Genomic DNA, 144,179 nt, shown 5'->3' with positions numbered 1-144,179 from the left:
TGAGCTCACAGCCATTTTTACCCTGTCAGAGGATCATGTTCTAACACAGTAGTCCCCCCAGATGTGTTTCAAAATGGGTTAATCTCATCTGTGGGGGCTGGATCAAACTATGTTCAAACCACATGACTAAGGCTGTGAGTAATTGGGACCCAATCTGCGCGCAATGGGAGTTTTGCATTTGACTTCAGTGGGAGCAAGATCAGAGTCTTAATGCCTTCTTAAACAATTTTCAAGTGTGACAACTTACTCATATAGGAAGGTGTTCTTTGAGGATGGCGATGCACCTATCCCCTCTCCTAGCCGCTGGAACTCTTATGCCAGAGTTGAGATGGTAAATATTACAAATCCTACTCCAAATGTGGGTTATTGAATACTCAGATCACTAGTCTGACAGAATATGCATCTGTCAGCAAAATATTCTTATTTTTTCTTTCCAAGTGTAGAATAAAACTTATTTGTTGCTCTAACACATTACTGACCACAATGAATAGGTGAGTGTACATATTTGTCCCCATTTTTACTCTTTGCTTTATACACCCTGGCAAACAACAATCTGCTGGGAGTTCAGAAAAGGCCCCTAAGTAACAGTCAAGTAACAGTGGTCTGTTTAAAAACAAATTGACAAGTGATGTAATTGTCATGTTCAATTTAATAGTTCTTATCATTTCACTATCTAATCTAGCTATGTATATACTTACAGGGACTATTCCTGACCCTGATTCTGTTAGGTAGGTGAATGCTGTTGGGACATGTACGTAGGTCATTAATTATAAATGTATTCTATGCCATTTTTGGCTTCAGAATATGAAGACTGCAGTTGGGATACAAATTACAGTTATGTTTCAACCTGATGCTTTTGTATGCCTTCCTGTCTCCATTAGTCTGAGCTCATCTTCCTTCCTGTCTTCATTAGTGTGATTCTTCCTTAGTCTCTGCAATCTTCACATAATAGCCAGAGCAGTTCTCTACAGTCTTTTTGATAGCAAACCTATAGGTCTACTAATGGTGCCTAATCAAAAGAAACATTAATGTTAAAGGCATGTGAGGGAATGCCTCAGATGGGACTATCAGGCTCACCTCTCCTAGTTTACCTTGCAGTAAAAAAGTAGTGCCTTCTCTTTACTGTTTTTACCTCAGGACAGCTCATCTGTGTTAGTTACCCCAAGGCAAAAACCACACCTTTTTAGCAGCGAGGACGAGGTGTGTTTGTGTATCAGTGGCTGTGTCAGCTCTGTGCACTTTCTCTAAAAGTGGCTTTGGGGGTTGTAACTCTAGTGTGGTGGCATATTCAGAATGTATACACAGGCTCAAGTCCCTCGTACATTTCCACATGTACACATACCTATCACTCAGACAAACATAGCCCTCAAATATCCCTGTGCAGCTGATGTGACTTGTCCAGTTCACAAATCCACATTATACCATCTCCCAAACATCACTACCTAGAACTGCCAGCAAATCAACTCTACATGTATGTGATGCATGATAGGGCTAAAATTCGTTACTGAACATGTCAGAGTCTATTCTAGGATGCTTAGGTATCCTTTGATTTCCTAGTTTTCCCTCTATAAGGTACTCTGATGTGCAAATTGATGTTGAGATTGCTAATAGTAAGGATCACAAGAAGAAACAATCGATTATTGAGAAGTTTTGGGTTTGTCAAAAATATAAAGGGAAGGGTAAACACCATTAAAATCCCTCCTGGCCAGAGGAAAAACCCTTTCACCTGTAAAGGGTTAAGAAGCTAGGATAACCTTACTGGCACCTGATCAAAATGACCAATGAGGAGACAAGATGCTTTCAAAGCTGGACTGGGGGAGAAACAAAGGTTCTCTCTGTGTGATGCTTTTGCTGGGAACAGAAAAGGAATGGAGTATTAGAACTTAGTAAGTAATCTAGCTAGATACGCGTTAGATTCTGTTTTGTTTAAATGGCTGATAAAATAAGTTGTGCTGAATGGAATGTATATTCCTGTTTTTGTGTCTTTTTGTAACTTAAGGTTTTGCCTACAGGGATTCTCTATGTTTTGAATCTGATTACCCTGTAAGGTATTTACCACCTGATTTTACAGAGGTAATTCTTTTACTTTTTTTCTTCAATTAAAATTCTTCTTTTAAGAACCTGATTGCTTTTTCATTGTTCTTAAGATCCAAGGGTTTGGGTCTGTGTTCACCTATGCAAATTGGTGAGAATTTTTATCAAGCCTTCCCCAGGAAAGGGGGTGTAGGGTTTGGGAGGATTTGGGGGGGAAAGACGTTTCCAACTGTGCTCTTTCCCTGTTATATATTTGTTAGACGCTTGGTGGTGGCAGCAATAAAGTCCAAGGGCAAAAGGTAAAATAGTTTGTACCTTTGGGGAAATTTTAACCTAAGCTGGTAAAAATAAGCTTAGGGGGTTTTTCGTGCAGGTCCCCACATATGTACCCTAGAGTTCAGAGTGGGGAAAGAACCTTGACAGGGTTCTTGATGTGATTTCTGGGCTAAGTGGAGAATCCAAGCTTATAGAGCCTGGGAAGGTGAGCCACATTCTTGCTTTGCATGCTGCACTGCAGTGTCACAAGAAGATTAACTCCATTGCGGGAGAGGTGAAATTATGGATCAGAAGGACCAGGACATGCTTGAGCCTGTGTTGATAGGGAAAATGGAACAAGAGGAGAGAGATCCAAGAAGAACATGTTGGGTTTTTATAACTTTGAAATATTTCCTTGGAAAATAACTAAAAGGATATTTTCTAGGCCTAATTGGCATGATGCATGTCAGGGACAATTTAACTATTGTAGATTCTCTGCTGACATGTGAAACCTCATGTGCAGTGAGAAGAATGATGTCAACTTTCTTCTGATCTTTGAATGCCCCTTTGTGAGACAATGGAACAATATGTGCATAAGTGGAGGTTACATACAGTAGAACTTTGATTCACATTAATGGCTGGAGGCTCATTGTAATTTACTTAATCTGTAAGTTAGTGCGCAAACAATAAAAAAGGATAAGGTATCATTAAATGGACTCTGTTCCTTTATTTTGATAAGAAAAGAAAACTGAGTTACAGTTCTGACTGATAATACTGAAGTAGTAAATGTTGTGTGGTAGATCTTATAAAAATAATGAAGGTTTAGCTGCATAGGAGAGACATGGCAACAGCACTGCTGCTCTTAAATCTTGGAGAGATGGAGAAAAATGGGCAGCCTGGTGCAGGTTATAAAGCAATAAAGCAAAAGTTAGGTTAATCAATTCTACAGTATTATTGTTTGTGAGACAGAGGGCCTGATTCTGATAGCTGAGCTCTATGAGAGTAGCAGTACTAAGTACCTCTCAGGATCAGGCCCATTCTTATTAGCTAAATAAAATTAATATATCGCTTATATCGGGGAGGATATAACCTACCATCCTGTTTATTATCTATAGATTTACTTGCTGAAGTAAACTTGTAGGTGCAACTGTCGGGCTACAGATTCTTCCATAAATCCTAGGGGTGATGTGGCATTTTAGGATTAGCATGTTGATTTCTGAAGGTCTCTGGTGGATAGCACTCCAAACAACTAGAAATGGCTTGCTCTGATCAAAACGTGATGCATCTTGGTTTTTCTTCACAAGAGAAAACCGGCTTCGCAGCTTAAAACCTCTCTTGTAGGAGAGGCAAAGCATTGGTTAGGGATGGAGAATGAAGCCTGTCTCACCTTGGGCTTTATTCAAAACCCATTGAAGTAAATGAAGGAATGCCCATTGACCTCAATGGGTGTGGGATTGGACTCTTCTAGGGTATGTCTACACAGCCCACATCTGATTATGATGTCAGAGTTGTTTCTGAGGCTGTGGATGGCCTTGTGTTCTGCACGGCTGAGGTTATGGGGCAAGTGATGCTGCTTTTCCACAATTTCAGCTCGTGCACGTCGGCGGAAGCACTCTATGTAGAAGTCCAGTCTGTTGTTTCGACCTTGTTTCGACCACACAAGAGATCCACTTCCTGGACACTACGGTGCTAATAAGCGATGGTCACATAAACACCACCCTATATCGGAAACCTACTGACTGCTATTCCTACCTCCATGCCTCTAGCTTTCATCCAGATCATACCACATGATCCATTGTCTACAGCTAAGCTCTACGATATAACCGCATTTGCTCCAACCCCTCAGACAGAGACAAACACCTACAAGATCTCTATCATGCATTCCTACAACTACAATACCCACCTGCTGAAGTGAAGAAACAGATTGACAGAGCCAGAAGAATACCCAGAAGTCACCTACTAAAGGACAGGCCCAACAAAGAAAACAACAGAACGCCACTAGCCATCACCTTCAGCCCCCAACTAAAACCTCTCCAACGCATCATCAAGGATCTACAACCCATCCTGAAGGACGACCCATCACTCTCACAGATCTTGGGAGACAGGCCAGTCCTTGCTTACAGACAGCCCCCCAATCTGAAGCAAATACTCTCCAGCAACCACACACCACACAACAGAACCACTAACCCAGGAACCTATCCTTGCAACAAAGCCCGTTGCCAACTCTGTCCACATATCTATTCATCATAGGGCTTAATCACATCAGCCACACTATCAGAGGCTCGTTCACCTGCGCATCTACCAATGTGATATATGCCATCATGTGCCAGCAATGCCCCTCTGCCATGTACATTGGTCAAACTGGACAGTCTCTACGTAAAAGAATAAATGGACACAAATCAGACGTCAAGAATTATAACATTCAAAAACCAATTGGAGAACACTTCAATCTCTCCGGTCACTTGATTACAGACCTGAGGGTGGCTATTCTTCAACAAAAAAATTTCAAAAACAGACTCCAACGAGAGACTGCGGAATTGGAATTAATTTGCAAACTGGATACAATTAACTTAGGCTTGAATAGAGACTGGGAATGGATGAGTCATTATACAAAGTAAAACTATTTCCCCATGTTATTTCCCCCCCCCACCCCACCCCCCCACTGTTCCTCAGATGTTCTTGTTAACTGCTGGAAATAGTCTACCTTGCTTGTCACCATGAAAGATTTTCCTCCCTCCCCCCCTGCTGCTGGTGATGGCTCATCTTAAGTGATCACTCTCCTTACAGTGTGTATGATAAAACCCATTGTTTCATGTTCTCTGTGTGTGTATATCAATCTCCTTTCTGTATTTTCCACCAAATGCATCCGATGAAGTGAGCTGTAGCTCACGAAAGCTTATGCTCAAATAAATTTGTTAGTTGCTAAGGTGCCACAAGTACTCCTTTTCTTTTTAGGTTAGCAAAAGGATTCTCGAATCTCCTTGCCTATTTCATCCTTAGCCTGTCTGTCAAGATGACCAACAAGGTTGCCAATGCGGTTTTAATTATGTGGACAATTGTTAACAAGGAACTGGACTGAGATCATCAACTCCTGGCCTTTAAACAGCTATCATGTGGTAATATGGGAACTATGGCATGGGCCAGATTCAGGCTAATGACTTAGAGGCAAAAGGCTTGATAAACCATTTCCTCCCCCCACTCTCCCGGGGGGGCTATCCAGCTTGTTACTTGGCTCCCTAAATATTGCAGTACTGAAAATACACATCTGTATGAAATAGCCTCAGGTTGCAGCAATATGGTTTTGACAGAATGTATGATATTATATTTCCCTTATTGTTACCCTTATCTTTGTGTGGGCTGGTGTGTTTGTGTGATTGGAGGGTGAGGCCAGTTGTGGCAGCCTCAAGGAGTGTTTCATATCAATAGTTGTATGATGTAATGGTCAGTCTTCAGTGTGGGAATACTCTTGTTTCCAGTCGTTACGTTGTTGCAGATGACTAGTGATATGATCCTTTTGGTCTCTGGGACAGGCAATTAAAAAACAACCACACTGTGCCAGACTGACAGCCTGCTACACTGAAATCTGCTATTTATGCCTGTGGGTACTGCACAGACAAACTTCCCATACTGCCCTGTTAATGTACCTCAGCCTTGACTTGATAGCCATATCTCTAGAGGTGAGAAGTAACTCCATTCCCCTTTCAGTCCTTGGCCTCTCTGTTAAGATTGCCAGCAAGGGTGGTAATGGAGATGGGATTGTTTTGGCAATGTGGGCTTGCTCCTTAGCTCTGAGCTGAGCCCACCTAATAAAATAATCCTGAATGTGGTATGAACCATCAGGCCCAAAAAGTGCCTGGTCCTGCTGGGTGCTAAACTTCAAGTCCTAGGGAGTTTGTTTAGAAAGGAAGTGACTCGTCATTCTTTGGATCACAAACTGCACAGGAGTGGGCCCTAAGCTTGGCTCTTTACTGTCCCAAGTCTTTTTATTTTTACAAAGCATGCACCAGTTAGCACAAAAACTGCTTGAATTAAATGGTGTGAGCAGTGGTTCCTTAGAGAGAAACTTTCACACAGTACAATCAATAACACAGTAAACACTCTATATGTCTGTAGGAGAAACAGAAACTCCAAACAAGAAGGAAGATCTAGATCCCTGGCTATTGTCAAGCGGCTCACTGTGTAGTAGAGCATATTCAAAGGAGGCCTTTGCACTGGCCCGATTTTGGGTTGGCTGGTGTCTAGACCAGTTCCATGGCATAACTTGGAACAACCTGCTATCCTACCCTCCTTGCCAGTGGCCCCATGGGCCAATACAGCTGTCTGGAATCAGTGAGGTATGGGAAAGCCCTGGCCATGCCCCTACAACCTTTCATCCTGTGCATCCACACCAGCAGCAAGGAGGAGGGTAGTGTGGAAGCCAGTGACCTGTCTCTTGGCTCCTCCTCCACTTGGGTGAATCCCCCATGACCAGCAGGGACAGCATGATCACGGCCCCAGTCTGTAAAAAGGGCAGCATTCTCTGCAATCATCTCACTGAGGGACAGTGGGACCATACCCCTGCCTTTTCCCTTTGCCGTTGCACTCCAGACCTACTACTAGGGAGCAGTCCCTTGCTTAGGAGCGCAAAAAACCCACACTTGTTCCTGTGCCCTGCATGGGGACAATGGAGGCTTTGGAGTCACCTTGTGAATTCTGCAAAGGCCAGGCTCAGTGTTTATAATTTAGAGTTAGTTATCATGACTATGATCAGCTGTTGTAAAAGCAGAGGAACCAGTTCTGTCCTGATTTATATTGGCTAGGGTGTAAGTCAGGGCAGAGTCCTGCCCACTCTTCTAAGCCACAATAAAATCTTCAGATGTAAATCTGCACAACCTTTTTGACAGAGCTTCTGTTGGTTACGATATTCTCCATCCCTCCTCCCTCCATGGACTGTAAAGGGATCCAAGTCAGCTGTTGATCTATAGGTCGCATGGTGCAGTTATGTAAGGATTTACCCTGCACCCTTAAACCCTTTGCTCTTGAGCATGTCACAAAGAGAAAATCCTACCACGTGTTGAGCAGTGGCAGTGACATCCTCTGGTGTAGATTCCGAGAGTGCGGTTTGCACACTGCTGAATCCCACAGATGCAATTTAAACAGAGTTAATGAATTCCGCTCTGATAAATTAGTGAAGTTTGTATCTTGTCTCTGTTCCGTCCCTTCAAGGCACTGGAGCTCAGCACACAGCCAGATGACACTGGCAGTTACATAAGGCTATGGAAGGTTCTAATCGGTAATGTCAGTATGGTTTTCTTGGGCTGCTGCCAGTGAATCACCACAGTGCACATCATTCAGTAGCCTGAAAGAATTCAGCACCAAGCAGCATCCTGTCCTGGAATTCAGATTCATAGCGCAGCATGAGCCCTACATCAGCTACAACTGTATTCTCCAGAACCACCAACTGGTATTGTCTGCATTAAAGACTCCTCCTGTGTGCTATATTTAGGAGGTATGTAAATGTAAAATAGCAAGGAGCCATTTCTGTCTTCTGGCCAAAAAGCGTGTAGCATTGCTTTGTCCGTGCACAAATATCAGAGAGGAGCGCAGAATCTGTAATGTTTTATTCTGTTGAACCATGGCAAGTATGGGAGCCATATGCTCCATCTGCATGTGTGCTCACGTGTTAGAACATATTAGTCCAAGGGCAGGCAATATGCTTTGCGTTGGTTGGCCGGAAGGTGGACCATCCATGAAAAATAATTTATCTGATGTCATTAAGTCCATTTATTTTTTTAAAAATCGTTGCAATAAACTAGCCTGTCTGTCCAAATCCCCCTTTGATATACATGCTCTTTTTGCTGCTTCCAAACCACATTTGAGCAGATTTTGAACATCACACCTCGAGCACATGCAAAAGAAAAAAGTTTGGCTTGTAAGAGCAGCCTTATACAGAGTTGCTCCATTCCTGCTTTGTTTCTCCTTGTGCTTATTGCAATTCCTCTGTTGTTTGCCATTCACGTGGAGTGACAGACAGAATTAATTGCAACAGCTTCTGTTACAGCAGAGTGAGCAGAGTTTTTCATTTCAGCTCAGATTTTGCTGTGTTCCAGGAGATACAGGAACAGAGCCCTGCTTGATGATGATACTGAGGTTTTAGAAATTGGAGTCCCTGCTTACAGGGAAGGTGAGAGGTAGTGATTTGAGGGAGGGTCCTTTATGGCCGTAAGGAAAACACTGTGGTTTAATAACTAGAATAGGGGTCTGAATTGGGAGACTTGGCTCTATTCTGTGATATTTATACTATGCTCATCCCCATGATATCCGGTCAGCACACTGACTGTGCCACAGACTCACTGTGTGACCTTGGGCAAGCCATTCAACCTTCTGCATCCCAGCTTCCCCATCTATGCTTGGACATCCACTGAAAGGCACCATGTCCTTTAAAAGGCAACAGATCCAGCTCTAAGGCAGATATTACAGTTTATAATCCTAGGCACCAGTCCTGCCAGGTATTCCATGCAGGCAGATCCCCAAACCTGTGCAAAGTTACATTAAAATCAGTGAGATTCTGTACTAGCTTCTGGGTCCTCCAGGACAGGACTCCTAGTAGGACTGTGGCCCTAATTAGTGAACTTACTATGCTAAAATATTAGCAGAGAAAACCACTACCGCTCCAGTACCTGGTCCTGGGACTGACGCTGCTGCAGAGAAGAAACCTAAAACATGTGATTGTCCCATAGCATTCCCCCAGGAAAATAAAGAGAATCCCTGGCATGGGATAGCTTTCTATCCTATGTCATGGCAGACAATCCCTGTGTATTCCTAATCATGTGAATCACTCTACGGTGCTGACTCCATCCTGTCTCATAAACATATTGGGACTTGTGTACATAGGCACTTGTGCACGCATATGAAAGAAGAATTTTTATGCATTGACTCCTCTGAGAGTTATATACAGAGAGTTCAGTAAAGGAAAATTTGAGGAAATAATATATCATGCTTTATGCTTCATTGCACGGAGATCCCCATCCCTACAACCCACACATTTGCTAGACAGGTCACTGAGAGAGCAGCTGTGGTGAATTAATTAGCAACTTCCAGGGTATCAGCAGACTCCAGAGTAGATTGTCCAGATAACCTTTGTATATGAAGCATGCAGCTCTGTGTGCAGCCGCAGATTCACATGTCTATGATGTAGCCGTGGTGGTGCCTAGAATGGACTTCCATCTTGAATGCTCCCTTGCAAGTCTTCTTCTCTCAGCACAAGTCCGCATGGGAGGATTTAGGCTTTTTAAATCCCTCAGCGTTGCATCTTCCAACCTCTTTTGTAGTTGGCCTCGTGCTTTACTTCCTTCAACCTCAGCCCTATAAACCTTCTGTAAAAGCGCATATCCTTCTGCCCATTGGACATGACCCCACCATTGAAGTCGTTTTGTTCTCAATTTGTGCAAAACCGCAACTTGTTGGGATCACCTAAGTATCACCTTGTTTGTGAAAAAATCAAATCAATGTATGGTGTAAAATACACCATAACTTTTGACACTGAAAACTATTTAGTTTCCTCTCCTCAACTGTTCTTAATGGCCATGTTTCTGTTCCATATAACAGAGTTGTCAACCCTACTGTGTTGAACGCTCATATCTTAGTTGTCACAGATATCCTCTGAAGATACTGAAATGCCATAGACGTAAAACTAATCCCAGGTGTGACTTCTTTGGTAATAGAACCTCCTGCTGATAATCCTACCTAGATAGATAAAACCATTCATCCATTCAATATCATTGCCATTTACATGCAGTATCGGCATTTATTTGTTTTATAGGAGGTATGCGTAACTTTGATTTTGTTACCGTTGATCTTAAGTTGCATAGATTCTGCAGTGTTTTACAGCTCTCCCAGAATTAGCTGTAGTCGGTGAGTAGTCTCTCTTAGTAAGACAGTATCATCCAGATTCTCAAGATCCTCTAAAAATGAGGCATAAAAGGCATCTCTTTCAGCATTGGGTCTTTCATCATGTGGAGCATATGCACTAATAACTATCACGTATCCTACTGGCAAATTGAAAATGGCAGCTATCAGGCATGGAGAATAAATCTACCAAGTCAGTTGTGCAGAATCTCAGGGGCAAACCAGAGCAACACCATTGTTCCCATTAGATGTATCACAGACATGCAACAGTAAAAGATCTGACCACTATGAATCAGAGCTGTACTCTTGGTGTTCAAATTCCACCATGTCTCCTGTGTGCTGCATATGTCAACATTCCAGCTTTCCAATTCTTTAGCCAGTGGAGTCGTTTTTTCCAACAGCTTTTAATGACTGATCATTCCATGATCTCACCCTCAGAGACTAACATCAGTGCAGAAGTGGACATGCTGTCCTTGTATCAAGTGCTTTGCCCTATCTCTGGTTTGTGGAAGAACCATTATCATGCAGTCTGACTCCTCTGAATGTAGTAGAAGATTCAGATGAATCCTGAAACTTGGTTCCGTTGTGAGTAACAGATGAAACTGCCAAATCAGATGAAATTGCAGAAAATGTTATAGCCTTTTCTTCTGTCTGTCAAAGTTAGTGATGTTTTACAGGGATGACTTGCTAGGCTATCACCCAACCCTCCCACTTTATCTGAGCTTGGGACTGGGAACAGGAAGCCAGTGGTTTATGTGCATAAGGACTGTAGTGTCATATTTTGTAAATGAGAGGGAGTGATTTATGTGCACATTTAGACTTGGTTACACCACATGAGTTTTCAAAAAAAATCCCTTTTTATGCTGAGACTGCAAGCGTGATATGGAGGGGTCAGTTGTATCAAGAAGTTAATGCATCAGTTAACAGGAGATTAGGGGAGAGAGGACTTTTGAGGGTTCAAATTCTTTTCAGGGCACAAGAGAAATGAATGTCTCACTCTGCTGCATGGTGAATGCCTGTCAGCCTCACAGAATCAACACCCAAGTTGACAATCGTCTGTGCTCATATGAGGTTCAGGACTGGAATAGGTGGGGAAAATGTACACAATGCTGCTTTACTGATATTAACCCTGTCTTATTGTAGTCCTAAAAATAAAATCATACTAGAAAAGGAAAATAAACCTTTTATTACAGTCCTTTGGAATAAATACTTCAAGGTTGTACTGGGGGCAATGAAAAGGGGAGTGGGGGTGGAAGTTGAGATATACTGGAAGGATTATACACCAAGAGAAAATTAATTAAAAAGGCCCCATTTTGAGTCATCCTTGATAAGATAGATCTGCACTATATTTATATTCACCCTTAGCCACCTAAAACCTGAGTCCCATAACTTTTCTGGGCAGTGAATTCAATTGTAGCCCCTGGGCAGGCTGCAGAGTTACAGACACTGTTCCAGTCTATGTCCCCAGTATGGGAGGATTTTGAGCCAGGGGATCGTCATAATCACAGATGGAGCTGCTTTTCCTTCGGGTCCACCACAGTAGGCCCCACAATACAGCCTACTGGGGCCTACCATGGAGCCCCCTCCCCCTCTCCAGTGGGCAGGAGTGGCAGATGATTCCTACCATGGCAACTCCAACCATGTCCTCTGTGATGCTTCTTGGGGCACCCACGGTTGGGAGTCACCCTGTTGCCACCTGCCTCCAGCTTGAGGGAGTCTTGCCTGTGCCAGCTGTGTGTTAGCTCTTTAGCACAACCAGCCTGCCAGCCACTCAAGCACTCCCCGCCTCTGGGCTAGGCTGGCTCTGTTTGCTGACAACAGATGCAGTCTCTGAGTCTCTCAGTAGCGTCCCCTTGTGGTATCCAGCCCCTGATCACTGGCTACTTGCAGCAATCCCACAGCCTCTGTTCCCAAAGGAGCTGGGAACCCCAGTTTACCAGTTTTATGTTAGACCCCTGCTACACACACAGCACCAGGGGTGTGTGCAAGGGGGGCAAGCAGGGACATCCCCTCCTGCAATAATCAGTGAGGATGCAGTACTCCCCCAGTTCTGGGGCTGCGGTGGGGAGAGAGCTGCAGCCCCTGAGTCTGGGGAGTCCTCTCTTCCAGGAGGCCAGGGTGCAGCGAACTCCTCCAGGGGCTGGGGGCGGGGGGGGGGGGAGTGAGCTTCTGTGCTCCCCTCAAAAGGGTTCAAATTTAAATTCCTGTGCATGTCCCTGCACAGCACTGTTTCTTTAAGAAACAATAGAACTTCAAATAGAAACAGGGGGGAGAGTGATAGAAACAAATGGTTGCATATAAAACAATATGAACTAGAGCCTATGCTTTATTGATATCTACCTTTACTATCTAATAAAGTAGATTCTCAGCCCAAAATTCAGTCTTTGCGGCACTTGCCACAAAGTCTCTCCCGAAACACCTCGTTCTGCTTATCGTGAAGGTGCCTCTTCAGTGTTTGGCCACAGAGTGTCTTTCTCCACCCTCTGATATACTGAATCAGGCTTTGTTCACAGATGGGGCGATCCCCTTGCTGTCATGTTGTTCCTTTTCACTTCCAAGTGGTTTCAGTGTTTATAGTTTATTTTTGTTGGTTTTCTATTGACTTTTCTGTGCAGTTGCAACAGGGGACAATTGAGCAATACATTACATGATCAGCTAGCTGGGAGGGTTAGGGTTAGGGTTAGGGTTCCACCGAATGCATCCGATGAAGTGAGCTGTAGCTCACAAAAGCTTATGCTCAAATAAATTTGTTAGTCTCTAAGGTGCCACAAGTACTCCTTTTCTTTTTTGCGAATACAGACTAACACGGCTGCTACTCTGAAACCTGGGAGGGTGTAACAATGCTCTTCCCCTCCCCCTCCCAGCCCCGCTTGAATGGGTCATCACTGAGGTATTCGCTGGTGGCTCATTTTCACTTCAAACCCATAAGAGCATAATTTTCAATATAATTATGGTATTCCTTAAATATTACCTGTACACACATCTCACATGGATTATGAGTATGGATAAGTTACAAGCTTTCAGTAGAGACCTCATATGCTACCCTTTATGGATAAATACCATGAAAGTGGTTTACTAGGTGTAGTGAGTTTGTCAGGTCTGAGACAGGATTTGCTTGTAATGAACAGGGAACAATTTGCCAGTTGGTACTAATGGTCTGCGTCACACCCTCATGGGGAGGAGATGGGAGGGGTAAAGTATCACTTCCCCCTGAGTAAGTTCATATTTCTTTGGGCTTTTTGCTCAGTGGTTGGTGTGAGGCATGATCAGTGAGCACTGCCACTGACTGGGTCACCTGAAGTCAGATTTTCAACATTGACTTAGGTCCTCACTAGCTTTAAGTGGGATTTAGGGTAGGTCTGCACAGCAATTAGAAACCTATGGCTGGTCCATGCCAGTTGACTTGGGCTTGCAGGGCTGTTTCATTGCTGTGTAGACTTCCAGGCTTGGGCTGCAATCTGAGCTCTGGGACCTCCCACCTTGCAGGGTCCTAGAGCTTGGGCTCCAACCCAAGCCCGGAAGTCTACACTGCAATTAAATAGTCCCGTGGCCTGAGACAGCTGGCAAGGGCCACCCATGGGTTTTTAATTGTAGTGTAGACATTACCCTTAGGCATATAAGCCACTCTTGTTCTGCAAGGAACTGAGAAGTGCTTAACCCTCTTCAGGAAGTAGATTTGAGGATTGCTTTCCATAAATTAATAGTTTTAATTATTTGTTAATAAAACACAGTTAACACTAACAAAAATTCTTTTGGTCTAAAGCTTTTTTTAAAATCATTAACTTGTTAAAGATTTTTTTCAGAGATGAAGCTAAACATGGAAATGATTCAGATTGCTAGTGTCTGGTGTAACAATCCAACGTGCAGACCACTGCATCAAATGCTGAAGCACCAGCTATTTTCATACAAATAATACATGAAATTAACCCAAACATCCCCCACATGAATTAATGTTGCCTGTGAAGGAGGAATACTAAGATATGCTTCCAGTAAACTATCCTGTGTATCATAGAATCATAGGACTGGAAAGGACCTCATCTAGTCCAGTCCCCTGCACTCATGGCAGATCTAAGTATTATCTAGACCATCCCTGACAGGTGTTTGTCTAACCTGCTCTTAAAAATCTCCAATGATGGAGATTCCACAACCTCCCTAGGCAATTTATTCCAGTGCTTAACCACCCTGACAATTAGGAAGTTTTCCCTAATGTCCAACCTAAACTTCCCTTGCTGCAATTTAAGCTCATTGCTTCCTGTCCTATCCTCAGAGGTTAAGAAGAACAATTTTTCTCCCTCCTCCTTGTAACAACCTTTTATGTACTTTAAAACTGTTATCATGTCCTCTCTCAGTCTTCTCTTCTCCAGATTAAACAAACCCAGTTTTTTCAATTTTCTCTCATAGGTCATGTTTTCTAGACCTTTAATCATTTTTGGCACCTTAGAGACTAACAAATTTATTAGAGCATAAGCTTTCGTGAGCTACAGCTCACTTCATCGGATGCATTTGGTGTTTTTTCCATCAAATGCATCCGATGAAGTGAGCTGTAGCTCACGAAAGCTTACGCTCTAATAAATTTGTTAGTCTCTAAGGTGCCACAAGTACTCCTTTTCTTTTTGTGAATACAGACTAACACGGCTGCTACTCTGAAACTTAATCATTTTTATTGCTCTTCTCTGGAATTTCTCCAGTTTGTCCACATCTTTCCTGAAATGAGGCACCCAGAACTGGACACAATACTCCAGTTGAGGCCTAATCAACGTGGAGTAGAGCGGAAGAATGACTTCTCGTGTCTTGCTTACAACACTTCTGCTAATACATCCCAGAATGATGGTCACTTTTTTTGCAACAGCATCACACTGTTGACTCTCATTTAGTTAATGGTCCACTATGATCCCTAGATCCCTTTCTGCAGTACTCCTTCCTAGACAGTCATTTCCCATTTTGTACTGTGCAACTGATTGTTCCTTCCTAAGTGGAGTACTTTACATTTGTCCTTATTGAATTTCATCCTATTTACTTTAGACCATTGCTCTAGTTTGTCCAGATCATTTTGAATTTTAATCCTATCCTCCAAAGCACTTGCAACCCCTCCCAGCTAGGTATCGTCCGCAAACTTTATAAGTGTATTCTCTATGCCATTATATAAATCATTGATGAAGATATTGAACAGAACTGGACCCAGAACTGATCTCTGCGGGACCCCACTCATTATGCCCTTAGCTCCATATGACATTTGATTTTATATGGTCAGTACAGAACTTTACTCTCACCAAGAAGTTATTCTAAGGCCATTCAAAGAAGTGCCTAACATTCTCCTGTGGGCATGTCAATCAGCATGTAGGCTTGGATTTTCAGAGGAACCTGAATTTCAGTGGTAGTTGGATACCTAACTCCCTTATGCTCTTGTTGACATTTCTGAGTCAGAATTTATAAAGGGCTGCCAGAAAAATAATGTGGGAAGAGATCAGAGAATCTTATATACGCTCTTTAGTTTCTTTTGAGACACAGTTATTTCCCTGGTCTGCTCTGCTCCTTATTCAAGGATTGTAAATTCACACTCTGTCCCTAAAATTGGCTGGCATTCATTAGATACTGAACATATTTGGTTGCAGACACATTATCTTAAAGTCAATTATGGTTCTCCTATACTATTGCAAATTTGCAGTCGTTCTTGGACTGATATTGACATTCTAAGTCTTTGCTCTAAATTAATCTAGGTACACACTCTAAATTAAACAACCTAGCCATGGTTATAGTTTAAGAAAAATGGTTACTCACAGGAATGACACATTTGTTACCAATTCAACAGTCTATGAGAGCCAGATTCTGTAACTCTCACTTACATGAGTAATTCTTACTTACGTGAATAGACCCACTGACTCTCATATATTCACATTGGTCCAACTTCAAAGCTGTATTTAAGCACATGAGAAATTGTAAGCATGTACTTAAGCCCAGTGATGAGCTGCCAAAATCTTAACAACCGGTTCCCTATAAAAAGTTCTGATTTAAGGGATGTGTCCCAGTGTGTATTTTTTGTATCAACAGGGTTACCATACATCCGTATTTTCCCGGGAGGAATTTTTAAAATTCCTCACGGACGGCAATTTAAGAACCAAAATCCTGACCTGTCTGGGAAAATACGGATGTATGTTAACCCTGCGTAAAGTTCTTTTTTAAAAAAGATGGGCCTCAACTAGAAATGAGCTCCGTTTCACATGTGTGGGTCCCTGCCACTCCCTGGGGGTGTGCTAGGTTGACCAGATGTCCCGATTTTATAGGGACAGTCTTGATTTTGGGGTCTTTTCCTTATATAGGCTCCCTATTACCCTCCACCCCCATCCTGATTTTTCACACTTGCTGTCTGGTCACCCTAGGGTGTGCACTTGTGTGGGTCCCAACTGCTCCATGCCCCCCTCATTGAAGCAGGTGTGCAGGGTTACTGCCCTGGGAACTGCAGGGCACCAGTAGACGTGGGGCCAGCTGCAGACGTGGGGCAGGGCTAGCTGGAAGCAGGGGGTGCGGAGCTGGTTGGAGACAGGAGGGTGCAGGTTGGCTAGAGGCAAGGGGGTGCGGGGCTGGCTGCAGGCAGAGCAGAAGGTGCGGAGCTGGCTGGAGACAGGAGGGTGTGGGGCTGGCTGGAGACAGGGCAGGGGCTGACTGGAGGTAAGGGCTGGCTGCAGGCAGGGGAGGGGGGTGCAGGGCTGGCTGGAGACAGGGGCTGGCTGCGGGCAGGGCAGGGGGTGCTGCAGAGGCTGGCTGCGGGCAGGAGGTGTGGCGGTGGTTGGAGACGGGCTGTCTGTGGACAGGGCAGAGGGTGTGGGGGTGGCTGGAAACGGGCTGGCTGTGGGCAGAGCAGGGGGTGCGTGTGGCAGGGGTTGGCTGGATACAGAGCAGGGGGTGTGGTGGGGCTGGCTGCAGACAGGGCAGGGGGTGCATGCGGCAGGGGCTGGTTGTGGGCAGGGGGTGCCAGGGGTGCAGCAGGGCCTGGCTGCAGGCAGGGGGTACGGGGATGGCTGGAGACGGGGGCTGGCTGCAGGCAGAGGGTGCGGGGGTGGCTGGAGGCAGGGCAGGGGGTACGGGGATGGCTGGAGACGGGGGATGGCTGCAGGCAGAGGGTGCGGGGGTGGCTGGAGGCAGGGCAGGGGGTGCGGGGGTGTCTGGAGACAGGGGCTGGCTGCGGGCAGGGTGGTGGGTGCTCATGGGGAGAGCAGCAGGACGCAGCCCAGGCCCAGCAGAGCAGCCGGGGACCCAACAGGCAGCAGCAGGAGCCCTAAGGCCAGGGGAGCAGCAGCAGCAACAGGCTCGTGCCTAGGGCTAGGCAGCAGCCCACATGGCTCCCGCAGCGCAGCGCCCCCAGCTGGAGGAGGAATTACATCACTTCCCGGCCGGAGCCCATCAAAGCCTCAGCACCGCATGCAGGGAAGCGGGTTAACAACTGGTTCTAAAACTGCTTGAAAATTTAACAACCAGTTCGCTTGAACCGGTGCGAACCGGCTCCAGCTCAACACTGATTAAGCCTCACTAAAGTCAACAGCACTTAAGTGCTGTCCTGAACAGGGATGCTCTCCTTAATCAAGGACACAGGATGAAATGTGTCCCTGTGTAGAAATCCTGTTCACCACTTATGCCTTCAAAATAAAGCTTGAGTGAGACTTAAGTGGTATACAAACCTTCTAAAGCCCCTGTGCACCAGGGTGAATGTCACTTATGAATTTCTTCACCTTTACTCACCCAAGGATCAGGTTCTGATTGAGGACCGAGGTCTTGTCTACACTTGAAAGTTAATTTGAATTAAGGTAGGGTGTGAATTTAAATGCGTGTCTGTCTATACATGGAGTTGTTCAGGAATAGCTGTTCCTGATTCACTCCATGTGTAGACAAGCCCTAGTAAAAAATTAGTCTAAAGTATATCCCCAATTAAATAATTCAAAATAATCATTTTGGTTTATGAAAGTATTTAGTGAAAAACCACAAGTGCTGTATTACCAGGACCACATCCAGTAACTATGGAATTTGCAATTAATGACTTGCAGAAGCAACACTTTTTATTACAAGTAACATACAAGGGTCCCGTGTGTCTTATTTGGTGTGAGTTGTTATTTACAAATTCTCTATTACAGTACAAGTCACTCTATTGGAATGAGGCAGCAGCCTGTCAATTCTCATTAAAAGAATGACTAAGTATAGACCCAAATTCTGACTGACCATGGGGGATGGGCAGATGCCACAAAGCCTGCGGGGGAGCATGGGGCCGGAATTCTCTACCTCATTTCTGGCTTGTCTAACATCTTTGCAAAGGCCCTCCATAAGGCCTCTAACACGGGAACCAGAGAAGGACATGCTGAGTGTGGGCATGAGGACCTCACATTTGTATGTTTACAGCCCCTAACTGTGCACTTCAGGGCATGGAACTCATACTGCTCTCACAGATAATTCATGCACGGATGCTGTGCATGAGGCTGCACACAATTCTAGCATATAGCGGAACTGCCTTTCCAGCATTAAAGTCTGCTCAGATCATGGTTGGATGGCACAGTACCCACATTTTGCCCATAGAATTTAAGCTAATACCAGAAACTTTAGCAACTATTCTCATGTGGAAGAAATCGAAACAAACATATGAACAAGTCCTCTGATCTGGAAATTAGGAACGTTATCTTAAGTTTAAATAGAAGTTACTAGGAGATCTAAAGATGGTAGTCTGTATAGAATATGCCATGTTCAGTTAGTTGGCAAAGACGCTCATTCCATCAAGTCTTGCATTGGCTTCAGGAAGCAGAGCATGCTGTTATTTTCAATAGCTTTATATTCACATTGGAATGGGGGCAAAAAAAACGCCATTAAGGAGCAAAATCAGAATCACTGCAAATGCTAAGCATTAGGAAGCATGCTTAAATCCCAAAGCAGACAGGAAGGAGGCCTTTATTTCAACACTTAATCCTCTTGAACAGCAGAAAAAGAAAGGGTTAACTCTTAAAAACATTTTTATCAATTACAGGCTTTTCCATGACATCACTCCTCCCAGTTCCTATGGTCCTTTGAAGAACAGCTTTACTAATGACAGGTTTCAGAGTAGCAGCCGTGTTAGTCTGTATCCTCAAAAAGAAAAGGAGTACTTGTGGCACCTTAGAGACTAACATATTTATTTCAGCATAAGCTTTCGTGAGCTACAGCTCACTTCATCGGATGCATGCAGTGGAAAATACAGTGGGGAGATTTTATATACACAGAGAACATGAAACAGTGGGTGTTACCATACACACTGTAACGAGAGTGATCAGGTAAGGTGAGCTATTACTAGAAGGAGAGAAAAAAAACCTTTTGTAGGGATAATCAAGGTGGATCATTTCCAGCAGTTGACAAGAACGTCTGAGGAACAGTACGGAGGGAGGGAGAGGGGGAGGGGGGAATAAACATGGTGAAATAGTTTTACTGTGTGTAATGACACATCCACTCCCAGTCTTTATTCAAGCCTAAGTTAATGGTGTCCAGTTGGCAAATTAATTCCAATTCAGCAGTCTCTCGTTGGAGTCTGTTTTTGAAGTTTTCTTGTTGAAGAATTGCCACTTTTAGGTCTGTAATCGAGTGACCAAAGAGATTGAAGTGTTCTCCGACTGGTTTTTGAATGTTATAATTCTTGATGTCTGATTTGTGTCCATTTATTCTTTTACGTAGAGACTGTCCAGTTTGGCCAATGTACATGGCAGAGGGGCATTGCTGGCACATGATGGCATGTATCACATTTGTAGATGCGCAGGTGAACGAGTCTCTGATAGTGTGGCTGATGTGATTAGGCCCTATGATGCTGTCCCCTGAATAGACAGAGTTGGCAACGGGCTTTGTTGCAAGGATAGGTTCCTGGCTCAGTTGTGTGGTGTGTGGTTGCTGGTGAGTATTTGCTTCAGGTTAGGGGGCTGTCTGTAAGCAAGGACTGGCCTGTCTCCCAAGATCTGTAAGAGTGATGCGTCATCCTTCAGGATAGATTGTAGATCCTTGATGATGCTTTGGAGAGGTTTTAGTTGGGGGCTGAAGGTGATGGCTAGTGGCGTTCTGTTATTTTCTTTGTTGGGCCTGTCCTTTAGTAGGTAACTTTTGAGTACTCTTCTGGCTCTGTCAATCTGTTTCTTCACTTCAGCAGGTGGGTATTGTAGTTGTAAGAACGCTTGATAGAGATCTTGTAGGTGTTTGTCTCTGTCTGAAGGGTTGGAGCAAATGCGGTTGTATCATAGAGGTTGGCTGTAGACAATGGATTGTGTGGTGTGGTCTGAATGAAAGCTGGAGGCATGTAGGTAAGAACTCTCCTCATGTCTGTAACATAATCCTGAATTTTCCTTTGAGCCTTCTAGGAAAAAATCACAATTTCCCCTGTGTTAAGCTTCACATTAGATGTGAAATCTGAAATTTTATGCATAGGATGTTGTACGGGAGACCAAAAGATTTTAGGTTTTTGCAAATCCCTAGGCTTTATTTGTAGGAGAGCATTTTAATTTTTACCAGCGCAGAAGAGCTATATAATAATGTATATACAGTATGTAATATATTTATATATGCAGGTATACTGTATGTATTGCTCAAGGCAAATACACTGATATAGCATATACCTTATGTTCATGTAACTCAAAGCAGCCGGGGAAAATTACATAATACATGGTCTATTGAAGTCAGTAGCAAAACTCCCATTGATGTGGTATCAATAGTACTTTAAATTGATAAATTGTTCAAGAAATATTGCTGCTACATACTTCCCCTAAAACCTGTGTGTATGTGTGTGTGTTTGTGCGCATGCATGCATGTATGTGTGTGTATGAGAGAGAGAGAGAGATGGAGAGAGAGCAAGCGAGCACATTCCTAGCTAAAGCACTAGATCTTTCGAGCATCGACTGTGTCCTACTCTATGTTCTGCAAAGCCCAGTGCACATTTTACGATGCTGTGTAAATATTAAAGTATAAAACATTATTTGTACATAGCATCTTTATTGACACAGTATCACAAAGTGCTCCAATCATCTGTGAATAAGGGCCTGATCGTGCAAACACTTACTAGCAGGTGTAGTGTTTCTATTAGGGCCTGAAGAGCTAGATTGTCACAGCTCTCACTCAGCCATGCAGGGATGTAAGGGGGAGTAATGCCCCACTTATTTCCCCGCTAAGATAACAAAAAGCTGCTCAGATTGCAGCTGCATTTGTGTCAAGAAGAGCAGGGGCTGCTCCCCTGGTTCTCCTGCTGTCAAACCAGTGGGCCCGGGAGAGAAGGGAAGGAGGAGTCTCAACTCCACTCCCATGTCTCATTCACCAGGTCCAGAGTAAGTCTATGTGTCTACACTACAAGCACTACAGTGTGTAGACACTTGTTAAAGCGATGGAAGGGCTTAGTCGTGTGTTATAGTAAATTCATCCCCTCGAAAGGAGATAACTAGGTCAGTGGAAGAATTCGTCCATCGCCCTAGCAACAACGGGGGTTAGGCGACCTAACTGTGTTACACAGGGCATGACATTTTGTACACCCCTGAGTGATGTAGCTGGGTGGATCTAATTTGTAGGTGTAGGCCAGGTCCAGTGGTGTGTTGGAGCCGGTTTGCACCGGTTCGCTGGAACCAATTGTTAAATTTAGAAGCCCTTTTAGAACCGGTTGTCCCGCAAGGGCTTCTAAATTTAACAACCAGCCAAAAGTGGCACCTTAGGTGCTGATTCCATGGGTGCTCCGGAGCTGGAGAACCCACGGGGAAAATTTGGTGGGTGCAGAGCACCCACCGGCAGGTCCCCGCCCAGCCCCAGCTCACCTCTGCTCCGCCTCCTCCCCTGAATGCACCTCTCCGCTCTGCTTCTCCACCCCCACCCCAGCCTGGGAGGGCTGAGAAGCAAGCGGTGGCTTCGCACTCAGGCCCAGGGAGGTGGAGGGGAGCTGGGGCAGGGGCGTGTGACGAGAGCCGCCCGTGCCGCAGCAGGTTACTTGGGGGGCGCACAGGGGAACCGCTCCCCGCCCCGCCTCGCCTCCGCCTCCCGGGGCCTGAGCGTGAAGCCACCGCCTGCTTCTCAGCCCTCCCCAGCTTCCTGCGCAAACAGCTGATCTGCGGGAAACTTGGGGGGGCGGAGAAGCAGAGTGGGGCAGCGTGTTCAGGGGAGGAGGCGGAGCAGAGGTGAGCTGGGGCCAGGTGCGGGATGGGGAGCTGCCGTGGGTGCTCTGCACCCACCAAATTTTCCCTGTGGGTGCTCCAGTGCCTAAGGTGCTACTTTTGATGTGATCGGTGGGGGGAGCAGCTGCTCCCCCTGCTCCCCCCCAGGTACGCTATCCCACCTCTAGGAGCCAGAGGGACCTACCGGATACTTCCTGGGTGCCGCCCCAGGTAAACAACACTGGGACTCCCCACCTCGCCCCCCGGCAGGTCCTCTGGCTCTTAGGGGTGAGGCGTGGTGGGCACCCACTACGGTGGCCCACGAGACCCTCCTGCCGTCAGTCAGGGGACAGGGGAGGGGGTGGATGGGGCAGGAATCCCGGGAGGCAGGGGCGGGCCATGACCCCCTCGTGAGGTGAGGAGGGAACCGGTTGTTAAGATTTTGGCAGCTCATCACTGGCCAGGCCTCTTTGTCTCTAGAAGGGTATGGTGCAGCTGGATGGAGTGATTCCCAGTGTGGGTAGGCAGACTCATGTTAGCTCAGCTTCAGCTAGCACACTAAAAATAGTGGTATGGATGTTGCTGTATAGGCAGCAGCTGAGGCTAGCCACCTGAGTCCAAGCCTGCCTGACCTGCTGGGTCCAAGCTGATTCTGCCCGTGCAGCAAGGTCGAAACTGCTGTTTCTAGAGCACTCGCTTGAACTGAGCTAGCACAAGTCTGTCTACCTGTGCTGGGAACCACACCTCCCAGCTGCAGTGTTGACATACTGGAAACTTCCTTCCTATTCCCCACAGTGCAAGTGGGGAGCAGGGAGAGGAACTATGAGTTGCAGTCGGCTCTCTGGTCTGCTACACACTGCTGCTTCCTCAGAGCAAGAGGTTCAAGTTAGCTGCACAGCTCACTCTTTTCAATCCACTAGTCCAGGAGTCTCCAAACTTTATGAGACGAGGGCCATATTAGATTTTTGAAGGGGCTTTGCGGGCTGAAGCGACTGTGAAAAAATTAAATATATGCAAAATAGTTAAAAAAAGAAATATTATTTTAGGATTAATGAGAAGTATGGTACTGATGTTTTTCTGACACAATTGCATTTAGCTGGGGTTCAAAGTTAGTGTTCCCAATCATCAAAATTGATTGTACATGTTCATCACACAAGGTCGATCTGCAGTTGGATTTCACATTTTGTCATTGAAAATGTTTTTTCACACACATAAAGTGTCAAACTCAGACATTAATCCATGGAAAAAGTTTTTTACATAAGCATATTGATCACTTGGCAGGCATTTATAGAACTCTACCAGATTTCCTTCCTTATATTTGTCCTTGCAGGAATGCAGCGACGTCATGAAGTTCTGCCACCACTCTGGGATTTCCGCTGCTGGCCCCTTGCCAGCCGGGGTCCCACTGCTGGCTCCACCCAGCACCCGCTGCCAGCCTGGGTGAAGGAACCCAGGCTGGCAGCAGGATGAGACTCCAGCTGGCAGGAGCCCGCAGCGGGAAACCCGGAGCAGTGGCAGGCTGAGCCACCCAATGCAATGTTGGTTGGGGGGCCAGACAAATCAAAGCTGCGGGCTGTAGTTTGGAGACCCCTGCACTAGTCCACTGAGATGTCCCATATGCCTAAACTCTAAGCAGAAATTAGTAGCAATAAGGGTGCTGAATAAATGTCACTGGAAATCTATCAGACTTGCACTCCCACCTGTTTGTCCTAGTGGGTTATCTGTTTCCAGGGATGAGGTTTTGCACATTAGATAGGTTTCAGCTTAACTCTCCTTCAAAAAACAAGGAAAGTGAATAAAACTTGCTGCGGTCCTCCGTTTCATGGCCTGTTGGTAACTTTACTTTCCTCCTCTACATCAGATTCATTTAAAAAAAAAAGCCTTTGTCAGCTTCAATTGGTCTATTCACTATCTTACTAACAAATTACAGTGAAAACATCAGCTTCCTGTCCTTTCATTTAAGCCCATTGATCTTTTTTTCTAGTAAACAGAGCAGTTGCAGCTTTTGTTTGACTTGTGCTCCCATTTGTGTGGAGCATTTAAAGGATGAAAAGTGCTGCTCTGATCATTCAGCAGAAATAAAGCCAGGACAACGACAGCAGGACAATGAGTGGTAAAATGTGTGGCGACTTGGCTGGCCATGGTGGTTCAGAGGGATGCACTTCCGCTGCTGCTGAAACCCTGCAATAAATACTGCAGCATGTGGTGAATGAAACAGAAAAGGTTCTGGGGAACGTAGCATGTGGAAGAAACATGATGAAACCTAATAGTAGTCATCATTCACCCTGCTAGCTAAATCAGGGCAGAGCAACATGGGAAGGATGATGGGGAGAGAACACAGGGCTGTAGGGTAGGGAAATAGGAGTGATGCAGAAAATATGCTTCTTAAAGTGAATCCACAGTCTTTAAAAATAAAAAGAGAGAAGCAGTAGGAGCTGTCTGGATTAGAGCCAGAGCCCCTGAACTTACCCCCATCCACTGGCAGAAACTGAGAATCTTCCATCCCCACCCAGATGTGGCTGAGATCCCTTCCCTCTATTACAGCTGAGATACAAAAATGCTGGAACTAACAATAAGAATATATCACACCTCACCTTGCTTGCTGTTCCCCCCTTAATGCCATCCCTAGTTTGTCTTTGTCTATTTAGACAAAGCTCTTCAGAGCTTGTCTTCATTTCTGTTTGTGTGAGACCTGGTAAAATGGGGCCTGAATTCTGATTGAGACCTTTGGATGCTACCACTGTATAAGTAATTAATAATAATACAGACTCCATGTCAGTAGGGTCTCAGTCCTGCCAAGTGCTGAGCACCCTCATCTCCCATTGAAATGGATGCACACAGCAACCCCGAGAAGCAATATTGCCTATATAAACCCCACGTTTACAAATATGTACAATGAACTCAAAACGCTTGCTAGTCAATTCCTCCTTTAAGGAGGAATCAGGAGTTCTGTGACTTCCCTGACACGATTGAGAGCATCAATGACACTGGGATTAAGGTATTTCTTTCTGTTGTCCTGGACACCGGTGATATCAACATAGCTACTGTTGTTCAGGTCTTGCCAGGTGTCAGGCTCTACAGTCCAGCCAGCACTGGAGGGTTGGAAGTGAAGATCCTACATCCAGGTTTTGTTTGGTTGTTTTGTTTGTTTGTTTTTACTGCAAACACACAACTATGTAAACTATTTGTGGCAGAGTCAATGTCTTAGCAGGCACTTGTACAGTGCCTAGCACAATGGAGCCCTGATTCTTATTGAAGCCCCTGGATGTTTTCATACAGAATGGGAAAGGAAGGATGGTACTGTGGTTAAAATATAACCTGAGATGGTAGGAGATCTGGGTTCTGTTTCCAGCTCTACCCCTGACCACCTGTGGGTAAATCATTGTAATACTGTGTGCCTTAGCCCCACCCCACAATTTATAAAATGGGTATAATAATGGTGCTCTAGCTCGCTGATGTGTTGTGAGGTTTACATTTGTTCAATGTTTGTAAGATGCTTTGAAAATATAGAGCTAGCGCCTGGCATTTGGCTGAAATTCACAGAGCTCAGGGGTGTGTGTATAAGTAAAAAGGTGGCATAAAATCCAGTCCTAGTGCTACTCTGTGTAGGCCAAGCTCTTTGAGCTGTATTAAGTTAGTGCAGCCTCAGGACTGCTCTAACTTATCTGAGGCTGGAATAACCCTACAGGGCTGAAAGTGCAGAGGAGGACTGATGCAGCACAAGGGCCTCTTTGCTACCTCCCCTTTATTGCTATTCCAGTCATGACCCTTTCTTGTCCTGTGCTAGCAATGGTGGAATGGGAAACAGTGGTGGAAGAGTCCCTAAGCTAGCTCTGTATTTGACACTGGGCTGGAGCTGTTATTTTTGTTAAAGGACAGTCCTGTTGCTGAGAAAACAAAACAAGAGAATCACACAAGAAGGGAAAGAAAGAGAACAGCATGGCTAGAAAATGCAGCTTCTATTTCTGGGTGACTCTCACTTGCAGCCTCACTGCTGGAAAAACACAGACGTGCTACTTGGTCTTATTAGCTACTCCAAGACCTCGTAAACTCATATGAGCATTACACTATATAGGACATTGCTTTTAGTTGGCTCTCTGATCAGAGGCTTACAACAATGTTGCAAAGCATAGTCTTGTCTTGCTATGCCACTCTTATTAGACAGGTGGAAAAAGAGAGGGATAGGACAGAAAAGAAAAGGACACAGGGAGGTGTGCATGTGACAAAGTCTCACATCCCACTGGGATTTGGGAATCACCCAGAGCCAGCAGAGAGGGCAATGTCATCTGAGTCTCTCTCTCTCTCTCTCTCTCTCTCACTGGCTTGGTCAGGACATCTCTCAGGATCACAACATAAGGCCCAACAATGTTATAGTCCAGTCTAGGAGACAGTAGAGGTGATAGTCATGATAGTGAAACTTATTCCTTCCCTCTTTTTTAACCCAAAATTAGCCCTCTTTTGCTTCATCTCTATTAATTTTTCCCTAAACGTCTCTTCTTTTTAAGAACACCAAAAAGGGGTCACAGGTGGAATATCCCATCCCCTCATTATTTTGTCCACTAATTAGGTCTAATTTCCAACACCAGTTTTGGTTCATTGATTTCCAGTCCCTGCCTTCCCTTGTTCACCAGGCAAGATAGTCTTTGAATTATGTCAGTAAGCCTTTTTAGTTGCCTTTCTAACTTCCTTTTGCACCTTGTCCCATCAACACTTATTGTTAGAGGTTATTGTGACACTCACTCACTTTTCAAAGGTGAGCTCACAGAATAAAGTTGTAGGCCAATTATCACAACACTACTTGTGTTTAAAATTATACCCTAGTTTAACTGTTTGCAGGAGTGGGGCCTTAATTAGTGTAATCCTACTTGAGAGAGGATATTACTCTATAAAAACCCTATCCTCCATTTTGACTCTCATCCCTCTAAGTAAGTGTAGTTTCTGACAGAGAAACAGAAAATTCAGTCCTTCTATTCCTTCAGTTAAGGTATGAAACTCTATAATGCAGATCTGTGAGACCCCTTCAGTTTACCAGAAAATCTAGGGAAGCCTAAACTTGACATTCCTAAGGTAAAAATTGAGTAGAACCTTATTTTTTTCCTTTGAAAAACATCTTTTGGACCTAATGTATACATAACAAAAATGGCAACAACTCAACCATTTAAAAATGCTTTGGTGATCACATTCAGTGTAAGGAAATGTTGCCTTTTGTATTATCCCTAGAATTCAATAGGCTTCTTAAATAAAAAAGAAGTAATTTATCGGGATTTTGACAAACACTTTGAGTGAAATCCTGACCCCTTTGAAATCAATAAGAGTTTTGTAATTGACTTCAGTGAGGCAACAATACTGCTTCTTATTATTATTTGTACTGTGGCAGTATTTAGGAATCCTCTGTCATGGACCAGGACCAGAAAGATAGTCCTAACTCTAACAGAGCTTACAATTTTATCCACTCTCACAAGCAGTTTCTTGGTTACATGCTTACTCTTAAAGGCAAACTGTGAAAAGCATTTTATCGGCTAAAACCTGAGTTTGTTTTGTTGTTTCATCTACAAAACCAGATGACAATAGCCATACTCCTGTGTTGTGGAGCTGGATTGCTGGATCAGGGTTACTGTCAGCACAAGCAGCTTCAAAACTGATCTCTGTAGAACTAAACCCCAGACTCTCAAAGGTAATTAGGTGCCTAACTTCTATTAATTTCAATAGGAGTAAGATGCCAATACTATCTTTGATGGGTTGGGACTAAACACCTCTGGCTTCCCTTTGTTTCATTGGGTTTTGCCTGATCTCATTACCTCCCAGGATCAGTCCCAGATATTAACCAGGGCTGGGTGAAAAGTGCCTATATTTTTTCCATGGCAATACAATGAAAAATGAAAACCAGAATTTGTCTTCATGAAATGGAAGTTTTTGTGTCAAAACACAGGAGATTTAAAAATGTTATATGGTGTGATGCAAAAAATTGACTTTGCTGAAATGAAATTTCAAATAGGGTTTAATATGTTCAAATGGAAATTGAATAATTTTTGATTCAGCCAAATTTGTAAAAATATGAAGTGAAAATGAAAACTTCAACATTTCCAGTTTTTATAATATTTTGCACAGCTCTTTTACTTACTAACCCCCACCCAACACCACTGTTTGGTAAGACTACAGAGAAACAAAGTTATGATTATGGATAATGTGCAGTTGCACATGTTGGTTCGCATCTCAGATGTCTAAAGTAAGGGTTGTGTTTGGGGTTTATTTGTTTTAAATATCACCTCGCACTAGAAAAAGTTTTTAAAACCATAGTAAACCTTTTGAGCCTGGTAGATACCATGTTTAACTTTAAAGTTAAAGGTGCATAATATTTACATAATATGGATATAATATAGCATCCATATAATATGAATAGTATGTATATATAGCATTTTCATCTAGAAGAACAAGACCCCAAGATACTTTATAGAATTTTTGTGTATCTGTTGAGCTCATCCATCTCTGAAATAGAGCGACATTTGGGGTGGAATATTGCTTGTTTTTACCATGTTTCTGCAGACATTTTTGCTGCTGTTCATAATGCTGCACAACTGAATGTCCAATCCTGCAAAAAACTTTAAATACATGCTTAACTTTACTACGTTGAGTAGTCCCACTGATTTCAGTGTAAATAAGTTAACCCTGGCAGAACTGGGGTTTCAGGAGGGAAGTAAGGCCAGGTCTGTACTAGAAACTTTTGCTGGTATAGTAGTAATGATTAGGGAAGTGATTTTTTTTTAACAATGTTTCTACACCAGCAAAAGCCCTAGTGTAGATGCAGTTATACCTGCATAAAAGTCCTTTCACAGTATAGCTTATTTTACTTGCCGATCCAGTATAAATAATACTGGCAAAAGAGTGTTAGGGGGTTTGCTAGTACAGCTATACTGGCAAACCTTTTGTAGCGTAGAATAGGCATAAAGAATAGTGGTAATAATAAATTGCTGATCAAAACAGATCTTTCATGTCTGCAAGCATCTTTCTCCTTTCTGAAGAGCTTGTTTTGATGACAAAACAGAACAAAATTTCTAAACGTACATTACTTTGAAATTATTTCTTCGGTAACTGACAAGAAAGTCTTGTGCTGAGAGGCAGAATAAGATGTTAACAATTGGACCAAACAGTATCACTTAATTGTCACATGTTCACTTTTTCTGTCTCAGCAAGAAGCTCATCCACTGCTCTGCTAATAACATAATATCCCTGCTGTGCTTAATGATTAATAATATATTCATAAGTATCTATAAGTATCCTTGTGAGTATAAATGGGTTTGCTTTTGCACACTGACTGAGGTGTGGAATTCTGTAGAAGAATATCCCTCTTTTATTTACTTCCTCCGTCCCTACTTTACATCTCTGCAGTGGGATGTAGCAGGTGCTTTATAGTGTACAGAATCACTATACAACACAGTTGGAAAGAAAGCAAAGTAGAATGTATTCAGTTGAAATGGCAGGGGGAATTTAGGTGGCAGAACGCAATTACCCAAATTGGAATTTGGCCATGGTAACAGAGTAACACCCGTGCTCTTTTTGAGAATGCTGTGGGATATTTTAAGACCACAAGTAGCCAGAACCTTAGCTTTGCCCCTTATCTGAAGGTTGACACCTCCCTACAGCACAAAAGCATGTCCCTGGAACTGTTTATAAACTGTGAAGTGGCCTTTGCCAGGCCATCATTAGGAACAGAAAAAAAAAAAAGAAAGAAAAAGTTGGTTTCTATGTCATTGCCTGGTATTCCCTATGCATTCTGCTCCAAACACTCACTTGGCAGATATGGGTTTGGCCTGGAATGCTGCCAGATGTGCTGGCTTCCTTTTTCATTGTGGGCGGTAGGGGAAGAATTGTGCAACTGAAAGTGCGAGGCTCTCCAGCCCTTCCCTTAAACAGGTTGGCAAGCTTTCGTTTAGATTTCAAATCCCTCCGGCAAAGCACACTGTTCTCCTTCTTTGCCCCCCTCTTCCCATCATTCTGCCCACAAAGGGACGTCCCCCTCTCCCATGGTCCCCCTCTCCCATAGTGTTTACAGATTCCTGGCCAGCTCCCTGAAGTCCCACGTGGCAGCACTTTGTGTTTGTTTTGACTGTTCAGGACAGATCCCCGCACTTTACAATAGTACCACATTCCACCTTCCCATTCAGCCCATTCACACGCAAGCCAGAGTTCCTTTTTCTTTCATTCTTTCCCTCTATTTTTATTTTATTTTATTTTTTGTCTTGTGTGTGAACAAAAGTTGGCACTCTTTGCTGGGCGCTCATTAAAATATGCCTGCTGCTGTCATTCAGAGGCTGGCATTAGAATCAGGGAAGGAGCTTTATATTTGCAAGTAGTGGGGGGAGAAAGATGATGACAGGTGGTCTAACTCCAACTCTGATTTTTCCTCTTCAGAGGCAGCCTCTTTTCTAGACATTCATATTCTCCCACAGAGTTTGGGGAGATTAACACAAATTGTGTCCTAATGATGCAATAATGCCTTTCATGTTGCTTTTCCCCTCTTGGGCAGCTTGTGCTGTAGCCCTTAGGTATGCTCCAGGCTAAAACATTGTCAGATGGAACAGTGGGTTGGGGGGTGATGATGGGGGAGGAGAATCACATCCTACCCTTTATTGCATTCCTGCCTGTCATGCCAACCCACACAGAGTTCTCTTGCAAGCAATTTAAGTGCATGTGTGTGTGGACTGTATATTCCTTATGCCTCTGTCTTTTAAAAATAATCCACTTTAAGAACAAAAAGGGGTGGTTGCTGCTAGCACGTATCCCAAGTACCTCACTGACTAAGGTGCCCTTTGTTTTATATTGCTGTGAATCTTCAAGAGGATATTTATAAGAGCCAGCCATTGTGCACATGCCGGAAAGATGAAGTTTTCAAAAAGGCTGACTGCTTCAGAAAGAGGGACTGTAGCTTTTTGGGAATCCCCTGTCGTCATGACTCCTGCACAAGTTAAAGGGGCTTAAGAAGACTGTGTACATCAGAGTTTCTCAAACAGGGGGTTTTGACTCAAAAGGGAGTCACAAGACTATTGTGTGTGTGGGGTGGGTGGGTTGCAAGAGCGGTGGCTGCTGGCTGGGCAAAAGTAAGCAGCAGCGCAAAAGTAAGAGTGGCATGGTATGGGGGGGGTCTTCACTTTTTTGGGGGAGTCATCAGAGCCTGAAATATTTTCAAAGGGGGTCCCAGCAAAAAAAGTTTGAGAACACTGGGAATACACATTTGTAACAGCAAAAGGCATCCAGAAATTCACTGGTTTTGAGGGTTGAGAGTCATCTACTTCCACAGGAGGCAAACACTGTCCCCAAAGGAAGGCTGTGAAAAATACTGCAAGGGGACCTTTGTAGAATTTCTTAGAAGTAGCTTACATGACGGACAATAGGGGTCTTTATCTTAAATCATTAAGAGAAAATTGAAAAATTCTACTCTGTTATACTGGACTGTTACTTTGGGTTTCAACTGATGCAGCTGAGTGGAATTTGGTCAAATATATGAATCCTTACATAGATACAAATAAATACAAATAAACTGAAAGGCTTTTATTTACCTGCCACAAATTCAGACGTGATTTATATTAGAAAATTTGTACCAGTGTACATTGGAATTGCCATACTAGGTCAGATCCAACATCCGTCTAATCTATTATCCTGAGACTCTGGCAATGGCTGGTACCAGTGGCCTGTGTAACTAAAATAAGTAAAAATGGATATAGTTACACTGCTGCCAAACTCCTTAGGTCCTTGCATGCAACTAACTGCATTAAGCTAAATTTCGTCAAGCCTGCTTTAAATGTGTCTATATTAGAAAGAAAAGGAGTACTTGTGGCACCTTAGAGACTAACAAATTTATTTGAGCATAAGCTTTCGTGAGCTACAGCTCACTTCGTCGGAGCTTATGCTCAAATAAATTTGTTAGTCTCTAAAGTGCCACAAGTACTCCTTTTCTTTTTGTGAATACAGACTAACACGGCGGCTACACTGAAACCTGTCTATATTAGAAGTTTAAAGCAGTGTCGCTACATTGATTTTGAATCCATTTAGTAACACAGGTGCAAGTTTTCCATTATAGATAAGGCCTCCATTCAGAGTTCCATGTTATTTGTGAAAGAGCTGGTGAATAAAGCAGGTCAAAAAGTGTTATTTTAAACTCTTTTCAATAAAAAAAGCTTTTCTCAAAAATGAAAACAAAATAAACCATGGAAAATATTTGGTTTTGATATTTTCCAAGTTCTTTTTTCACCTTTCTCTGCCCATTTTCCTAATTTTCCCCTTTTTTATTTTTTTGTCCACTGAAAAAGGGGGAGAGGAAGGAAAAGAGAAGGTGAAAAAACCCTTAAAAACTGAAAATATTTGGGTGTTAGATCAAAATTTGGAAAATTTCAAAATTAATGAAAATTTTTGAAAAAACAAAATTTGTTCATAATGCTTGTTGTTCAACCTACCTTCTGTGTTTTGCCTAGCTCTGTTGAGGATATCACACAATCTGTGGCTTCATTTACACTGACAGTTTTAGGAAAATCGCCTGCTACGGCTATGGTACGAGTGCAGAACTAGACAACACGGTGGTAAAAATACCATTGCTTGGTCTACATTAATGTTTGCGGTGGAAGGGCAATAAAGGCAATTTCTTTCAAATTGTTTGTGGAGAGAAGCCCTGAAAGTAGAGCAGGGAGCTATGTTCCTCACAGCACTTAAGAGTTTGTGATGGGATTTGACTCTTGCTGGAGAGAGGCAGAAACCTGAACTCAGGTCACTTGGACAATAAGCTTTTAGAATACATAAAATATAAATATGCTTTGGCAGTGGTTAGTAGTTAGGACCTTGGACAGGTTTGTTTCTTGTATTTCTTTATTTAAAATCTGGTTTACCTTTTAACCAGTCCACCAGCACTTAGGTCGGTGGAAGGAAGTGAAGACACTGTATAGATAAGGCCATGATTAAATTTAGCAGCAGCAAGCAGTCAGAATGCGAGGCTGCACGGATGCAGTGACACAGTCAAAGCCAGCTGTAGCAGTGAAAGTCTCACAGGGTTAACCACAAAGTCTGCCTGCAGCTGGTGCAGCTCAATACCCAGCATTCACATACACAGCTACACCAAACTGCCTCGTGACATTTTTGATTCATGGCAGGGACAGAGTAGCATTGTTGGGGGGAAAAATAACTGTTTTATAAAATGTTCTACAGACTTCCAGCCATTTAAGTCTTTCTCCCCGACACACCCTGTTGTTTGGAAAATCTCTTCTGTCTTTGCTTTTCCGCTTGATCCTTTCTGAATGTGAGGTGAAGAGCTCAGTGAGTGGGCTAGCAATGGGCCAAATTCTGCTTTCAGTTACAGCAGTGAAAATCTGGAGGAGTCCAGCATGTGTGGATAAGAAGCATGATGATATCATGAAGGGAGCAGTGCCTCCCTTTCAATATGGCAAGATAGGAAGAGAAATATCCCTCACTGATTTCTTCTTCCTGTTCCTGTCTGTCTGATCCAGTGCTGCCATCAGACCATCAGCTTGATTACCTCTCACAGCCATGCAGCAGGCTTTGGGGGTGGGGAGCAGAGAGGCACTGCCAGTTTACTCTTTTCAGCAACCAGATAAAAAGCCTCTTTGTTTTTCAGATTTATGTAAAAGTTTTAAATTGTTTGTAGCTGAGTGCCCTCGGTAACCCCATACTGTGCCAAGAGTTAGAACTCCAGGGCCAGAAACCTAACAGTTTTAAAAGACAATGTGACAGTATGAAAGGGGCCTTTTCCATTCTCCTCCTACTTAAGGAAGTACTGTAGAAGGGCCTCAATGCATTTGCACAGCTTTAATGCCTCATTTGCTTTAAGCATATACAGGATTTGCAGTTTTTGAAAACAAATTAAATTAACGCTGTTTCCTTTTTTGTGCAATTTTTTTTAAAGCAGTCATTCACCCTGAATCCATTTATAACAGATGCTCAGATTGAGACAGATTGGAAACATGTCTCAGTGAAAGGGACAGTAAAGTAAAATGCTGGTGCCAAATTAATTCCTGGTGTAATTTAACTGAAGTCAAGAGAATATATGCCAGGGATGCATTTGTCCCTTTTATGTTTGCGCATTCAGAACTGCAGGAGGAAGAATTGCCAAATGTGCTGCAAAATATTATAAGAGCTTAATGTCCTTGTCTCTCCCCAAAGCTTTCTATGAACGCAGAGAGAGACTGGAATCACTCACTGGGTCTGAACAAACCAAGCTCTGGGTAAGTTTGGCTTCAGATCCTGAAGTGGACAGTGAATCCAAAAACTCCCTTTGGGGAAGTTTGGATCTGACTTCTGCAGCTCAAGCTCATGTCTATATGAAGTACTTCCAGGAAGTGTCTGTCCCTTTTTATTGCATTACTGCACTATAGTACTCATTGTTATAATCATTGGCGTGGGAACAGGATGAATGTTAAATGAATCCTAAGTGTGACCTCAGGGACAAAGACAGCCTGCAGGCTCCTAAAATGTAGCTTATAGCCTGCATGCTTTCTCCCAATGACTTCAGGGTGAGGATAAATCTGATCAGCTGTATGTTTATTTTGCTGGTTACTTATAGATTCATAGATACTAAGGTCAGAAGGGACCATTCTGATCATCTAGTCCGACCTCCTGCACGGCGCAGGCCACAGAATCTCACCCACCCACTCCTATGAAAAACCTCACCTATGTCTGAGCTATTGAAGTCCTTAAATCATGGTTTAAAGACTTCAAGGAGCAGAGAAGCCTCCCTCAAGTGACCCGTGCCCCATGCTACAGAGGAAGGCGAAAAACCTCCAGGGCCTCTCCAATCTGCCCTGGAGGAAAATTCCTTCCCGACCCCAAATATGGCAATCAGCTAAACCCTGAGCATATGGGCAAGATTCACCAGCCAGATACTACAGAAAATTCTTTCCTGGGTAACTCAGATCCCATCCATCTAATATCCCATCTCAGGGGATTAGGCCTATTTACCCTGAATATTTAAAGATCAATTACTTACCAAAATCCCATTATCCCATCATACCATCTCCTCCATAAACTTATCGAGTAGAATCTTAAAACCAGTTTAGATCTTTTGCCCCCACTGCTTCCCTTGGAAGGCTATTCCAAAGCTTCACTCCTCTGATGGTTAGAAACCTTCGTCTGATTTCAAGTCTAAACTTCCTGGTGGCCAGTTTATACCCATTTGTTCTTGTGTCCACATTGGTGCTGAGCTTAAATAATTCCTCTCCCTTTCCGGTATTTATCCCTCTGATATATTTATAGAGAGCAATCATATCTCCCCTCTACCTTCTTTTAGTTAGGCTAAACAAGCCAAGCTCCTTAAGTCTCCTTTCATAAGACAAGTTTTCCATTCCTCGGATCATCCTAGTAGCCCTTCTCTGTACCTGCTCCAGTTTGAATTCATCCTTTTTAAACATGGGAGACCAGAACTGCACACAGTATTCTAGATGAGGTCTCACCAGTGCCTTGTATAATGGTACTAAAACCTCCTTATCCCTACTGGAAATGCCTCTCCTGATGCATCCCAAAACCGCATTAGCTTTTTTCACAGCCATATCACATTGGCAGCTCATAGTCATCCTATGATCAACCTATACTCCAAGGTCCTTCTCCTCTTCCATTACTTCTAATTGATGCGTCCCCAACTTAAAACTAAAATTCTTGTTATTAATCCCTAAATGCATAACCTTACACTTCTCACTATTAAATTTCATCCTATTACTATTACTCCAGTTTACAAGGTCATCCAGATCCTCCTGTATAATATCCCGATCCTTCTCCGAATTGGCAATACCTCCTAGCTTTGTATCATCTGCAAACTTTATGAGCACACTCCCACTTTTTGTGCCAAGGTCAGTAATAAAAAGATTAAATAAGATTGGTCAACAAGGTTAAATACACTTGATCAACAAGGTATTACCATTCCTTAAGGAAGATGCAAGTACAAACAGGACTGGAGAAACCAGACACTTAATTTTCCACAGGTGAAGGCCTAGGTCTACACTAATACTTACTTCAGTATAACTTACGTTGCTCAGGGGTGTGAATAAGCCACCCCCCTGAGCAATGTCAGTTACACTGACCTAGGCGCTGGTGTGGACAGTGCTATGTTGGTGGCAGAGCTTCTCCCACTGACATAGCTACTGCCTCTTGTGGAGGTGGTTTTATTATCCTGATGGGAGAGCTCTCTCCTGTCAGCACAAAGCATCTTCTCCAGACGCACTACAGCATGTAGCGCTTCTAGTGTAGACTAGCCCTAAGTCTTCCCTAGACACCCCTTTAAGGAAATAGGCAGTTGGAGACACTAGCTTTCTGAGCATTGGTCGTGGACCAGCTGCAGTTTGCCAACCAAATGAGGATGCAGCTAGCCCATCCTTCTCTGTGTATTCCCAGGAGTGGTATCCCTGGAGTGCAGGTTTCTACAGGTCAGATGAACCTAGGCACATATTCAGAGCAATAGGGCCCTCCAAACAGCAGGGCCCGTGCGTGGTGGGTAAACCACAGGCTCAGAGAGGTTAGTCCCTGGCCTGGCCCACCCTTCTACCTGCGGCCCCTCCTCTCCCACTCTCTTCCCCTGCCAAAGCCCAGCCCAGCCCAGCCCGCCCCCACCTCCCACCACCGGCCCTGGGCCGCCTGAGTGCCTCCAGCACCGGGCAGTGCAGCCCCAGCCACAAGCCACCCCAAGTCCCAGCCGCCCTAGCCCCAGGAGGCTCCCTGGAAGAGGAGCAGCTGCCTGGGCTGGGGCCAAGGGGGATGGGCAACAAGGAGGGGCCCTGGGTGCGGAGCATGGGTGGGGCCACACAGGGCCGTTTGGGAAGCCATAGCCTTCCCTAGTCTATTATACCCACCCCCCAAGTTATGCCCTGCATATACATGAAGACCTTGGATTTAAACAGATTAGTGTGTTCTCTTTAACGTTGGTTGGAGATGTGCTATGTTGGCCATCAGCTGATGTAACTTGAGTATCGAGAAACTTGCATTTTTTTTATTTCTTTTTTTTTTAGGGGTGGGGCAAAAGTTAGTAGATCAGGTTGCTTAGGAACTTGATTTTTAAAGGGGTCTCAATCTGCCCTGCAGTTTTGTGGGCATAATGAACTGTGCGTGTAGTTTGCCTGTGTAATGGGCTGCTACCTGATTTGTGGGCGCTGCTAGGTAAACAAACATCTGCAGGCCATATTTACACCCTCTGCTTTTTTGCAGGCCCCAAATAGGATGCTGGGTTAAAGAAAAATCAGGCCTTTAAAGTCTAGACTGGCATTAAATTCAGATTTCACTAAATCTGAGACTGATGCAGCATGACTTATTCTGTAGTATCTTCTGTTTTCATGGTGAAAAATTGTGCTATGTCAAGGGGTTTTTGGTTTATTTTCTATAATTTGCATTTATATATTTTCTTCTGTGTTTCTGAATGTGCTTAGCTTGTTCATATAAACATAAAATCTTTATAGTAGCTTTGCAAGATCATAATCTGTCTCTATCAAAGGCCAGAATTATTCCCCGTTGTTTGCAAAGGAATTATTTAACAAGTAATCCTTGTAACTGTCAACATTACACAGGAGATGACATAACACTTGGGGAAAATAAGGACTAAGCCAATATTCCCACACCAGCTTCAAAGCTAAATATGCTTTCACATACAGATGCTTCTTATTTCACATCTGTGGCTTCTGTTCCCCCTAAATGGAACTGACACAAGACATACCAGTTGTTCTCCTCTTCCTGATCGTTTTGATTGGAATATTAATACAGTGCACCCTGCTTAAAAGGCTCTCTGTTATAAAGTTGCACGTGGATACAAAGTACAGTGACTGCATAGCAGCCATGTCCCTGGAATTTGATTACAGAAGTAAAGCAAAAACATTGAGTTGGACACCCCTAATCTTTGGAGAAGAGGTGTTGGTTCACAGCTGGTAACTCTCTGTATAAGAGTTTGAATCCTAATTTGGATCTGAATATGCTTGAACTTTGGAAGCATTTGAAATCTGGATCCAAATTTTGTGCTTCTGGTTTGTCCCGTTATAAAGTAAACTTCCTGTTAAATAAGCATGCGTAGAATTAGTCTGTTTTACAGGGAAAGAATCTAAGGCCTTGTCTACACTGGCAAGTTTCTGTGCAGTAAAGCAGCTTTCTGCGATGTAAATCCTCCAGGAACTACACACTACACTACTGTGCACTACACACTTAGTGCGCAGAAACTGTGCAGTTGCAGCGCTATAAAAAAAACCACCCTGACAAGAGGCATACAGTTTTCTGCGCCAGGGCTACCGCACCGCGGTGCCGGTGTAGACACCCTGGTCGATTACAGCGTTGTGATTGGCCTCCGGGAGGTGTCCCACAATGCCTGTTTTCGCCTCTCTGATCATCGGTTAGAACTCTACTGCCCTGTCCTCAGGTGACCAACCGTCATCCTCACCCCGTCCATTCCTAAGGAATTTTGAAAGGCCCCTTCCTGTTTGCTCGGGGACGCATGCAGTGGTCTCAGCGCATCTTTCCAGGTAGCCAGGCCTGCTCCACACACCAGGCGATCCCCCGCTTGGAGCAATGTCGCGCTGCTGGACCTCATTGGTATTTGGGGAGAGGAGGCTGTCCATTCCCAGCTGCGCTCCAGCCGCAGGAATTATGATACCTATGGACAGATTTCATGATGCATGACAGAAAGGGGCCATGACCGGGACACACCGCAGTGCAGGGTCAAAGTGAAGGAGATGCGGAAAGCCTACCACAAGGTGCAGAAGGCAAACCGCCGCTCCAGGGCTGTGCCCATGAGCTGCCAGTTCTACAAAGAGCTGGATGCAGTGCTTGGTGACGACCCCAACTCCATTGCAAAGGCCCCCTGTGGATACTTCGTTGGCTCACGTGCCAGTCAAGAGTGGACCAAGCCAGGAGGAGGAAATCTTGGATGAGGATGAAGATGTGGAGGGGGACCCAGAGGCAGAGGACAACTTGGAGGTCAGAGATGCATGCAGCCAGGAGCTCTCTGCTCTGGAGGAGGCTAGCCAGTCACAGCTGTTGGAGCTTGGCGAAGCACAAACAGGAGAGGAGGCCCCTGGTAAGTGGCTTTGATTTTGGGAATTGCTGCAGCGAGTTGTTGGGGGCAGGAGGGCTGCAGAAAGCAGGCTTGTGTCTGTATGATGCGTGTACCACCAAGTGCTTAGTCTGAGCAGCGGAACAGGCTGTTTATTGACTCCCTCACTTCATGGGATCTGCCTTAGAGATCTCCAGGAAACTCTCATGGAGATACATGGAGCAATTCGCTGCCGCAGGTTCTTTGTTCTTTGTTCTTGTGCTTTGTTCTTGACCCATTAACAGTAACTTTCCTGTGCCACTCTGCTGCCACTGGGGTTGGATGGGGACCATTGCTGCACACAGGCAAGCCACATAATGGCCAGGGAGGAAGTCGCAGTCTTGGAGAAGACCCTTCCTTGATTCCCTGCTCATCCTCCGCAGCGAGATATCTTCCATAATGAACACAGCCTGTGGAAAATGTGGGGACAGGAATGATTATCAGGCCCCCCCTACAGTGGTGGCTCTCCCCAAGAGCCATGTGCCCAGTATACAGTAGGGTCCGGGAACACTGATTTACCCTTCCTCTGTGGCTACTCACCATTTTGGGGGTCTTGTGGTTCATGTGTGCTTACCTAGGGTCAGCCAGTTAGTGACAGGTGTGTGAATACTGCCTGTGTTTTAAATCACTGAATCAGTGGTCTGTGTGTTATCCGTGTTATCACTAGCTGAACGGCTTCGCAGAATTAGAAAGCAACCATGAAGAACTAAGGAAGATTTTCTGCCTGAGATCATGACGCACTCTGCAGCTGAAAAACAAGAACTGAAGGAGTGGCGGGACAGTGAGAAGAGGGACCGAAAGGAGAACACGGTGTGCCAGAATGAAGCCACGGAAAGGCTCTTAAATGTTATGGAGCACCAAGTGGACACGCTCCAGGTGATACTACCACTGCAAACCAAGCAGCTCCACACCCGCCCTCCCCTGCAGCCACTGTCACAAAACTCTTTCCCATGTACCCCCCAGACACTGCCAACACACTCTTCTCAATCTCCTGGCTCCAGTCTGTACCCGTGGCATTCCACTCCTGTTTTTTGGCACTGCAGACTCCCAGTACCCACTGCACTCAACACCCGGTCCTCTGCAGTTTAGCCCTGTTGAAGTACAGTACCCACTGCACTGTACTCCAAAGGAGAAGGTTGGATATGACCCCTGGATATACACAAATCTTTAACCGTCCCGGGACCCCACCTCCTCCTGGGACCTTTCCTTCCCCCATCCCCCTCAGTGCTGATGTGTTTCTTTGTTTCTCTCTCCCCTCCGGTTGTTTGTTTTTTTTTAATAAAAGAATGGTTTGAAAGCAAACAGCCCTACAAAGCAACAGACAAGTATCTTAAACCTTCATATTGCACCGTTTGCACCAATCACAATCACCTCCTAGCATTACAAGCACTGCATTCCCAAGTATAGCAACAAATATTAGTGGCTTTCAGCTTCAAATTTCTGCCTCAAGGCTTCCCTGATCCTTATGGCCCCGCAGTGCACCCCTCTGATAGCCCTGGTCTCTGGCTCTTCAAATTCAGCCTCGAGGCACTGAGCCTCAGTGGTCCAGCCAGAGTGAAGCTTTCACCCTTCCCTTCACAGATATTATGGAGCGTACAGCATGCGGCTATAAGCATAGGAATATTGTCATCGCCCAGGTTCAGCTTCCCATATAGGCAGTGCCAGCGGGCCTTTAAACAGCCAAAAGCATATGCAACAGTCATTCTGCTCTTGCTCAGCCTGTTGTTGAACTGCTCCTTGCTGCTATCAAGGTGCCCCATGTAGGCAGAGTCTCGCAGGATCACAGTGGGCATTTCGACCTCCCCTACTGTGATCATCTGGTCCAGAAAGAAAGTCCCTGCTTGCAGCTTCCTGAACAGGCCAGTATTCTGAAACATGCGAGCGTCATGCACCTTTCTGGATCAGCCTGCAGTAATGTCTGTGAAACGCCAATTGTGATCCAGAAACTTCTGGAGAACCATACAGAAATACCCTTTCCGATTAATGTACTTGGTGGCTAAGTGGTCTGGTGTCAGAATTGGAATATGTATGCCATCTGTCGCCCTTCAGCAGTTAGGGAAGCCCATTTGTGCAAAGCCATCCACAATGTCACACACGTTGCCCAGGTCACGGTCTTTCAGAGCAGGATGCTATTAATGGCCCTGCACACTTCCATCAACATGACTCCAATGGTCAACTTTCCCACTCTGATCGGTCGCCAACCAGTTCAGTAGCAGTCTGGAGTAGCCAGCTTCCACAGTGCAAAAAGTTCTGCAGCCACTGCTCGTCACCCCAGACGTGCATGATGATGTGATCCCACTACTCAATGCTTGTTTCTGGAGCCCAAAAGCAGCGTTCCACTGTGGTCAGCCCCTCCGTGAATGTCACAAGTACACTCGTGTCGTAGCTAATATGCGTGGCGAGATCAATGTCACACTCCTTTTGCCTTTGTAGTTTAAGGAGTAACTCCACTGCCACTTGTGATGTGTTAGAGAGAGCAGCATACTGATCAACAGTGTAAGATCCATTCCTGCAGACCAAAGAGTCAGAGCGCGCAGTCCACAAACTGTTGAAAGATGGCACCAAATGGGGACGGAAGCACAGGGATTGCTGGGATGCAAAGCAATGCATCATGGAGCGTTGGGACAGGACCCAGGATACGTTGTGACCCCCTCCACATTCCCACAAGTCTTAGCGGCAAAAGAGGAAGAGATGCTTTGTGGAATAGCTGCCCAGAGTGCACGCTCTGAATACCTCTGCAAGTGTTGCAAGTGTGAACTCGCTATTGCACAGGCAGCTGACAGTGTGAACACACAACAGCTGTTTCCTTTCAGTGCTCTCTAAGTGGCACTGTAACTGCTGGCGCTGTAACTTTGCCAGTGTAGACATACGCTAAATCTTGGAAGCTGAACACATGGGAAACATTTCACTGTAGAGTAGAGACCAGTAGTGTTTCTAAAGATCGATCTTCTCAAATCTCCAAGTGCTGACCCTCCCCTCCCCACATGTTGCAAGCAAACAAATAATTTTGCAAACAGTCCCTCAGAGGCCAAAGAATACTTTTCAGTTTGTTATGAGCCCCACAGAGGCCTTCTGCCCAACTGCACTGTGCTCACATCCACTCCAAATGAACTCCATACCCCCATGAAACTTTCATAAACTTCTGTGGTGTGAATTCAAAACATTTGAAAGCCAAACCACTAAAGGTTCATTCCTCTATTAACAACACGAGTCTCCTTGTAACATCAAAAGTCCTTGGCTTCCCGCACAAACCTTGGGGAGGGAGAGAGTGCAGGCCAGTGAGCAAGTGAATGTACTGAACTAAGGTACTTACTGCTATTTAACCCTTTAGGATCTCTGTATCCTCAGAATTTGTTTAACAGGCAGGAAATTGCAGGATCTAAGACATACAGTCCTACATTGATCTCTTCCCTAAAATGACTGTGAAGGGTTTTAAATCAGTCTTCAAAAAACGGTACAAAAAAGACTCAAGACCTCCTCACCCCTTATTGACCATGGAAGGTATTTATAACGCCCAGGTCAGACAGTTGGTGCAGGAGCCTGCATTAATCATAATAAGGAGCCACAGAAGCCTAGCGAGGGGCTGTTGATATAATGCAGATATTCCCAACTCCTGGTAACCATTTACAACTCCATTATAAAGGCACCTAAAATTATGATGATCTATACTGTAACACAGGCTGTTGATATATGCACAGTGTCTACTACAGTGGGGCCCTGCTCAGCACTATAGTTGTAAAAATAACAAACAAAGAAAAAATCATCAAGATTCTGATCAAATATGGATCCTTGGAATTCTCCATTTGGGTGTGTGTCTTACAAAGCAACTTAATAGCACTTCTGCAACATGCTCACTCTCCAGGTGTACAGGTGTCTTGTGACAAAATGATTGCCTTGTTTCTAGGCATTCATTTAAAACTGGATAAATGACCAGTGTTTAGCCTTTAGGTATTTTTGTATTTGATATCAGATTTCATGCATATTAAAGGGCTATTTTAGAAATCTGGCAGGAAACCTGCAAATGACACTGTCTCTTATTTTTGGTTTATGATGATTATTATTATTATATTTTATTTTATTTTATTTTTATTTAATGGAGAGTGGCTTTTCTCTTCAAGAAAATGAGGGAGTGTCAGTAATGGCTTGGTTTGAGCCAGACACAGCAAAAGCAGGCTTTATGCCAGCTGCTTTCACATACCTAAGCTTAATTCTGAGCCACAATAACCCACGCTTATTCCAATTCTGTGCCTCTGTTTAGCTGATACTGTGATGCTAATTGTGTGATGTGGACAAATGCCCACCAGGGACTAGGATTAACCCATCAAAATCACTTTCATCAGTAACCTAAATAGGATTTGACCCTACGTTTTCAGAGTTGAAAGACAATTGCATTAACTCTAAGCTCTTTGGAAAAGGCACAGTCTTCCTATGTATTTATACAGTCCATAAGCACCTAAGAATGGCTGTGCTGGGTCAGACCAAAGGTCCATCTAGCCCAGTATCCTGTCTTTTGACAGTGGCCAATGCCAGGTGTCCCCAAGGGGATGAATAGAACAGATGATCATCAAGTGATCCATCCCGTTGCCCATTCCCAGCTTCTGGCAAATGGAGGCTAGGGACACCATCCCTGCCTATGATAGCTATTGATGGACCTATCCTCCATGAATTTATCTAGTTCTTTTTTGAACCCTGTTATAGTTTTGACCTTCATAACATCCTCTGTCAAAGAGTTCCACAGGTTGATTGTGCGTTGTGTGAAGAAATACTTCCTTTTGTTTGTTTTAAACCTGCTGCCTATTAATTTCATTTGGTGACCTCTAGTTCTCGTGTTATGAGAAGGAATAAATAACACTTCCTTGTTTACTTTCTCCACACCAGTCATGATTTTATAGACCTCTAATATATCTCCCCTTAGTGGTCACTTTTCCAAGTTGGGGGGAAAGAAAAGGCAAGCATGTTTGCGGCATTACCACAATGCCCACAATATAAATGTGCTAACTGCTCCCTCAAGTTTCCTTTCTGTTTCTGTTATAGGTTCTCACAATATTATGTCTAGAAATCCATGTAACATATCACACAGGGATTCCAAGGGTCTTAGCGGGTCTCTCATTCTATACCGTTACTGAGTCCTCAACAACTGTTGCCTCGAAAAACAATATCCTTCTTATCTATTTGCTAATTCCTACCACATATCACAAGGCTTTCCTGTAAATTCCTATTAGCCTTGACAAAGTTATCTTGTAGACTTATGTAGTGATTTTGATGGCTGCAGAGAGCTGTTTGTCTTCTAAACTAAATTAATAACATTGCAGTGGCACCCACTTTAGCACCAAACTTCTAAAACTCTTTCAGTATACTAATCAGCATGTCAGTGGAATATTTTTTCTGGATAAAGACAAGCCTGGTGAAATGGATTAGACATTTACATGGCACTGCATAATTCAGAGAGCAGGCATGATGCATATGATTTGCATTAATAGCCTGCATAGCAGCAGCCTCTTACAGGTCTCTTGTATGTGGAAGTTTCCAGACTGTCAATCTATTACAATAATTTCCTTTTCCATATTTATTCCATCACTAGTATTGACAGTTACCATTAAATGACATTAATACAATACTGTACAATACCATCTTGCATTTTTCCAGTGCTCTTCATACAGGGTGCTTAATCTATATAGAGCTAAGAGACTTCATTAAAAGGGAAAAAGGTGTCTTCACTCCTACACCGAGTGTTGTGGCTCAGATCCTGGGATGGGGGAAGGAAGCACATTTTGTCTAACAAGCCTCCTGGACTGCCTCTGGAGAGAGATGTCCAACTGTCCTGTCTGAAGGAAAGTATAATGTGGTAAAAGTAAGGGGTCAGGTTTGTTAGGCACTTCTATTAACTGCACTCTTCTCAGACAGCATCTCTTCATGCTTCTGAAAACTGCTAGCTGAAAGGGCATGTTCAGCAATTTGAAACAGGCATTAGCACGTTCATGATTACAAAAACATTACATCATTCTGTTGGCCTGGACATTCCTATTATAGTTTAGGCCAAATTTTTCCAAATTGGGTGTCTAAATTTAGGCTCCCAGTTGCATGTTTAGTCATTTTAATACAGACAATAACTAACTTGACCTCAATATCTATCTTTACAGGTGGGTGGTTATGACATGGGGCATGAGATGGTTACTGTGAGATGGGAGTGGGAGGGGCAAAGATGATACCAGCCCTTAAGAATCTAAAATTATACAATATAATTATAAAGGAAAGCTTCAGTAACTTGAGTTTTAGTCCCATTGGAAAAGGAGATTTACAGCTGACCTAACAGGTAGGTTATTGGTGAAAATAATGAAAGACTTATACACTTGATGAAAATCTAGCTTTTGTTCTGAATAATATGATCAGAAACTATTAGCTATCATCGTAAAATCAGGAAGTTAACAGCAAATGGGGGGCCTCAGGCAGACATACAAAATAAAACCGGGGTGTGAATATGGCCCCATTGAAAAGCAACTTGAAATTCACAAGGAAGTTTGAAGAATTTTGTCCACTGTTTATGAGGCAAACGATTTGCTTTTATGAGGCAAATGACATCCCAGGAACAAACAGTGGGACACTAGAGTTTTTGAGAGCTTACCTAGGTTGTCCTGTTCCTTTTTTCATGCGTTGCATCATACAGAGTCAACAACATGTTTGGCTGTTGGTCTGGCTTTTAAAATTTCCCTCAGCTTCCTCACAGGGGGTGTAGAAATGTCTAATAAGCTGAAAATGGCCAAGAGGGAAAACAGATTAATTCTCCTCTTGTTGCAAGGTGCTGCAGTCGAATCTGAACAAGGGTCTTTGCCTCTCCTACCAAACCTTTCAGCTGTTAAGCGAGGCATTGAAAACCCCTAGCCTTTAAAAGCCTCAATAGTAGCTTATCAGAAGCAGACACTAGTCAAAAATCCTCTGCCAAAAGTAGATTTCCAGGACCCCACAATGGTGCTCTACCCTGGGAACATGATTTTTCCTCCCTCTCTCCAGACTTACTGGTGGTATTGAAAACTTTGCCTGTTGTCTTAGGTAAATAAGATTTTCAATAAATTAACCCCCCAGTATAGTGCCTAGCACAATGCGGTCCTCCTCCACAACTGGGGTTCCTAGATATTATGACATACAGCTAATACCTTCCATTATACAGATATTATTATCTATATTAAGTATAGGGAAGTACAGGGAATACTAACCATGTTTTTCTATCTTAACTAAATCTGGCAAGTTTTTCAGTACAGCTAAAGCCTTTACAGCAGCGGAATGCTGCTCCGCACTCTGCTTCTGCCCAAGGGTAAGAAGGCACCTGCAGCGAAAGGAGAGGCTCCATTGTTAGCCTCTTTGCCCCACTAGTCCAGGCCATGAAATTCTATCTGAATAGGATGCAAGATCTCATTTTGCTTTGAAGAGATAAATAAAGGGTGTGACAACCATTAAAATGAGCTGTCCAAGAGATTAGAATGTGTATCGCTTGAGCATGTGTTGCTCTGTGGTACAACCTCACCTGGAACACTGCAGAGTTCTGCTCACTAAGTATAGATGGGCTTTCATTTACTGGTGTTCTGTGTTTGAAACCCCTTCCCCCACCCTCTCATTGCTTAATGCAGTAGCAGAATTTCTGAGCAATAGAGCAGGTTGCCTTATGATTCCTTTTATCCTCCCAGCTTTCCTTGCTGCTCACTATGAAGAGAAATATTTACAAGCTCAAGTTTATACTTAGGGACTGATCTTGTTCTTCTGAGAAATACCATTTGCAGGCTTTAAAAAAAATGGTTTGTTCTGCAGATCCCATGGAGTTTGCCATAACTTTGCACCCATGCTTTCCTGTGTTCCTGTGCTATAACAATACTGCAACAAGTGCCTTATGTATTCTTAAAAAGAAAAGGAGTACTAGTGGCACCTTAGAGACTAACAAATTTTACAAGTACTCCTTTTCTTTTTGCAGATACAGACTAACACGGCTGCTACTCTGAAACCTGTCATTATGTATTCTTACTGTTCTGGGGATTATTTCTGCCACTTTCCAATTCTGAGGTGCTTTTTCCTGCCTCTCTAGTCTGTTGAAATGACATGACAAGATACCTTCACCACCTCATCATTAAACACTTCATCAGCAATTCTGCACAGGCCCAAGGGTTTTCCCGGTCCTCTTCTGCCATAGCTGACTTTTCTGGTGCTTGCTGCTGCTTCATCTCTCTCTCTGAGTCAGACACGTTTCCCCTTATCCTCTCCCTCTTCTTTGATATGTGTCATGGACTGAGCAGCATCAGTTGCCACTCTGTCCCTGTTCAAGACCTTCCTAAAGTTACTGCTGCCAAATATGCTGGATGTCTTCTTTCTCACAGTGCTTCATTCTCATCCTTGTCATTCGTGGGCAACAGTTCAATGATCTTTCCCCTTCTTGGTCCCCTGAGCTCATTTAAAATCCAAACAGTTTCTGGCTGTCAGCTCTCTTATTTGGGACTTCTCCACTGTTTACTCAGCTTCTCTCCTCAAAATCTTCTATGTCACTTCTCATCTTTGGAGTTGTGTTAGTTTTCGTAAGCCTTTTTTTTTTCTTCTTTTTTTTGCATCTCACTTTTTCTGTTCTCATCCAGTTTCTAGTCTCCAGTTTGCAGGTCTCCACTGAGGGGAAGGGTTCCCAATTTTTAGTACCACAACTGTGTTATCTTATGTTTATTCATGTTTTAAGTGATTAAGCCTTTCTCAGGGCTGGTATGGCCTTGATCTTTCGTATTGGACCTCAAGCCATAACTCCAAGTTCTAGTTCATTGCTGTATGATCCATCTATTGATGCTGTGCACTTGCTTTTCATTGTTTTGCCCTATTGTATGAATGTGAGTTTTGATCACAAATGTAAATAAGTTTGGTTTTAGCAGAAATGATCTGAAATCTGAATTTGAATTTCCCCTAAATTCAGGTTGTTTGCATCAAGGTTTCAGAGTTCCCCTTTACAGACACAGGGGCTAGCCACAAATGTTGGATTCAGATGTGGACTTTTATGTAGTTCTTAGTGATGATCACATAATGAGTTTTAGTTCAGAACAAACTATTTTTTAATCTAGACCAAAATTTTTAACTGGGGTGCTATTTAATTAATATTTAGGTATCTAAATAAAAGTGGCTTGATTTTCAGAGGTTCCAAGTGACTTGGGCTGTGATTTGGGCACTTTCCATTGAACCTTTACAACTAGTTCATGGGATCTTGGAGTATTTTGCCAGCCATGTAATAATGTACCTTTTAAAATATAGGATGTATATACCCAAACTTTAACTAGAGGGAGCTTTGTTTTATACATGGAACAAATAGAGATTGCCAAATCAACGAACTGGGGACAACAAATGCTTAAGTGAATTTTGATATTTGCATCAGAAATGCATGTGCACTTGTCTAGTCAGGGAATAGAAACATATATAAATATGCCAGGAGACTATGACCAGTTACAACTAGATGACAAAGTTCAAGTGCAGAATGTTCACCTTTAATTCAGAGTAAAAAGTTTTGAAAAGATCTTAATCAAATAACAATCAAATGTAGGAAATAGTAATGTACATGAGTTGAAAGAGGATGAATCTTGTGTCCTGTGAATTATTCACTCAGTTTTAATAATAATGTAATTGTTGTAATGCCTTTTGTCCCAAAGTACTTTATAAACTCTATACACACAAATCTCTGCATCCCTTACTGATTTGGAATTTGGTGTGTGGGTTTAATGGAATATGTCATCACTACCAACGATTTCATATCAGACGTACCAGGAGCTAAGTACCCTCCTTGCAGATGTGGATCCTAAGAGAAGAAGCAGAATACCGTATGCAGTTGAAACTATGGTGGGAATTTAAATATCAACAAGCACTCAGGGACACATGAACAGATAATGAAAATTACCAGTTGTAACTGCAGGAGGAATTTAGATCAGAAAAATGTACATGACTTTGTTGCAGAATGGTCAAGACACCAAGATTAACATTCTGTATCAAATCACCATTACCTCCCCTGTATTATTATGTATTTCCCTTGGACTGGGGTCCTCTCACCTAAATACTGATTAAATCTAGGAGGCAGTGTACCTAGTGGTTAGAGCACTGGACTGGATCTTGGGAGACCTAGGTTCTATTCTCAACTCGGCTGTTGAGTGAACTTGGGCAAATCACATTGCCACTCTGTGCCTCAGTTTCTCCATCTATAAAGTGGAGCTAGTGATACTGACGTCTTTTACAGCATAAGAGCTACATATGATCATTAATCTGCTTTTGCTAAGCTTGTCAGATCTGATGAGATCACAGCCTGAGAAGATAGGTGCGGGTTGTATTTATTCACAGAAGAGGTGTAAAAATTAAAAAAAAAAAAAAAAGCAGTTAACTACAGTGTAACTTCTGGAAAACAGAATATATTTAAAGATGTTTAAATTACATTGCAGGAAGTGTTCTGTGTAAAGTTGTGTAGGTTGATAACAAGGGACATGATGTTTGGAGTGGTTGGGTGAGTACTTCCACTTCCTCTCAGTGAAATCATGTAGTGAGATATACAGGAGGGTCTGGCAATTTGTTAATGACTTAAGTACTGTTCCCATTTGTGTGAGCAGTGGAACATGTAGTATTTGTGCGTGATTAATGAGAAGTTGTCATTTAAAATGAAGTCAGTACAGTTCTTTGTAAATCTGTGTCAGTGTACTTTAAACTCACAGCCCACCCACTGCTGAATATTAGTAGAATTGCTCCTCAGATTAAGTCTATTTGTTTATTTTGCCATTTTATTCATTTTAATGCCCATTTTATAAGATGGAGTGTGAGAATTCACATTACACATTAATATTTCTGTTAGTTTCTTGCTCATGGCTCTTCAAAAGGTCATGGATACATGAAGCTATTTCAGACAGGTCAAACCACAGTAATTAGTCACAGAGCATTATTCACCCAAATGTGCATCTCTCTTTCTCTCCCTCCCCAGTCCCCATCTTTGTACTTCAGGAAACTATCTGTGACTGGAAAGAAGTAGCCAAAGGAAAAATTTTTCTGGTTGTTTAGTCTTCCATTGAAATGAGCTGGCATTTTAAATAACTCAAACCAACCTAAATTTCTGTGGGGTCTAGTGTATTGGCATATTATCTGAGATGGAATGACCTAGCCTCCCTTGTGGTAGTTATTCAGTAGAACACAATGCAGGAAGAGACTTGGTAGTCTTGTCTATTTGTCTGTCTGTGGTTTTTTGTTTTTGTTTTTTTTCCATGTCTGGGGGTTGTGCTGTTCTTCTAGTCCCTAATAAGAGATCTTCCCAATACTTTTCCCACTTCAGCCAGCTGTAATTTTTCCTGTTACGTGTTGCTAGTTTAATTGAAATCCAAAATGTTTTTAGTGTCAGTTATTTGGCTCTTTCTCAAAAAAATATTTTAATACCAGGTTTTCTCAAGTGAAAAACTGTTCCGTGTAAATGTGTAAAAAAATAAATCTAGGATTCATTCCAACATGGGAATGTAGTCATTTTTTTAATGTGAAAAATATGCTTTTGCTAGTGGAAAACGGAAGTGGCAAATGTTGTTGTTAAATAGTTACACTAAGGTAGCTCCTAGGGGCCTGCCCCAACCGGTGTCTGACCCATTGTGTGTGGCATTGTACAAATGTATACTGCATAACAATCCCTGTCCCAAAGAGTTTATAATTCAAATAAAGCATACCAAGTGGATGAGATCAACAAGGAGGCAGGGGTGAAAGAATACTTTTAATGTTTTAGAACACTAGTTGTGAACAATTCTTAGCCAATTAGTAGTATAGTTATCACTTGCTAGGCTAACTGGCAAGAGCTTGTCTACAGGGGGAGTTATTCTGGAATAGTCATTACTGATTAACTGCCAGAGTGCCAAATTCTGAATTATCTTAATCCACTTCAAAAGCCTTACAATAATTTCAGGTTTGTCTTCATGTGAAAATTAATCCAGAATAAGGTAGTGTGTGAATTTAAAGCAGAATAACTCCATGTGTGGATACTCTTATTCTGGAGGAGAAGTCTCTTCTTCTGAATGATCTTAATTCAGTTCCAAAATCAAGAATAAGAGTCCTGTTGACAGCCAGTGATGGATTAGCCACTGGGCAAATGGGGCCCTGGAAAATTGGGGGGCCCCCAGAAAAATGGGTGCCCCCACACTCTGACCTGCTCTGCCCATCCGGCACTTCTGCTGGGGAGTGGGATCAGGGCACAGGGGCTTGCCCCTTGCCCCACTCTGCCCAGTGCTCCTGCTGGGAAGCAGGGGGAAGCTCCCATGCCTCTATCCCATTTCTCTGGCAGGGGCACCAGGGAAAGCACGGGGGAGGGGGAGAGGTTTCCCCCACTTGCTCTGGCCCAGGGCCCCACAAAACCCTAATCTGCCTCTGTGTAGAGCCCAACCCAGGGCAGAGAATGATGTACCTGAACTACAACTACAATGAGGCATCATGCTGTTTTCAGTGCAAAAGCGTAGAATTGCACTCCTTGCCCACCCCTCTTCCTCAGTCACTTTCCCCAGTATGCTAGCTAAATTGTAGAGACCAGCCTGAGCCATCAGCTTTCCTAAGGTTAGGGATGTCTCGATTTCAGATTTTAGTTCAGGCTAATCTCTACTGAATTCCAGGCTGGGAAACAAATTTTGTTCTGCCTCCCTTTAAAAATAAAGCAAAATAGTCTCCTGTAGTTCTCATTGAATTTGATAGTCTTCATTTCCTATCCGGAAAAGTTGTGTAGTGTTGTACGCTCTTTGTTAAAGACTGCTGCCTTCCACCTCATAGGGGCTGCATTTCAGTGATAAAATGATCCGTGCATATTTAGCCCTGATCCTGCAGTCAGATCTTCATGGGTGACTGTTCTGCTCTGCTCACTGTTCTGCTCATAAAATACAGTTGCAGGATTGGGACCACTGTCAGTAACCAGTTCATAGTTTGACTACTTTGGGGTCTAATAAGGTGTTGTGATGTTTCTTCATCTAAACTGATGAACTGGAGGAATTTCACTCAAAGTGTAACCAAATTAATCACACATTGTTCATGCCCTAGCCAGGCAGCTCTCTTCTTAAGGGAAAGGAAATAGGAAACTTTCCCCCTTGCAATAATATAGGCCAAAAAACACCTGTTGGAAGAGTGCATTCCTCACCCCAACTACCTCCACTGTGGCAGAACAGTTCAAGAGCTCTTTTGTCCCAGCTGGAAAATAGGGTAACTCATTAGCAGGACCTCACGAAAAACCAGATGCTGCTTCTGAGCTGAGCTTTCCCTGGACAAATAAATTATAGTACTACTACTAAAAAAAAAAGTGTGGGTGTTTTAAACAGGCTTTTCTGGCTGTAAGAGGGGGAGAGTGGGTGTTATGGAATCCAGGTGCTCTTCTGTGCCCAAGGAATACACGCTCTCTGTGAACTTTATTTTTCCCTCTCACTTGACTGAACTCCAGCTCTCACCCACTGCTCTCCTTTTTCATGCTTCAGGTTAAGCGTTGACTGAGCTCTCAGCAGTAGGCCTCCCCTTCCTCAGATGAAAGGACAAATCAGAAGGTACCTATTACATGTCTGGGAGGAAAGAAACAAAGGCCCATGACGCTGATACCACTCCACTCACTTGGATTTTAATGGTAGGTTTACTTTCCTCATGAAAGCAGAATGAAAAGGGAAACCAAAACGGAAACGACCGGGGTGTGAGCGGTGGCGGCGATGGGGGAACGACAGCTGTTGTATTCATGGTTAATCAGGTGTGTCTGTCTTTGTGTAGCATCTGTCTGCTACTGTTATGGTGCCACATGTGAAAAGGGGTGGGATGGGAAGAGGCATTTATGTTCAAAGCCCTCAGTGCTGACCTCTGTCTCTGTCTCCTCAGGATAGGAGAGCTTGTCTATTTAACTTGCCCCATTATAGGAAATTGTAATTATACTCTATTAGCCCACCCTAACCATCTTTAGCTGACACTGTTCATCTTGCCATAAATCTGACGACACAATGCCTATTTCCTTTTTGTTTCTAAAATGCCACTTTATTTTTTCATTGGGGTTTTGCCTGAGTAAAGACAGACTAAAAACAAGTTAAAGACCTCAGGACATGGTTTATAAACTTTAAAGAATGCAATTTCACCCGTAAAGTCACTTTAGCTTATTGAGGTTACCCCCAAAGAGGATCAATGGGACCCCATATGTGTGTACCTAACATTTTTTGACCACTTATTTTGAGAGTTCCCTTATCCTCTTGTTCACGTTAACCCTTTTTCAAATCCCCCAGGGAAAAGTCCTGTTGACCTAGTACAGTAATAACGATGGCTTATGAATAGAAAACGCTCTCTTCTTTTTCACTGTCCTTTGTAATAAAATCTGTATGGTACATGTGTGCTGCATTTGAGCAGGTCAGGAGTTCATTTGCAGTAAGACCTCATGTGTCTTTGAAAACATGGGGCTCCTTGGAGGATAGGAAATTTGCCTCCGGCTTTGGGGGAATTTTGTCTCCTGGCAAGGAACGTCTCTGAGGTGGCATGATCTAATTTTTTAATCAAAGCGGATGGGGGTGGGGGGAGCTTTGTCCTTGTTGCTGTTCCCTCCCCTGCCATTCTACACTGACATTTAGTATATATGCAGGTTCAAGGATGACCTTGACACTCTGCTGGCTTGGTGGGGAAACAGATGTGTTGGCAGAATGATGCACTTGGCTCAGGAGAAAGGAGAAGCTTTGCCTGCACTGTTTCTGGAGCACTTCCTTACTTGCTAGTCCCCTACGTGACATTAATGGCTGCCTAGGCATATGGGCAAAGGCAGGAGAATACAACTGTGGCAGTATGTGTATGTCTGCAGGGAACTGGATTAAAAGAGGAGGGTGAGAATGGAGAAAAGGCACTTGAAAGTGGATGCTCAAGGCTTTGTGAATAAAAGGGAAACATTTTTATTAAAAAATGAAAATCCATTTTCATCTTGGTCCACATGTGCATTTTTTATATTGTCTCTAAAAATATTAAAACACTTATCCAATAAAAAATCACCAAAGGAGATAAAAACAGTTTACCTAAAACAGAGAGACATAAGTCAAATTGTATATAATGTACAAACCTACTATATTTCATTCAGCAAGGGCGGAGAAAGCAACTGGTAGGAAAATCATACATATATGAAAGAGGAAGAGAAGGGAGACACACGTGCTAAATTAACTGATTGCCTTCTCTCTGAAGTGTTAACTTGATCCAGTTGCTGCTGAATGACTCCTTCAAATTAATAATCTCAAGATTTGCCATTTCTGTAAATTTGCATTACGGCCAAGGTGGTTTGGTGTCTAAATTTTTGTTTTCCGAAGTGGTTAGGAGATTAACAACTCTAGCTACAGCCAGGACTAGTTTCTATGCACACTTTTGATGCATAGCTCTGCCAAAGCACTTGAGTCCAGATTTGCGACATCTCATGCTATTCTAGTTCTGGGCCTCCTCTGGGGAGTAGGTCCCAAGTGTGTCAAATTGTAGAGGACTGATTTTGTGATTGGAACCAAAGTTAATTGTCACAAGGAGCATGCCAAACTCCTTACATTCGGGTATCCAGCAGATATGAGTATAGGTCATAAAAGGTGAAAGGTCAGTGTATCAATCCTTCACCTAGGCCTCTTCAGCCTTCATGACTTGTTTATAAGTGGCTGGTACTAATAGAAAATAGTTGTCCTTTACCTGTGGATATTATCCATAAAAAGTCATAGATGTAACAAGGAGCTCCCTTGTGATGCTGTTTGTAGAAGGTAATGTAGTATCGTAATAATCACTTCTGAGTAGTTATTGGTTAATTATTTGAGAATTTCTGCAGCTTATGAGTAATGTTAGCACTTTGCTCAGGTGACGTCCTTGACAATTTGATCAGGTGGTATTTCAGGGACTGTGAATGGCACATCAGCCAGACAGGACTTTCATTCTCTTAGCACAGTATTTCAGTGTCACTTCCAGAAATAGCACTTTTTTTATAGGACATCCTGGACAAATAGGTAAATAGATAAATGACTGTCTGGGTACATCATTGGAAATGTTTGGATTGTTTGTGAGAAAAACACACTGCTTTCTCTGCTGCCAGTTTTATACAGATTTATACATCTGGGGCTTCAGAATGAGACAATACGTTGAGAAATCAAAATATTAGGATTAATAAAACCATTATGCTGGTTTTGATAAGGGCATTTTGTCTTTTCAACTTTAATATGTCTGCCTTATGATAGAAGGTTCTCCCCCTTCTCTCTCTCTCTCTGGCTGTAGTTAGTGTCCTTATATATCGTGTGAATGTGACTAAAGACAGGCAGCCTGTAACAGGTATTTGGTAGAACCCTATTTCAGAGTCTTTATGTGGATAGTTTTAAACGTATGCTGTCTGTTAGTAGGCAGCTATCTAGTTAAAGTAACAAATGTTTTACATTTTCATCACCCCTTAATCCTAAAGTACTGTCCTGAATATTCTCTACAGTTTGTAATCACTTCACTCAACAATGAAATGTAGCTTCCTTTGTGGTAGAATACAGTAGCTGCTTAATACAGCAAGCTGCTAGTGCACAATAACATTACATTACAGTTTGAGAGGAAATGAAGACTATCTAGTCCATTGAATCTGCAAGGGGATGTAGGTGGGAAAAACATAATTATTCTAATATGAAATATAACAGCTACCTAGAGGAGAGAGTCTGTCTCGCTGACAGGATGCTGAGAGGGAGGGGCTGAGGAGGCAAGGACCTGTTGACCATACAGGATGCATTCTTTATAAGTGTAAGGTAGTTTTCTGCAGTATTATTTCAAATTGTACCTACCAACTCACCTTTGGCACGTTTTCCCACTAGATGTGATATGCAGTCCATTTATTTTCTTTAATCCAATTTTCTCACTCTATTCTTAACAAATTCTGATTTTAAGGAGACTGTTGGGTCTTAAATTGTTTTGAGGCAAGATCCTTAAAGGGAGGACCTCTTGTGAATGGGAACCTGGGTGGAAATGGCACATACCCTGGCATAGGATCAAGCACCAACAGAAAAAAATAGTGCAACAGTGGCTGGCAGGAGGGCAGAGAGCAGTGAGTGGACCGGAAGCCTCGGGGAGGGGGCGGAGCAGGGCAGGAAGAGGTGGAGTGAGGGCGGGGCCTCAGGAAATGGCAGAGTGGGGTGGGGCCTCAGGTGGAGCAGAGATGGCGCACCCACTGGGAAAAATAAAATTCAGCGCCTGTGTAAACTGCAATGCCTGGTTGAAGTAGTTGTCTATGAGGTGCCACCTAGGTGTTGAATGTTGGCAGTAGAAGCACAAATGGAAAGCCATTTGACCAGGAGGTATGGCAGAATTATAGTACTGGATGTGACCGTCACAACCACAGTTTTTAATATCTGCTTTCTTGGAATGTCCATAGTGAGGGCGATGTGGTAGTCTGTGCTTCTGCATCATTTGTGCATGTATGGGGTTAGACCACTTTGCACAGCAGGGTTCAGATTCTGGGTTTGGGCAGATGGGCATCATATTTGGAGTTCTCTTGCTGGTGTGAGGCAGCGCAGCAGATTTGACAGCATGGGAGGATTAGTTAAAAACAACAAAGAGCCAATCTAAAGAGATTCTTTCTGCACCTGGAATCATGCCATAGCCATTTAATACTGGAGAATCTGCCCTCTGGCCATGGAGAGAATTTTTTAGGTCTCTTGATCATAATAGCTGTTCTGGGAACAGTTAATGGCTATTAAATTATAAGTTTTATTTCCTTTTTATAAGAATGTCATTGGTTTAAAAAAAAAAGTTATGAGCTGTGTGCCCTTTATTTGCTACTCCCCAAGAGGAAGACAGACATGAAGGAGGAAAATTTGGCGATAGTCAACTGCTGATAGAGTGAATTGCTTTTAGCAACATGGAAGAAATGTGTGAGTAGATTATGAGGTATTGTAAAATTATCCTTTTTGCCCCTGTGGGTCTCTTCAGAAATCAAACTCCAGGTAAATCCTGCCTTGCATTCCAGGAACTGCTGATTTACTTTGTTTATTCTCTCCCCCTCTTTCCTGTTCCCCATAATAGCTCTTCCTCCTAGCCAGTCAGGCAAATGTATTAACCTCCTCTAGGACTGTGTTGACCCTAGATGTTTTTTGGAAATCTTTCGCCATTGCAGCTACGCTGGGGTTGGGCGGACTACTGTAGACCGGCTGGTCACCCATGGTTTTTACACTGTTGTCTAGACCCGCTCTGATGCTTAAAATACTGGTGTTTGCTCCATGTCTATGGTAGGGATTCCTCCTACTGCTAATGGAGCTACACTGCTGGTAGTATAAGGGTGAGGGATTTCCCAAAGGAGTCAGTTGTATCTCTACTAAGAAGGGTTTTCTATAGCAGAGTTTTCAATAGCAGGGAATGGCTAACCTCTCTTGGAGGGGGGGAAAAAAAAGAACCTTTTGCCCATTTGATGTGTGTATCTCATGACTTATAAAATACATATTGCAGCGGAATCTCAATGCTTAGCTGCCAGATTTTAAAACATACTTTATGTGAATCTACTCATGTTGATGAAAACTACTGCCTCTGTGGTCAGAAATACTGAAAGCCATGTTGTCAGAAAAATGAAAATAAATTCAGATATTTGTTAAATTCAGATAATGCAAAGGGTCTCTGTTCAAATCCATTTTCCATGTTGTTTTGCTGGCTGGGATTAGAACCAGAAATACAAAATTCCAGGAGGGAAGCTGCTTTCACATTACTTCTTGCCAAACTGGAACTAGAAACACTGGAGGTTTCATGAGAAAGGGCTTTCTCCTGAGAGTTCCAGTCCAGTTGTTCAAACCAGTGTGGTTTTCTCAGTCTGAATTGCTTGGATAAACATCTCATCCTTCTAATGCTTAACTGACCCCCAAATATGAACCTGATGAAGGTGGTCCCTCACTTTTCCTTTGTGATCTTTACCTTTGTGCTCTATTTTATGCATGCCTTTCCAGGGCTGGATACTGAGCCTATCAACTCTGCTGTGTATCTTGGACTCAGTTCTACTCCCAACAGAGGCAATTGCAAAACTCCCTTTGACCTCAGTGGAAGCAAGACTGGATCCTTCCTCTCTACAGATTCAGCTGACAATTTATTTCAGGGCTGCTCCAAGGCTTAGATTACTGCCTCAAACTTCTGTATGCTGATGCCACATCACATCACCATGATGTGTAGATGTGCTGCACTTGCCTTCCATGGGCTCATGATGCAGATTTTTCAGTTAATATGAAAATGGCACTTCTCTTACTTCTGGCTAGACTGATGCAAATCATAGGCTGGAATTCCTTCTCCCACTGCCTCATCAGATGGTTGAATCAGGTCAATGTGCCTGTTTGTAGGAACAGGTAAAAAGAGTAGGTGAAAAGCAAGAACAAAGTACAACCCTATGTCCCTCTGTGTCAGACTTGGTGATTGTTGTGTTTTCTCAAATGAACTGTTTGGTTCTGAGAATACATTGTTTGCCTGTTTCTTCTGAGTGTTTATTTCTTTTCACAGGTGCTGATGTACTCTTGTTCTCTTCCTCCTCATCTTTCAGACTTCAGTAGGTCTATGAAGTCTGGGCTCAGCCAGGAAAACAATGTGTTGCTTAGTGGAAAATGTAAGTGGTACTATAGTGTTTTTTGGATGTAGCAAACATTCTTACACCTGCTGCATTCCACTATGCTGGCACATGAATGCACAAATGCAGTGTTTGGGTTCTGAGCAGGCAGGATGCTCTGCTTTAGGAACAGCTTAATGCATGTGTAAAATGAATGCTACTGAAACTTACTCAGAACACAGGTTTCAGAGTAGCAGCCGTGTTAGTCTGTATTCGCAAAAAGAAAAGGAGTACTTGTGGTACCTTAGAGCTCACAAAAGCTTATGCTCAAATAAATTTGTTAGTCTCTAAGGTGCCACAAGTACTCCTTTTCTTTTTACTCAGAACAGTCTCTGTCAGGCTCTGACCCTTACATACAACAAAGGTCAATGCAGCCACTGCATGCAAAGCTCTGAAAGATTTCTCCTTAGTGTTGAATTATAAATTCCTGTAAACCCAGTCTCTATACATTTCTGCCAGTCTCCTTCCATTCCTGTGTACCTAATGCAGGGTGAATACAATATTTTCTTTTGCCAGGACATTTGTAGTGCCATCGAGTATTAAAACGAAGAACTCCCCTGGAGGGCTCAGTAAAACTACTGCCTCAGAGGTGGTAATTGCTTTAAACTACTATGTCCTTGTGAATAGCACTCAAGCTATGACATTTCCTGCAAGCCAATGTCACATTCCCTGTTGACCCGCATGGTTTGCTCAAGAGATTTCTTCATTTGCAGTGGTTGTATCTTATTCTACTGCTGGTTTGTTGACTGTTGGTATCACTCAGACAGAAATATCAGTAGGGTCAGGAGAGATGGCTAATCAGGAAAGCTTACCCCTATTTACTACTTGTGTTTAGTGAGTCTTTAGGAGGAAAGTTTGAGTGGTAGCCGTGTTAATCTGTACCAGCAAAAACAAGGAGTCCTTGTGGCACAAATAAATTTGTTAGTCTCTAAGGTGCTACAAGGACTTCTAAATTTTTCAGGAGAAAAGGCATTTATATAGGTGGAGTGATTCAGAACAAAAATATAAATCCCATCAGCAAGGTCTTTATTTTAAAACACACAAATAAAATAGTTTAAAACATGAAATCAAAATAAATTATGTAAGCAAAAACAGGGAATATGCCTCCAGTTTGGGGTTCAGCTGAGCCCTATAACTGAGTATGGATCCTCCCCTCATCAAAAGCGTCTTCCTCCATCTCTTCTAAGTAGACACAGTAATGGCTCATCTATTGATCACCTGAGCAATGGGGAGAGGGAAGCTGAACTATAGTTAACCCTTTGTTCATCAGAGACCAGGCAACTCCCCGTGCCCTGTCAGTTATCTCTGCTTGCTTTTTTCATTTTCCAGTATAGAACCCTGGTTGAGCAGACAATTCTTATTCAACAAAGTACTACTTAACATGATTATTAGCTTGAAGCACGTGCTTAACTTCCATTAAAGTCAATGGGATTTAAGCATGTGCTTATAGTTAACTACATGATTAAGAACTGTGCTGAATATAGATATGGTCTTAAAGACCTGCTTAACTGGGGGCATAGTTCAGAAATTGAAGGGAATAAAGACTGAACTTCTTCATTTTTTCCTTCCAGATTTCATGAATATATATTATATGTATGCAAGACTGTTGATGATAAACAATTGAATTATAATTTTTATTTTTTTATTTTAAAGACATTTTAATGTTTCTCTCTCTACTTATCGTCTTTGGTGGTAATTAAAATAGTTAAATCTGAAGTGTTCTGTATAAAGCAGCTTCATCAGAGCTTCCTCATTCATTACAGTGGTCACTACTAGTTCTGTGTCAATAAGATGAGAAGGCAATTTGTGACTTATCCACCCCATGTCAGCTTGTCCTCAAAAAGAGTCATGAGATGTAAATGGCAAAGATGGTGACTGCGTGCAGCTGGAGCCCCAACACAGCCCATTTGATGTGAGCTATGTGTGGGATATTCAGCAGGAAAAGGTCAGAGAGATGAGGCCTCTTACAGAGCAATTGACAAAAGAGTGCACTTCTGATTGCAGCAGCCAACTCTGAGATAAAACTAAAGTGATAAAATCTCAATCTCATCCCAGTCAGCCGCATTGATCACTGAGAGTCACTTTTTGTTAGTTTCACCATGGCTTCTGCTTGTGTTTCTCTTTCCTTTTCTCTAAATTATAATGAGACCGAGGCAGGAACCCCTCTATGTGAAAACAGATATAACATAATATAAATTAAGTTCAGCTCATTTCGTATCAGAGCCATGTGATGTCAGCTTGTTTCAGTGCACATGAGTTTTAGCTGACACTATTGACTGGTTTGATTTGCGGACTTTAGATTCCTCAAGGTTGCTGCAAATTCTGGTTTATCTTGACTCCACTGAGGCAGTAGTTAAAGTGGATCAGATTAGAAAGGGGAACCACTAGCCAGCTTTAGTGCTTGCATACGAAATCAGTTATAGAAACACTGCTACTTTCATTAAAGTAGGGCTCTGGATGGGCTGCACTATTCATAGTGGAAGTACGTAATAATTACTCTGGTTTCCAAGATAACTGGTGTAACCAGATATGAGCACCTTTGCTGGAGCTATGTGTGGACACAAGTGATTACCTTGATTTTTATAGTATACAGATCTTGTTCAGCCTCCATTCTATCTGCAAGGGTTCTTCCGGTTTAAATCAATACTTCAAGTCCATTTTTCTTCCTCTTGAGATTTTAGCTGGCAATCTATTTCATAAAAAGTGCCAAATGGTAATATCATGCATTGCATGGTTAAAGGCTGGCCGATGTTGGCAGCAAAACCCAAAAGAAAAGGGAAATACCTTTCTTCTTCTTTCTGTTTCAGACTTTCTCTCTTTCAGGATTGCAGTACCCCATGTTTTAATGCACACCAGAATCCTGTTCCGTAAGATCTAGTGATGTTGCAGAAAAGTCCCCACTTTCTTGAAATGACAGCAATTCTATACACAATAAAAAAGGAAAGCAAATAAATGGGCACAGTGTGGAAAGTTTTTATAGAACTGCACAGGCTGCTAGCCCAGTTAGCTATGGCTGTAGTTGTCTGGCTAAAACCCTGCATCTCTTTGTAAATTGACCCGTTTCAGTGATTGATCATAGAAACATTTGGAAAAGAATAATAAAAAAAAGAGAATCTCAGACCAAAATAACAGATAATATGGAAGACACCCCCCCACAAAGGAAAGGCCTAACCCCAAACCCTGACTGACAAGAATCAAGAAAAAAAAGCCAAACTTTTTGTATTCTAAAAAGACTATATAGAATTGCCAAAGGGTGCTGTTTAAATCCAGGAGTAGCACTCACCAGAACAACAAAATACCTGCCCTCTCAAACGAGAGCCCAGAACATAACTAGTTACTAGGGAGAAAAAATGAATAAATAGGGTTGGGGGCACAGGTCATAGGATTAGAACAAAGATCCAAAGGGAACATCAAGTGGAGAATCCCAGGCAATGCTCACTGCTCTGAAAAGGAGTCCAAGGTATCAGTGGATGCCACGCAGAAGAACTCTGCCTGGATGCATGCATGGACAAAGGCGATCAGAAAAAGGTCCCTGCGTCAGCCTGTCCAGCTTCCTTCTCCTGGGCTTATGGATTGTCAGCCTTGGAGACTGAAGCTCCTTTATTTACAGAACACACAGACCCTGATTATAGTAGAGGGGGTAGCAGCAGCATACAAGGCTGAGACTGGTTTGCTGTTGAATAACTCATTTTCTTTATAGAAGTGCGGAAAATCTACACCACCAGGTAGTCAGCTGGTGCTCAGCATCTCTGAAAATCAGACCCATTGGCCCAGAGTTTTCAAAAATGGCCTCTTTTTGTTGTCTTAATTTTTGGGTGACCAGTCAGAGACTTACTGTCCCACTGAAAGTTTTGGCCTTAACTAGTCTGTGCTTTAGTCTTACCATTCGCAAAATGGCTTGATAAAGCGTTATACAGTACCGCCAAACTCAAGCATTTACAAACCATGAATCAGGCCCTGCAGAAATCATGGGTTGACTTAAAAATCCTGAGACTTTAAAAAATAATAAATGTTTGGTCTTATTTGCCTTCTATTTAGAACCTTTATGGGGATCACATTTTCCAGTTTCTCACTGCCTCCATGAGGATAAGAAACTTGTGTTTGGGATAATTTTTTAAATGAAAGCTGAAATTATTGTAATTTGACTCCAGAAATTAGGACTTTAAGAAAAACACCAAATATCATGAGACTCGTGATAAAATTGCAGGAGTTGGCAACACTGCTTTTACTCTCCTTTGTTGGAGAGTAGGAGGAAACAGTAGAGAGAGTTGATATTGAAGGAAGTGCCTAACTTAACTCTTTGTTTCCTAAGCTTTAAGGGTGTGCATCCAAGGGTAATAAATCCTAGCAACCTTAACTTACAGGAAACTAAGGTTCTTTTGGCTCTGCATTGTACTTGTATGAAGAGGACATGCAGTATTTAAGGCACAGGCAGTATACCAGACCATTTGAAGCAGAATATTAAGTATAAGGCCTTTGGAATGTTCCTTAGTGATCAGGGCCGGATTTATACCTTACGCACCCCTAGGCATAGTATCTTCAGCGCCTCACCCTCAGCCCCGCCTACAGCTGACCTTTGTGTTGCACACAGTTTTAGAGTGGTAAGGCGCCCCTAGAACACCAGTGCCCCTAGGCATGTGTCTACTGTGCCTAACTGGAAATCTGGCCTTGTTAGTGATAATCTACCATGTCTTCAGTGGCTCCACTTCACTCACCACTTAGTCAAGCACTTTCAAACCCATCCTTAGTAGCAAAGATGCCAGCAGGCCTCAAGAGTACATGGAGATATCTACCAACCCTTCAAAGCCTTTGCGGACTTGAAGGAGGGAGTTGCATTCTCAATTAACTATAGCAGGCACGCTTAAAAAGTTAGTTCAACTATAGAGCTATTACTGTAGCTAATGGAATCCCCTATTTAAAGGTTAAGGAATATCTCTGAAAGCTGTATTATCTCTAAAACCTGTCTTTTGTCACCTGCGACAAGGAGATTGTATGGTATATGAGAAGGCTGCTTCAAAAAACCTGCAATATGGGATGCTTTTGCCCCCCCATCTTCTCTTTTAGGGAAATAAATAATTGCATTCACTCAAGGGGCCAAATTCTTTTCTTTTCCTCCAGTGCAACCACAGCGCAACTGAGAGGAGAATGTGTCCCAGGAGAAATAACCCCTCTGCTTTGCCCTTCTCAAACCCAAAGTCTGTCTTTGTGCTCCAGATTTCCTGATTCAAAAAGGCATTTTTTGGTTTCCAGCTCTGGCTGTGTGAAGGGTCAGTGCGCTAATAGGATACTGCACTGGGAGAGGACAAGGCTTTGGAGGGCTCTTTAGAGATTTGATTGACCGTGTGAGGGAGATCAGCCGCAACCAAAAAGGAGGGAGACATTGGAAATGAGGGATTCTTTAAATCCTCCCACCCCATTGCTCCTAAACCCACTTCTGCCAGTTGTTGATAAACCTGGTCATTGCCTATGTAGATCCTAAAAAACCTGGATTTTAAAAAACAAGATCTATTTTTGTTTAGCCTCCCCTTGGTTTGTGTTGTTGAGTCAGGGTGTTTCCTGAGCATAACTTTATTGTAGGAGATGCTAGTAAATATATGCTTTATGCTTTGTTAATGAGGTACCAGAAAACAAGCTAGCATTTTGAATGAAGTTTTGATAATGACTCTTAGAATGCAAGTGGTTGATATGAGTTATAAGGAAAGACTATGGAATTTAACCCTACTGTGGGGTGTATTTAGAAAGGCTGGACAACTTCCTAAATTAACAGGATTTTGAAAACTGCTTCTTCCACATGGTGCCTAATCACAGGGGATATTGTACACCAACTTCAGAGCCCCTTTGATACTTGGGAATTGGGAAACTCTGACCACCAGTGCTAGGGTGAATGACATCAATGCTGTGGGAAACTAGAAGAGCTATTTTGGCTCTGGCATTGTAGCTCTATGTATGGCTGAAAGCTGTGAGACACTGGAGCCTCGATCCAAACAAACTTGCACATCTGTAAAATATATCAGTGATAGTTACATGACTTCAAGCAGGAAAGAACAAGTTCAGAAGTACATGGGCCATTATTTTTTTTTCCTCCAGCAAGTCTGATGTTGCCTGTGGTTGCTTAATACCACACTCCTGTGTAGGGGGAAGGGGCTTGGTCAAATCAGTTTCTTGTGTGAATTATTTTATTTTGTTTTTTTTAAATGTAAAGTGCTGTTCATTGGGAAATATCTTATTGGAGTTATACATGCAGAAAACAGTGATCAGCAGCCAGATGATAATGCTCAAAGAGACATCTTTTAAATGCTTTTAAAACTTGCATTTTATTTTAAAATATAGGTGCAGACATAGGATCTGTAAATAGTCTGTAATAATAATACTGTTACGGTGGGGATTGGGTGAAATTTCCTTGAAGCTGGTTGGTGTAACAGCCACTCTTCATTCAGGATAAATTGTAAAAAGCAATTAAGCTTCTTTATGGAATGAGATAGCTGAAACAATGGAAGTTACCACCCAAAACACAGGCCACATGAAACACTGGTCAGGAATCCAAGATATATTGGCAGAAGGATATCACTGTGGGGTGTGTAAAAACACTGGAGGTGCCGCCCTGAGAGAGCGAGTGTGAGATTTTGGGTAGAGTGCTGACTGAAAGAGGCTTGGAACAGAGAGGAGAGATACTGTCTTCTGCTGTTTGATTTCTACTGTGTTTGGGGACACAGGACTTTATGTACAGTCTTTGTAAATAAACAAGATTGCATCAAACAAATACCCAACTCCATCAACTTGTCCTCCAAATGGAAACAACCTGCTAGACCCCAAACATTGGCTAATTGCTCGAGTCAAAAAGGGGTCACAGTTCTGTAGAAAGCAGTGGGACTGGTGGGCTCAGGGCAGAGTGAAGAAGTGAATTCTAAGAAGTTTTGGAGATTACATACACTCCTGCCTGCCAATATGTCTCCTCCCTTCCCCCCACCCTCCAAAAAAAGTTTAGTATTAGAGATCGACAGCTGGCCCAAGTGAAGTCCTGCTGGATATTTGTTATTGTTGGGGAAATTTCCTTATGAATCATCTGTGCATTTTAATTAAAATAGAGTGTCATGATATATATCCAAAGCTAGTTTTGGAAAAGAGCATATCTATACAGGAACAAACTGGATTGGGGATTGAGAGCATTGCTTTGAACATGGACACATTATTCTCTGGAGTCTTTGTACAGTCCTAATCACTCCCTACTGAAATATTGCATACCTGCCACAACTAGATTGAAGCCCATTGAAACTAAGCAGCTTGACTGGAGTGCTTGCAAATTCTGCTAGTGAGGCTGGTCACCAATAGAGGTTATAAAGTCAGTCAGATTTTGGCAATCTTTATAAAGGCCACTGTCTTCCTGATGGACCTTTCAGATGTTTCCTAAAAAATATCCCGCATTATCAGAGGTAGTGCTGTCCACTGGACCTTGTCCACAACTCCTAAATAAAATACATCTGACATTTCTAAACCAAGTCAATATGGCTTTGCAAAAAGAGTTAGTCTTCAAAAATGAAATATTCTTCATTGCTCTTCTAGCTACATTGAGATTTGCCAAAAACGTAACGTATGCTTATGGAAGCAAATTACACACAAAATTTAAAATTGGGAAGGGGGAATATAAAAAAATTAGGTCAATAAATGTGTTGCCTTAACAAAATGTAGCCACTTCATGTTTAATGTATGTCCTTAAAGGGGCTTCCATTGTACCTTATTATGATTGCTGAAATATTTTGATAGAAAGCAAGGAGGAGATGCAAATAATAAGGGGGAAACTGTGTTACATGGTTTGCTGACCCAAGCCTCTAAGATAATTGGTGTGATTGTTTTCTATGACAGGGCCATTTTTTACTAGGAAAACTGATCTTATCTTTCCAATGTTTTCCTCTGTCTGACAGGTACAGTCCATTGGTTATGAAACATGCACAGCATCTGCTGACAAAATAAAAAGCTGTTTTGATGACCCATTGTGCAAAGAAAAATGAGAACTCTCTGCATGGCCCTGTAAAGCGTGTCTGCAGAGAAACAACATAAGAGGCTGGAATAATCAGTTCCATGCAAGTTTGTGCTATTAACAAGGAAGTAGTTGAATGCTAGTGCACTTCAGTTCACGTTTTCATGGGCACAGGAAGCAATAAAAGCTTGGTAGGGCTAGCATGTGAAGGAATAGTATAATCTTTGTCCATGTATACGAGCCTATGAGAAATAAAAAGATAAGAGAATATGCTAAACCAATATGTTCTTTTGCTTATGTATGGTTTTTATACTTTGGTGTTGCCACAGGGTAATGTTGGCAGTCAATCATAGCAGTTTATATAAATAGGATGTGAGTGCTATTTGATTGCTTGAATGAAAACATTTTTGCTCTTTTTTAGCAGCAACAAAAAAAATCCCTAAAAACACAAACCTGAGGGACTGAGCAGCTTTTACTTGATTTTTCTGGGCAGTTGGTGTGAAATATTGGCAGTAAAGAGCAAATTCAGAGAAATATACAGTACTGCAGCCTTTTCTTATTATTAATACTCGGTAGGCAGCCTACATTGTATAGTGTTTTTGAGATGGATTTGGAAGAGTGTGTACACATAGTATAAATTCTACAATTCTGGTTCCAGTTTTACAAGAAAACAAACTTATCCTCCTATATCTCTTTTGTTGTTTGTATCCATTCCAGAGTCTATTTTAGCTTATTTTCTCCTTCTCTAGTAGTTATGTCCTATCTGTGGGGGATTTGTCCCGCCATGTCATTTTCTTTGGCTGCCACCTTTTCAGTTTTAGCAATTTTTGTAATCACTTTATATCTCTCAATAGATTGTCCAGGGATAAATATGATTTACTCACCTTCAGACTGAGAGAATAAAATTGCCAAAGTCAGGGAGAGTAAGTATTGCAAAAAATTAAATAGCAGTAACCACATTTTATATTGAAAGGGAGGTTTTTTTAAAAAAATCCTAGGTTCAGAGTTTAATTACAGAGATGAGATTAATGGTTCACGTCTACAAAAAGGTGAGGGAATGTCATTCCCATGTGGGATGGGGAGGAATTCTATGAAGTGGAATGGCTGGTCAGAATAAGCGATGGTGGAGAGGTATATTGCAGCAGAAGTTCTGTTTCCTAAATACCATTCCTTTTTCATTTTAATATCTAGCCTTCTGTTTCCAGTGCCTTACACCATCACCTTTGATTTTCGATAATTAATAATATATAAAACCGATATCTGTAGAGCACATTTTATCCAAAAATTCCAAAGTGCATGTCAGACTTTCCAAAAAGGAGTTTTTTCCTTTATCACTGAAGTGCAGCCAACTCTCAGGTAAGGGATCAGAGCCTTTAGTCAATGCATAGCACTCATAATGAGGAACATTGTTTTGAAATATAACTGAAGGGGAAATTTAGGTCAGCAGAACGTAATTACCCGAGTAGGAACTGGGCCAAGTGAATGCTGGGACTGGCACCTGTACTCTCCTGCAAAAAGTATCTTGGCATCTTAAATATGAAATGGTCAAGACCACACTTCTACAGCTTATCTGAAAGACAGAAGTGCAGTATTCCCTAACACCATGCTGGGCCACTGGTTCAATATTGACTAAGGTCTAGTCTACACTGCAACGATAACACAAAACCCTGCGGGAGCAAGTCTCAGAGCCCTGGTCTACGGATGCAGGCTCATGCTATGAGGCTAAAAACAGCAGTGTAGAGGCTCCTGCTCGGACAGGAGCTTGAGCTCTGAGACTCCTCCCTGTCCCCCACTGGGTTTCAGAGCCTGGGGTACAGCCCAAGCAGGAACATCTCCCCTGCTATTGTTGGCGCTATAGAGTGAGCTTGAGTCTGTAGATCTGGGCCCTTGAGAATCACTGCCATGGTTTGGTTCTTTTAGTAGTGTAGACATATGACCAGCCATATGTCCTTCAGCATGGAGGTATCCTATCCTAAACAGACTCTGGGCCTGATTGTGTGGGAGATCCAACAAGATCATTGCTTGACACTTTGGGGTAAGAGGACTCTATTCTTTTGGTGTCAGGAGAGTCCCTGAAGAATAAATTCTTCTGATCCACCTTGCAGGACCAGCGCAGACTGCTTGTGAAGCTTCACAGCCAAGAACTCTGTGCACCCTCCAGTTCTACAGGTGTGGAAATGCTGTGCAGATGAGGTACAGGCAGTGGTGTCTAACCCTTTTCAGAGCTGGACCAAATGCACAATGTTTAAAATGTTGGTAGCCATCTTTTGTCCTGTCTACACGAGCTCTAGCCCATTACAGGTGAAGGTTATTTCTTAGGAAAAAAGCCTAACATACGTAGGTTTCCTTCCTTTTGTACAGCTACTTTGACTTTTATACAGTGCCTCTCATCTGAGAACCGAAAAGCCTGAGGAATATGGACTAACACCTGCTGTTTTGAGGTAGGGAAGTGTTATACAGGTGGAGAAACTGGCACAGGTTGGTTAAGGGATGTATCTGAGATCAAGTGGAGTCAGTTCCAGACCTCGGAGTATGTCAGAAACTCCACTAGGAACTTCACTGTTGCACCTGATTTTGTGTGGAAGGTGTTAAGATTCGACAGTGGTAAAACCCTGAGAAGAGATCCTGAAATGGAATTCTGACTCCAAATTCCCCTGCTCTAACTCTTAGTACCTACTTTATCTGAGAAGTGATGATGATTCATTTCCCCTCTAAATATACTCCCCCACAATGAAGTTTGTCCTAATAAGCATTATTCTTTGGAGCAGAAGTATTATTAATGAAGCTAACCACAGTATGGAGTAGTTCACAAATATCAGTGCTCCGAGAGCTGACACCTCCCTTCAGATTTACTGTCCACTGTCAGTACGAAGTAGCAGATGCTTTTAACCATTGCACAGTTTTTGGTATTATCACAATTAGGTGTGGGGAGTTAAAGCTCAGAGCTCTCAACTAGAGAGGCGGAGAGACCAAAACTCCCACTAATTTCAATGAGAGATGAGGACTCTGCACTTCATAGGATTGAGCCTTTACTATATTAAAAGTCAATAATTCTTATTTTAACTCTATATACCAATATAATTGTAATTTCTGATATAGATAATTGTAGCGGGGTGGTCACCCGCTCCTGCCCTGAAGGGCTTAAAAGAGCCCTTGGAGAGGGCTGGGGCAGGGGAAAAGCTGGGCTGATTGGGAGGCAGTCTCAGCTGTGGCCATGCCCCAAACAGACCCAGCGGGCCCTATAAAAGCCAGTGAGGCCAGGAGCAGGGGGACTCTCTCTCTCTCTCGCTTGTTGAGAGGGAGGGACCTGGCTGCTGGGAGCATACCAAGGTACCTGAGGTGGAGCAGGGCTGGGGGAAGGCCAGAGGAGCTGGGGAGCTCTGGCCTGGAAACCCCCTAGGCTGCAGGCCTAGTGGAAGGCCAAATTGGTACTGGGGTTGCAGAGTGAGCAGGTCCAAACTCCCCTTGCCTATGATGAGTGGCGCTTACACTGCAGTTGGTCCCAGGGAACAGGGGCTAGGTGATGACTGGCAGTGGCCATAGACTGAGGTGAGGCGAGGTGGGGGTAGAGGGTAGGGGGCTCCCTGGGGAGGGGAGACCAGATCTGTGTGGAGTACTGCAGGTGGCAGCACCCCAGCGTGAAAGGGGTACACCAGGGTCCAGGAGGGTCTTGGGGGCCCAGCAGCAAGTGGGACACTGGCCTGCAGAGGGCACTCCGGAGGCTGGAATGCTAATTCCCTGGACGACCAACAGGAGGCGCCACAGGGGTGAGTCCCACACCGCTACAATAATGTACGACACAGCACTAGTTTGGGTGAGATGGAGGTAAATTTAAATACATAATGGACATCTTTGAAAATGGAAGAGATGGAGAGTGCTAATTATTGCTAAACCTGAGTTTAAAAAATACAGCTCTGTTTGTGTTTTTAATAACTTTGACAGATCAAGGAGCGTGTGTGTGTGTGTGTGGGGGGGGGGATAATGCCCTGAACTAGCACCTGTTTGTAATGCAGTAAGAATGTATAGCTTTTGATGCATTACTCCTAGCTTATCAAACGGCTGGATATTGCTGCTCAACCTATGTAATGCCTCATTTACTAGCATTTGATTATGAAGTCAGTCGTTAAAAAATGGATGGTGAAGATTAGGTTCACAGTTAAGAGAGTATGTTTATCAACAGGGTTAGATGTAAATACTGTATATGAATAGCTTTCAATATAGTCATTTGAACAGGTTCTTTTGACTGAGATGAATTGCTTTCTATTGCATTTTTGCTTTACTCGTGTGTTCATGTACCTCCTATAAAAACAATAAAATGTTAATAACATCTACTTTTCTATAAGGCATGTTATGGCTAGTTGTGTCGTGTTATCAGTAATGCTGTGCAATTTAATTTGAGACTTTAAAAAAAAAGTATTTAGAGTCTTAGAGAAACTGGTAGTCCAGTCCATGGTGTCTTGTGGGGTTATGCGTCTGCCCCATCAATTTGTCAAATACAAATATATTTTCTTTTTTCATTTAGATCTATTTCTCTGACAGTTAACACACAAAGATTTTGTTGCTGGGCACTGAACCCTTTCATCAAACAGCATAGATGCCTGGACAGAGAAGATTTCAAAGAACAAATGCTTGTGTTTGGGAATTTGGATGAATCTCAAGCTTGTGGTTCTGCAACAAGGGCATAGGAATAGCCAACCCAGAAAAGGTCAGTGGGCCAACTTGTCTGTTGTCCTCTCTGAGCACATCAGTAGAAAGTGTAAAACTCTGCAATTAGGTATGGATGAATGGTTTAAATAAAATAAGAACTGACCGGGTCCTTCACTCCAAACTCAGATTGAATCAGACATTTTTGAGGATTGAAGAACTTTGGCTAACTTTTCAAAAATTAGTTTTTGTTTGCCTGTGTAGTACTTTGTTTTAGCCAGGGACAAGACACAGAAGCTGTGGTTGTGGAAGTTGAGGCTTATGCTGAGCTCTTTGGTATGAAAATTTCATGAGATTAACTGTCTCACAAGATTTCTAGTATTTTTTGAGCCAATTCAGAAATCCCTTAGCTGACCTTCGACACAGTATTTTGTCAACTGCGGTACTAGTACTAATAAATAATAGTTTGAAAACAGGTGTGAGAATACTGCATGAGAGGCTACATAAAGTACTTTGAGCCTGGTCAGATGCCTGATCTCATGAGATTTCTAGCCCAATTTCCAGACCAAAGAGCCAGACTAACAAGATTAGAAACACTTAATGCAACTGTAGTTGCCTCTTAAATGCCATTTTGCTTTCATTTGAGAACATTGTTTTCCTTTTGTCTGCATTAGCACTAGGCAGGAATTGGGTACTATAGAAAGGATATTTCATGACTCTGCAGCGGATTGCATCATTCTGTTGGACACTTCTACAATGAGCTGTGATTGGCGGTGGGGAAGGGTGAAGGGACTCTTGAACACTGATTGACATCCTCTGCATGGATTGATACAAAGCTACATACTTCATCCTCACTCAGAAACGGGTAATGGGTACGCTATTGACTTTATAGATTCATAGATACTAAGGTCAGAAGGGACCATTCTGATCATCTAGTCCGGCCTCCTGCACAGCGCAGGCCACAGAATCTCACCCACCCACTCCTACGAAAAACCTCACCTATGTCTGACTTTCAAGCTCAATATTCCCCCGCCCCAAAAAAACTTCTATTATAAGAAAGGTGCCATGACCACCGCTACACATAGGACTTAAATTATGCAGGAGGGACACCATGATACAAAGCTGAGAGGTATTGCCAATTCAGAGAAGGATCGGGATATTATACAGGAGGATCTGGATGCCCTTGTAAACTGGAGTAATAGTAAGAGGATGAAATTTAATAGTGAGAAGTGTAAGGTTATGCATTTAGGGATTAATAACAAGAATTTTAGTTATAAGTTGGGGATGCATCAATTAGAAGTAATGGAAGAGGAGAAGGACCTTGGAGTATTGGTTGATCATAGGATGACTATGAGCTGCCAATGTGATATGGCTGTGAAAAAAGCTAATGTGGTTTTGGGATGCATCAGGAAAGGCATTTCCAGTAGGGATAAGGAGGTTTTAGTACCATTATACAAGGCACTGGTGAGACCTCATCTAGAATACTGTGTGCAGTTCTGGTCTCCCATGTTTAAAAAGGATGAATTCAAACTGGAGCAGGTACAGAGAAGGGCTACTAGGATGATCCGAGGAATGGAAAACTTGTCTTATGAAAGGAGATTTAAGGAGCTTGGCTTGTTTAGCCTAACTAAAGAAGGTAGAGGGGAGATATGATTGCTCTCTATAAATATATCAGAGGAATAAATACCGGAGAGGGAGAGGAATTATTTAAGCTCAGCACCAATGTGGACACAAGAACAAATGGGTATAAACTGGCCACCAGGAAGTTTAGACTTGAAATCAGACGAAGGTTTCTAACCATCAGAGGAGTGAAGTTTTGGAATAGCCTTCCAAGGGAAGCAGTGGGGGCAAAAGATCTATCTGGTTTTAAGATTCTACTTGATAAGTTTATGGAGGAGATGGTATGATGGGATAATGGGATTTTGGTAAGTAATTGATCTTTAAATATTCAGGGTAAATAGGCCTAATCCCCTGAGATGGGATATTAGATGGATGGGATCTGAGTTACCCAGGAAAGAATTTTCTGTAGTATCTGGCTGGTGAATCTTGCCCATATGCTCAGGGTTTAGCTGATTGCCATATTTGGGGTCGGGAAGGAATTTTCCTCCAGGGCAGATTGGAGAGGCCCTGGAGGTTTTTCGCCTTCCTCTGTAGCATGGGGCACGGGTCACTTGAGGGAGGCTTCTCTGCTCCTTGAAGTCTTTAAACCATGATTTAAGGACTTCAATAGCTCAGACATAGGTGAGGTTTTTCATAGGAGTGGGTGGGTGAGATTCTGTGGCCTGCGCCGTGCAGGAGGTCGGACTAGATGATCAGAATGGTCCCTTCTGACCTTAGTATCTATGAATCTATGTTGGTGTGGCAGAGAGTCAGGATTTTTGTGGCTGTGCCTCTTCATTGTCTCTCTCCCATTCAGTCCAGTCAGTACTGTATTCCTGGAGCAATTTATTTTGTTATTCCAGGATCTGCCATATTTTGCTGGGTGAACTCGTGCAAGTCACTTGACTGCTCTGTGCCTTGGTTTCCCCGTCTGTAAAACAGGGACCTTTGTAAAGGGCTTTGAAACATAGGCATGAAAAGTGCTGTGTAAGTGCTCAGTATGATGACTATTACATGTGGCCCCAAAATTACAATTTTCATTGTGCTACAGATTTCTGAATTTAAAACAAGCAACTGCACTTTAACCACTATCAGTAGAAAACTAGTGGTTTTGGCAGATGGACAAGGTGCTATGGAAGCTTTTGGCACCCAGAAAGGGGTCGGGGAGGTGGCTTTACTATTGTCATGTCTGTTGAGGCTCTAGAAGATAATGGAGAGAGGAGGATGCCTTTCTTCTTTCCTTTTCTTTGGGGCAGGTGACTTTACATTTCCAGCAAAACAAAGGGTGCCACCCCATAACAACAACAAATTTCCCTACTGCATCTGTCCCAGGAACTGCTACTACATCTAGCAATGACAAATAGGCACATTATCTTGACGTTTCTGTTAAAGTAGTGAGTGAAATATTGAATGACTTCAAAAGTATTATCACACCCCATTAGGATGAAGTGGGAGTTCACAATAGTTGAAGCTATGGTTATAGGCTGTCTGCAGACTCTAGCAGATGTCTCTGCCTCAGTTTGCACTAGATTCACATTTTAAAGGTTTCCTTTGTAACATAAGAGCTGGAAACTTAACTTGGTTTAATGAAAGCTGAGACTGAGGAGCACAGGTATGCAGCAGTTTAAAAATTAATATGGCTTGGTAACTGCTTTATACACAGGGGCCCTGATTTATACATAGTTCATTGTTGTAGATGTTGTTTTGTCTTATAGCAGTGCCTAGTGGCCCCAACCAAAATCAGGGCCCCACTGTGCTAGGCATATACTCAGAATATGAAACAGTATCTTCCCCCAAAAGCTTACTATCTAAACACACAAGACAGAGAGAAGGTAGAATGGGAAACAGAGGCAGAGAGGTGAAGTGACTTACCCAAGGTGACCCAACAGGCCAAGAATAAAAATCAGGTCTCCTAACTCCCAGTCTGCTGGACCATGCTGACCTCTCATCTACATACACATTTTAAAACTCATGGTTATGTCCATTAAAAGTGTGGTCCTTTCCAATTTCAAGTATGACAATCACTCTGACTAAAGTAACTGGAGCCTGCCATTATGCGGGAGCCTCATCTTATAACACTGAGGAGAGTGTCAAAACCATCTAAGAGTGGAGCTGTATGAAATGCTATCTTTCTATTTAGCTTGCAGGAGAAAACAATTCTAATGAAAACTCATCCACATTGCTCTAGTCAGGCCTCTCTGCACTCCTGTTTTTTAAAAAACAAAACAAAACAAACCTTACCAAACAAAACCACATCATCTGGAAACCAGGAGGCTTTGAGGAAATACAATAAAGATCAAAGACTCCTGTCCTACCTTGCATAGCTGGATGCTCTTTAGTGCATTAGTGGGTTGTGAATTAAACTTAATTAAACAATTGTTTCAAGTTATTATGTGGTACACAATAACTCCATCCTGCACAGGCCACTGACTGGAAAGATGCTGCTGCCAGTGAGGCACACCAAATCTCTAGGTGCAGTCAGATCTAAGCTCTCCTTTCCCACCAGATTTTTTAGTTGATAGCACTCATTTCTGACATTTGAGGGGTATGAGATCAAATCTCAGCTGGTGGTGACACTGCAGATGTTTCACAGTGGGAGATGCAATCCTTTGACTAAAATGCTAAACCAAGCTCCCTTGAGGCTACATCTTCACTGTAAAAAAGATGTGTTTTTACACTGAGATGGCTAATTTGAGAACTTTCTCAGTTTAAAATCTTTGTGGGAACAAGGCATTGGTAGTTGTTTAACTTGATGTAAGTAGTCAACCCCACTGAGATTTTACAAGGAGACCTCATCTACACTTAAAATGTAGCTCAACATAGCTATTGCACTTAGGGGCATGAAAAATCCACACCCCTCAGCGCTGTAGCTATGTTGATCTAACCTACAGTGTAGACACAGCTACATCTATGGAAGAATGCTTCTGTCAACCTAGCTACCATTGCTCAGGGAGATGGTGGTCCTACAGCAGTGGAAAAAAAAACCCTTCCATTGCTGTAGGCTGTCTACACCTTACAGGTTTATTCTTTCTTAGCCAGGGCATCACTATCATAGTGTAGCCATGGCCTGAAGGAGAGATCTCAAGTTAGTTATCTCAGTGTAAAAACACACTTTTTTTTGCATTGAAGACACAGCCTGTCTCCTAATGGTGCCCACAGGTATGCTAAAGATCTAATGGCACTCTTCAAAACAAAGAGGCAGGGAATAACACTAGTGCCCTGCCTAACAATCCCCTCTATAAAACTGTTTCTAGATGTGCAAGATTGTCTGTGTGCTGTTGCTAAGTGCCTTATAACTGCAGTGTGCTAACTTATCATTCTGTAAAGTGCTGTGCAATACCAGGATTAGGAAAGGCACTATGTAAAACCAAACTCCAATTTATTCAAGTGGCCGTTTGATCAGATAGGCTGTTGTACTACAGATACATGATCTGCAGGCCTGTGGCTTTATGGCTATGAATGCCCATTGTACTCATTTGCACATGCCAGAAATTACAAGTGCCCTTTCAGGGATTTTTCATGCCATCTTTTCCTCTCCCTTTATCCTTTTATTCTGTTTGAAATTTCAAACAGGTCATGTTCCAAACCCTTGGCTTTATCAAATATACACCTGCTAATTCTTAGTGAGTCCCAATAGTAATGTAATTATTTTGAAAGTAGCCCAGCCATTGATCATTGCATAATAGGAGAAAGGAAGCAAATGAAAGATGCATTAGAAGAAGGTTTGGGGGAGGAGGGAAGAGGGTCCCAGAGAAATGAGAGCCTCAAAACAAAGAAGTTAGATACAGCTTGAAGGACTTCATCCTGACTAATTTGGGAAGGTAACAAAGGGATGGCCTCAACATGAGATGAACAGGGAAGAATAATAGTAAGAACAGAGAGGACTGAGGATGAATAAAAGAATCATATAATGGACAAATGTCTAACTCTTTATAGAGCAAGAATATTTTAGGGTCCTCTCTATTCCTCCCTTTCTCTTCCTCAGAAAATGTCTTGCTCCTAAGGAGAGCAAAAGGGTTAGCAAGTTTAACAATGCCCTCACGGGTGATGAAATGTTGGTGTTTGACAGGACAAACATTTGGCCATCCAGTTCTCCGGTTTTGCTTTAACTGAGGTGCTCTTTTGGTGTCTTCTCAAGTCTAGTGATCCACATACAGAACAAGATGAAATGACCATAAATGTAATTGCCTGGAGTGCACAGAAAAGAAAAAGGTTTCAGAGTAGCAGCCGTGTTGGTCTGTATTCGCAAAAAGAAAAGGAGGACTTGTGGCACCTTAGAGACTAACATTTATTTGAGCATAAGCTTTCGTGAGCTACAGCTCACTTCATCGGATGCATTCAGTGGAAAATACAGTGGGGAGATTTATATACATTTATAAACAATGGGTGTTACCATACAATCTTCAAAAGTTTGAGAGCCGGGGCATACCTGCTGGGGCTTGGTGCTTTAGCCCCACTCCTGCAGAAGCCCTGATTCCCGGCAGGTGCGCCCCGCAGGGCTGAAGCCCTGAGACCCCCCCTGCCCCTGCTGGACAGAAGCTCAACACCCCATTGCAAGGCAGATGTCCTGAGCTCCCCCAGCAAGTCTGGTAGGCAAAGAATGTGAGGGGGGGATGTGGGGGGCTTGCATGCTGCACTTTAATGGTAAGAGCCTCATGTGGCTCACATGCCACAATTTGGCCCTGCCATATAGGGCACTTCTGTGATTCCTGCCATCACAGTATCTGAATGTCTCACAATCCATAGTGTATTTATCCTCAACACCCTGTGAGGTAGGGCAGTACTATTATCCTCATTTTGCAGGTGGGAAACCGAGGCATAGATGGACTAAATGACTTGCCCAAGGTCATGCAGGAAGGCGATGGCAGAGCAGGGAAGTTCCCAAGTCCTAGTGTCCTAACCACTGGACCATCCTTCCTCTCTGTCAGTGGGGATATTTTAATATTTTGAGGAGAAAAAAGTCTATAATGAATGTACAAAGCAACTGATACATTTTGATTAAATCCTGATGCAGTCAAGAGCCACTGAAGATATGATGAGCCAGATTCTCAGTTAGTGTAAATCAGCATCCCTCCATTGATTTGAATGGAGGGATGCTGATTTACACCAGCTGTGTGTCTGCCTTTATATGTAATAAAAGTCTGTTACTTTCTCAATAGTTATACACTGAGATTATTTTGTCTTGGTGCTCATAACTGACCTATGTGTACCTTGTTAATTTCAAAGACATTCTGTGTAACAGTGCTTAAATATAAATGTTTTAAAGATTGTGGATTACCTTGTTAAGCAAGTCGGGCTTGTAAGTAATGTGGAGCTGATCCTTTGTGACACTTACATGACCCAGAAACAAAGCAGTAGGCAGGAGATTACTATACTAAGTGAATAGTATTTTGATATTTTCCTATAATAAAACCTATCAAGTTAACCTTTGAAGTAGAGTTAATTTATTTTCAAAATTGCAATGTTTTATGTACATATGCGTTTTAACCTATTTTTCCACTTCCCTTCTCTTGTCGTCAGACAGTTTTTAGGCCAGGAGTACAGTAATGAGTAGAGAAAAGAGCATTAGACGGTAAAGAGCCCTTGTGGAAAAGTCCTAGAAAATGACAGAGAATGAGTGTCTTCTTTTAGAATTTTTAAGTCCAGGTCCTCTAGTTTTGTAGTCGTAGGGTCACAGTAAGGAAATGTTAAATATAAAATATGCAGATTTGTTTATAATTCAGATGGATTTAATGCACAGAACCAGGAAGCTAATGTCTATCACTAGAGCTTTAATGATAATCACACTTCATCACTCTGAGTGCTTGTCTTGATTTAATTGAACTTGGGTCCAAATAAAATTTTTGGCTCCCAGCACCTCCAAACTTTGAGGGCATTTGAAATCTCAAACTGACCAGAATCAAAATTTGGCAGTTGACGCATTTTTTTTGCAATGGACCAAACCATAACCCTGGATCTGCAAAACACCTTTGTGTTTTCAAAAATCGTATCTAAATGTTGTCTTGTTTTCATCTCTACATTTAACAGGTTTATGACTTTGTTATGTACACATACTACAGGGATGTATTATCACAGAAGGAAATCTTAGAGTTGACAGTACAGTAGTTTCTCCTTGCAAAGTTAATTTATACCATGTATTCAATTGAATTAGTCACTGTATTTGAATTGACCTGAAATTCAGTGAATAGTTAGAGGCCAGTGTCCCCGTCTACATCGGTACATGTATAGGAATGCATATGTTGCAGCTACGGGAGATGAATAGGGGGCCAGTGCTCTCTTGTATGTTAATTCACCATTAATCGTTCTAGCAATAACTTTACTGATTCATGAGTTCCATAAATTTGTTAGCCCTGCTGTTAATGAAGAGCGTAATGCAGTACATATACAATAGATCATTCCTTTATCTTTTAATGGTATCTGATACAGAAAACTTGACCACACTGAACTAAATTGGTAATGATGATTTGCACCATGACACGAACTAACTATGATTAAAAGTTCATGAATGAATATCTGTTATGTATGTACAGTATTATCACAGAGAGCAAGTTAACAGTCAGTTGGGCATTCTGCAGGCACTCCGCCAGATTTTTAAATGAAAGCGAGTAATCTTTGCATTCCACAGTAGTGTAAAATGTCCTTTTAAAAATCTGTTTTGATTTTATTTTATCATTCCAGCCCCTAATCTTTTAAACTAAACAACTTCCTAGTAAGATGTGCAGTAAACTTTTGGTTTAGTGTGGTACTCATTAAAAAGTCAATATTATCAGCAAATGGCAGACACTGCTGTCTGGGAGCTAGGCCCACCAATGGGACATGGGGGGGCAAAGGGGGCAATTGCCCAGGGGCCTGGGTGATTTAAAAGGGCTCGGGGGGCTCTGGCCGCTGCTGCTGCGATGGTAGCAGTGGCTGAGAGCCCCAGGACCTTTTAAATTGCCTGGGTGGGCTGCAGGGCTCCTAGGCACATGTGGGGTGGTGGTGGTGGTGGCGGTGAAGGCAGCTGGGTGGGCATGTGGAAGCCCTGGGTGTCAGAGGCGCCGAGTTTCTAATCTGCCGGGGGATGTTCCCCCCCCCCCCGGTTCTGCCCAGGCTCCGCCCCCATGCCACCCCCTCCCCCAAGTCCCCACCCCCTCCCTGCTTCTTCCCACCTGACCCCTTCCTGCTGGGAGGCCAGTTATTTTCATAGATTTTTAAGGCCAGAAGGGATCATTATATCATCCAGTCTCACCTTCTCTGTAACACAGGCTATATAATTTTACCCAGTTATCCCAGTACAGTAAGTTAAGCTTACGATAGCAGACAGCTATGGTAGTTCAGATAACCTTGTATGATAACTCTTGGTAAATTATTTTTTCAGTTGTGACCATTGTGCTTATCCAGCACAGTTAAGTAGTAAAGCAAACTCGAAGTGGGAAAAGAAGAAAATTCTCCCTGGAAGCTTTATTTTTTTCATAAACTTCTTACAAATATAAAGAACAAATGGCTTAGTTCAACATGTTGAAGGCCTATATGAAGTCACATTGATCAACATGAGGAAGCAAGAATGGAAGGAAAATTGCAAAGAAAAACATTAAAGTTTCAGTTTGGTCTAAGATTGTTTGCTATTTAGGGAGTAAAATAAAAAGTAGTAAAATTTTTGAAAGCCAGTGTGTCATAGTACAGTGCAGGTTAAAAGTCAATTATTATTGCAAAGTAAAGGTTGAGAATTAGTGTTCTTTACAAAAGATCCTTTATTGCAACGTTACGAATTTCAATACTAAAGTCAGGTAAGTCTCAGTTACGTTTTGAGCACAATGCTCCTCCATGCCACCTTGTCTGCCAACTGTCTGCATATGGGCCAGAGACCCTTCACATTGCAACATTTAATTCTTCTCCAGTTCTTCATCCAAGACTACTGTCAACCACTTTAGCACAGGTTGGAGATATCCATACTCTGAAATGGGTCCAGAAAAACTCAGACCCACCCTTCACTTACTGGAGATTGGAGGTCACCACTCTTATCCTGATGTGGGCAAGAGAAGATCCCACCCCATAACAACTGCTGCCCATCCTTCTAATATAGCCAGGAATTATATCCTATCTAATACATCACAATGTGTTTACCAACTAGTATGTGGCAATACTCACAATCATGTGGTCATGTAATGAAAGACCTTATTGTAATAATATTGACACAAGGCTATAGCTGTCCAACACTGGGGAGACTGGAGGAGAGGCACTCCCTAACTATAAATAGCTTACATATTTTCCTTTCTAGACTATGAGTGAACTGAAATGTCAACAAATGACGACTGTCATTCAAAACAAGAGGATTTCAGGTTTTTATTGCCAGCCCAGCTTACATCTTAAAAAAATATTAAGAGCAGTAGTTTATTACCCACTCCACTGTTAGTAACTCCAAAGTGCTGAAATGCACAGGAAAAATAAATTTCCATCTCAGATAGCCATTCACACACAGCCCCAGGTCAGACACTAGGCTGTTTATTCATAAGACCCCATAATAAATGTGGAAAGTTTACTTTTGCTTGTAAGGCATCTAGTATTGAGAACACTAAACATGTGGCACCTACCATCACTGGTTCACTGAACTCACTGGTAGTATGGGAAAACAGCCTCAGTGATATGAAAACCTCTCAGATGTTTTGGGGGAAGCTCCAAAGGGTATGTCATCCAAACTTTCTGAAGTCTTCTCTCACGTTTCCATTCCCTCCCCCTCACACCTAACTTCTGTTAATCCAAAATACATCCTCAAAAGTCTTCCTCTTTTCACAGACTTCAGATCATATCCATTCTTTCTTTCATCCTTCACTGGATGCTTCTTGCCATCTGCATCAAATTTAAGTTCCTTGTCCTCACCTTTAAAACCCTGCAAAATTAAGCTCTAAATTCGCATCTCTTTCCTCTCCCTTCATCCTATTCACTCCACCAAGCTTCATGACTAGCTGTTTCCTTCCTGTCATCTTCCCACACTCCTCAGTGCCTTTCCCCCTGCAGCATCCCCATGCCTGGAACCCTTTTTTCTTGACCCACTTCATCACACCTTCATCCTCTCTTCAAGTCCTGCCTTGAAACACACTTCTTCAGTGAGGGCTATCAATCATCTTCTTCCTCTCCAGTGAAGTAGTATGGTGTCTAGGTGTATTTGGGACTTGGTTGAGGGCTAGCTGGCTGTAATTCAATCCAGACAAGATGGAGATTATGCTAGTGGAAGCAGTTGGAAATATTGGAGGAATTTATATTGGCACAACTAACTGGAAGCGCATCACCACTGTTTGTAATACAAATGCAAGAAGCCTGGGAAACAAGCAGGGAGAACTGGAAGTCCTGGCACAGTCAAGGAATTATGATGTGATTGGAATAACAGAGACTTGGTGGGATAACTCACATGACTGAAGTACTGTCATGGATGGATATAAACTATTCAGGAAAGACAGGCAGGGCAGAAAAGGTGGGGGAGTTGCATTGTATGCAAGAGCACAGAGCTCCAATATGAAACTGTAGAAAAACCTGAGTGTCTCTGGATTAAGTTTAGAAGTGTGAGCAACAAGGGTGATGTCATGTGGGGAATCTGCTATAGACCACCAGACCAAGGTGAGGTGGATGAGGCTTTCTTCAGGCAACTAACAGAAGTTACTAGATCACAGGCCTTGGTTCTCAGGGGGACTTCAATCACCCTGGTATCTGCAGGGAGAGCAATACAGCAGTGCACAGACAATCCAGGAAGCTTTTTGGAAAGTGTAGGGGAAAATTTCTGGGTGCAAGTGCTGGAGGAACCAACTGGGGGCACAGCTCTTCTCGATCTGTTGCTCACAAATAGGGAAGAATTAGCAGGGGAAGCAAAAGTGGATGGGAACCTGGGAGGCAGAGACCATGAGATGGTCAAGGTCAGGATCCTGACACAAAGGAGAAAGGAGAGCAGCTCAGAGTAGCAGCCGTGTTAGTCTTATTCGCAAAAAGAAAAGGAGTACTTGTGGCACCTTAGAGACTAACAAATTTATTTGAGCATAAGCTTTCGTGAGCTACAGCTCACTTCATCGGATGCATTCAGTGGAATCTCCCCATTGTATTTTCTACTGAATGCATCCGATGAAGTGAGCTGTAGCTCACGAAAGCTTATGCTCAAATAAATTTATTAGTCTCTAAGGTGCCACAAGTACTCCTTTTCTTTTAATGAAGGGGAAAGGAGTCCAGGAGAGCTGGCTGTATTTTAAAGAATTCTTATTGAGGTTACAGGAACAAACCATCCCGATGTGTAGAAAGAATAGTAAATATGGCAGGCGACTAGCTTGACTTAACAGTGAAATCCTTGCTGATCTTAAACACAAAGAAGCTTACAAGAAGTGGAAGATTGGACAAATGACCAGGGAGGAGTACAAAAATATTGCTCAGGCATGTAGGAGTGAAATCAGGAAGGCCAAATAACACGTGGAGTTGCAGCTAGCAGGGAATGTTAAGAGTAACAAGAAGGGTTTCTACAGGTATGTTAGCAACAAGAAGGTGGCCAGGGAAAGTGTTGGCCCCTTACTGAATGTGGGAGGCAACCTAGTGACAGAGGTTGTGGAAAAAGCTAATGTACTCAATGCTTTTTTCACCTCTGTCTTCACGACAAGGTCAGATTCCAGACTACTGCACTGGGCAGCACAGTAAGGGGAAGAGGTGACCAGTCCTCTGTGGAGAAAGAAGTGGTTCAGGACTGTTTAGAAAAGCTGGACGAGCACAAGTTCATGGGGCCGGATGCACTGCATCCAAGGGTGCTTAAGGAGTTGGCAGATGTGATTGCAGAGCCATTGGCCATTATCTTTGAAAACTCATGGCAATTGGGGGAGGTCCCAGATGACTGGAAAAAGGCTAATGTAGTGCCCATCTTTAAAAAAGGGAAGGAGGAGGATCCTGGGAACTACAGGCCAGTCAGCCTCACCTCAGTCCCTGGAAAAATCATGAAGCAGGTCCTCAAGGACTCAATTTTGAAGCACTTAGAGGAGAGGAAAGTGATCAGGAACAGTTGGCATGGATTCACCAAGGGCAAGTCATGCATGACTAATCTAATTGCCTTCAATGATGAGATAATTGGCTCTGTAGATGAGGGGAAAGCAGTGGATGTGTTTTTCCTTGACTTTAGCAAAGCTTTTGATACGATCTCTCACAGTATTCTTGCCAGCAAGTTAAAGAAGTATGGGCTAGATGAATGGACTATGAAGTGGATAGAAAGCTGGCTAGATCATCGGGCTCAATGGGTAGTGATCAATGGCTCCAGGTCTGGTTGGCAGCCGGTATCAAGCAGAATGCCCCAAGGGTCAGTCCTTGGGCCAGTTTTGTTCAATATCTTTAATAATCTGGAGGATGACGTGGATTGCACCCTCAGCAAGTTTGCAGATGACACTAAACTGGGAGGAGTGGTAGATACACTGTAGGGTAGGGATAGGATACAGAGGGACCTAGACAAATTAGAAGATTGGGCCAAAAGAAATCCGAGTTTCAACAAGGACAAGTGCAGAGTCCTGCACTTAGGAAAGAAGAATCCCATGCACTGCTACAGTCTAGGGACCGAGTGGCTAGGCAGCAGTTCTGCAGAAAAGGACCTAGGAGTTACGGTGGACGAGAAGCTGGATATGAATCAATAGTGTGCTCTTGTTGCCAAGAAGACTAAAGCATTTGGGGCTGTATAAGTAGGAGCATTGCCAGCAGATGGAGGGATGTGATCGTTCCCCTCTATTTGGCATTGGTGAGGCCTCATCTGGAGTACTGTGTCCAGTTTTGGGCCCCACACTACAAGAAGGATGTGGAAAAATTGGAAAACGTCCAGCAGAGGGCAACAAAAATGACTAGGGGGCTGGAGCACATGACTCATGAGGAGAGGCTGAGGGAACTGGGATTAATTAGTCTGCAGAAGAAAAGAATGAGGGGGGATTTGATAGCTGCTTTCAACTACCTGAAAGGGGGTTCCAAAGAGGATGGATCGAGACTGTTCTCAGTGGTAGCAGATGACAGTATGAGCTGAAATGGTTTCAAGTTGCAGTGGGAGAGGTTTAGGTTGGATATTAAGAAAAAAATTTTCACTAGGAGGGTGGTGAAACACTGGAATGCGTTACCTAGGGAGGTGGTGGAATCTCCTTCCTTAGGGGTTTTTAAGGTCAGGCTTGACAAAGCCCTGGCTGGGATGATTTAGTTGGGGATTGCTCCTGCTTTGAGCAGGGGGTGGACTAGATGACCTCCTGAGGTCCCTTCCACTCCTGAGAGTCTATGATTTTAACACAGGTGGACCATTTCCATGTAGTGGTTGGCCCTAAGCTGTTCCAGTGTACTCAGATAGTGACTATGGCCCCCAGCATTTTTTTTAACCTCTCTGTACTGGATGAGATGCAAGTTTTGTTTTTCTCTTCAATATAGATTTTGCTGCAATTATCCATGCCTTTGTCACCCTGAGATTACATTACCATGATATGCTCTACGTGCAGCTGTACTTTGAGATCATTCAGAAACTGAAGCCAGTGTAGAACACAGTAACCAACCTTTTAGTAGAGTTTCATGCTGGGAACACGTTACATTAACGTACCAAGATCTGCACTATCTGTCAGTAAACTTCTGGAGGGTAATCAGGGTGGTGTTGGTGTTCACCTGTAAAGCTGTAAATGATTTGGAACCTGGCTCCTTGGGTCGGGAGAGAAGGCACAGTGCCTTTGTTAGCTGTAAAAGCATCCAGCTGGGAATGAATTTGCTTAGGCTTCTGGAAATGTCTAGTTCCCAGTGGGCATGCTCAGAGGCTTGACACAAACATTAACACAGTCACTCCCATATTTACATTTCATCTTCTCATTAGTAGTCTCTCCCCATGCTGGTAATGACACACTTCCTTACACCTACCTTTGCTGATGTTTGAGGATCTTTGATTTGTCGATCTCTGTTGTGAGCCAAGGGATGAAGTTTAGCTAACCCATCTAGTGGCCAGCAATAAATAGGCCTCTGGATTTCAAGGATGCCCCAGTGTGATAGATATGCCCAGTAGAAACTTTAAAAACTGCTGAATGTGTGACAACCGGATATGAACATAATAAGTGGGATTAGAAAACAGAGTTAGGCTTTTAGAGTTAGTTAGAATTTTTCTGGTTTTGGTTTGGGGAAAATGCTGAAAGTTTTTGAGTTTCCAACTTAATTGAACTAATTCACACTTTGTCCTTTCTTGCTGTATCAGAAATAGCAACAAAAGACCTTTTCAACATTTACTTGCTATATTTGTCTGTGGTGTTTTTCATTGTTAGTTGTAATAATGTTTGTTTCTCTTTTTTATGTCCTTTTGTCAAGCTGATTTAAGAAGGCACAAAAGCAGCAACCCTTTCATGAAAACAGGGCTTCATTGGAAACTAGCTGACACCAACTACATTCAGTTTCATCTTGTTTAAAAATGTTGATAAATTGATCTGCTTAGTACATTGCTCTGCTCATGTATGCTCTGTACTTTGCACTATGGAGCTGCTTTTTTTTTTAATGGATTCAAAACCATCTTGAGCAAGTCTAGGGGAAGTGGTTTCTCATTCAAGCCTCTTTTATTGAACAGATCTTGTGCAAATGATTTGTTTAAAACATTGCTATCTAGTAGCTTTGACGGGACATTTTGACTTTGTTGCTGCATGTATGTGAACTTTCAACCTAAAATTTTCTTTCCAGGTACTAAAAATGTAAGGCTTGATTTACATTTGTTTTTCTTGCAAATTAGGAAAAGCTTAAAACATAGGCAGCTTTCCATCCAGCTACCACAGACTCTATGTAAAGGCAATGTGGAAAAAGCCACAAGAAGCAAAGAACCAGCTGAGAGAGAGAGAAGGATTTGGAAGTTTAACAGACCTCTTTACAGCCAACAGACTAAGGCTGTTGTTCCACGCTGTATCTTATTCAAATATTTATGACAACAGTTTATGCCCATTTAATGTCTGGTTTCTCCCTTAAAGATCTATATTAGGTAGATAATTTTAAGCTTCCCTCTGCCAATTAGTCTTTGGGCCTTGCCAGGTCATGTTCTTGACCTTGGGCAGTTTTAGTAACCAATCATAGGGTTTTGAAAGGAGCTATAATTTGTGTGTTTTTTATAAATGCCTGTGACATCCAAAAGGCATTGAAAACAGTCCAGTCAGGATGTCCTGTTAGGGCCATTGAGGTAGTTCTGCTCCTCTATTGGCCAATAGAAACAAGAGGGCAAACTGAAGAGCCCCAACAGCCAATGAATCTATATGTTCTCTACACGCTGTGGTAGCCAATTAGTTTCTTTATTGGCCAGAGCTTCCAATCAGTGCTTGCTCTTTTGTGGATGTATTTTCAGCTGTGCTTGGCCTATTAAGTGCAAGTACATGGGGTAGGCTACTATAAATAGAGTTTGTGTATGTGATTCTGTGGAGCATGAGTAGGATCTGAAAAATAGATGCTTAAAACAGAATTGCCATCCCAGCTGCCTTTGCTGTAAGCAGAGACCTTACACTAGTGGGTTTCCGTTTGTGGATCCAAGAGGCCACAACTTAAATGTAACTTAACAAGCTAGAAGCAAAAGGCAATGAGGTACTAGTAATATTTGACAGGGAGTTGAGGGGAAGCAACAATAGCTGCTGGTACCGTCTCTGGCCTCCCCTACTTCCAGTGCTGCAGTCAAACTTGCCAAGGCCAAGCAGGATCACCTAGTGTCACATCCTGAAGGGCCTGCCATAATCTGTTTCTCTCTCTCTCCCTCTCTCTCTCTCTCTTTGCCTCCCTCCCTTTTTTAGGGTTTTCTACTGCTATTGCTCACTATCATGTCAGATCATCTTCTGCATATAGTCAACAATAGCAAAGTCCCTTAGTGAACTTCATGGAGTCTCTACTCTTTAGATCTTGTGTTTAGGTCTGAATAGGTCACAACCTTCAAACACTGTTCCAAGAGGTTGGTTGCTTTGATTTATTAAACTCTTGTTGGCACGGAACAGGAAAACTATAAATGACAGAGAAGGTGTATTGACGTCTTGTCTACAGGAAAGGGCATCTTCCCCTGTCAGTAGGTTGGGACACCAGGCCACCTCCACCTCACTTAATGATTTAACCTCCCCCCGCCCAGTGGGAAGCTAATCTCACCCCTGCTGCTAGGACATACCACCTGAAGTTGTAGTCTTATGAAGCACAGAATAGCAACTGAATAAGAGCAAGCATTTGTGTTCAGGTTCATATCCTGGAAAAGCGACTTGCACCATTGCTCTTAAAAGTGCAAACTCCCTACAAACAGACTAATATGCATCTGTGAAATACACAGTGCAATTTGGAACTCTATAACAAAATAAACCAGATATTATTTTATTTGTCCTACAATAACACCTAGATGTCCCAAAAGAGAATGGGGTGAGGTGGTGTAGAAACACATAGCTCCTGTCTTGAAGACCTTATAGTCTCAACAGACAAGACAGATGAAGCATGGGAAAAAGTGGTGTTATCCCCATTTGACAGTTGTGGAATTGAGGCACAGAGATCCTAAATGGTTTGCTCAAGGTAACACAGAAAGTTGATGACAGAGCTAGGAATTTAATCCAAGTCTCCTAAATCCCAAGCTGGCATCAGAACTTCAAGATCCATCCTATCTTTCAACCCTGCAGAATGAAGTCCTCTGTTTATCCAGTTCCTTTTATATCATATCCGTGAACTGGAAGGGAAATGGGGTTTGGGTAGTGGTAATCTGCTGTTGGATAGGACAGGGCGAAAAGATTGTGACTTCAGAACTGAAGTTCATGTAGACATTTAAGTAACAGCCAGTCACTTTAATTAAACACAGTCAGTTAGGTTAAGCACCTGTCTTAGTGCTGTTTGTCTGAAGATCAAATTCTAAAAGGCAGCAGCAGGAGAAAAAAGTTGTCAGACAAATGTGCGGAAAAAAGTTTCTCTCGCTCTCTCCCCACTTTGATCAAAGTGAATACTGACCAAATTATGAGGCTTAGAACTACCGATTTTTCAGATGTAGTTAACTGGAACAAAGGCAAGTTATATCTGCTTTGTATACCTTCTTCCTACTAACCTTGTATATTTCAGTATTGTTTCATTTCTGTGTTCTATTAGTTACTTTAATCTTCCAGTTGTATATCTGGTTTATATCTGTTTTATTCAGTTAACATGTTCCCACTAAACTGGTGAACATGATTAAGATCTTAGATTTACCAACTGGACGTTTTCTTTTATAAATTAGTAAATTTTGGTGATATTTTACCCTCTCAAACTCTCTCAGTTCCTGTAGCATAAAATGAATTTTATAATAGGGAAATGAAAGACAGTGTGTGAATCTCAATCTAGAAGAACCCATAGGACAATAAACCTGCTAAATTCCAGAATGATAGTGTTATGATGTTCCACCTGTATCTTTAATTACTAGAATTTGCTAAACCCTATCAGCTGCCTCTGAAGCTCTGAGAGAACAGGAAGTGCTGATCTGGTCGGAATCATTCTTCTTTTCAGACTTGTGCCAGGGTTGTGTAGAGAATCACATTTCCCCTTAGCATTGTTCATCCACAGATATGTAGGTCAGTTGTGCTCTAGACTTGCCTTGAAGACCAGAAGTAACCTGCGTAGTCTTTTTAATCTACAAAACCCTTTCACATTTTTCCCTTTCACTGCTTTACGAACAGAGTTCAATGAGTTTTTAGTGACATTTTCACTTCTTGACATGTAATAATGTTACAGACCTTGTACCTAGTGTAATTTAATATATAGGGATTAATTTATTTACTTTCTTACATGTATGTGGCTATTCAGCACCAGTTAAATCTTGCAAAACAATAATCCTCCTGAGAGACTGGCCATATCTGAATCCAAAACAGAGAACAGGCAGCTTTGAGCTTTTTATTTTGGAGAACTAAAAGTATTCTAGAACTTGGTTTCAGAAGTGAACCTCTGAGCCACCAGAAAAGTTGAAGGGGTTTGGATTCAAGATTCCCATTTTGGTTCAACTTCAATCTAATATACAGGATGTGCAATAAGGTGAATTACTCTTACTATAGGGATCTTACTTTTGCATTTCCTGGCTCTTTGCAGTCATATTTACAACCTTGATGTTACATTAGTGTAGCTTTTGGCATTCAATTCATACTTCCATCATCACAAACATTTGCTACACAGAGAAAACCAATTGCGCTCTCTCTCATCTCTTTCCTACCCCCCGGCCCCTTTTAATAATCTCTGTCTTGGGACCACTGCTTCTTTGATAACCTCTTCACTTTTGAACTGCCCTCACTTTCTCTTATTTTTGGCAACCGTCATGCTGACTCTTCTCTTGTTTGCCAGCTTCCTCCTCTCCTTTTCGCAGGACAAGTTGAAAATAAAACTTAATGGGCCTCCCACTGCTGTTGTTCTTTTGAGATTAGTAGGATGGGATCTTCTTCTCTTGAGAACTAGATCAAAGGGAAGGAGAGAGAAGACCAGAACATTCAGATAGTGACAAAGTTAAGAAAAAGGAAGGAGAAAAATGATTCCCAGCATGTCATACATGGGTTTGGGGCTTTTTTGTTTAACTGGCTCCTAGGCAGGATTTCACTAAAATGTCAGTGCCACCACAATGTGAGAAGCTTAATTCTGTTTTTAAGCCATTTAGCAAGCGCAGTCAGCTCCTGAATATTCCTATTTATATCAAAATTTCCTCAGGCTACTAGCCATAAATGAGCCACTAGTTTTAATGTACTTTTTTTTTTTTTTGGCTGACCTATCTGTCCCCATGGTCCCAGTAACCCCTTCCATATAAACTGTATCTCACTGCTGTGGATACCTGTTAGCCAGGGCACAGCTGAGCTGACTCCTAATACTCCTAAATCTCTGATAATACCCCAGTTAAATATCTGTTCTAATTTTTTTTTAAAGCCGTGGTTGGACTTTGCCCCCATTTACCAGCCTGAAGCAAAGGCTTCGGCTCAGGAGTAATGTGAGAAACCTTTGCTCCAAGGGAGTTTGTTGATTTTGAGGGCTGGCCTCTATGATTTTGTGGAGCCCTATTCCAAGTAACCTGTGCAGGTCTGTATCCGGTAACCCTGCCCACCAGTGACTGCATTCCTCCATCCTCCTTTGCATACCCATGAGGAAAGATGGCCCAGTGGCTGGGGCTCCAACCTGCTGTTAGTCAGGAAATGCAGGTTCAATTTTTGGCTCTGCCGTGGACTTCCTGTGTGACTGTGTACAAATCACTTAACTCTCTCTCCGTCTCAGTTCCCATCTGAAAATGGGGATAGTAATGCTAACCCGGGTGTTGTGGGGAGAAATCCATTAAAGATTGTGTGATGCTCAGATACTATTGTAATGGGGGCCATAGAAGTACCTAAGACCAATGTGTGATTTTTCACCTATTTGTGCAGTGGTACCCTGACACTGCTCCTCACTGCCATGGCCAGTACCAGGGTATGGATGTGAAGTGCATCTTACCACCTGGAGAGAAATGCAGCTATGTGAGTCAGTTTCCCCATTGGCACCAGAGCCAGACAGGACTGAGGGTGAGCAACTAGCGGTCAGGGGGAGAGTCGCTGGGTGAAGTCCATTCACGACTCAGGCAGTCATAGGCGCCAGCTTCCTCCAGGCCCAGAGGATGCTCAACCCCCCACTCTGCCCCAAGGTCCACCTCCACTCCACCCCACCCCTTCTCCCAAGTCTCCACCCCCGCTCCACCTCTTCCCATCCAGTTCCACCCCATCCCTTAGTGTGCCCGTCCTCACTTCTCCCCCTTCCTCCCAGAGCCTCCTTCATGTTACAGAACAGCTGATCACGGTGGGCAGTATGTGCTGAGAGGGGTAGGGAGGAGTTGATCGGCAGGGCTGCTGGTGGGCGGGAGGCACTATGGTGGAGGGGAGGAGCTGGCTGCCGGTGGGTGCTAAGCACCCGCTAATTTTCCATGCGTCCTCCAGCCCTGGAGCACCCATGGAGTTGGTGCCTATGCAGGCAGTACAGTCTTCTTGCTAATGGCCCAATGAGTATTGAAGTTGTATCCACAGTGGAACAGTCTGGGTGAGAGAGAGAGAATGGGAATAGCTGCAGCCCAGTGGTTAGGGCACAGAACTGGGAGACCCAGACTCCAGTCCCTCTGCTGCAATGACTCTTTATTTATCCAACATCAACAGGAGACAGTGAGGGAGCCCCACATCAGAATATCCCACAGCTCAGTAGTGACAGAACTTGCTTGAGAGGTGGGCGATCCTTGTCTAAATCCTCTCTCCCCCTCAGGCAGAGCGGAGAATGGAACCCTAGCCTCCCATATCCCAGGTGAGTGCTCTAACCACTGGGCTAAAAGTTATACCACTGCCACATCCTCTGGCTGGATTTGAATGGGGCCCAGTCTGCTCTGGGTACTCAGAGGCCTCCCACGAGATTGGGCACCACATGTGAGTTATGCAGCAGAATGCCTATCTTCTCCTGGTTCACCGATCGCTCCAGGACTGAGGCAGGAGATGGTTGTCCAGACACTCAGAGGAAGGCAGCAGTGCACATGCTCTGAGGCAGAAACATAGGCACCTAGGGAACTTTTACCCTGAAAATTTAAGCACTGAGCGAATTTAGGGGCCTACTGGGTTTGTCATGAGTATTGTGGATTGTGTGGAGCCAAAACGGGGATTTATTTAGTAGTTATGCACCTACATGACTTGCTTATTAGGAGTTAATAGCCTCGCTGTTGGTTTTAAACCAAACCTGGGTTTCAGAGGAGGCAGGCAATCAAAAATATTTATAGGTTATAATCTTGTTTGATAGGCCCATGCAGCGTCCATTTGCTTTAATTAGCTGTAATGTGGGAGTTAAGCTCTAGCAATTAGGGTAGAAACAGTTAAACTTTGACTTCTTACCCAAAAATGCTGGTGGTTTAAAAAAAAAAAGTCCTATTTTTGGAAGAAAACTTGCTCCTGTGTTGAAATCTCGTCCTCTAAACTCCAGCCAGTTTTTTGGATTTTTCTCCTTAAATTAGGATTTACGTTAAACCCCGGAAGAAATAGGGTGCTGACTTCACCTACTGTGGTGTGAATGGTGCCCCTCAATTATATTACAGCACTTGTAAACTTTGGGAAAGGGACCAACTGTGATCATAAATATCTTTCCTTGGCATATAACACTGAATATGACTCTGTTCACATGAACCACGCGCCGCATGATCCTCCAGTTGTTCACAATGCTAAGCATTTATAAGCCAGTTGACTTTATGTTAATGAATTCCCTAGCCATTCACAAAGAGCAACAATCACCTCAATTAAAGTGCAGACCCTGGAAAGCATGAGCATTTATTGAAAGTGACATGTACATATGAAATTTTAACATGTTAACAATAGGACACAAAGCAACTCTTTCCATGGTAATAGTCATCTGTTTTAGGTTGGAGGTGGGGGGAATTGTTTGCTTTGGGATTTATTTATGACTAGTGCTAATTTCTAGTGTTTTACTTCCTCCTCCCCTAATGTTAATTCAGTGTCCCACACGAGCTGGGTCACATAACATGCTTAACACAAGCCTGTAAGAGGTTAAGGCTTAGGAGAAACCTTGCTGCCTTGGGGACAACTCGGGGAGGAGCTGAGGTTGTTGTGAGTGATCATAGAACCGTAGGATCAGAAGGGATCGCAAGGGTCAGCTACTCTAACCCCCTGTCAAGATGGAGGACTTGTTGTATCTAAACCATCCATCCATACCAACTCACCATCAAGTTTGCAAGTGCTGTAATATAACTGAGTGGCACCATTCACACCGCAGTAGATAGTTATGATCATCATCAGAGCTATACCTCTCCATTTGAGGGCAGAATCTGGCCTAATGCAATTTTTGTGCATGCCCTGGTTATCTCTCACTTTGCTTACTATATCTTATGAAGAGGTCCTTATTAATAACCTTTCTATAGCATTTTAAAACCAGACTATGACATTTATTAGCAGGGACGTAATTCTCTATTTTAAATTATTTATTTAAATATTGTCTGGAAAGAGTCTTAATCTTTAACTCTATAGGCTTTTAAAGCAATTTCCTTAGGAACTTTTTGGTTTAATTCCTATTAAATTCTATTAGGAATCTATTTCCCATTAAAGGTAACCTTTTTGTCTCTGAGCTCCCGGCCTCTCACCTCTGCAGCATGTCCAAAGTGGTGCTGATAATCATCCTCCTGACACTCTGCTCTGACATGGACTCTCCCCTGCCCTGCTTTGAGTACTGTCTGACATTGACTGCATGAAATTCATGATCCCTGTCCTACCGTGCTAGTCCTACACAGTTTTGCCCCCACCTACAGCTCAGATCTCATTTCCTTCCATCCCCCTGCCTTGTGTCCTTCCACCTTGTGGCAGGGCAGGGGTATAAACCCCTTGGATGCCCTACTAAAGAGGTGGCTCCTCCCCTGCTTCTTGGCAGAGCAGCTGGGTGCAGGGGCCCAGACACTCAGCAAGGAGCTCAGCTGCAGACCCTAACAAGGGCAGGCTCAGGGGAATCAGCTAAGCCAAGTGGAGCCAGCTGGGCTGGTGCCTGGGAGGAGATATAAGCCCAGGGAAAGACTCAGTGAGGAGGCTAATGAGGGGAGAAGACAAGGGGACTGTAGTTCTGTCTCTACCGACTGCAGGAAGCCTTGGGGGCCAGAAGACCCAGAGAAGGGTCAGGGTGGGGGAATTGGGGCTGCACTAAGCACTGTAAATAAAAATACATGGGTGAAACAACTGAAAGAGGCATTGGGACCCCTTCTTTGACCAGCCTAAGCACAAGAGCACAGGGGCGTGAGGCAGGGAACCTTTATGGACCCTGTGACGCACCTTAAGGTACTTTTTCTCACTGTGCTCCTGTGCCTCCTAGGCCATCCATCTTCACCTGCCAAGCATTCTCTTTCTTCCTTGAAACCTCTCCTTAAAGCCCACTTCTTCAAGCAATCCTGTCTTGTCTTCATCTTCCCCCTCCTGAACTGTTGCCCTGTGTCTTATCTTGTGTGTTTTGTCTTACTTCCATTGTAGGCTTGCCAGGATAATGAACATCTTTCAATATGTGTAAACCTACAGGATAAATCCTGCCACTGACTTAAGTGGGGGATAAGGTTTCATCCGTAGTATTATAGAAGTGATTATTGGTAGTAATATACTTGATCACGTGCAGATTTGAGGTCAGGGTGGCTCAATGATTTAAGGTATATGTGTTGGGTGCGGGGGAATTAGCTTGTGTTGAATGATTGGATTAAGGGATGGATGAAAAAATGTTCTTCTGCAATTTGAAATGGCCCTTAATCTTGTGCCCTTACTTTAGGGGAGAAAAGGAGGCCTTTTAGAAAACACACTGTGGTTACACCAATGATCATTTTAAGTCATTGGACTTGCCCTGGTGTAACTGGGAGGAGAATTTGGCCCTGATTGCCTCATTCTTATCTCATGGCCACACACATAGTAGAAGTAGTCTTATGAAGTGTAACTAAATATTTGTAAAATTCATATACTGTGTTAAATCAGTCAGTGACAGAGGTGGGACAAGAAATCCAACCTCCCAGCCTTCAGTCCTCCAGATAATCCCTATCATCTACCTCCTTTTTTCTCCTGGTTGAAATTTCATTTGCATTTTAGGTTTGTGTAACTGCTGAAATTTCTTGACAGTTTTTCAAACTCAAATAATTAAACTTCATACAAAAAATCTGTGATAAATATTTTGCACCACTCTTAAAACAAACAGCCCAGCATTAATTTAAAATCCTGGAATAACGAACAAATAGTCAGTATTTGTCTTAATGCTGGTGAAGTTCACTTATCTCTATTACACACAACTCACCCATGTTAAAAGAACATTATTAAGCTTCCGTGCTCAAAGGTTAGCAAATGCCAGAATTAAGGTTCTGTTTAACCTTCATTCAGCCCCTTGTGCATATGCATTGACACTGTCTTTTATTTCCTGATCACATACTATTTTCCCCCACAGGAGTCCTGCTTCTATCAGAGCATGCAGTTGCACTTAATGAGCAGCTATTCAAGGTTTTGTTCTCCTCATTGTTCACTGTGTGTCCCCTGGCCTTATTTACCACACACTGATCAAATCCTGCTCTGAAGACAGAATTATTAATTTCCTAATGGGACTTTCTATGATACTCATCACGACAGTATCTGAGAGCATCATGAACATTAATGAATTTATTTTCCCAACACTCCTGTGAGAAAGGTTTTTTTAATTATCCCTGCTCTATCATTGGGTAACCGGGGCACAGGCACACTAAGGTAAGAAATGTGCACTAATTTTGGGTACCCAGTTTGAGACAACTAGGACATGACTTTTCAGAGTACTTAGCATTCTATAGTATTTTATATTGGATACATTCATGGAGGAGAGGTCCATCAATGACTAATAGCCAAGATGATCAGTGACACAACTCCATGTTCGGGGTGTCCCTAAGCCTCTGACTGCCAGAAGCTGGGAGTGGACAACAGGGCATGGATTGCTCGATAATTGCCTCATTCTGTTAATTCCCTCTAAAGCAGGTGGCATTGGCCACTGTTGGGATACGGGGCTAGATGGACCATTGATCTGATCCTGTGTGGCTGTTTATATGTTCAAAGCACTGCTCCTAATGACTTCAGTTGCAGTTGAGACTGCTCAGCACTTTTTCCATCAGACTTCCAGGGTAAGAAGTTGGGTACCCAGAAAATGAGGAACACAATCAATGACCACCTGTTAAAAGTTTGGTTAAGTGACTTGCCAGCATTACATAGGAACTCACTGGCAGAGGCAGGGATAGAATCCAATTCCCCAGGGCAGCATTCATAAGACCCACCTTTCTCTTTCTGCCTGATTCATTACACACCTTTCAACTTCTGCAACAAATGAAGTGGACATCCTACAGGCAACAGCCTCCTTTGCTGTGCAGCCCTGATTCGCCCTCAGGGCAGGTCTATTCTGTGCACTGAAGGCAGGTGTCCCATGGAAAAAATGTGATCATGTAACTAAAGATTCTCATAATGCAGTCTGTAGTCCACATTATGCAGTCCTATCCAATCTCTCTCTCCTCCCATGCCAATAGTCTCCACTGGTGACCCCGCCCACATTTCCTGTCCTCACTGGCTCCCAGTTCTAATCTCTCTCTCTCTCTCTCTCTCCCCCCCAGCTCGTCATCCAATCCCAGTGTCCATCCCCTCCACCTGATTCCTTGTTCCAGTCTCTTTGCACACCAAGTCCCAGTTCTCCCATACCAGACCCTCGTCAGAGGAGTCTCCCCTCACCCCACCTCCTTCCCCAAGCCCTCTTGGCTCTCCTGTTACCCAAAGTCCCAGTTTCTTTCTCTCCCATCCCCACTGCCAGCCTCCAGTTCCAATCTTCCTCCTCATCCTCTTCAGTCTGCCTCTTGCATAGGTGCCGACTTCGTGGGTGCTCCAGGGCTGGAGCACCCATGGGGAAAAATTGGTGGGTGCTCTACCCACTGGCAGCTCCCCAACCTGCCCCCCTATCCCAGCTCACCTCTGCCTCCTCCCCTGAGCATGCCACCGTGTCCTACTTCTCCCCACTCCCTCCCAGCGCTTGTGCCACAAAACAGCTGTTCCGCCAGTAAGCACTGGGAGGGAGGGGGAGGGAGGAGGAGGAAGAATGTGGCGCGCTGGGTGAAGAGGCAGGGCCAGGGTGTGGATTTGGGGAGGGGCCCAATAGGGGCAAAGAGGGGTGGAGTCGGGGCAGGGCTGGGGACGGGGGGCACGAGCCCCCCTTGGTGCCAACAGAAGTTGGCACCTGTGGGCTCTTGTCCCCTCTGCATTTGAATCAGGAGTCTTATCCTCTGTCCTGCTTGGGCCCAGCTGGGTGTCATTGAGAGTACAGGAGAGACTGGCTCCCTGCTCTCTGTTCCGGTACAACCAGAGTGGCCAGGAATTGGAATTGCAGAGAAATTTTTTCTCAGCCCCAGGCCGGACCATGCTCAATGCAAACTGACTCTTCAGAAGGAATATAAGCTGTGAAGCTCTAGCAAGTATCTACTGAGCACGTGCAATTGGTTTCAAAGGCTTATAACTAGGTCAAATATGGGTGGATTTTCACAGGAGCAAAAGGCACAAAGGCCACCCTCTTGCCAGATTACAAAACCTACCTCCAAAGCACAGGGGCACGTGGGAGCTTCTTGCCAGAACTTAATGTGGGCAAAACAATGTGTTTTCCCCTAACCTCCTTTTCTGAAATAACTGAACCATTTTGGCTGAGATTTTCCAGATATAAAAATGGTATTAAAGCTAATGTTAAAATTATATAATACACAGGTTGAGAAGTGTCTGTACATCGGAGTATAGTGCTTAGATTATCCACAAATACAAAGTTTGTTTTTAAAGTCATAAGATACATATAGTGCATAATCAGCAGTAACCCAAATTTAGGTGAGTAAATTTAAGAATACAGTTTAGATATTAGCATCCAAATATTCGGATATATCACTCATGAAAAGTTATGTAGAGAGTTGGTTGTGGAAAGCAAAATTATATCAATGAGTGAAGATTGTCTCTCAATAATTGAGAATTTAGGGTAGGTTGTCCATTTAGAAAATACAATCTATGAGGAAAGTATTTCAGTTACTTTCCCCACTGCGCTTCTCATCAGCACTCCAGCTCATCCCTCCTAGTATTGCCCATGTCCAGGGATGTGTTTTATTTAGATGTCCTTGACCATCTGATGGCATCCAACACCATGAGTTGCCATATCAGCTGACATGCAGCATGGTAAATGATTCAGTGAATCAGAATGATTCAAGTTTTGCAAAGTAATAAACAACTGAAAACAGGAGGTGTCAGGCTATTTTAAAAACAGGTTGTGCTACCAGCCCTCTTTAAAGTATTTTTTTGTATTTGATCCTATATTAACATGGCTATTTACAGCTTTCTAATCTAAACCATTTACAATAAAGCCAAGGTTCACTGTTTTGAAATAGCTTTATTAGTCACACTACCATAATAAAATTTGCTGTGAGACTATTGTTGCTGGTTCAGGTAAAGTTAGAGTCTGTCATGTCATAAAGATAATATACACATTCAGATTCATGAAAAGCTGTGCAAAGATACTTGCACTGAATGTCTGGCATAAAATACTCTGTGCCAAATTTTCAAACAGCATCAAGGATGCAGCAACAAAATTTGCATGTCTGAGACATGATTAGTGCATGTTAGGTACTTGGACCTGTGAGCACCTACTGATGTGCCCATTTTTATTGAAATTTGTATTTTGAGAACAGATGTGGCAATATTCTTGCATGTATTTCATGGGTATAATGGAGACATCTATATTTGAAAATAGAAAAGGAGTACTTGAGGCACCTTAGAGACTAACAAATTTATTTGAGCATAAGCTTTCGTGAGCTACAGCTCACTTCATCGGATTAATTTCTATTAATCCTTGTTATGCTGATTTTATCATTCTTTTTGCCTCTCTCTCTCACCCAAGTCTGAATTGCTTCTATGCACGGGCGGTGGGTGAGCCCCTACTTTGGGGAGGCTAGCCTTCCAGCCCCGCCCCTTCTGCCTGAGGCCTGGCCCCCGCCTACCGGAGCCCAACCCCCCCCCATAACAGGAGGAGCCCTGATGGGTCCCCCCTGTGACCAGAGGAGCCCTGGCTCTCTCACCACAGCTACCCCAGGCCAGCCCCAGCTCTGGGCAAAGCGCCATGCCAGGCTGCTCCTGCTGTGACAGGCCAGGCTGCTCTCCCCCATGCCACCTGAGTGCTGGGCCGAGCCAAGCCGCTCCCCTCCTCCCTCCGCCCAAGCACCGGGCCGAGCCGGTGGCCCCCCTTGATCAAGCTAACAGCCCAGTGCCCGGCAGAGCCACCTCGCTCCCCGACAGACCCCACCGCTTGCTCACAGCTTCCCTCCTCACTCCTCTGCCTCCAAGGAGAAGTGACATGGTGAGCAGTGGGGGCGGTGGAGTACAGGTAGGCAGGCGGTGGCAGCAGCAGACGGTGGGTGGGGGCCTCAGGGAAGGGGTGCTGCCACTATGGGCCAGGTGTCCATTGGGGCGGCTGCGCCAGGGAAGGCTTAGCCTTCCCTGGCCTATTATACCCGCTGCCCATGCTTCTTGTTTTAAGGTATGTCTGTGCTACAATACAAGGTGTGATTGCAGCTCAGGTAGATGTACTTTTGCGTTCACTTTACCCATGTGAAAATAGCTAAAAATAGCTGTATAGATGTGGTGGCACAGGCTTCAGCATGGGCTGTACAAGTCCCCCAGGGTACCTATTCATGCTGCTGCAGCTAATGCTGCCACATCTACCTGCTATTTTTAATAATAGCAGTGTGGATACACCTACGCAAGTTGCAGTCAGACTTGGAGCGCACTCAGGAAGCCAGTGCAAGTATAAATAAGAGTGTAGCTGGGGTAGAGGCTGGAAAGGCACAGCTTAGCTGTGCAGAGTACCTCCCCACTGGTTTCTGGCAGGTTTGTACTCCGCACTGCTTAGCTGGGCTACACTGCTGTTTATAGTATGTGTACATATGCAGGGGATCCCACCTCTAACTCATAGTGTAGAGAGAGCCTTAGACTGCAGGTGTTTTTTTGAGGCAGATAAATTTATTATATAATAACCTATTTGATACAGGACAGACAGCAAATTTCATCCCAAGAGCTCAAAGCACTTCAGGTGAGTAACTATCAATATCTCTGTTTTACAGATGGGGAAGTTACAGTGCAGAAATTAAGTGATTTGCCCAGAGTCATACAGTGAATCAGTGGCAGAGCCAGGAGTAGAAACTCGGGTCTTTTGACTCCCAGCCAAGTAACCTGGCCACTACACCATGCAGAATCAGTACAATTTTTATTTCTCCCACACCATAGAATCGTAGGACTGAAAGGGACCTCAAGTGCTCATCTAGTCCAGTCGCCTGCACTCATGGAAGGACTAAATATTATCTAGATTAGTACATCTCCATCTTTCCAGACTACTGTACCCTGTTCAGAAGTCTGATTTATCTTGCATACCCCCAAGTTTCACCACACTTAGAAACTACTTGCTTACAAAATCAGACAAAAATACAAGTGTCACAGTACACTATTGCTGAAAAATTGCTGACTTTCTCATTTTTACCATATTATAAAATAAATCAATTGGAATATAAATTGTGCTTACATTTCAGTGTATAGTATATGGAGCAGTATAAATAAATCATTGTCTATATGAAATTTTAGTTTGTACTGACCTCTCTAGTGCTTTTTGTGTAGCCTGTTTTAAAACTAGGCAAATATCTGGATGAATTGATAGACCCAGTGGAAGACTTCTGTGTACCCCAGAAGTACACATCCCTGGTTGAGAATCCCTGATCTAGACCATCCCTGACAGGTGTTTGTCTAACCTACTCTTAAAAATCTCTAATGGAGATTCCACAACCTCCCTGGGGAATTTATTCCAGTGTTTAACAACCCTGACAGTTAGGAAATTTTTCCTAATGTCCAACCTAAACCTGCCTTGCTGTAATATAAGCCATTGCTTTTTGTCCTATCCTCAGAGGTTAAGAAGAGCAATTTTTCTCCCTCCTCTTTGTAACAACCTATTATATACTTGAAAACTCTTATAAAATCCCCTCTCAGTATTCTCTTCTCCAGACTAAACGAACCCAATTTTTTCAATCGTGCCTCATAGGTCATGTTTTCTAGACCTTTAATCGTTTTTGTTGCTCTTCTCTGGACTTTCTCCAATTTGTCCACATCTTTCCTAAAATGTGGCACCCAGAACTGGACACAATACTCCAGTTGAGGCCTAATCAGCATGGAGTAGAGGAGAAGAATGACTTCTCGTGTCTTGCTTACAACACTTCTGCTAATACATCCCAGAATGATGTTTGCTCTTTTTTTCAACAGTGTTACACTGACTCATATTTAGCTTGTGGTCCACTACGACCACCAGATCCCTTTCTGCAGTACTCCTTCCTATGCAGTCATTTCCCATTTTTGTATGTGTGCAACTGATTGTTCCTTCCTAAATGGAGTACTTTGCATTTGTCCTTATTGAATTTCATCCTATTCACTTCATACCATTTCTTCAGTTTGTCCAAATCATTTTGAATTATAATCCTAACCTCCAAATCACTTGCAACCCCTCCCAGCTTGGTGTCGTCCACAAACTCTCTATGCCATTATCTAAATCATTGTCAAGGTTCCTTCCCCACTCTGAACTCTAGGGTACAGATTTGGGGTCCTGCATGAAAGACCCCCTAAGCTTACTCTTACCAGCTTAGGTTAAAAACTTCCCCAAGGTACAAACTTTGCCTTGTCCTTGAACAGTATGCTGCCACCACCAAGCGTTTTAAACAAACAAGGAAAGAGATCACTTGGAGATGTCTTCCCCCAAAATATTCCCCCCCGCAACCCTACAACCCCTTTCCTGGGGAAGGCTTGATGATAATCCTCACCAATTGGTACAGGTGAACACAGACCCAAACCCTTGGATCTTAAGAACAATGAAAAATCAATCAGGTTTTTAAAAGAAGAATTTTAATTAAAGAAAAGTTAAAAGAATCACCTCTGTAAACTCAGGATGATAAATACCTTACAGGGTATTCGGATTCAAAACATAGAGAATCCCTCTAGGTAAAACCTTAAGTTACAAAAAGACACAAACAGGAATATACATTCCCTCCAGCACAGCGAATTTTACAAGCCATTAAACAAAGAAAACCTAATGCATTTTCTAGCGAGATTACTTACTAACTTTACAGGAGTTGTAAGGCTTACATTCCTGATCTGTTCCCGGCAAAAGCATCACACAGACAGCCAGAACCCTTTGTCGTCCCCCCTCCCCCACCCTCCAGATTTGAAAATATCTTGTCCCTCATTGGTCATTTTGGGTCAGATGCAAGCAAGGTTACCTTAGCTTCTTAACCCTTTACAGGTGAAAGGGTTTTGCCTCTGGTCAGGAGGGATGTTATAGCACTGTATACAGAAAGGTGGTTACCCTTCCCTTTATATTTATGGCAAAGATATTTAACAGAACTGGACCCAGAACTGATCCCTGTGGGACCCCACTCATTATGTCCTTCCAGTATGACTGTGAATCACTGATAACTGCTCTCTGGGAACGGTTTTCCAACCAGTTATGCACCCACCTTATAGTAGCTCCATCTAGGTTGCATTTCCCTAATTTGTTTAGGAGAAGGTCATGCAAGACAGTATCAAAAGCTTTACTAAAGTCAAGATATACCATGTCTACCACTTCCCTCCTATTAAGAAGGCTTGTTACCTGTCAAAGAAAGCTATCCGGTTGGTTTTTACATGATTTGTTCTTGACAAATCCATACTGACTGTTACTTATCACTTTATTATCTTCTAGAAGTTTGCAAATTGATTGCTTAATTTTTTGCTCCATTATCTTTCTGGGTACAGAAGTTAAACAGTCTGGTCTGTAATTGCCTGGATTGTCCTTATTTCCCTTTTTATAGATTGGCACTATATTTGCCATTTTCCAGTCTTCTGGAATCTCTCCCATCTTCCATGACTTTTCAAAGATCATCACTAATGGCTCAGAGATCTCCTCAGTCAGATCCTTGAGTATTCTAGGATGCATTTCATCAGCCACTAGTGACTTGAAGACATCTAACTTGTCTAAGTAATTTTTAACTTGTTCTATTCCTGTTTTAACCTCTGATCCTACCTCATTTTCACTGGCATTCACTATGTTAGATGTCCAGTAACCACCAACCTTCTTGGTGAAAACCAAAACAGAGAAGTCATTCAGCACCTCTGCCATTTCCACATTTTCTGTTATTGTTTCCCCCCTCATTGAATAACAGGCCTACCCTGTCCTTGGTCTTCCTCTTGCTTCTAATATATTTGTAGAATCTTTTCTTGTTACCCTTTATGTCACTAGCTAGTTTGATCTCGTTTTGTGCCTTGGCCTTTCTAATTTTGTCCCTACATACCTGTGTTATTTGTTTATATTCATCCTTTGTAATTTGATTTAGTTTCCACTTTTTGTAGGACTTTTCTTTTGATTTTTTTAGATCATTGAAGATCTCCTGGTTAAGCCAGGGTGCTCTCTTTCCATACTTCCTATTTTTCCTATGCAGCGGGATAGTTTGCTCTTGTGCCCTTAATAATGTCTCTTTGAAAAACTGCCAACTGTCTTCAATTGTTTATCCCCCTTAGACTTGCTTCCCATGGGATCTTAACTAACAACTCCCTGAGTTTGTTAGTCTGCCTTCTTGAAATCCACTGTCTTTATTTTACTGTTCTCCCTCCTATCATTCCTTAGAATCATTAACTCTATCATTTCATGATCACTTTCACCTAAGCTGCCTTCCACTTCCAAATTCTCAACCAGTTTCTGGTTTGTCAAAATCAAATCTACAATAGCCTCTTCCTTAGTAGCTTTCTCCACTTTCTGAAATAAAAAATGGTCTCCAATACATTCCAAGAGCTTGTTGGATAATCTGTGCCCTGCTGTGTTATTTTCCCAACAGATGTCTGGGTAGTTGAAGTCCCCCATCACCACCAAGTCCTGTGCTTTGGATGATTTTGTTAGTTGTTTAAAAAAAGCCTCCTCCATACCACTTCTTCCTAGTTAGGTGGCCTGAAGTAAACCCCTACCATGACATCACCCTTGGTTTTTACCCCTTTTATCCCTACCCAGAGACTTTCAACAAGTTTGTCTCCTATTTCCATGTCAACCTCAGTCCAAGTGTATACATTTTTAATATATAAGGCAACACCTCCCTTTTTTTCCTGCCTGTCCTTCCTGAGCAAGCTGTACCCTTCTATACCAACATTCCAGTCATGCCTGTTATCCCACCAAATCTCTGTGATGCCAACTATGTCATAATTAAAAGAAAAGGAGTACTTGTGGCACCTTAGAGACTAAAATTTATTTGAGCATAAGCTTTCGTGAGCTACAGCTCACTCGAAAGCTTATGCTCAAATAAATTTTAGCCTCTAAGGTGCCACAAGTCCTCCTTTTCTTTTTTGCAAATACAGACTAACACAGCTACTACTCTGAAATATTTCATAGTTGTGTTTGTTTGATGTTTTTTTGCAACAGTGTTAGTGTTGACTCGTTTATTTTTTGATCCACTATGACCCCCCCAGGTCCCTTTCTGCAGTATTCATGCAAACATGATGACAGCTAGCAGGAGTACGTGTACAGAAGCAGGGAAATCACACCACTAGCTTGTAGTGTAGACAAAAGCCTAAGGGATAATAAAGGTATGGCATAATTGTAGAGGCAGTGGATAGGGCACTGCACTTGGACCCAGAAGATCTGTTTTCTGTTCCCAGCACTGCCTGTTACTCTGGGCAGTCACGACATTCTCTCTACCGCCTTTTGCCTGTCTCAGGGCTGGTCCATACTTAAAGTTTTGCCTGCATAGTTATATGGGTTCCCAGTGTGAAAAAAATCATAACCCAACATAATGTGCTGGCAAAAGCCCAAATGCAGGCATAGTTATATAGGCAAAAGAACTTTTGCCAGTATAGTTTATTCCGTTCAGGGGACTGGTTTAAACTGCACTGATGTACTTTTTTGCTGCTATGAGTTACATCTCTATTAGGGTGGTTTGCTAGCATAGCTCCACCAGTATATCTATACCGACAGATCCTTTCAAATGTACGCAAGGCCTTGGATTGTGAACGCTTTATGGCAAGGATTGTGCTGTCCTCCCTCTGTGTTTGTACAGCTCCTCGCACAATGGGGCCCTGATCTCAGTTGGAGCAGGCATGTCGACAGTGCGGAGCAAAGAGGGCAATTGCCCAGGGGCCTGGGCAATTTATGAGAGCCTGGGGGCCCCCAGCCACCACGGCTGCTGTGGTAGCGGTGGCAGCAGGGAGCCCCGGGCCCTTTTACATTGCCTGGGTGAGCCACAGGGCCTGCTCTACAGAAGTGGCAGGCTGGGGAAGTCAGTGGCTGCCCCGCTTCTGCAAGGAAATGCCTCCCTTCTACCGCTGGCACCAGTGTCAGGCAGGTAGGGCTGGGTAGGGCCCCAGGGGATGATTGCTCTGTGCTTCCAAGCTTCAGGTGTTTTGCCCCCTAGGACTGTGCTGGGGGGCGGGATCCCTGCTCTGCTCTGGCTGAGCAGGGCTGGTGAGTGTGTGTGGGGGGGTGGCAGGGCATGGGGGAGTGGCTCTGTGGAGGGCTTGGGGGGGGGTGTCCTAGGCTGTGAGGGGGCGGGGGGGCACTGGACATTGGGGAGGTTTGGAATGCTAGGCAGTGGGGGGGGGTTGTTGAGGGGGTGCTGGGCAGTGGGGGAGATCTGTGTGTGTTGGGGCACTGGGCAGTGCGGGGTCTCTGAGAGGTGCTGGGCAATTGTAGTGGGGCTGTGGGCAGGGGGAGTGCTAGGCAGGGATTGTGCTGTGCAGGGCGCTGAGCAATTGTGGGGCTGTGGACAGGGTGGGCACTCGGCATAGCAGGTCTGGGAGAGGCTAGGAATAGGGAGTTGGGGGTGTTGGGGGGGGCTGTGTGATATGGCATGGGCCCACCCCAGGGGAAAGGGGCACGCTGGTAGCACAGGGCTGGGTGGCCCAGTGTGTGCCTGGCGGCTGCTGGTTTGTAAACAATGCCCTAGCGCTGGGCAGAGTGGGGGCTGCTCCCTCCATGCCGTGCCCCGTTGCCCCTGGCCGACCCCTTGCTCCAGGTACCGACCTTCCTGTACCATGCTCCATTGCCCCCATGGGGACCCACAAATATATTTGGCGCCGGGCCCACTAAAGGTTAATCTGGCCCTGGCTCCTGGGCCCGCACGGGGTGGTACTGGTGGCGGCGAAGGCAGCTGGGTGAACACATCCCTTTCTAGGGGGCTCATTGACTATTCTGCCCTGGGGCCCGGAATTGCTGTCAGCAGGCCTGAGTTGGGGTCTCTAAATGCTACTGTCATATTAATAAGTTACTAGGGGGATGCAGTTTAAGCAAAAAAAAAATTTGAGACATTTCTTTATGAAAAAAGAGCAGAGCTCGTTTAATATTATCCCATATATAACATATTTGCCTTGATTTATCAAATACCGCTATACAATTAAATGTATTTGCATTATTTAGCCAGCTCTAAGTAGGAGAGGTATAGAGAGATATAGTGAAAAAGGAGGAAGGTTGGGTGATGGTAAACCAAGCATATTATGCAAAAGAGCCCCTTCTCTGCTACTAATTTTTTTTCCTTCTTTTTTACAAGGCTGTGCTTAGTTTCACAACAGCAAACAACAAAAACTAGCCGATGCAAGTGATCAACGTGCAATTTGGGATAAAACTCCAACCAGCAGAGGAAAAAACAGGAAAGATATTCCCCTTGAAAGAGATTGCTAGTGGTGTCTGAGATTTCCAAATTAAGTCTCTGGTGGTGAAGATATGAGAAAGGTGAAGTAAACAAAATTTCAAAGTCCATTAGAAGAAGAAATGTAATAGACAGGAGCACTAACAGACATGCATAAGTGCATAACATATATATTTATTGCATCAGATTCAAGTATATTATCTAATATGGCACAGAATACAGTACATAAAATGTATGTATTTTTAGCCTTAGCTTTTTCCTCTTACCTTCCAGAGTCAATTGATTTTCTGACCCTTATCTCACACAAGGAGATGAAATGTTGCCTCTTGCCACTTGATCTAAGCACTTACTGTCTTTCCGTTCCAGTGGATGTGTCTACATCACAACAGCTGGCACTCATTGGCATCCTTGGATCTCAGCAGACCATCCAAGGATTGAAAGGGCCAAGGTGTCTGACCATTCTTTCATCCTTAGCAGTGGTCCCTCCAGGACAGGATTGAGACATCTTGGTGGGGCAGAATAGGGAAGCTTGTACTGATGTTAGCTCCCATGCAGCATCTGCTCTGTGGATAGAAAACATCAGACTCTAGACAGCTTCTCATGAGGTATCTGGAACCCAACACACACAAGAAAAAGGAAAACTGCCCTGCAAGTGCACTGCCCTTGCTACTTCTTGAATGCAAGCATTTCATTGGTGACTGCACAGATGGTGAGTTATTCGGCCCAAATGCCACACCTGTCCAACAGCCTTGACTTTCATGTACTTATAGAACATAACAAGGATGAAGCTAGTGAGAGGTTGTAGAGAAATTAAACAGGGTTCTATGGAAATTGCTATTAATTCTATGGAACAGGGAATAAGATAATTTCTTGTATAATTTTTAAAGCACCCAGCAGAATTTAATAGAGAATAGAGTTCTATTGCAAAGATCAAATTCTCTATAGATTGTTTTTAAATTTCTGTAGTATAGTAGTCATTCTCCATTAAATTCTCTGTAGGACTTTTTCATTGGGGTAGTAGCAGAAAAACAAATTACTGAAGGGTGTAATATATATTGGGGGCCCCCTTTACTTTGATTTATACTGCAAAAATCTCCAGATTCCTGGGGCAAGTGGCTGCAATCCTGTTTTCTTCAGATGGAGCTGTACCTGCTTACCATAGGCCTTGAACTAGGTACACATGGAATGCCAAATTGGTGGGAGTACACTCATTTTGCACACTCATGGAATGCCAAAAGCGGTGGTGGTGTTTGCACTGTTTTGCCACCAACACTCAAATTGTGACTAGTTTATATCTGTCATGTAACATTCCTCATCATTTACATCACTGCTGAATCTGGTCCATCATATCCATCGCACCAAATTGGGGCTGCCTGATTTGGAGAAGGACCTTGAACCTGGATCTCCCACATCCTAGACCAGGGGTGGCCAACCTGTGGCTCCGGAACCACATGCAGCTTTTCAGAAGTTAATATGTGGCTCCTTGTATAGACACCGACTCCGGGGCTGGAGCTACAGATGCTAACTTTCCAATGTGCCGGGGGGCGGCTCACTGCTCAACCCCTGGCTCTGCAATAGGCCCTGCCTCAACTCCACTCCTTCCTGCCCCCTTCCCGAGCCTGCCATGCTCTCGCTCCTCCCCCGCTTCCTCTCAGAGCCTCCTGCACACTAGGAAACAGCTGATTGGGATATGCAAGGAGGGAGGGTGAAGCGCTGATTCGGCAGAGCTGCCGGTGGGCGGGAGGCGCTGGGGGTAGGGGGAGCTGATAGGGAGCTGCTGACATATTACTGTGGCTCTTCGGCAACATACATTGGTAAATTCTGGCTCCTTCTCCAGCTCAGGCTGGCTACCCCGTCCAAGACAATCTTGAACCACTGTGCTGTAGTCAGAGAGACTCTCTCTCTCAAACTGTCAATAGGTCTCATTCTTGTTTCACACCTGAACGAAAACAAATTTCAAAACCTCAAAATGTTTTATGAAGCAGAATTGTTTTTTTTCTGGCCAGCCCAACAGAGGAGCATGGTTCATGGCAGTGCCTGGGGAATGGGCAGAAATGTCCTGGCCTGTAGAATATAAATTAGGAATATATATGTATGTTCTCATGGATTTTCCTTGAGAAGAAGCCAGTGGTAGGAACATGGGAAGATGGTCAAATAAAATTCCTGAGAACAATCCACTGAGAGGAGGGTTTTTTGTTGTTGCTTCTAATTGTGGTGAGGAGCAAACACATCCCTCTTTAATTTCCATTGGCAGGGTCTTCAGTGCTGTGTTGGTGCCAGCAAGTGTGCTGTATCTGGTGTCTCCCCCCCTCCCGCCCGCCCCGTTGGTTTTACAGCTATTGCCTCAGCAAATGTCTGTTCTACAGGAAATATATCAGTGCCCCTCTCCCTCCTTTGTTGTCTTTCTCTTCAAAACTCTGCTCTATGTCTTTTGCCCAGCTGCGGCCTTGCCAGAGTATCTTCTACCTGACAAAGGCAGATACCTCTGATAGCTAGGCATGTCTGTAAAGTTGAAACATATGCTTGATTCAGATACCAATGAACTTTAATTTACCTCAATTCATTAGTGATTTTAAAACCACTGCTAACACAAGACAAACTGTAAAATAATTGGAAGTAAATGTTCAAGGGAAAAGATGGGGAGCAGGAAGGAAGAGGAAAGCTACTTGCACCAGGAGACTAAGCTAGGCTTTCATCTTCAGGATGGTCTCTTATTGAACCCTGACAGGAAAGGTCATGAATTTTAAAATGTGTCTCACAGCAGACCATTCTAATCATAAAACTAACGCTATCTGCAGTGCATGTCTGATCATGTGAGACTCAAAACTGACTGAAGAGGGAGACTGACTTTTAAGAGAATGAGGGTTCCTTTCCAGTGCTTTGAATAGGGGAGAAAAGTGTGGAATAAGCAAAACCTCCCCATGTCTGTTGTCATTAAGAATAAAGTAATCAGGTGTTCTGATCATGAACAAACTGTTTTGGGGAGGGCCCAACTAATACTCCTTGTAGATGTTACTAGATGGTGTCCGAGTAGCAGCCTTGTTAGTCTGTATCCGCAAAAAGAAAAGGAGTACTTGGGGCACCTTAGAGACTAACACATTTATTTGAGCATAAGCTTTCGCGAGTTACAGCTCACTTCATTGGATGCATGCAGTGGAAAATACAGTGCAGAGATTTATATATACAGAGAACATGAAACAATGCGTATTGCCATACACACTGAAATGAGTGATCAGGTAAGGTGAGCTATTACCGGCGGGGGGGGGGGGCGTGGCGGGGCAGGGACCTTTTGTAGCCTCATGAGCCACACTATCAGAGGCTCGTTCACGTGAACATCTACCAATGTGATATATGCCATCATGTGCCAGCAATGCCCCTCTGCCATGTACATTGGCCAAACTGGACAGTTTCTACGTAAAAGAATAAATGGACACAAATCAGACGTCAAGAATTATAACATTCAAAAACCAGTTTGAGAATGCTTCAATCTTTCTGGTCACTCGATTACAGACCTAAAAGTGGCAATTCTTCAACAACAAAAAAAACCCCTTCAAAAACAGACTCCAACAAGAGACTGCTGAATTGGAATTAATTTGCAGACTGGATACAATTAACTTAGGCTTGAATAAAGACTGGGAGTGGATGGGTCATTACACAAAGTAAAACTATCCCGCCCCGCACCCCGTTCCTCACACGTTCTTGTCAACTGCTGGAAATGGCCCACCTTGATTATCACTACAAAAGGTCCGTCCGTTCCCCACCCCCCAGTAATAGCTCACCTTACCTGATCACTCTTGTTACAATGTGTATGGTAACACCCATTGTTTCATGTTCTCTGTGTATATAAATCTCCCCACTGTATTTTCCACTGCATGCATCCGATGAAGTGAGCTGTAAGTCACAAAAGCTTATGCTCAGATTTGTTTGTCTCTAAGATGCCACAAATATTCTTTTTCTTTTTACTAGATAGTAAGTTTCCCTCTTCAGAATCATTGAGGTTTTGCTGTGTTCTTACACATTGTTTAGGAAGTGCAACATTTTACAGCTTTACCCCGAGGTTTTGTTTTTAATTTAATTTTTTTACCTTAACAGATTGACTGACTGAATTTGAGTCAGGAAATGAAGAGAGTCACCCTTTAATTATGGCAATCCCCTGAAAAATGTGTTTGCCCATGATTCATGCAGGCTGTTTGGATTTAAGTGGTGTTAGTGTTTTGCCAACATCTTTACAATGCTTTTGAGATGGGGTGATCAGTGGCGTTGGAACGTTTTTAATAGTGGGGATGCTGAAAGCCTTCTTGAACACCTTTGGATGTTCCCATCCAACAGTGGTATAAATTCCAACTCAGATATTTTGGTATTTTGCACTACATTTTCCAGATGTTTCTGGTGTGTATGATATGAGGTAAAATTTTCAAAAGCGCCTATGTGATTAGGCTGCTAAATTTCTAAGTAACTTTTGAAAATAGGACATGTAGGCACTTTTGAAACATTTCCTACAATACAATACATACTCACAGAGCCCCCGGCAAGACAAAAATCATGAAGCACCGTGCAGACAACAGTTCACAGAGCTCAATTAAAGAGTGCAAAAGGCTTCAGAGAAACAAAAATTAATGCAGCCCTCTTTTAAACTGAACTAACTAGGGAACTGGCCAAGCAGATACTGACAGGCATTCACAGAATGACTGACAAGGACCCTGGCACTTTCTGTCCATATTTACACCACAAAGCCTGCCAACATATGATCGGGTGTAAGTGCCTAGAATGTGCATACTAGGAAGCTGATGGCACCTTCAACTACTCTAGGCGAGGAGATATCAGACAGCATCACCCGACAAAGGGAGAGTCTTACTACCTGGGATAATGATGGTAACCCAAATCCCAAGGTCCTTCATCAGTTTTTACACACCCATTAGAATTATTTATATTTCATAATAATTATGTATTTCTCTACCACCTTTACAGTTATACACACCAAAATAGTATCTTCCATTGTTGAAATGTAGCCATCCTTAGGGTGACACATGACAGCACACAGCACCACCACAACAGGTTAAGGCAAATTTTAATTTGAAAAATAAAAAAATCTGTTTATTTTCCTTGGCTGCACTGTAATCCCCTTCCTACTGGTGCTGACTTTTTCACAAAGTCAAAGATGATATTCAAACCGTTACCCACCCTGAACCTCGTTGGGATCATTCCATGTACTTATTTTTCATGTTCATCCACCATGGATATGTCCACTGCAGAGTTAATCCAAGCTGTTGCTTTGGTATTGTCTCTAACCCCTTCTGGTCTATACACAAAAATCTTTTCACCTGAGTTGCGTGGTGCTTGAAATCTGGGCTTGTTGGTTTGGCTGAGGGTATGGCTAAGCCTGGGTGTTATTTTCACTCAGGCTGGTAACCCATTCACTTTGCAGTTGAGGACACAGGCTTTAGTGACACTTGAGTGCTGATTGTCCTCCACTGTCTTCCCACAATTCCCCCATGTGCCCAGAAGGACAGACAAGTTCTCCCACAATTCACTGGAAAAGAATCATAAAACTTGCTGCAGCACAAAGAACCCTAGGAGTTGCCCTAGTGACATATATGGATGAGTCCAGCACCACAGAAGACATAGTAAATATGGGTAGGGCTTTGAAGTGTGACTGCTCACATCTGGGTTAGGCTAACCCTGAGTGCTGATCACCTGAGTTAACTCTGCAGCAAAGACATATCCCATTATCATTCCTCTTGGAAAATTGCTGGGGAGTTTCAAGGAATTCCAGCTCTGAAGAGCCTGCCTCAGACTTAATCATGGTCTGCTGCACCTGTTCTCACAGTTTCACATTTGAACTGTGATTTGCTAGCTGTTGTACCTTTTTGGTAGTATCTTGTGAAATACATGGGTATCACAGGGCATTTCTTTGCACCTCTCCCCTCCCCTTGCCCTCACTTAGTGCTGGTGGGAGCTGTGTGCAAAGTTCTTTGAACAAGGACATCAAAGACCAATTGCAGATCTTAGTTTGAAAAAGACGCTTAGAGCCAAAGATGGACTTAAACTGATAAATTGACTTGAATCTTATCTGGGCTAGTCCCTTCAGAACAAAGCTGAGTTTCACATTTGGGGGTGACATTTGCCTCCTTTGAAAACCTGGAACCAAGTGACTTCCCAACAAAAGGGCCTCTTCCAATGTATAAGAGGTGTTTTGCTTGCTTACAAGAGAATATGCTGTTGTATAGCATACTGCATATAGATTAAGTCTCAAATCTTTTGGGATCCAATGTAAATTATGCCACAAAGAGATTAAGAAAATATACTGTAACACAGCAAGAGAGCAATGAAGAGGCATAATAGGTAAAATGGAAGAAATGTTTTCAGATCAGCCTGAAAACAGGATGAAGAGGAGTTGAGGTATAAATACAGGAAGGCTGTCTAAAATGGTAAGAGATGCAATGGAGAAAATTCTTCACCAGCAATGGAAAGATTTTGTACAGGGACAGTGGTGGAAATGCAGAAGGGATCAGGGAGAAATGAGGCCTAGGAGTGAATCCATGGAGCGTTCCTTTTTAAAAGGAGGTTGCATGTGTCAGTTTTGTACTGAATCCTGGAGTGGAGACCTAGCAGGGTTGTTGATGTGATCATGATGTTGAGAGGGTATTTGAGGCCAAGAGGATGGACAGCGATGTGACATTCATGGTGTCAAAAGGCATAGGCTGTTGAATTATCACTGTATCATGGCAAAAATGGTAGTAAATGTTGCAGATAGGGATAAAGGGCCAGATCCTCAGCTGATGTAAATTGATTGCCAAGGTGCCAAAAAAAGAGGATGGAAGAGAAAACAGAAGGCCAAGACCTGTATCTTGTTAGACACCACAGACAGATCTTGGGACAAAGGTGAAGCCAGTGATAGACAGAGAGAAACTGAGTGGTTTGGTAGGAAGGAACAGAAATGGGTGCATAGTTATGGAAGTGGGTTGCCAGTGGAGGTGAAAGTAAGGCAGTACGGGCTGGTACGGCATACCAGTAAAAAGCGGCCACCTGTAAGGGTCCGTACCGCTGACTTTAAAGCGCTGCTCCTTTTGTGCCCCCTCCCCCGGTCAGCGGCCCTGCCGGGTCCCTACTGGCAAGGCCACAGCAGCACTTTAAGGTTGCTGCTCCTTTTGTGCGCCCCCCCATCGGCCCTATGATGGGGGGGCACAAAAGGGACAATGACGTTAAAGCACTGCCGTGGCAGTGCTTTAAGCAGGGTGCTTTAAAGCACTGCTGTGGCAAAAGGACCCTGCTTAAAGCGCTGCTGCGGCACTGCTTTAATGTCCCTGCCGCTTTTGCCCCCCCCAGCCACTGACCGCAGGGGCAAAAGGAGCAGCTACCCTGGGGCCAGCAATTTTAAAGAGCCCGGGGCTCCGGCTGAGCCCCACGTCCTTTAAATCACCACTGGAGCCCCGGGCGGCGTGGGTAGGCTGGCTGGGGGATACTGACCCCCCCAGCCCACCCCTTCTGTCCGAGGCCTTGCCCCTTCCCCACAGGGGGGGCAAAGCTGTCCCCTGTTATGTACCAGTAAGAGAGACATTTTACTTTTACCCCTGGTTCCAGTCAAAGAGCTGAGCCTCAACATGTAATGCTGGCCTCTCGGCCTCTTTAACTAGATGCTTACATTTATAAGAATCATGTTAAATTAATTAAAGTGGATGCTAGCTTCCTCATCCCCTAAATGTAGTGGTGGGTGTACCTGAGAAGGTCTGGAGGTTCAGTGAAGTTAGAATAGGCACCCTAACATGCAGAGATTACTCCCATTTTTGTTTGTCTGGTTTGTGTTTGCTAGAAGACTTGCCAGATGAGGATTTGCTCAGGCAAGGTATAGTACACCTTCATTTGGATCAGGCTGGAAATACCTGTATCAGGGTATATCTAAAACACTATTTGCAGTAGTTTAGCCTTTCTGTCCTAGCCGAAAGTAGGAAGTGCGGAGCGACATAGAAATAAAAGCAAAAGAAAATGTTTAATCAAAGTTCATACTTAGCTGCAAATTCAAGTTGTGGGATAAAGGTAAGGGTGGTTCTTATTCTAGCCTAATTTATTTTAACCCAGATGGCTGCTTCATATAGTAATTGTACGTGTTTTTATCCCTTATATTGGGATATTATCTAATGGATCAAATAACTGGCCTATCTAGAAGTAGACCCCCAAATGCAAGACAAAAGTTATGGGGCTCAGTACAAAGATAACTAGGGAAAATGTAATGGCCTGTGATATAACAGGTCAGACTAGATCTAATGGTCCTTTCTGCCCTTACACTCTATAAATCTAATCTGTTACCATGCTTCTATCTGTAGTCAACACTACATACCAGATGCTTATAAAAACAAACAAAAAAAAACCCCTCTCGCCTACCCTTGCTCATAATCTACCTAATCATTTGCACAGGCCTCTGCATGGAGAAATTCCTTCCTGAGCATTGTGTGAATTGATTTTATGCTGTAAAGGCTTTATTACCTTTATCATTTTCTGAGCTTTCCTAGCTACAATGTCATTAATGGCCATAAAATAACCCAGTCCCTTATTTTGATCATCGTTGCTTGTTTGTATTTCAGTAGCACCTAGGGGTCCAACAGAGACTGGGACCCTAAGGTGGTAGGGACTGTACATACGTATTCTAAGAGGCAGTGCCTGCCTCAAAGAGCTTAGAAGGGATAAGACAGACAAAGGAATATTATCCCCATTTTAAAGATGAGAAAGTGAGACACAGAGATTAAGTGATTTGCGCAAGGTCGCACAGGCAGTCTATGCAGAATCAGAAATTCAATCCAGATCTCCAGAGTCCATATACAGTGCTTATACCACAATACCTCTTCCAGTCCCACAATAGAATTTAACATGCAACCTACATCTTTGGCTGCATCCCCATAACCTCCCTGAAATGCCATGTGATCAATTTTATCACGCTCAGTCTGGGGTTTCTCCCTGTACTGGTTATTGTTCCCTGATGTAAAGCATACACCACTGTTGCATATGTTCCATCGCTCATCTCCTCCCAGGAGACCAGAAACAATGAATCCACAACTTGGGCACTCTTTACTGGCCTTGATGGGGGGGGAAGGGTTAGGGTTAAGAGGGGACTTAGTGGAGATTGTTGATCTTGAGCTCAGATTGTCACTTAGCCATGTGCAGCATTACCACAGCAGGGGGGTGGCTGCTTCACTGCATATTTCCAGCAACTGAATTATGTCCTATGGTTTCATTGTATCACAGTATTTGCCTTTACTTTACATTAATTTGGAATGTTCAGGGTCTCTAACAACCTGCCACTTCTGCGAACAAGAATTCCACGGCAGTGATTTGATGGCCCTCAGCAGGACGAGTATTTTCTAATTTAATAAATCAATAAATCTATGCAGTGGAAGAGATGCATATTTTTTTCTTCAGGTGAGGGGTTAAGTAGCTGTTAAAAACTGTTCTTGGAAAAGAAACATAAGGGAATCCCTTCAAACCTGGGCTCTTTGGTAACAAAATGCAGCTATAGGGATTTTTAAGCACATACAGTACACATAATATAACTTTTCCAGTCAAAACATTTATCTCTCAGATAGGCCATTTATTCTTTTCTGTGGGTAAGGCTGCTTTGATTACGTAATGACAGCTGTGCGAATATATGGACTGTGGCAATAGGCTGTCAGCCACTTCATTGTCAATTTCTCTTTGTTCTCAGAGAAAGGAAAGGCACAATGGAGAGGGTTTCATCCACATGTCAGACATACGAGGGACAAAAGGATGATGGGAACTGACTGAATGACATGATCCAAGTCACCCCAGAAAGCGCTATATTTTAGCCTTACTTAACAATGGTCTGGTGGTCCGTGGTTGCTCCATTCATAATTCGTTAATAATAATAGTAGTTAAATTACAGTAGAGACTCATCACCTTGATCAATTAATGACAGAAACGAGGACCGAAAGATCTTTTTCACCTAGAAATCTGGCAGTTTTACTGGAGCATTAATCCTTTCCATGTTGGCAGTTTTCCACACTGCCAGTCAAATGAATGCTTAGAGTTTAGTGTTTCCAAACTTTTCCTTGATTGCTTCTCTCTGAAAAATAAAGTAAGTTAACTGGGGCAGGTGGGTCCAGAAATATCTACATTTAATTTTCAGTGTTCCTACTCTTACTGTAATACCTACAGATGACTGCTTACAAAATTTTTGATGTGCTGGCAGTTCCATACATTAAAAATAAATTATTTTGGGTTGAACCAGAACCAATTTTTTTTTTGCAAATTCAAATGTTGAAAAAAATAGTCCTATTTTGACATTTTTGCAATGAAAACTTGCTCTTTTTCAAAATTGCTTTTTGTTTTGAACTTTAATTTATAATAAAAATGTAAATAAAATAAAGGACAAAATCAAAGTGAAACATTTTGAAATGAGATTGATGCATTTTGATTGACCTGATCCAAAGTAATTCTCAGATTTTGGTTCACAGAAATATTCAAGATTTAGATTTTTATTTATTTATTTATTTATTTATTTATGGTCCTGATTTGAGTAAGAAAATTTTTCTCAGTCTCTGAGGACAGCAAAACTTGTAACTTGTAGCTACTATGTAATCGTGTGTTTTCTTATCACTGGCAAATAAGTTGTCTCTGAATACATACGAACTGTTGAATAAGGAGGTAATAATTTTATGTAGTTACTTTTTAGTGCCATCTCACTGTATTGCCAGTAGTTAGAGGACAAGTTTGTTTCTGTGGGCATGCTTTTTAATGTTGTATGAGACCCACTGAATTTGGTTCTCAATGTTTCAGTGACCCAAAGCAAGAAGATTCAGTTCACCAGAGTTCATGGCTCCCAAGTTCCACCTGAAATTTCAAGTTTATGTAAACACAGTGTCTGCTTTAGTGATGTTGAGAATCAGAAACAGAAGGTGCCCCTGACATAGTGTGAGAGAACTTGTACAGCAGATATTCAGAGTAAGTCTAGAAATAAGGGAGAGCTATCAGTCCTCCTGTTTTTGAAGCCAGACATTTACCCACAAATGTAAATAGCAAGTAAACCAAAAGCCAAGAAAATCTTTCTTATATTTCAGTATTAAATATAATGATGTTGACATATTTAAAGGTTCTTTCATGCTCAACGGTTTGTTTTGGGGCTATTGATTCCTGGCTGATTCTCAGATTCCCTGCAACCCCAAGCCCTTATTAGCTGCCAAAAATAATGAACTATTAGAATGAATGTCACAAAGTTCCCACCAGACACCTAATTCCCATAGCATTTTATGGCTTGCCCATATGAGTCAACCTGAGGGATACCTAAGGTAAAATCACCGTACTGCAATCTACCTGTTTTGCCTTGGAATGAGGCAATGTTTTCATTATTCTCTGAAGTCTGTTTTTCAAACATTTTCTTCTCTATCCATCTTCAGCTTTGTCTGTAATGGAGTAGTTCTCTCTTTGGCAATGTGTCTCTGAGAGAGACCACCCTTAAATATGATGCTGAAAAAGAATATGCTATAATTATATACACTATTTACAAGGCCAAAAAGCATAAAGTGAAGGCAACATGAAATAAAAATGTACTATAAAGAAATCATATTAATACAGGTATTTCCTTGTCACTGAAATGTATTAGTCCTAAGATATATCTGACCTCACTTATGCCAGTGTAAAACCCTTGTAACTCCAGTAGCATTACTTCTGATTTACATTGGTATGAGATCAAATACAGTCCCATTATTCAAACTAGTCATAGGTGAGCTCATTTTGCCTAACTTGAAACCCACGTAAACATTGTGGGTTTAAAAGCCTGACTTAAAAACTTAAATATTATTGGGTTTGGATTCTACTTTGGAGAGGATTTAAAGAAAAGGAGCAGAGATTGAGAGGGGAGGAAAAAAATCCACTTAAAATAGCATTAGTCTGTAAATATATTTGATATATGGGCCTGATTCTGTCATCCTTATTCAAGTAAATTCTTAAGTACTTTCAAGACCAGGTTCCGTATCTAGGAGCTAGTATTGCTCAGCTCTAATCATAATAAAAATAATACTGAAAAGCCTTTGAGCTGATAAAGGAATGGCTAGCTATCTGTGAATAACCTACATTCCCCAGTCTAGTAAATTTTGTTTCTACTTTGGGATCTTATAATTCCATTTCCAATCACAAGGTGAACCAGGTTGGAACACCAAGGATAGATTTAGGACATTATGGATTTTTTTCCACATTGGTTGATTAGCGTCAGACATTTTATTTGATTAATGTCTAAAAGCTCTAATTAGCAGTGGCTAATCTTCCCCACAGATGTTTGGTATTGATTTTGCCTCCAGTAAACTAATCTAATTGCCCTCCTTATCAGAGGTTGGGTGGGTATTGAAATAACCAACTTGTTCATGTACCCATGGTTACCATCAAAATACCAGTGGGTAACAGGATAATGCTGTCTGTTAGGTACCTGAAAAAACTAAAATGGGGCATGGAGTTGAGTAAATAGAGAAATCACCACCAAAACTGACCAGGTGGAGAATTGGGGTAAATCCTATTGCACCAGAATTGCTTGCCCTCTTAAGGAAAGAGAATGTCCCCCTCTGTTGCAAAGAAGAGGAGAGGAGATTAAAATAGGAGAGACATGAGAAGAAAAACATATTTCTTAACTGAGCTGCTGTGGAGGAAGAGAGGACAAGGAGAATGTAGTCAGCAGCTATTCATGTATGAAAACATCCTTCTTAGTGAACTGTGTCTGCCTCCCATGGTGGTGCAATGCCACCCCTAAAAAGTGGTGTGAACACTATCAGTAAGAAGACATCTGTCACCACTTCCTTTAATAAAACCTTGTTTTCATAGGCTTTGAAATTGGCTATAAAAATTTGTGGTAGGTTGAAACTTAGCCATAAAAAACAAAACAAGCTGATAAAAAACCTACCTCCCCTTAAAGCAAGATATTTTTCTTAAATAAAATTTGAAGACTCCTGATTTTTGAGTAACACACACATAAAGACATCAGAAATGAGCAATTCAAGATGATTTATTTTGCCTTCCACTAAATAAGAAATGCTTTAGTTTTTAAAGCCACATTTTGGAAGTGATTAGTCCAACAACATGGACATTTGCTGTTTTGCAAAAAAGAATGTCAATGACTGAGTTATAGTGTTGATGAAATGTGTTTTCATTGACAATTTCATAAGGCATTTTAGCTCCTGGTTTTATTAAAGATCAACAGAATTGTTGACACTGCAACAAGTTAGTGTCTCATGTAAGCAGTAGATGTGAGGGTGTCAAATACAAATGATAAGGGAAGACCACAGAAAGGATGCAGTATGCATGGTTTGCAGTAAGCGTATTTACTGCTCTAAAAGCTGTATCAATGTTTAACTCTTAATTAGCTCCACCCATTTTTCTCCAAATACTTCAGTCAATTTGTTACAGGCAATGAGTCATTCAATTTTTCTTAATTCTCTTATTCTTCTCCACCACATTTCTTTAGAGGGTGTTTATTTTAGCAGCCTTGTAGCCTGATCCTGTAAACTTGTATTTACATAACTAGTTCTAATGACTACTCAAATGAGTAGGAGGATGTGGGATCCTTCTGCTTTTTCCTTTTTCTCTGAAAACATAGAGAAATAATTGAACATACAGAAATTGAGCAATTTGTGGCTTTATTCTGTGGATTCTCAGCCTGCCCCCAAAATGTCTCTAGGAACTGTTGCCACCATTAAGTGTAGCACATACCGCAAATACTTTTACTTTTGTTATCACCACAACAGCTCCTCAATGCCTTGTATCAGTTTGCTTAGTGGAGGAGAAAGAATGAGGCTTGCCACTGACATTATGGGCAATATTCAGTAGTATGATTGTTTTTCTCAGGTTGACAGCTAGCACTGAGCCATAGTGTTCTTCAGGCACATATGTGAACTCCATCGGCTATGTCCTGGACCCCGAAAATATTCACTGCTCCACGGATTCACTTAAATAGTCAGGTTAATTTGAGCATACACATACAGTAATTTGAAAAACTGGCACTTGCTTTCTATTGGTTTTCCTTTGATGGGCAATCTGCCAGCTAATGTGTGCCAATAGGGGCGTATTAATTTATTTGTAGTAGCAACCATTATGTGCTAGATACTTTCTTGACATTAAAGAAAGGACAATCCTTGCCTCGAGAAGCTATCTATGGGCAGACCCACAAATAGAAGTTAAGGGAAGAGGAATGACATATATATTACACAAATCAATTAGATTGACTGTAGGCAGCAGGACAGAAGTGGGCCATTAAGAGAGACTTAAATGTGGACAGGGTAGGGAACCTCTGGAGGAGCTCAGGGAGATTGTACCATACATTCAGGCCGTGCAGGAGGAGACATGGAAGCGCATGTGCAAGAAGCTGTCAAATGAATGTCAAGGACAGCAACACTGGTGGGGCGGTGAGGATAGGAGAACATGACACTTGACAAGGGAGGATAAGTAGGAGGGGCAGAGTTATAATGAGCTTTGAAGATGATGGCAGTGGTGGGACAGTGATACAGAATGGAGGAAGTGAAGAAAATGAGGAAGGAAAGATCAGGTCTTTCCTTTTGGCCTTCAGTTTAAGGTGGAAACAAGACATCCAAGAGGGGACATCAGAATGAGGGGCTGGGCTGAGAATGAAGGGCTGGGTGGAAGGAGACAGGTCAGTGGTGAACAGCTGGATATGTAAGTCAATAGGATACACATGCCACTTGAATCTGTGTGAGCAGGTGAGATTGCCAGAAACAGTGTGTAAAATGAAAGGAGCAAAAGCCCTGGACAGAGCCATGGGGGAACCTCACACAAACAGTGATAGAAGCAGGCCCTTTCACAGTGGAGCACTTAAACACGCCTACGGAACCACTTAGAAAGAGAGGGATGGTTCTACTGGCATCTCCTGTTTGGAGGTTTGGGAAGGTCTCTGACTGGTAAAATCTTTCAAAAGGTGGTGATAGTGTGTGTGTGTGTGTGGGGGGGGGGTATTAAGAGCCTCACAGAGTTAATCATGTTTGATGTTAAGCCAGGAAACCTGCCATGAAACCCAGAGCAGTGAATGTGGTCAGTCATCTCTATGGCTATTCCTCCCACCTTCCCTCTCCCACCATCATTTTCATCATGTTTGACATTTTGGGGGCTACTTTGTTCCAGCCTAGTGGCCTTGGGCAGGGAGCTGAGAAGATAAGGGATTTTGCTGGGATTTGAAAACACGTGCACAAGTCAAAAAATGTGAAAATCATGGAACTGATGCATTGGCGGTGGCAGCCGTGTTAGAGTTTGAGGTGCCACTTGCTGTGAAGGCACTGGGGCAAAAGGAAATACATACTGTATAAAACTCCTTTGGTCACACAGGATCTCTGGAGATAGGCAGGCAGCCGATAGACACACCAAGTGAATGGCAACCTGTTCTCGATGCACATATGTCATTATTCAGCTTTTAAACAAACTTGCTCCATGACACTGTGTAGAAAGAGCCACTGCTGGTGTGAGGGGGGAGAGAGACTGGGGACCAGGGAAGAGAATTAGGGTCAGAGGAAGCAGAGACAGGCACGCATAGGGTGCAGAGAGAATCAGGTCCAGAAGAGGCAGCAGTGGGCTGGAGGAGGCAAAGAAAGATGTGGCTGGAGAGCCTTGAGAGTGAGAACCTAAGGGCAGCTGGTGGGAGCCAGGACCATGTGAATAAGAAGTAAGAGCCATATGAGGCAAATATGCAATAACAATGCAGAGGAAATGGAATTTATTTGCATTAGGTGTGGGTGGCCATATTCCCTATGCTCTTGTCTTCCCTTGGATCTGGCAGTTAAGAGTGGTGAGGCAACCCCAACCAATGAAGGTAAATTCAGCAACCTGGGTATTGTTATGACCTATTGTGAACTTTCATTTCCTGCCTTACTTTGGCTGGAGTGGGATGGGAGCTGGTGGAAGCAGGATTTTCCTATGAAGGCTGTTTGCTATACAATAATAGCACAGTCAATAAAAAGGGTGTGTGGGAGGAGGGGAAATCTTGAAAAGAAGTCTCTTAATTATTTTGTGCCCCTTCCCCTCCCAAGCTAATCAGTGTTTTACTGAGAACCACATTGTTTCCTTATGTGGTCTGATAGGGCTTTTGTTTACTTTACACCAGACAGGTTAGGTAGAGAATAAGTTGAGTGGTGTAGTCAGTTTTGAGTTACACAAGAAATACATCCCAGACTACCTCAGATATTTGTAAATTTTCATGCATGTCATTCTTAGATCGAAAGCTCTTCAGGACAGGAACTGGGTCTACCTCTGTTTTTGTGCAACAGAACTCCTGACTCTGAGCAGGGGCTCTGGGTGCTTCCATGATATAAAGAAATAATAATAGTTCTTATGAGAGAGGCACTTGGAGCCTGACGCTGAGCACCTGCAACTCCCACCATATTACTATTGATAATTATTTGTACTGCTGCAGGACCCTACATAGCCAGCTTCAGCATTTCTGGCCAGCCTTTAAATGAATTTTTACAATACCCTTACCTCTTCCTGCCCCTGCCCTGCCTCTTCCCCGCCCTGTTCTGCTCTCTCCTCCAAGTGCGCTGCACCCTCGCTCCTCTCCCCTCCCCTCCTGAAGCTGTGAAACATCTGATCCGTGGCAGGCGCTGAGATGGAGAAGGAGGCGCTGATTGGCAGGGTCCGCCAGCAGGCAGGAGATGCTGGTAGGGGGGAGTATCGGTAGGGGGGTTCCTCCTTGCCCCTCCCCCCCACCTCCCTATGCTTGCCTCCCTGTTTGCCTGCTCACCCTACTCACCCACCTGCCTAACCTCCCTGCCCACGGTGCCCCCCAAAGCGCAGGGCTGGGGGAAGGTCGCCCCGATTCACCATACCTAATGGATGGCTCTGGATAGGCCATTAGAGTTAATGGAAAGACATTGAGACAGGTGGGGATTTCACCACTTGGAATATCTACAGTGACTGAAGGAAAAACAAAACTATAACAAAACTTTTCCCTCTGAAAATGGAAGAGGTTTGAAGTGAAGAAACTGAGGGAAAGCCTCTAAGTGGGAAGCTGTCTGTGAAATGCTGGGCCCCTCCTATAGCTAGGGAGCATGCTGGGAAACTGTGCAAAGGCAAGAGGTAACTTGTATTAGGAAGGGATTTTTATCTAATACAGACACGTACAGCCCAAGGTTCTATTTATTTATTGACTCTATAACTTGTATGCGTTTGCACAACTGAGAGATGTTTGGGGTAAAAATCAACAAAAGGTTTATTTAATAGAAAAAACACAGATTCAAAAATAAAACCATAAGGGGAAGCAAACTGTGTAGAGTGCGTGTGCCAAAGTGAACTGATAACTTGGGGACTGGTTTCACACCTCCGGGGGGGTGACAAACAAGAATGGGAATGGTCCAAATACCTGGCAATTAAGAACTTGGGGAGAAAGGATTTGGGGAGACCCAGGACTGGAAGGGCTGTTGGTGTCACCCTGCAAGGAGTAACTAGGCTGGTGAGAGCCATGTTGAGACCTTATACTTGTGGGCTGGCTACTGGTGTCAGGAGTCTGGACCACAGCTGCATGGCATGCCAAAGTTTTACAAGGCGGGCAATGACCTGTCTGGGTGATCCCCAAAATGTCACACCTTCTTCTATCGCATCCCCTACTTGCAGAACGTCCTTCCTGAAGTGACCTGTGAATGCGCTACCCCCTTCCACATTCAAATTCTTCCTAAAGGCTCACTTCAGCTGGAATTCTTATAGGAAACTGGCTGATAATAGCTAGATTGTGGAACTTGAAGCTATTCTATATAACTATCCCACCCTGCACCAAAAAAAAATCATTTAGTAGTTATATTGGTGTGGACTATTGTCACCTAACCATAAATTGAACCATTTTAATAGACCAGTAAAGTTATAAAGCATCACATTCCCTCTAGTGTGGACACATTTAGATCAGTATAAAGGTGCCTTATACCGGTATAGCTACGGAAGGGGAATAATCTATACTGATAGGAAATTGCTTTATATTGGTATAATTGTGGCCACACTACTGGTGTAGCTATTGGTACCAATTCACACCTAACTGAAATGGTTATTGCAGCATAAAAACCATGTGTAGAGCAGGTCTCAGGTCTTTGGACCAGGGAGCTGCATTCTTTTGTGCTTGGAAAGTGCCTTACACGTTGTAGGAACTACCAGACCTGAATAACAACAACAGGTCATTCCAGGAGACTTTTGCGACAGATATGACAATTTCCTGCAATATCCTGGATATACCTTACTGAATTAAGTTTAAGTATCTTAGTAGTTCATTGTTTTAAAAATATTTGTGCAAATATTTATGTATTCTTATGGGATTGTATGTGATGTCTCTAGGAAGCAGACATGACTAATTTAAAGCCTGGGAAATGTTGTGAGCTTCAAAGGACTATCTGAAACAATGTGCCAGACAAGAAAAATCTATTAAAGTTAAGTGACAGCTGGGGAAGCCAGAAGCCTAAGAATGGATGCCCTTGCTGGACCATTGAGGGGGAATACAGGTGCAGTTGCCATGAACTGTGATGACTGCTTCCTCATCTAGTGCAGACGTGGCTTCTTGCTCTTGGCCACAAAGCGAGCCAAAGGCACAAATCTTTTGGGAAAAGTACAAAAGAAAAAGAAAAAACAAAACCCTGCCCAGAGAAGGCTTTGGTATATCGTCCCTACTTCCATCTCCTGTTTCCTCAGACATTCATTCATTTGTTCCTGTAAAAGACACAGAAGAGGGAAAAAAACACATGAACTATTACTGTGAAAATAGATGTATTAAACTCCTCAATCCAAAGGAACATATGGCAAAAGGGGACGAAATGGGTCCCCTTCCAAAAGGCCAGTATTTGACTATACCTCAGAAGGAAATAGCATGCCAGCTGCTGCTATAACATTGTAGGGAAAACCATTGTACAAGATGGAGGGGGAAAAAATTAATGGAGCGCCCCTTAAAAAAATGGAATTGCCTATAGGAGAGAAAAATGGCCACATCTTTTGCCAGACTGAAAAGAAAGTAGCTTCTATTATTGCTATGTGGGAGGACTGAATTCTTGTTTTTTTGCTTGTTTCCATAGTCCCGAGGCAGGAAGGGCTGAGTTCAATGTAGTTGAGAGTCATCTTGTCCCGCTTTTATGCAAGGAGCAGCCTTGTACACTACTTTGTATTTTCATTAAGACTTTCATTCCAAGGATCTCAAAGTACTTCACAAACATTATTTAACACTTGTGACACCCATATAAGGTCAGCAATCTTGTTATCTCAGTTTCACAGATAGGGTACATGAATTGCCCAAGGTAAAGCAGATCTTTAAACAGACCCAGAAGTCCTAGCTCTCAGTCCTGTATTTCAGACTCTATACAACATTCACTCTTTTGATGGTCAGGCTTCCTGCTGTACAACGTTTTAGAGAGAGCGAGAGAGAGAGAGAGTGCCTGAAGTAAAACGTCTAATGTGGGAGGGAAGAAGGGAAGTTTTGTGGTTTCAAAAAGGGCTCAGTGAATTACTTTTCCCTGCAGGAATAAAGTTATGTTATGGTGTTATTGTAGCAAGACATTCACTTGGCAGTAAACAGTCCCTTGAAGCTGAAATTGGCAAAGTCTCAGCTTGGGAAGCAATAATTTTTTTCAGAGAATCTGGAAAAAAATCCATTGGATTCTTTTAAAATGACACAGCATCAGTGTTAATTTTACAAGTGTGTTAGATGGAAGGGAGAGAAGAACCACAGAATACAGAGGAAAGTGAAATTTAATGGTTTAAAATACTTCTTTCACATTTAGCTTAAAAATTGTTTTCTGCTGAAATTGTCCAGGTTTTAATTTAGAGGTGCTTGAGGGGTGGCAGTATGCTATTTCAGATAAACCTTCGTATTTTGACTACATAACTATCTTCCACTGTTTGGGTGAGCACTAAACCTGGTCTAAATATCTATAAGAGTTTTTTAGAAATTTTGAATATGGTTTCTTTCTGTTGGTTTTTTAAATGGACCGACTTTTCATTTTTCCAAATTATCTGCAGAATTTTTTAAAATAGACTTTCCCTTGAAAATCCAAATTTTTCAAAATGAACTTTTTCAATTATGAAATTGAAAATGTTTGTAAACAAGTTCTAAATTTTGAAAATCCCAACATGTGACTAAGATAAGCAATCACAGTTGATAATGAAACCCTGTGAAAAGTGATCACCATTACGGAAAAAAAGCCCAATAAAACTTGCCATAGAAAATTCTTGAAAAATGGAAAATCTTGGGAAAAATCCAAGTTTTTGCAAGAATTTCCACTTACAAAATTTGGCAGGTTTTTTGTTTTTTTTTCATGTGAGAAATAATTTCAACTATCGCTAGTTAACATCCACATATGTAACTTTTTTATTTCAAATAAAACTGTAGCATCTAAATTCTATTTTGTTTTTTCTCTTCCTTTTTCACTCAAGGCTACAAAGGGTAGAGAAACCTGTTGGTTTAAAAACCTTCACCAAGATATCTAGCAGTGCATGTTGTGATAATTGGACCTACAAATTTACCCTAATTTTAAGCTCATTTGTTTTAAAAAAAATTTGAAAGTTCATGAGATGTAACAATAACCCATCATAACAAAGGTTGATGGAAAGTGGGTCAAGTTGCTTTCAATAATGAATGTTATGAACAGATGCAAGAAAACCAGAGAGACTAAATTAGTCCAAACAAAAGAAGGCCACATTGATATGATTCAAGGACTATGTGGAATTCATGCTCGGTGAAAACAAGATGTGGAACTAGGAATTAATTAACCAAAATTGCTTTGTTGGAAACCAGGCCTAATTGGCGGATAAAATAATGAGGAGATAGGCTATTCCACTCATCACTTCAGTTTTGGGGGAGAAAAGAACAGATGGAGGCTATTGGACCAAGATTCACTATCATGGCTGCCACCCCCCACCACAGGCACTGACTTTCCAGTGTGCCGGGGGGGTGCTCGACCCCTGGCTCTGCCCCAGGCCCTGCCCCCACTCCACCCCTTCCTCCAAAGCCCCTCCCGACTCTGCCTCTTCCTGCCCCATTTCTCCCCCTCCCCACAGTACGCCACCCTCTCGCTCCTCCCCTCCCTCCCTCCCAAAGCCTCCTGCATGCTGTGAAAGAGCTAATTATGGCAGGTGGGAGGTGCAGGGGCAGGGATGCTGATCAGTGTGACCTGCCTGCGAGTGGCAAATGCTGCAGGGCAGGGAGGGAGCTGTGAGCACCCACCATTTTTTTCCCTGTGGGTTATCCAGCCCTGGAGAAACCATGGAGTTGGCACCTATGACCCCCACCATGTCTTGGGACCCCCAGACCTTCATCATCAGTGGAGTAGTGGAGCCAGCTGAACTAACTTCCTTTCTTTTCTCCGAAAGGATTGTTATTACCATCTTTAATACTGTCTTAGAGATTGTCAAACAAAGGGATTTTTCCTTCTAAAACTCTCTCCATCTACAGGGAAAGGGAACAAGAAATGTTGTTAAAATTAAAGCCTCACTTCATACTTTACATTCCAAATGTTTCAAGTGTGTTTCCTTCATTTCTGTGTCTATAATAAAAGGTTAAAAGGATTTTTAATGGTGTGTTTGCCATGGTAAGAAGCAGGCTGAGGTCTCTGTATATCAAACCCTGAACCTTGTTTAACTCTGTTCAGGGTTGGACAGTGACTGGATTATGTTAATGTCATTAGCCCATTTATTTCATCTACATTAATACAACAGGCGATACAGGTAAGATGGAGCATGCTAAGTTTTGGATGAAATTAATTAGCCTCCACAAGCTTCATATGTCTCTGCAGTTCTGCTTAAAAAAACAAATGAACCAGAGCCAGTCAGAGCTCATGGAGAATTTCAGGAAGTTCCTTAGCAGCTGGGATTAACTCAGGTATGGTGTTTTATTTATTGGGAGGCTAACAACTTGATATTTTTAGATTTTGTAATTTGAATGTCTATCTTAAACATTTCACAAACAAACCAGAAATACTTATTAAATCTTACCTCAGGTGCATGCCGTTGTTGTTCTGACAACCCTGGAGAGGGTGTATGATGACAAGAATCCTGCCAACTCATAGTCCAGATTTGGCAGTGAGGTGGGAGAGGTTTGAGGGGTTGGAATCAGGGAGGAGTCAGAGGATGTTAAGGGGAAGGAGTCTGTGGATTCATTAGCAGGGATAAAAGGAGATCAGGAAAGGTCAGGTAGTTGTCAGAGGGTGGCAAGACGGTTGGGTTCAGATCAGGCTGTTGTGAAGGGGCCAATGCATAGATGAGTGTATGGTTCTTCTCTTCAGGTGCTCAGAGCAGTTTATATCTCTGTTCCAAAAGGAGAGGTTAATATGATAGCTGGGGATGGTTCTGTAGGGTTCAATTAAGGCATAACTAAGCATTTATTGTACTTGAGTCTAAATCCCTGCCCGAGATCCTGGAAGGATTTGAAAAGGGGCCAGTTTGGTTTCTTGTGTTTTTATAGCTGTGTTCTCACTTTTTTCCATAGCTAAATATTTAAAAACTTTTTAAACTGGCACCGAGGTTTTAACAGAGGAGACTGCATGACCCAGGACATCAATAACAGGAAGTGAAGCCTTTCTCTAAGATGCCAGTTTAAATCCAGTCTAGGACAGGCAGTTCTTCTCAGTGTGAATTTTGCCCCAGTGAGGATGGCAGGATTTGTCCCATTGTTTAATTAGTGAGTTTAATTACTGTGAAGGGTTCTGGGCTGACACCTTGGTGACTGAAGTCCTCTATTGGTCTGTGTGGTGGCTGCAGCATCGGTAGTCTCAGAACAAAAGTACCCTACAATGTGCCACGACAGTGCCTCAATCTTTTCATGGAAGCACCATCTCCATGCATGAGTAGATAGTTCATTTTTTATGCCCACTCAGTCCTCTGCCTGGCTGCCACTCTGGGAAGACTCTCAGCAAATACAGATTACCAACTGTGGTAGCCTGCTTTGTGATGTGGACCCCAGCAGGAAACATAATAAGATCACTGAACTCACTTCACAAAAGTCACTAAACGGGCATCCAATAGTAACAACTTCCAGTTAAAAGAACGAGGAGTACTTGTGACACGTTAGTCTCTAAGGTGCCACAAGTACTCCTCGTTCTTTTTGCTGATACAGACTAACACAGCTACCACTCTGAAACTTCCAGTTACTACCTATTTGAGCAAACTCATTTAAACCCCTCACCCATCCCCATGTTTCATCATCCAGCTACCAGTCTGTAAGTAATAACTGGAATTTATCATCTGAGGGCTATTTGGTGGCCTATATGAAATGGTAGATTCAGGACCATATGTAGTAGACATACATAAGTGTAATGTGGCTAGATGACTTCAGACTGACCAGGGTTGCCAGTCCACCACCTTACGAGCACTAAATTCACTTTAAAATAGTTAGGCTTGAGGACAAATAAAACAAAGAAGCTGGGAAATGCAAACAAACTCTTGTTCTTGCCCCTCCTTTTCTTCCCACAAATCATGAGTTAAGAATAGAGAGAGTCAATTTTACAGTGTGGTTCTACTCTGAAAAGAGCACTTATCTTATTAACATGCTGTGGAGTAACATCTCAGTAAGAATTGCCTGGCAATTATGGAAGCGAAAACCTTTTATCTTCAATCCACAGGTGTCGGGTGCAGCTGCTGTGTAACCACCCACCAAAGGATTTATCAAGTCAGCTGGAGGTAACGCCCTCTCTGTCTCTGACAGGTAGTTGATCCTGCACAGTACATCAGTTCAGTTCTGGGAGTGGGATTGTGCTGGTTTTGTGATGTAAATCACTGGACGCTGAACTGGAAGCACATTGCACTTTGGACCTTTGGGATAAGATAGCTGATTTGAATCTTAATACCAAAGGGAAAAGTTAAATGCTTTATCTACCAAGCCACCCAGCTAGTCATTCCTAGTTTGACTGCACAGCCAGTTATAGACAGAGGCTTGCTGTTTCTGTTCTGAACACAAATAGGTGGTAGAAATACCAATAATTGTATCGGATGCTTTACCTTATCATAGTAGACAGGGTGTTTTACTTTTGACTCAAAAACATGCTGCGGGCATGATCTCTTCAGCATGACAGATTGTATTTGGTTTTGTCTTATTTTTCATTTGAGTCCATTCAGTTGTAGCACAATAAAGGCAATGCAATTTTTAACATGATAGGCTCAGGCTGCTGGCAGTATAATAAATTACAGCCAGTAGTGTTTGTTACTGCACAGTACTGTGTTTATGTTGACCAATCAAGTGTCAATACATACAGAGTGAATGGAGTATTTCATTACTTTTCCACAAGAGGAGGAGTGGGAAAGTAATGAATTACTTGCCCATAGGAGATCAGTACCCAACAACTTTGCTCTAATTGCATCTTTTAGATAACATATGACAAATCATTTTGAAAGTATAGAAACCTGGGGGTGTTTAGACTCCCATGAACTTCAGAGATTCGAGGTTCTGTGATGCAACCTGAACAACTTCCTTGATCTCTTTACTACTCTAGTCAATCATTTACTGGGGCAACCTTTTTACAAAGTCCTACTGTAATGTGTTCATCACAAAATGCTATGCTCCCGTCGATGGCTTTCAGACGTGTGTGTACTGTACACAATGATGAATTCTTGCATATGATTATTTATTAATAACAGCTCCTTTCCCTCAGTAGAACCTAAAGCCTCTACAAAGGACTCAGCATTATTATTCCCATTTTACAGGTGGAAAAAATGAGATTAGTTATTGTGGTAGCGGGGGGTGGGTCCCCATTGCGCTGGGCACAAAGAAGAAGGAAGCCCCTGCCCCAGATTGCTTACAAAACTAATAGACTAGATAGGAAAAGCAGTGGAAGAGGAATGAAGTGCTCTCCCCATTTTACAGATGGGGGACCCAGCCATATCATGATTATATGACTTGTCCAAGGCCACAGAGGAAATCTGTGGCAGGGTCAGGAGTTGTACTCTTTGGACTCATAGTCTGGTGCCTTACCCTCATGTCACCCTTCATTTTACATAGAATTTGATGGTCTAGGTCTGATGTGACTACCGCACAGGGAAGAAGATGACTAATTTACACATGGCTATGCCACTTGTAGATTATTTCTTAATTGGTGAAGGCAAATGTGATGGTGGGTTTAAGTCACAGATAAATTTGTGCTTTGGCTTCTGCTTTCTTTAGGTTGTAAGAGACACCTCACTAAGTGATTATACAGTGTTATTGCTGGCTTTTGCACTCCCTATGTTTGACTGTTACTAGGGAGTATGTGGTTTCACTATGAGGGGAAAATGTAATAAGCTACACTGACACCAAATAACCTTTTTCTTACATGCAGTGATCAGGGCTGAGGGTTATCTCCCTGTCAGTCATGCTATGCTGCTTCCTTTTCTCTTTAATGTACTGTTCCTCAGTAGCAAACACTGCTTAAGAGAATATTATATCTCCAAATTCAACCCCATTATTCAGGGCAACCAAACACTCTCCTGGTATGATTTCCAGCACCAAACTGCACTCACTGAATCAGAAGCAACCAAGCATTTTTTTGGTGCAGATAACTCCAAATTAAAGTGGAGCATGGGTTGTTATTAAGATGCCATGTAGACGTCTTTTTGGGTTTTACAGAACTTGGGTGCAATCTTGACTATGTCCTAGGGCAGTAGCAGTCAAGTATTGTCTTTGGATAAATAGTTCCTGAGCTATATTACTCAAAACCTTCTGGTTCTACACCACAATCTCAGAAGGTACTTGTCTACGAGGCTAGTTACTTAATGTGATTGCTATTATCATATTGGCAATGCCCCCTTGTGATCTTGATATTGTTCTATTAAACTTTGAGGACATTTCCTCCCCCCCCCCACACTTAGTTCTTTCCTCCCTTAATCCCCCACTTAAGCTGAATGCTTCTAGCCAGAAGTGGTCTTTAGACAAAGAGGACTCGGGCTCTAGAGGGGACTTCCTCCATCTTAACGCTAGCAGGAACTGCCTTTAGAAGGGCAGGCCAAGGTGCAGGGCCTTTATGAGGAGCAGTGTCAGTTGAAGAAAAGTGCTATGCTGTTCCCCCCTAGCAGTGCACTCTTCTGTCCATCTCTTGCAATGCACTTTGTGTCTAATTTGTACTGTCTGCCTGTTTAGATTGTAAGATCTTCATGACACGGTTAGTGTCTGTCTTTCTATTTTGTCGTGCTCAATAGCATACCATGTAATTTAACATATAATACTGGCACTTAGTGCTATTGAACTGCCAGCTCCCCCCCCAACTATATAGGATGTCACTGATGATGTACAGAACATGATGCAACATACAATTGACCATTGCATGTAGGCAATGATTCACATCTATGTTTTGAAGACAGAGAAGAAGGATGGTCCAGTGGTTAGAGTGCTAGCTTGGGACTTTTAAGAGACAAATTCAATTCCTTGCTCTACCAGACTTGCTGTATGACCCTGGGCAGGTCACTTTGTCTCTCCATATCTCAGTTCCCCACCTGAAAATGGGGATAATGGCACTTCTCTATCTCACAGGGTTATTGAGGTATACTAAAGGTTGCAAGATGCTCAGATACTACAGTAATGGGGCCATATAAATACCCAAGATAGATGATCAGCTAACAAAGTATTAACTATAAAGAGTTTTCAAGGAAACCCCAAAAAGTACATAGATGCATGGAGATACTGGTGTGAATATCAAGGTGTAATTAAACATGCTATGCCATTTAAAAATATTACTTAATTTTAGGTTATTTCATTAACTGTAAGTAGTGAAGAGACATGACTGAGTTTTGCAGGATTTCCCAAATAAGCGTTGGCTCCTATCTGTCAAACAGGGTGGCCTTTCGGATCTATGTCTCATCACTTTTGCACTTGAAGTGGTTCCAAAAGGGGATGTGTTTGCCCAAAAGCATGTGTAGTCAGCAGAACACTATTAAGTAGTATTTATACCACCAGAAATAGGTAGAGATTATGGAAGACAAACTTTCAATGTAAACTAATAACTGAACTCGTCTTACCTGAGCTGTGGAATAACTTTCTCTCTTTAGCATCCACAGATGTATAATCTCTTGGGAGTCATCTGGCTGCATGTGATTTTATACATCTGTCAGCTTCATCAAGTATCCTAATGCAAAATCCAGCACTCAGCAACATTATGTGGCTTTGTGATGCTCCCTGGGAGACTTCAGATCCATAAACCAGTGAATGGATTACAATGAGATATAAATACAGTATTTTCATGGATGACCTAGAATCCTGCTCTGTTATTATTCTTGTTATGTAAAGAGAAACTGGTACCCATTTTTCTCTACCCAGAACTCTGAATCTTTTGCATCAGGTGATTCTTTTCTTCTGAAATTTCAGTCTTGTAGATTCCTGTTTTCTACTTTATTAATACATTTTGAATCTTATTTTCGGTGATTTTGTGAATATTAATATGATGTTTTGAGATCACTCAGACCAGTAAGGAGTTCTGTTACCACCACCCCAGCATCCTTGGGTACCTTAATGCTATGTCACAGCTCTGACACCAGTAGCCAGTCAAAATGTCTCATCCTGGCTACAACCAGCCTCCTACTCCTTGCAGGGTGACACTAACAGCCCTTCCCTAACACTCTCCCACTGACATAGCGACCACCATACGTTGGGGGTGGTTTAATTATGTCAATGGGAGAACTCTCTCTCGTCCGCATAAAGCAGCTACACGAGCGATCTTACAGTGGTTCAGCTGCATTGGTACAGCTATGCTGCTGTAAGCTCACTAGTGTAGACATGGCCTCAGTTAATCAGTGTAGGGAGAATTCCCTCTTTTCCTAGTTTTCTAAGGCTAGGGTTTTCTTTTCAGTTTCAAGTTTTCAATGTTTTCCCATTAACTTTAATGGTCTATCATTGTCTCATGGCTGGACCATGGATGAGCACTTGAAATTGATTTTCTATAAACAACTAGCTTGGGATGTTCCCCCTCCCTGCCTGATTGCTTTACCACACTTGTGAGTTTGATGCTGTAGGTGCACCGCAGGTACAATTACAATTTTTTATACATGCGTACATGCATAACCATCACCTGTATATGTATCTCCTAGTGACCATCAAGTTCAGAACTTTACAAGCTTTCATAAGAGACCTTACTTGACATATTAATACACAATAACTTTGCATGCAACCAGTTGATTCAATTGATTATTGTTTGGAGTTCAGACCCCCTGTTGTCTTGGGGTGTCTGGACCGTGATTGTCACCCTTAAAATGTTTCCTACAATTCCTTATATCTATAAACAAAATTACTACAAGGAAGATTGACTATGACAGTAAATTTGGTATAAGCTTTTAAAACTTCTTGAATGAACAAAATGGGTATATTATTCTCGGAAGTGTGTGTATCCCATAATGTGCTTTAATTTATGTATGTAGGGCCAGATCCTGAAAATGCTTTCCTATCTAACTTTACTCATGTGATCAGTCCCATTGACTACTAAAGTCTTTGAGTGGCTGACTCGACTATTATTCACTTGAGTAATGTTATTTGCATGCATAAGTATTAGGATCAAGCTATGGATGTTAGCAATGGGAATAAGAAAAGGAGTACTTGTGGCACCTTAGAGACTAACAAATTTATTAGAGCATAAGCTTTCGTGAGCTACAGCTCACTTCATCGGATGCATCGGATGCTCTAATAAATTTGTTAGTCTCTAAGGTGCCACAAGTACTCCTTTTCTTTTTACGAATACAGACTAACACAGCTGCTACTCTGAAACCTGTCATTAAGCAATGGAAATGTGTCTATAAAAACTCAATCCTGCCTACTAAATGTATGGTGTTGTATAGATGTTTAACGACAAAGTGGGCGTTGGGGAAAAATGTGTTTGACAAGGGTGATGCATTTGAATCATGTTTTTATCCTTTAGACTGAATAAGCTCATAGAGCATTGGTGAATTGTGCAGTTAAAACAATTAAATAAATATTGTAGAAATGAATATACGAGTTGGCGTAGCAAATTTGGTGTAGTTAAAACATCCTAAAAATATATTGCTATTAATGTTGCAGAGGTACTAGACTGCTTGGTGCTTATTGCAGAACACTGTATATACAACCTGCACTGTAGTATGAGAGATATTTCCTGAAGGCTTTTCAACACAAACAATCTTGTGGTGAAAATCTTTCTGGTTATCCATTCAAATCTGTGTCTTTCAGGTTGAATGTATTTATGTTTTATACAAGAGCAGTCCCACTTTGGGCCACAGTCAGCATACCTGCAGACAAGGAAATTACTAGGGAGCCCATTGTATGTTTTGAAATCAGAATGAGGCATCTCATACGAACAAAAGAAACACTTAAAGCTAGCCCCAGATAGAAGGCTTTAAAGTTGAACATTGGCTGCCTGTTTCAAAGTGTGGCTCTACAAATCTACTCCCAGAGCCAGATCCACACACCCCACAATGTACTTTTGAAAGGCTAGGATCTGGCCTAAACTCTGCTGTGCTTATAGCACAGAATTCAACTGAAATTCTCAGCTTGTGCACTTTTATCTCTCTTCTTCCCAAAGACAGCATCTGACCCTAAATCTGTGCTCCCCTCCCCCCTCACACTCTGGTGTGACATGACACCCCCCCACCCATGGCCCTCTTCTCTCAGCTCACAGCAGGATGCCAGTGGCTTTGCTATCTTTGCTTGTTTCCATTTGGGGCCCTGAAATAGGGATGTTTAAAGTTAATAGAAATAAGGCTTGTATGATTCTGTCAGGTGCTATCCCCAAACTCTATCACAGAAGCATTTTGATAAAAGTGTTTTGGTGCTGGGTTTGATGTATGAACAGGGCTTAAAAATAACCAAGCACTTGAAGGGAGTGGTGCTGGATGGACCAATGAAACTGCCAAATACCAAGTGCATGTCCCTAAAAGAAGCTAGAAAACTTGAAATGGTCCTTAATAAATGTATGAGGAGAAGGATGGAAGGTGGTGTATCTACCTTGAGCAATGTAGCTTTAATGTGTGGTTATCTCAGCCCAAATGCTCACAGGATATGGATGTTCGCTATCTGTCCTTTCTAACCCATGCTGGATCTCCCTCACCTGTTATGCTTCATTCCAGAATCTACTGCTGTGAACAAGCTGCACCAACCACACAAATCAAATTTGCAGAAACGTTCAGGAGTAAACTTCCCTCTCCTTTCTCCCTCACAGTGTAAGCCGTTGTTTTTGTAAAGTTTTAAACAATACGCTTTTCAGATATTGTGTGAGACACCAGCACTAGAATGTACACAATACACTTTATAACCTGCTGACCCAGTTTGTCTTGACACTCCCCTAGTCTCTGTTTTTTCATACACAAGAGCAATGGGCACTTTCAGTCTGACTGGCTTGTTTTACATTGAGAGACACCAAACAGGATAAAAGCAGCAAAATCTCCATGAGAGCGCAGTGTCTGTCTCCTCTTCATCTGAAAAAAATGGCAGCTAGTCTCTGCAAGACCTTAAATTTAGAGGAGAGGCACCGTACAGAGCAACAATCATACAGCAACACAGCTGCATGCACTATGGTCTCCTTTTCTCACACTGTGCCCATAACATCTTCTCTGCTGTGTATCATGCAACCTCACTCTCCTTCAAATACCTCCTCCAAATTCATTTCTTTTCACTAGGTTATCATTATTGATCTCCAGTCCTGCAAGTTAATGGTAGTTACCACCTCAGATTGCCATTATGAATGACAAAGTGTGAAAAATAACAAGATCTATAAACCATGTACACAAAGCCAAATGTATCTGGGGCTTTATCTGTCAGGGCTGGGATGCAGGGGGCTGGGTCCCCAGTCCAGCTGGGATTCAGAACCAGAAGCTCAGGAGCTAAGAGTCAGATACGAGGAAACTGGCTGAGTCAGGAAACCTGAAATTTTGGGATCAGGAAACAAAAGGAGGTAGCACTTGGTGAATAGCTCAAACCAGGGTAGAATCCAGTTGTACAAACAACTTCATGTTCCTCCTTCTGGCTTAAGCAGGAGGAGGTTGCTGATCAGTAGCTCTGGTGTTCCACCAAGTGGGGCCCATGCCTGGAACCTCCTATCTGAGCTGAGCTTCAAGGAGTCTACACTAAGCCATTGGGTGTATTGTTGGAATATGATGACCCCAAGGATCTGGGTTCAAAACCCACAGGTCATGACACCATCCTGCTTCCATTGAAGTAAATGACAAAGCTCTTGTTGACTTCAGTGGCAACAGGATCAAGCCTTTAAAGATTAATTCACAATCTCTTACTGTTGTTGCCCTTATCTCTCTCTCTTGTTTGTTCCTCCATGTTGTGTTACATCTAACTGAGGCCATGTTTAGATTAAAAAAATAGACTGTGTCATAAAGTATGTTAATTAACATGTTTTTAAGGCCAGGTATACACTAGAAACTTTTGCTGGCATAGAATAACTGTGGTTGATGTGGTATTTTTGACATTTTTATGCTGGCAAAAGCCATAGTGTAGACGCATAAAAGTGAGGTTGCTAGTTCAGCTCAGGGGATCAGTATAAATTATGCTGGCAAAAGCACTTCTTTGCCAATAGCTTTTATTACCATAGCACTATGAGCTCTGTCTATATCCAGACCATTTGTTGGTCTAGCTATACTGGCATAACTATACCAGCAAATTGTTCATAGTGTAGACCTGGGCCTAACAGACACATTTTAAATCTGACTTTGTTTCTAGTCTAGACAGGGCAAATCATATTTAAAACCCTGGTATATGGTGTTGGGCCACCCTAGGTCCCTTTCTGTTTTCCAAGTTTAGATGTAGACCTTAGCTTGTACGCTTCTTAGGACAAGGACTTGTATCTGTGCCTGTAAAATGCCATGCATACTTATCAGGCTGTAAAAATAACAACTAGATTACTACTAGATTACACAACTCAGTAATCCAAGATGCACAGGTTTGTAGACTTATAAGAAAAAGTTTCCTGGGCCCCTGCTCCACCTACATCCACTTACATAAAGTAGCAGTATAATTGCACATGGTGTTTGTGAACATACACACGCTGCACTCTTCCTACTACGGGAGCAACAACAAAACAGGATACAAACTGATTCAAATCTCTCCCTCTGTTGCCATCACTGCCACTTGTGGTGAAATGAAGACAACAAACCCTTGGAAACTGCCCTGTGTGTTTCAGTTTTTAATTGAAACTTTTTAGCAAAGCTGAAAAAGAAAAAAACAAAACCACACTTTTCTGTGCTTCCAGTGAAAAGAAATGACAGCCATTAGATTCACTTCATTTGCCTCACCTGACCTGAAATGAACTCCCTCCCTCAGGCCTGTAAGAAAATTCAATTAAAAGGTCCATCTGTGAGGCAGCAGCTGAAGGGGAATTATTGTGGGGAGGTCCACATTTTCATAAAAAAAGGGCCCTCTTCCCCCTGCTCCCTTCTATATCCCTGATTAGGCCTTTTCCTTACCTCTAAATCATGAGTGTCCCCAATTAATCAAACCTGATCAAGTAGCTTTTATGTGCTCCATTCAAATGTAGAAACACTATAGATTTGGTACATCCCTTAAACATCGGGGGGAGGGAAAAAGAAACAGAGGTTTGGAATCAGAGCAGCCTAGCCCAATTAAACCAGCTGATGCAATGGGATTAATGGCTGCTAATATGCAAAGGGCTCTTCTGGCAGCAAAAATAATGACCATAAGGCAACAACAGTGGCTTAAAAAAAAAGAGAGAATGGTGACAGGGAGAATAGCTAGTAGCTGTAAGTGTGCTGTTGTGAAAGTCTTCCTGATGCACATGCTAAAAGCCATGTTGTGCTTTTATGATCTATTAGCTTATAGAGCTGCCGAGAGTCATGTATCTAGTTGGTGTATGGTAGTTAAAGCAGTACTGACATTAAAGGTATGCTAGAGAGTCTGCATGGAAATTGGGCAGCACATGTGAATTTTGGAGTCCTTGCTAAGTGCTGATGACTGACAGGCAAGTATGAGTGCATTTTTTGATTGCACAGGCTTATATTTATCTAAAGCTGGGTTCTCCATGACCTCACATCATTCTAGTCACCTGTACTTTTGCCAAGTGAATGTAAAATGCCACCAGATCAGAATGGCAGCGTTCTGTGGCCATTTCAGACATGGGTAAATGACTAAATGTAGGGCAAGGCAGAAGAGAAACAGGACCCAGTGGGTTTTTTCCCCTCCGTGATGGCTTTTTTGGGTGCATTATGTTGATCTGTATAACAAATATATGGCTTTTCTTAATGCATGGCAACTCATGCTTTTTATTTTGCACTAGCTGAACTTAGTTACAACTGTGAATGCCCATGCTCCCTGTGCACTTGCTGTATTGATGTTTGTACTGTGAAATCAATCACTTAAAATAGCCAGCTTCCAGTCCTTACCTCCCTGGTCTGATATGAGTTGCACTGAATTATATGAGAATATATTCAAACAACACCACTTTTCACTTCTTTCAACTAAGGATCTCTAAGCATATTACAAACAATTCATTAAAATCATCAGATTGCCCTTGTAAGGTATTTATATATTATTAATTATAAATAGAGACAGGCTACAATGAAAATACCGAATTTGAATATCTACAAAAATTGGTGGGTGTTTGAAATCTGAACACAGATTGGGTTCAGACTTTCATAGAAGTACCCTAGTTCTATAATGAGCCGAATCAAATGCCCAGATCCAGCCTCCTAACACTTTAATATGTTTTAAATCCTAGATACAAACAATGAAGCTTAATCTCTTCTCTATTTATAAATATCTGTTTTATAGATGAATAAACCAAGGCATGGAAAGGTTAAGTAACTGGCCAAAGTCTTACAGAAGACCAATGACAAAGCCCAAATAGGACCCAATCCCCAGCTCTAAGGCCTGGTCTACAGTATGAGTTTGTCGGATTTAGCAGCGTTAAATCGAATTAACCCTGCACCCGTCCACACAATGAAGCCATTTTTTTCGACATAAAGGGCTCTTAAAACCGATTTCTGTAATCCTCTCCAACAAGGGGATTAGCGCTGAAATCGACATTGCCATTTTGAATTAGTGTTAGTGTGGATGCAATTTGAAGGTATTGGCCTCCGGGAGCTATCCCATTGTGCACCATTGTGACCGCTCTGGACAGCACTCTCAACTCGGATACACTGGCCAGGTGTACAGGAAAAGCCCCGGGAACTTTTGAACCTCATTTCCCGTTTGGCCAGGCGAGCTCATCAGCACAGGTGACCATGCAGTCCCAGAATCGAAAAAGAGCTCCAGCATGGACCGAATGGGAAGTACTGGATCTGATCGCTGTATGGGGAGACGAATCCGTGCTATCAAAACTATGTTCCAAAAACCGAAATGCCAAAACATTTCAAAAAATCTCCGAGGCCATGAGGGACAGAGGCTATAGCAGGGATGCAACACAGTGTCACATGAAACTTAAGGAGCTCAGACAAGCGTACCAGAAAACTAAAGAATCAAACGGACGCTTTGGAACAGAGCCCCAGACATGCCGCTTCTACGCTGAGCTGCATGCAATTCCGCCACCACTACCCCACCCCTGTCTATGGACTCCAATGATGGGGTACTCTTCTTTTGTGATTTTGTGGATGGGAAGATGAGGAGGAGGAGGAGGATGAGCTTGAGGAGAGCACACAGCACACCGTTCTCCCCAACAGCCAAGATCTTTTTATCACCCTGACTGAAATACCCCCCCAACCCAACGAAGCCAGAGAAGGGACCTCTGGTGAGTGTTCCTTTTAAAATAAAATACATGTTATAAAAGCAAGCATTTTTTAATGATTAAGTAGCCCTGAGGACTTGGGATGCATTTGTGTCCAGTACAGCTACTGGAAAAGTCTGTTAATGTGTCTGGAGATGGAGAGGAAATCCTCCAGGGACATCTCCATGAAGCTCTCCTGGAGGTACTCTAAAAGCCTTTGCAGAAGGTTTCTGGGGAGAGCAGCCTTATTCAGTCCTCCATGGTAGGACACTTTATGATGCCATGCTAGTAGCAAGTAATCTGGTATCATTGCATGACAAAGCCTGGCAGCGTATGGTCCCGGTGTTTGCTTGCATTCAAGCAACATCCGTTCTTTATCTCTCTGTGTTATCCTCAGGAGAGTGATATCGTTCTTGGTAACATGATTGAAATAGGGGAATTTAATTAAGGGGACATTCAGAGGTGGCCGTTCCTACTGGGCTGTTTGCCTGTGGCTGAAAAGAAATCTTCCCCACAGTTAGCCGTGCGGTGCAGGGGGTAGGGGCATTGGCACTGAGCTGTTCGCATTTGGCTGGCAGGGATCTTCCCTGATACCAGCCACATGGTGTGGTGAGGGGTAAAGCAATCATCCCAGAGAATTGGATGGTGGTGGTGGTGGTGGGGGTGTTAGTTTGGTTACTGCCGCTGCATGTTAAAGGAAAACCACAGCACTAAATGGCCAACTCAACGTGCTTTGCTTGGTATGGGAGAGGAGGGTGCTGCTGTTATGAAGGTTGCAGAAGCTGAAAGACTATGGCTTACCATGGCCGCCTGCAAGCCGAATTCTGTTGCCTGGCACTGCGTGTGTGATCTCTAACCCCAAAGCCGCAGGCACTCAATATAAAATCGAAAATGAAACCTTGTACCAAAATCACATGTGCTATGTAATGTGAATAGTGTTGTTCACCGTGAAAGACTATAGCCATTGTTCTGTAAAATGTATCTTTTAAAATACTTCACTTCCTTTTTTCCTCCAGCAGCTTCAAATGTTTCAAGTCTCCCTTCTCCGTCCCAAAGGCTATCTCAGGTAAGGCGGCGAAAAAAACGCACGTGCGATGAAATGTTCTCTGAGCTCATGCGGTCGTCTGGAACTGACAGAGCTCAGCAGAATGTGTGGAGGGACACAATAGCAGAGTACAGGAAAGTGGCCGATGAATGTGAGGAGAGGTGGCAGCAGGAAGATCAGAGGAGGCATGAGGCAACGCTGGGGCTACTGTGGGATCAAACGGACATGCTCCGGCGTCTGGTGGAGGTTCATGAACGGCAGCAGGATCACAGACTGCTGCTGCAGCCCCTGTTTAACCGCCCTCCCTCCTCCCCAAGTTCCATAGCCTCCTCACCCAGAAGCCCAAGAATGTAGGAGGGGAGGCTCCGGGCACCCAACCACTCCACCCCAGTGGACAGCCCAAGCAACAGAAGGCTGGCATTCAACAAGTTTTAAAGTGGCCTTTTCCTTCCCTCTACCCTCCTCCCACACCCCACCCAGGCTACCTTGTAAGTTATCTCTCTATTTTTATAATCAATTAATAAAGAATACATGGTTTTTAAACGATAGTGACTATATTTTCTTTGCAAGCAAGCTGTGATCGAAGGCGGGAGGGCGAGTGGCTTACAGGGAATTTAGAGTCAACCAAGGAGGCAGGTTTTCATCAAGGAGAAACAAACAGAAGTGTCACACAGTACCCTGGCCAGTCATGAATCTGGTTTTCCAAGCTTCTCTGATGCTCAGTGCTTCCTGCTATGCTCTTCTAACCACCCTGGTATCTGGCTGCGTGGATTCAGTGGCCAGGCAATTTGCCTCAACCTCCCACCCCACCATAAACGTCTCCCCCCTACTCTCACAGAGATTGTGGGGCACAAGGCAAGCAGCAATAACAATGGGAATATTGGTTTTGCTGAGGTCTGAGCGAGTCAATAAATTGCAACAGCGACCCCTTAAACATCCAAATGCACGCTCTACCACCATTCTGCACTTGCTCAGCTTATAGTTGAACATCTCCTTACTACTGTCCAGGCTGCCTGTGTATGGCTTCATGAGCCATGGCATTAAGGGATAGGCTGGGTCCCCAAGGATAACTATAGGCATTTCAACATCCCCAACAGTTATTTTCTGATCTGGGAAGTAAATCCCTTCCTGCAGCCTTTTAAACAGACCAGAGTTCCTGAAGACGCAAGTGTCATGAACCTTTCCCGGCCATCCCACGTTGATGTTGGTGAAACGTCCCTTGTGATCCACCAGTGCTTGCAGCACCATTGAAAAGT

General features: G+C 42.9%; 2 long non-coding RNA genes across 3 annotated transcripts; both read left to right on the top strand.

Moving 5' to 3' along the window:
• The first annotated feature begins 27,229 nt into the window (after positions 1–27,229).
• On the top strand, positions 27,230–107,676 carry LOC119851676. Of its 2 annotated transcripts, XR_005291327.2 has the most exons (6): positions 27,230–27,359; positions 52,812–52,954; positions 58,810–58,912; positions 68,993–69,080; positions 71,410–71,592; positions 107,185–107,676. It is a non-coding gene; the product is annotated as an uncharacterized LOC119851676 (long non-coding RNA). The 2 variants fall into 2 exon arrangements; XR_006278998.1 differs by lacking the exons at positions 68,993–69,080; positions 71,410–71,592; positions 107,185–107,676 and adding an exon at positions 66,832–67,567.
• A 23,125-nt stretch (positions 107,677–130,801) lies between these two features.
• On the top strand, positions 130,802–141,139 carry LOC122458761. Its single transcript, XR_006278997.1, has 3 exons — positions 130,802–130,911; positions 134,245–134,534; positions 140,948–141,139. It is a non-coding gene; the product is annotated as an uncharacterized LOC122458761 (long non-coding RNA).
• The last annotated feature ends 3,040 nt before the right edge of the window (positions 141,140–144,179 follow it).

Source organism: Dermochelys coriacea, chromosome 2, assembly GCF_009764565.3.
Source record: "Dermochelys coriacea isolate rDerCor1 chromosome 2, rDerCor1.pri.v4, whole genome shotgun sequence".
In the NCBI taxonomy this organism is placed as follows: Eukaryota; Metazoa; Chordata; order Testudines; family Dermochelyidae; genus Dermochelys; species Dermochelys coriacea.
The sequence above is the reverse complement of the archived record's forward strand: the minus strand, read 5'-3'. Positions and strand labels throughout refer to the sequence as shown.